General features: G+C 38.8%; 1 protein-coding gene across 2 annotated transcripts; it reads left to right on the top strand.

Annotated features, from left to right (window-relative positions):
• Positions 1-285: 285 nt before the first annotated feature.
• On the top strand, positions 286-101,668 carry MYPN (myopalladin). Of its 2 annotated transcripts, XM_032841909.1 has the most exons (20): positions 286-523; positions 11,087-11,989; positions 37,815-37,990; positions 40,598-40,649; positions 44,439-44,553; positions 45,644-45,715; positions 53,845-53,986; positions 56,210-56,233; positions 58,959-59,075; positions 59,446-59,818; positions 67,916-68,506; positions 68,855-68,993; positions 83,311-83,532; positions 84,717-84,866; positions 86,131-86,213; positions 87,424-87,550; positions 88,739-88,946; positions 90,635-90,800; positions 95,558-95,691; positions 98,657-101,668. In XM_032841909.1, the coding sequence occupies exons 2-20, from the start codon at positions 11,088-11,090 to the stop codon at positions 98,824-98,826; spliced, it is 3,963 nt and encodes a 1,320-aa protein (XP_032697800.1). In that variant the 5' UTR covers positions 286-523; position 11,087; the 3' UTR covers positions 98,827-101,668. The 2 variants fall into 2 exon arrangements, with proteins under 2 accessions (XP_032697800.1, XP_032697808.1); XM_032841917.1 differs by lacking the exon at positions 286-523 and having other exon boundaries at positions 11,082-11,989.
• The last annotated feature ends 6,342 nt before the right edge of the window (positions 101,669-108,010 follow it).

The raw sequence follows: 108,010 nt of genomic DNA, 5'->3' as shown, positions 1-108,010 counted from the left end.
AAGTTCCTAAAAATTAAGAATTTTGATGTATTTCAAAAATAATACCATTCTCTTTGACAGGTGGAACATGGTGTCATGAATTTAGTAGTAATTCCAAACATAAATCAATAAACAACTTGGGCCTCCAGCTAGGAGTGAAATTCTGTAGGTAGAAAAACTGATTGACCCCCACCGCCCATAGGTGCTGTTCCGCTATGGAATCCCTTTGCTCAGTTTTCTCCTGTCCAATCAGGTGGAATGTTTCACAGGCACATGGTTTATACAGCTCAAAATAACTTGGGACCTGTGAGCTGACAAATGCTCTGGCTCCGGTGGTGACAGGTTGTCCAGCTTCTTACAGCCATCTTCACTGAAACTAAGGTTAACTCCTCACTCTCTATGGACGGCTACTCTCGATTTCCAAGGGCGTGAAGAATTTTCTTTTTCTCCTGTGCTTTCATCTAAAAGTTCTCCTTGGATAATTATCATCACAGTGGATTGCCTGGGTTGGACATCCTCATCTGGGTCAACTAAAAAAAGAAAGGTAATATCCAGATTTAAGTTCTCAAGTGTGTTTTGATAACAGGGCGTTGACAATGGGAAAAGGGATATTTCAGAGACCTAGTTATTGTGATTAAGAGGGAAACCTAGGATAGCTCCTAACTGTGTTTGATGGGACACAAAATTTTACAAAAAATAAAGTTTTCTACATGTAAAGATTTTGGAAGGGATTGGTGAGAGTCACAGAGATCACAGCCTCCTTGAGTCCTAAGGAAAAAATACCTCAACAGAGGAAGTTGTGACATGATACATACATCATAGGTATTTCCACATGTTCACTTATTAAAATAACTGTGTATAGAGAATTTGTGTGCGATGCCTATTTCCTTTTTAAAGGAAGTCAAATCTAAAATAATATGACTCCGTAGCTAAAAGACTTTCATTTTAAATTTTTTTATCATGTAAAAGGATATGCTTGCTATATTTAGTGTTGGGAGATCTGCTCCCTGGATTAATGTACACAACAGCTGCAAAAAGTCTTGCTCAAAGGACATTGCTCTTTCTTTCTCCTTTCTCTCTCTCTCTCCCCCTCTCTCTCTTCAACTGCATCAAAAAGACACTTGACAGTCAGTGGCAAGTGTTTGGCCTGATACATTGCACTATTAGCAGTAATTAGAGGCACATCTTGAATTATATTTTAAAAACCATGTAAGCAAAGAAAAAGAGAACTTGGATTAATCTGTATTTCCATTCCCCAAAAGTAAACATTACAGCAATGGTGCTAAGAAATTTTCTATTTCGTCAACCGATTTTTATTCATACTTGTTAAAAATACTAGAATCAATCAGTTTGAAAAAAAACAAAACACCTATCTATTTTTGTTCTCAAAAAATTGTGGTTCAGTTACTTTCACATTGATAATGATAAAATGAATTCTACAAACTCCAATAAAGAATCTGTGACAACTTTTCAGTCTCTCCTTAATCGTAACTCTTAAGTACATGTAAAATCTACAATCCTTTTCTAGGAAATTGAGACTGTTTATACTTAAAGGTATAATAAACATATTTTTTAAACAAAGGTTAAGATATGCTGTCTGACACATGATTTGACAACAAACAAAATATTTTAAAATCAAGGCCATTCCAGGAAATCTGAAATATATGCACATTATATTTATTTTGTTGGTAGACAAAATTATAGCCATTACAGAATCTTGTAATAATGGACTATGAAACAAACGGTTGGACACTATCCAAATTCTGGAATTTTGTCTCTATTCCCACTTATAGAGTATAGGTAATGTTTTTGGAACTCATACTAATGTGTTAAACCCCTAGTTCTATAGATCTGTGATTTAGAATACAAGCTCTCTATTACATGTTTCTAGTACAGTGTGCTTAGTCCAATAAGTGGAATGGACTCAGAACCACAATTCATGGACATCAAAAATTGAATGAGTTTTTAATCCAGGCTGGGTTTTGTGATTCATAGAGATGGTTTATTCAAATTTACTTTTGACATAAGACAGCTGATAAATCACTTTTCATCATGAAAGGGCTTTAATGAACTAAGATGCCAGCTAAATTTTCAACAGTTAATGCCATATATGTAATAGGAGTAATGAACTGAGCTTGCTAACCTGAAAATACAAGACAAATGATACTGGTAATCCCGGAATAATTACAATAGTTTCTTTCATTGACATTGAGATTTGACAAAGGCATTGCTTGTCACCCAGTGTCATTACCTATAACAAGACCAAAAACTGAATTTTTTCCTCTCTTAGGAGATACAGAAGAATCAAGCACCATGGAGATCTTTTCTTAAATTTCTACGGTGCTGCATACTTGACAAAGAGTTTTTAAAACTGCTAGGGAATTGCACTTTTGCCTAAAGGGAATAATTCAAGTACAGACAGAATAGTCTGTTTAAAAATTTAGGAGCCTTGGGGCGCCTGGATGGCTCTGTGGGTTAGGCCACTGCTTTTGGCTTGGGTCATGGTCTCAGGGCCCTGGGATCGAGCCCCAATCAGCCAGGGAGCCTGCTTCTGCCTCTGTCTCTGCCTACTTGTGATTTCTGTCAAATAAATAAGTAAAATCTTTAGAAAAACAAAATTAAGAGCCTATATTCAGCAAACACATTTTTGGTGGGCACAAAGGTTTGTATGACTGTTTACTTGCACTCACCAGAATTTGTAGAGTTCACGTATAACCAGAGTCACCTTGACCAGTTCTGCACGGGCTGCCTGTTGCCTCCGCTTGGAGTCACAATGCATTACACCCTCTGGGAGGGGCCCAGCACAGCCTTCCCACCAAGCCCTTGAACTAAAACTAGATCTTCAGATCTGGAGCCTCTTGGGGGCACATCTTCCTCTCCCAATCTAGCCAGCATGTTATGTCAGTGTAATTTGGGAAGTTACCTTTTTCAAATCCTTCATCACCTAAAGAAATCTGACAGGCTGAAGAGGGATGAAACTGTTCTATTGTTTTCTTATTAAAATAATCTTTGAGTTAACGAGATTGACGTTTTCTCGTTTTTGATTTCCTGTTTGAGAGCTAAGTTCCCCACAAATGGTGAGATCTTGAGAGTGATATAAAACTTCATTTTTTTGTGACTACCACCAAGCTTTTCTTACATCCTAGAGGCCTGAGGTCTTTCTGTTTGCTTTTCATTAGCCTTTCCACGCATTGTGGAGTTTACTTTTACACAATTTCTTTGCTGTCAAGGTTAAATACTAACCTTGGGCTCTGGCTTCAGTATCCTTTACTTTCCTACATGTTTATCCTGTTCTATATTCAAAAACATAGGAAAGTATGCTTCATAGAAGCCAATCTCTTTCCTCCCACTCAAACTAAATCCTTTCTTTCCTACCTTCCCCACTTTAGCAATTCAATTAAAACAATAGTAAGAGAAGGGAACAGCTTACACGCCCTTGGCCCCTTATCTAAAAACCTTTTCCTTCCTTTAACCTCTGCCCTTTAAGGAATGTCCCTAATTTAACAGATTCCCACTGTTTCTCCTATATATTACCTCTGCTCTGTCTCTTTAGTTCAACATTCTCTTTTAATGTATACATTTGTCTCTATTTGTTTTTATCTGCTGTTTTTCCTGTTTCAAACTGAAAGAGGAATTGAGAGACTAGACCTTACACTATTTCCATAGTGTGGGTTATGACATAGGCTACTGACATATTTCTATATATTTCATGTCCTTATTCTGTTAATGCAACATATACTAACTTACTAAATGACTAATGTCATTCACACCAGAAATAGACTAGAGATAAAACTAAGATGGGAGTGATCCCTGTAATAGTAACAGGATGGGAAACTGTAACGGTGAAGAAGGATTTACCTCAAAATGCGTCCCATATGCAGCCAATGTCATTTCTTTTTTTAGTTAATGCCTCTTTGTTTTTGCTTTTAAGATATTTATTTATTTATTTATTTATCTGAGAGAGATTACAAGCAGGGAGAGTTATAGGCAGAGGGAGAAGCAGGCTCCCCGCTGAATAAGGTTCCTGATGTGGACTTCATCCCAGGGTACTGGGATCATGACCCAAGCCAGAGGCAGAAGCTTAATGAACTGAGCCACCCAGGGTTCCCTGCAGCCAAATATTTAAAAGATGATCTGTACCCAACTCCCCAGGACTAGTTCCTATGTCATGGGATTTGCTTCTTGGCCCAGCAAGTTTCTCCGAAAGTACTGAATTAGATACTTCTATTGTGTGGAACATCATAGAACAGAGAAGGCAAGACAAATGGATCAACACTAGTGAGAGGGAGGCAAATCCCAATTTTGTTGTTGATTCTTCTCCTAAAGAACATTCTGGGTATAATAATTACACATCAGCAGAAAATTATCACCTTCAATTTGTGTTTTTAAAGCACATTCTTAAAGTGCTTTCACAAACGAAACTATGAAGCAAGCAGAATAGTTCTGCTTATCCTCAGTTTAGAGGTGAGTTACTTAAAGATGTCTTATCTTGTCCTATTCCAGCTCTCTACATGAATAATTATTAAATATTAAGCTATTTTTTGTGTTTACCTAGAAATGAGATTTGTTTTCTCATTTAGATATCAAAATTTGTTTAGGTATCTATCTCATTTAGATATCTTCAGTGTTTATGTTTGAGTCCAAGTTATTTCATATTAGGTTTTGCTAATTCGCTGGTCAATGCCCCAGTTTAAATATTTGTATTATAACCCAAAGATGGGTGTATACCAAATGATATTTCCAATAAGGCGTTCTTAGAGCTTGCAAAAAAGGTAGTGCCTAGTTAACATGAGTTGAGAAATATACCCAAAGGTATCAACATCAAATTTTTTTATTATGAACCAGACCCTTAATTTTCAGCAAGTTCTCAGGGCAGATCCTCTCGACAGGAGAAATCCCAGGGGGAAAAATGGAGCTATTTAGCAAAGTAAAATAAAGAGCAGTCAATAAGCCATCTATGTCACCAAATTAGTTTATATGATTTACTAAAGTCTGTGTTGATTATTGATGTCTCCTTGTTTCATTTCCAACCTAGGAATCTCACCTTAACCATGATCTGTTTTTAAGGACAATTACTCATTCTTTTTGTTTTGTTTTGTTTTTAAACTTTTTTTAAAAAAGATTTTATTTGTTTATTTGAGACAGAGAAAGTGAGAGAGATCATGAGAAGGGAGAAGGTCAGAGGAAGAAGGAGGCTCCCCACAGAGCTGGGAGCCCGATACAGGACTTGATCCCAGGACCTCAGGATCATGACCTAAGCCAAAGGCAGTCATTTAACCAACTGAGCCACCCAGGCACCCCTCACTCATTCTTATTCTGAAAGTGGCATTAAATCTGTTTCAATTTTGTAAGAAGCAGAAAGAAGGAAACAAAGTCCAGGGTCACTCTGAACATCTCAGATGAAATGTCTCAGAGAATTCTTAATTTCCTTTCCTAAAACCTGCTCATCCAAGAAAATGATTCCACCATGCATCTAGTTGGTTAGGCCCTAAATATTGGAGTCACCCTTGACTCTGCTCTTTCTCTCTTATCTTTCAGTCTACTAGCAAACTATACTCCCTCTACTTTAAAAAAAAAAATACCTCAAATCTGATCATTTCTCACCATTTTCCCACTGGTACTATTCATTGATCCAAGCCACCATCATCTCTTGCATAGCATATGGCAAGTCTCCTAACTGATCTACTTGTTTCCACACTTGCTCCCTTCAACTTGATTTTTTGCATAACAGCCATGATTTTTTTTTTCAAATACTGTGTCATCCACTTCTCAAAACTTTAAAATGTGTCCCCATTTACATGTATAATAAGATTCAAAGTCCTTCCCATGGCCTGCAAGGCTTCACATGATCTAACTTTGTACTTTTCTGACTTCTTTTTCTTCTACTCTTCTTTTTCATTCACCTCCAGGCACAATGGGCTTGACTCACACACAGCAAACATTCACCTCCCTTCCCCCGAACACTTACTTCTTTCTCAGTTAGGAACATTCTCCACCCACCCCCACCTCAAGATGGTCACACGACTAACTTCTCCACTGCATTAGAAGCTATGCCTGATCTTCTTAGCTGGAATAGCATACCTTCTCCTTTCCCCCTTCATTCTCTATTCCTTTGTCTTATTTATTTTTCTTCTTAACACTTATGTCTTCTCCACCAGAATGTCGACTCCATAGGATAGGGACTTTGTCATTTGTTCACTGCTGAATCCATAGTGCCTAGAATGGTACCTGGCACAGAGTAGGTGCTCAATAGATATTTATTGGATGAATACATGAAAGCTACATTAGCCATAATAGTATTTGGGCTTTTTAAAAGTACAAATTTTACAACAGATAGTTTTTACATTAATGCTTGAAAGAGAAAATGATACATTTTTAAATTTCCTATTATAGGTAATATTTATCAGCTTAACAATTTATATATGCATTTTCATTTGACAACCTCTTAAAAGAGAATTGCTATTATCCCATTGGAAAGATGGGAATAATTGAGACTCAGATGCATTAACTGACTTGCTCAAGATAATACAGTTATTTAGTGTTGGAGCTGGGATTCAAACCCAGGTTTCTGATTATAACTAGATGTACTTTGATACTTCTGCTATGAAAGAAAAGCGTAATTCCAGTTATTTTATCCATCATAAATTTTCATTTGAAAGTCACCTTGAAGTGATTACTGCTTTTACCAGTTTATATTTTTCCTTTTTCTCTGTTTTTTTTTATAAATATGATTTCTATTTATCTGTCTTACTTTATCCTGTAATTAGAATAAAAGATAAACAACAATTGATTTAGCAGGAAATTCTAATGAACTAAAGAATTCAACAGATATTGATTGATCCAATTCCATGTGCTGTGTGTGCACAGAGATGGTGGTGTACAAAAACAAACTGAGGTAGACAGAAAAGTAAACAGGCAAATTTAATGTGTTGTGGTAACTGCTGTATTTGGAGAGAAGGACAGAGAGGTTTGGGATCACATTGCAGAGGTACCCAACCCAGAACAAAGAAGAAATCCCACAGCGATGTCTCAGCTAAGAATTGCAGACCACGTAGATCTTGGCCTAGTAAGGCAGTGAGGGAGGTGGCGACAGGCAGGTGCCTAAACAAAGAAAATGTATACAAGATCCACAGGCAACACAGTTCTTTCATGAGACTACATTTTTTTTTTAAGACTACATGTATTTCAACAGAGTATAGATGATGCTGAATTAACTACAAATCAGAGCTCAGCTGCTCTTCAAACTTTGTCCTAGGGTCAACCACATCACTAGCTCTACTTCCATTTCTTATCATGCTATGTCACTATAGTTGCTATTTAATGATAATAATAATAATAGCAGCAACTACCATTTACTGAACATTTACTAAATGCCAAGCACATTTAATCATGACTTCAATCTATGAGATGGCTGTTTTGCAGATGTCTAAGCTGAACCTTATAGAGGTTAAGTGACCTTGTTGAGTTTATACAGCCAGAAAGTGTCAGAACTGGGATCTGAACTACATCTATCTAACTCCAAAGTTTTAGGTAATAAACACTACATTAAAGAACATTAAATAAATTAATTAAGCATTAATTAAATTAAAAATTAAAGCAATTCTTTATTTTTAAAACTGAAAGTTTTTTATCATAATAATTTCTTATAACCATAAGCATCAGAATAGGCATGCATTTGCACCTCAATTGGCTTCTTGTCTTTAAAAAAGAAAAAAAAAAAAAAAGGTTATCCAGAGCAGTGATTACTTTTTACAAGTATTTTCTTTCCTATTTCCGCCATAAATATAAAGTTCTTAAAAGTTTTTCAATATTAACATCACCTTTACCTAAATATTGTGTTTTTTAAAAAGATTTTATTCCTTTATTTGAGAGAGAGAGAATGAGCAGGGGTTAGGGGCAGAGAGAGAAAGAGAGAGAGAAGCAGACTCCCCACTGAGCAGGGAGCCCAATGCAGGGCTCAATCCCAGGACTCCCAGATCATGACCTGAACTGAAGGCAGATGCTTAACCAACTGAACCACCCAGAAGCCCCTAAATATTGTTTTTTGCTAACATCATTTGAGTGTCTATTACAGGGCTTTGCATTCTGATGCATGTTTTAAAGGCTTTGCAGTCATGATGTTATCAACATCCTAGAAATTAGGTATTATCCATGTTTTACAAGATGAGGAATCCAAAGCTCAGAGAAGTAAGCAATTTCCTCAAAGTCACACAACTGCTAAGAGTTCATGAAACCAGAATTTGAAAACCGATCTGACTCTAAGACTAATAATTCCCATTCCATGTTGCCTCAAGATAAAAGCCATCTTAGAATACAGAGTTAGAGACAAAGTTACAATAAAACACGATATACAGTAATGTCCAACTAATAGAAGATCATTCTGATTTATATATTGCTTAGTTTTCCTCTTACATTTTTAAATACAGTTGGCCCTTGAACAACATGGGTTTGAACTGTGTGTGAGTCCACTTATACATGGATTATTTTACATTTAAAAAAATACAGTACAGTGCTATAAATGCATTTTTCTTCCTTATGATTTTCTTAAACCATTTTCTTTTTTCTAGCATAGTTTATTGTGAGAATACAGTATATGATACATATAAAAACATGTTTTAATTGACTGCTTATGCTATTGGTAAGGCTTCTAGTCAATTGTGTGTTATTAGTAGTTAAGTTTCCTAAGAATCAAAAGTTATATGTGGGTTTTTGACTGTGCAAGGGCTTGCGCTCTTAACTCCTGCATTGTTCAAGGGTCAATTGTATATGCAGAAATTCAAATGAGACTAATGAAATAGTTGATTTATAAATGAGAAGGATTTTTTCATCAGTATAGTAATTACATTTTAAAGTAGCATTTTGCACCATATTGCACATATTTTTAACTCTTCTTCTGTATGTTAATGCAGACATGAGACAAATTTTCAATTGATATATCAATTATACTTTCATATACTATTTGATATATCATTATGGTCCTACCAGATTTAAAATAGCTCAATAGCTCTATTTAATGAGTATGTTATAATTTAATTAATGAATTTCTTATTGAACATGGTTCCAATTTTTAATACTATCATCTATACTGTGATGAATATCTTTGTAGATAAATCTTTGCACTCATCCAGCACCTTTGCATTTTCAATTCTTTTTTAAGGTACAGTAGACTTCACCCAAACAAATGACTCCAGTAGTGACAATTTCAGGCTGTAACAAGCATGTGGAAAAATATTTGGCTGTAGGCAATTATTTCAGCCATCTCTAATTGCCCTCTCAAGGTGACCGCTTACTTTGCCAATTTAGAGGTTGGTTTTGGATAGCACTCTAAAAGCTCAAGAATTAGAGCGGTTCCCAGGAAGTATTCTTTGTGATGTAAGTAAGGCTGTCTTATATGGGAAAGGAAAGGAGTGAACTGAAACAAGTTCGTCATAGAATCATAAAGCCTGAAAAGATTTAGATAACTTTCCTCTCCATCTTCCCAGCACAGGGCCTAGCACATGGTAGCCAAGAATAGCAAGCAAATGGTCTTCACCTCTATGACCATCTTTGATTGATTGGTGGAGACTGAAGGAGTAGAGTGTTAAGAAAGTCAAGATCCATGGGAAGAGCACTGTACTCTGTTAGCTGATCTTTTAAGGAAAGAGAGAAGTAACAGCCTACAGGTCACCAGTTTGCCATCCCTCTAGTAAATGTGTGACTCAATAAATGATAAAATGTTAGTAATATAAAGTTGCTTTGTATTACCAAGCTCTAGTTCGGGGGGGGGGGGCTTTGAACTAAAGTTACTGTAATATTTTCTTAATATTTTAAAAATTATTTACTTTTTGAATCAGTAATAGCCTCATATAATTGACACTCAAAAGTCAGGAAAGGGTATACAGTGAAATACAATATAGGGGTGTCCTGTATTGAACCTCATTTCCCTGTCTCCTATATCCCCTCTTCACCAATGTTAATAAAAGAGATTTTTAAAAATCTAGGCTCTAACTCATATCTTTGTAGAAATTAAATTAATTATACCTTATTTGAAAAGGCTAGATCATTACACTTTTCAAGAGCAGATTGAACCTCTAAACAACATTGAATTTAAACAACTTGTCTCCAGTCAAAAACCAAAGCATTATTTATTTTCATGAACTGGATCAAGTTGATGTTTTCAGTAATTAAATGGATTATGTTACCTGTATCTTTTTTTTCCCATTTCAAAGAAGAATTTATTCATTAGTTTAACAATTATTTTTGGGGATCAAAGTCCTTGCATTGGTGGAAGTTGTATTTTAGTGGGAGGAAAATGACAAGCTGCTAAAAATGTGCATGCCAGGTATTTCTTATGAAGATAAGTGGTACTGGGAAAACCAAACTGTGTAAAAGGATAAGCTGGAAAGGTATTTCTGTCTTATGTTGGGCCATAAAGAAAGAACCACTGAGGAGAGAATAGGTAGATAATTGAGGGAAGTGAGAAGTGAGTCATATAGCATTGTCAGAAAGAACGCTCCAGGTACAGGCAACGGCAAGCAAGTCAAATGTTCTGAGGCATTCAGATGTAACTTTAGAATATTTCAGAAATAATAAGAAACCAGTGTGGGTGAAGCTGAGTGAAAAAGTCTTGAAACCATAGGAGATAATGTCAGTTTATGTAGAGCTTTTAATAAATGAAACAGAAAACTGTTGTCTGTATTTTTTAATGCCTATTATTTTATTGCATTCAAGGTAAAGGGGAGAGTATGGACAGCAAATCTCTGTGTAGGAAAGGTCTTTATAACTAAAAGTCCTTTATAGATATCATCAAAACTGTGCTCAGAAATTGTATTTACTATCACTATGGTTACATCATAGCTTTCACAATTGAACTTGTATTAAAGAACTTAATAGAGTGGTTATTACCCATGTTTTTATTTTATATTTCAGGGCAGTCTCATTCAGTTCATTTTCATTTTACAATTTGAGGTTCATCTTTAAGTCTTTAATGTAATTTTTGTAGAAGTATCAAAATTAGGCAAATTTTTATTTTAAACTTTAAGATCTTAAAACTCCATCATGCTTGTAGACCTATTATTCTTTAGAAATGATCGAACTTTTTGTTATTATTATTATTATTTTGTGACAGCATGCAAGACGACAGCATAGAAGCTTCTACTTCCATATCTCAGCTTCTAAGAGAGAGCTATTTAGCAGAAACTAGACACCGGGGAAACAATGAGAGAAGTCGAGCAGAACCGTCCTCCAACCCTTTCCATTTTGGCAATCCTTCTGGAGCTGCTGAAGGAGGAGGAGGCCAAGATGACCTTCCAGATCTTTCAGCCTTCCTGAGCCAAGAAGAATTAGATGAAAGTGTCAATCTGGCAAGACTGGCCATCAATCACGACCCTTTGGAGAAAGCAGATGAAGCTCAAGCCAGAAAACGTCTTTCATCTGATCAAATGAAACACTCACCTAAATCAAGTTTTGACCCCAACTTCTGTCAGGATAACTCTCAAGGTCCTACCAGCTCTAAAGAGAGTCCCCATGAGGCAAAAAGGCCACAGTATAGCTCTGAAACCCAGTCCAAAAAAGTATTCTTAAATAAAGCTGCCGATTTCATTGAAGAGTTGTCCTCCCTTTTCAAAGCCCATAGCTCCAAAAGGATTAGACCTCGTGCCTGCAAAAACCACAAGAGTAAACTGGAATCTCAAAACAAACTTACGCAGGAAAATAGCTCCAGTTTGTCAGATATCTCAGAAAGAAGAGAAAGATCTTCTGTTCCCATCCCTATCCCTGCAGATACTAGGGATAATGAAGTGAATCACGCCCTTGAAAGGCAGGAAGCTAAGAGGCGCGAAGCTGAGCAGGCTGCCAGTGAGGCCGCTGGTGGAGACACCACCCCAGGCTCTTCACCTTCATCTTTGTACTATGAAGAACCTCTGGGGCAACCTCCTCGGTTCACTCAAAAGTTACGGAGCAGAGAAGTTCCAGAAGGAACCAGAGTACAGTTGGATTGCATAGTGGTAGGAATTCCACCACCCCAAGTAAGGTAAAAAATATCCCATTAGTAATGCTTGGTAACTGCTTTCCATCTACTCTGATCCTCTCACATATTTGTCTTTTAAGTATGTGGTTTCAAAAACTATGTACTCTTTTTGAGAAAAAGTCAGAGTCTAATGTAGCACTCTCCAATAGAAATATAATATTAGCCAAATTATGCAATTGAAATTTTTCAAGTAGTCACATTTTCTTTTTTTTTTTTTTAAAGATTTTATTTTATTTATTTGACAGAGAGAGAGATCACAAGCAGGCAGAGAGGCAGGCAGAGAGAGAGGGAGAAGCAGGCTCCCCGCTAAGCAGAGAGCCCAAAATGGGGCTCGATTCCAGGACCCCGAGATCATGACCTGAGCCGAAGGCAGAGGCTTAACCCACTGAGCCACCCAGGCGCCCCTTCAAGTAGTCACATTTTCGAAAAGTAAAAAGAACTGGGTGAGATAAGCTTTTAAAATCTGTATTATTTTATCAATATATTAAAATATTATTATTTCAACAGGTAATCAATATAAACTATTAATAAGATACCCAGTGTGAATCCTACATTTAGAACAGCACTTCTCAACTTGACTGCTTAATTTTCCTAGGAAATACTTAATCTGCATTTAGATTTCATAACGTTTACAGTTGAAAAAGTAGCTTAATATACTCAAGTTGTTCCAAACATACCTCAAAATTCCATAACAGCAAAATTATCAGTTTTTAAATTTAAATTAATTAAAATTAAATGTAATTTGAAATTCAGGTCCTAGGTTGCACCAGCCACATTTCAAGTGCCCAATACCACATGTGATCAGTGTAAGGTACTGGACAGCATAAGTCTACAGCCTGAAGCTTAAAACAAGAAAGTATTTAAGACTTATACTCAATGAATACCTGAGGTATTTTTTCAATTTTAAAGAAAGCCAAATGATAGAATAAAGACTAATAGAATAAAGATAGAATAAGTTCATAGCTAAGTAAAATCAATTTAAAGATTCATTTTACATGTATTATATTTATTATAAATTTTTTCATAACAGCTTAATGAATACTATTCTCCCCAATGCCCAAGTCTTTCCCTAATATGACTAATGAGTAGAGAGGATATCAATCTTTTTTTTTTTTAAGATCTTATTTTTGTTTATTCGACAGAGAGAGACACAGCGAGAGAAAGAGAGAGAGAGAGAGAGGGAGAACACAAGCAGGGGGACTGGGAAAGGGAGAAGGAGGCTTCCCACTGAGCAGGGAGCATAACACGGGGCTCCACCCCAGGACCCCTGGGTTCACAACCTGAGCCAAAGGCAGCCGCTTCACTATTGAGCCACCCAGGCGCCCCTGATATCAATTTTTTATGTGTCTACCAGTTAGTTTTTCTTTGAAGCAAATGAAGCTTAAGCCTGGGGCTCCTCATTTGCATAAACTATGCCTAACTTTGTGGTCTTATTTTATTTCATTTTTTAAAGGGGCCCTTCCACATATCTGATCTTCAGGTCCCACAACCTGGATCTGACCGCAGCCCCAGGGTGACATTTGCAAACTCTAATATTAAAATGTAATAATATGTGAATAAAGAGCTTTAAGTGTGTTGCTTTTGTAGAGAATTACTGGTATTTAGAGACCTGTAACAATCACTTTGCCTTCCTAACAATTTATTTACTAGTAGAATGACTTCATTACTATTTAACATTTATTCTAGGTGTGTAAATAGGGTCTCGTCTTTTTCTCACACAGTATTCATATTATAGGACAGTAATAGTATTAATAATAATAGTTTTATTTATATTTACCTATTGATTCAAGAGATTTTATCCCAAAGACATACTCATATATTGAATTTTGGTTTTCAAAGGCAACAGAATGTAATGTTAAATATTATTTCTACAATGTCATATACACTACTATCCAGTTATGCAAATGAGCTCCTTGAGGGCAGGGGTTCTCCTTTGTATCCTGAACGCCTTCATATCTCCTTTGTTTATTTCTGGCCCATAGTAATCACTAAGAAATGTTAAGTAAACTAATGCATAAAGAATCAGGAAAACAATCAGTTTAAATCAGGATTCAGTCATATGACCTAAGATATGACAAAGGGGTGAAACTGTATGACACAGGTCAGTATTTAACCTTCTATTCTAAGCATGCCTGATGACACTCCCGGGGAGTATTGTTGGTAATGCTGGTGAGATGTCATCACAGAACCATGATGGAAATCACTCAGTGACATTTGGTCAGTCTAAGTAAGCTGGTGAATACTGTTATAATACACACACAACTTACTTAGATTAGTCTTGTCCAACCCACTAATTTCTAAACATAGAATGGACCCAAAAAACCCAGAAAAACTAGACCAGATCGTCAGGACTGATTCTCCCCATTTCTTGACTGTGACAATCTCAGACAAAAAAGAATTCAGTATTCCTGTGAGAAAAATGAGCCAGGAAGAATTATAAGATACCCACCCCCCCCCAAAACAAAGTAATCTAGTGGTCCCTCAAAAACTACTTAATCAACCAGATACAAATTTACAAATTTTAAAGTGAAAAAAATGTACACAGCTTCTATGTAGCAATACTAATTTTACCTGGAAGAATTTCTTTCCTGATAGAATTCATGCCTGTATTCCAACTATTGGTTTGGTGCCAGAAAATTTCTAAGTATTCATTAAATATTTTCTGAATGAACTAGTATTTAATTTATGGCAGCAATTATATTCCAAAAAGTTTAGAATTTTCTATTAGCTGTCATTATTGTCTTAAGCCCAGAGTTTACAAAACTAATTAATTGGACAGCAAATATATTTTTACTATGTGCTCTGCACTTTGATTATTGCAGTGACAGAGACAATATAAGACGGTGTTCCTGACCTCAAGGAGCTTGTGATTCAATTAAAGAAATCATCCAAGTTTGTATAGTACAAAACCATAAGAACTATCAAGCTTCAGAGAAGGGATGGAGGACTAGAAAGATCAAAGAAGACTTCCGACATGTAGGATGAGGAAGATTGAGAGGATTTAGGGTTTAGGATTTATTCATTCAATCATTCAACAAATACCTATTGAATTACTAAAGTGACTCACGGGGAGTACGAAACAACTGTGAGCTATTGGAGGTCAGGGACCTTGTTTTGAAACCAAGTCTAAAACTATTCTGAGAGGGTAGCTCACAATCGAAAAGGCAATCAGACAGGAATGTAGTAAAAAAGGTGCAACATTGTATAATAAAGGCTATAACAGAAGTATATATAGAACACAACAGCAGCTCAAAGGAAGATGTGATTAGTGCAGGAGAAAGGAAGCATTCACAAAGGAGGTGCCTTCAGTTTGAAGAGACCAAGGGTGGAGGAGGAAGCAAGTGCAAAAGTCTAAAGACAAGTGTGTTTTGTTTTGTTTTTTTCGAGGAACTGAGTTCCCTGGCTATGTGAAGAACATGGGGTAACAGGTGAGCCAAGACGAGAGAAAAGCTTTTGGGTCAGGTCAATTTAACATGTTCATATAAAGGCACAGACGCTGGAAGAGGAATATTTTTATATGACAGGGAGGAGACTGGCCTAACCTGAAAAGAGTAGAGCCAAATGATTTTGCAGAGCCTTGAAAGCAAAACAGAATAGTTCAGGCTTGGTTTCAAAACCACCTAGAAGCCATTACAAGGTTGTGTATCGAGAAGTACCAAGATGAAAGGGAGCATTTAAGTAGAATTAGCCTGAAAGGAGTTCGACTTGAAAAGAATGAAGAGTGTAGGCCACTTATGAAGCTGAGGGAGATATCCCAAGCGTCAGATGCTCTGGTCAGATTTGAATGGGGGTGGGAGCAAGATTTAGAAGAAAAGAAATCAAGCCAAACTTGGTGGCTGACTGGATAGGAAGGATGAGTAAAAAAATGTTACTCCGCACGTTTGAAGCCGGGTGCCTGAGAGAATATTGGGGTCACTGCCAAGAACTAAGAAAATGGAAGAGGTGACGGACGAATGGCGGAGTTGATGATTTGAGTCTGAGGAGACCAAGGGATGATTTCCAATAGGCAGTTGGAAATGCACGACTGAAGGTCAAATGAGAGGGTAGTGGAACTGGAGACATTCCAAGGAATGACCTGGACACTAGGAAATCTGGACACAATATCTCTGTAATTACAAAGGGACTATATATAAACAGATAACACCTGGAACTAACTTCTACTAGTGCCAAAAGAAGGTTTTCCAACCTTCTTTTAGCAGTAACTCACTCCCAGTTTTCTCCCGGCAATGAATCTGTTATATGTTATCCCAACACTCTCTCTCTCTCTCTCTCTCTCTCTCTTTCACACACACACACACACACACACACATTTTTTTAAGGATAAAATTAGAGCTTTTGAGATTGAAGAGCGTTGGAGTGGAAGAAGCCCGAAACTCCTAAGGCATCCCCATAGAACCCAGGAGCACAGATTTTGATGCAGAGAATACCTTAAAAATACATTAAAATAATGAGACATTTTGGCTTGCCATGTAGGAACGTGGCAGTCAATAAGAAATGTATCCTTTTCACTATTTTTGCAGGAAAATGCAATAAGCGTACCTGGCAACTGAGGTCTAACCTTGGATCTGAGCGCCCTTCTGTGTAATCAGTATGTTATCCATGCTCTTGAACTCTGGTTTAGCAAATTGAAAAATTGTTTTTGGTGTATTTGTTGATTTCCAAGTTAATTGGGCAGAAATTGCTTTGTTTTGTAGAGGTGAGATCCCACGTCACTGAAGGTATCCTTTTGAAAAAGCTTGTTAATCTTGGACATAGCTTCATGGGAGGAGGGGCCTTAGAAAATGAAACACACTCATGCATCACCCACAGATGAAAGCGTCTGTTGGAATTCACAGCAAATGGCTGTGATCCCGTTTTGTATCCTGACTTCAAATTCTTCTCCCAGGAATGTGCAGCTGGGTCACACTAAGTATGTTTGCTTGTGCACAACCTTCTGAAGCAGCACAAATTTACCCTTTATAGGCATCAATGCCTGCTTTGGCTGCTCGGTTTTGTTTTTGCTGCTTCTGGACAATAGCCTACAAGTGACATGATCAGGAAATAAATTAGTTACAAAAACAGAGGATATTTTAAATGACGCAGGGGAATTATAAAAATATTATAAACAATTGTATTTGATGTATACATATTACACATACCATGTATAATATGTTGTACAAATATTTGAAATATTACTTTATTTATGGGCTTTTTCTTCTACCTTTTGGGAAAATCTAGATGCCTTCATTCATTTATCCAACCAATACTAAGTGCCTACTATGTGCCATGTATTGTTATAGGCACTAAGATTAAAACAGCAAAAACAAGAAAAATTCCCTGCCTTCATGGAGCTTAGGGTCTAGTAAGGTACACAGATAATAAACAAAAATTCCCAAAATTACTACATAATTGTAATTGTGATAAATGTGATAAAGGAGGGTGCATGTAGTGAAGGCACCAAACCTTATAGGTAGGCTGAAGAAGGTTGTATTAAAAAGCAGTATTTAAACTGAGAAATAAAAGATTTCTAGGAGTTAGCCTGGCAAAGTGGGGCTTAGGAAAAAGTGTCTCAGAGTGAGGGAACAGAAGATTCGAAGCTCTTAAGGCTACAAGATCATCATTGACTTTAAGGAATTGAAAGAACTGATGTCACCAGAGCATTCAGTGAGAAGGAAATGTTTTGAGATTAAGTCCAAAGAGGCAGAGGAGGCTACGTTTTGAGAGCCTCCTAGAGCCCGCTACTCAAAGTGGTTCCTGAACCAGCTGGTCAGCAGTAGTTCCACTTTATACCTACTGAATCGGGGTCTCTAAAAATGAGGCCCAAACACCTGTGTTTTAACAAACTGCTGTCTGCTGCTGTGCTGAGAATTTTTGCAATTTCTTCGCAAACTACCTCAGAGGGAGGGACCTTCCCCACGCTCTGTTCCTTGACCCAGAGGCTGCAATCTCCAGGTTAACACTTTAGGACCTGTTTCTCAGTTCTTACTCCAACAGGACACTTCTCACACTCTCTCTGTTGGAGTCACCTCAGACTCGTAGGCGGTTCTTTGAAGCGAGTTCTGTTTTGAGGTGGAACGCCAGGCTAGTTTCTGTGGTGTCCACTGTGTCCATGGGAAAACCCACATCTTCCTCCCATAAAGTTTGGAAATCTAGGCTGCTTCCATTGAAGCTCTTCCTATTGTCCTTCTCTCTTGGGCAATACTAAATATCCTGTCACCTTAAAAGTTTCTGAGGCTGGGGGCACCTGGGTGGCTCAGTGGGTTAAGCCTCTGCCTTCAGCTCAGGTCATGATCTCAAGGTCCTGGGATCGAGCCCCACATCAGGCTTTCTGCTCAGCAGGGAGCCTGTTTCCCCTCTCTTTCTGCCTGCCTACTTGTGATCTCTGTCAAATAAATAAATAAAATCTTCAAAAAATAAATAAATAAAATAAAAGTTTCTGAGGTAAGAATTGGGTATAAACCTCTGTACCCCCACAGACTCCAGAGGCTATAAATCAAGCTCTCCAAGGGCCTCTACGTAAGTTCCTGCGATTGCCTACCAACTTTCTTTAATCAGACTCTTGACTTCACACACATTCCCAAAATGGACACGGATCATCGGACTGAATTGCCTGAATTGTTTTCTAAAGTATATTTTGACTAGATACTAAAGAATATGTGTGTGTGTGTGTGTGTGTGTGCGCGCGCGTGCACACGCATACTTATGTTCATGGGATAAGAATGATAGCACAAACATCTGTGTGCCCACATTACCATTATTTTTAAGACTGTTGTCTTCCTAATCCTCTCCCTTCCTCCCCTTTCAGAAGTAATCACTAGTTCAAATCTTGTGTTTTCTCTTTAAATTTTTCTTAACAATTTTTCTTCATAGTTTTACAACATATTTTTATGTCCCTAAACAATATTGGTATGGAAGCATTTACATATGAAATAATACAAAATCCTGGACTTACATTAAAATAATTCAAGGTGGGAAAAAGTGGAGAGTATAAAAGAAATACATATGCCACTTGTTGATAATTTATTGAAGCTAAGGGATATGTGCATGGTGGCCCATTATACAAGTCTCTACTTTGTATATGCTTGACAGTTTCCATAGTAAAAAGTTTTAAAAAATAATATTAGTAAAATTTACATATTTAAAATTTTTTTATATAAGTAGGATTGTGATGTTTATATTCTTCTGCTGCTTGAATTTTTTTCTCAAAAAACTATATCCATGATGTTGCATGTAACTCTAATTCACTCATTTTCATCGCTATATAGGATTTCACTGTAAGGCTAGAGGATTGTATTTGTTGATGTACATTTGGGTTGTTTCTAGGTTTTTTTCTTAAGATGAACAATGTTGTTATAAGCATTCTAATATATTCTTCTGGTACATGAGTATGTCTAGGCATGGAATTGCTGATCGAGTTAGTACAGCTTCAACTTTATAGTAATATCAAATTTTTCCAAAGAAATTATTTCAACTTGCATTCCCATGAACATTTATGAGAGCTCTGGTTGTCCTACATCATTGCCAATATTGATATTACCAGACTTCTAAATTTTTGTCAGTCAGATAGGTATGAGGTGTTAGCTTGTTGTAATTTTAATTTTTCATTTCTGTAATTACTGATGAAGCTGAGAATTTTAAAAACTGTGTTTATTGGCCATTCAGCATTCACTTATATGAAGGACCTCTTTACATCTTTCATTCATTTTTCTGTCATTTTGTTCTTTTCTTATTGAATTGTAAGACTTCTAAAAAATATGATTAAGGTACTAATCATATGACATATTGACATATAGATTATGAAAATATCCTTTCCTACTTTGACTTGCCTTCTTATTTTTTCTATGGTATCTCTAATAATTAGATATTTTTAACTTCGGTATAAATTTTTTTTTGTAGTTTTGGTTTCTATAGTGTGTGTCTAGCTTAAGAAATTTTTCCTTACCTCAACATAAAATATTCTTATATATTGTCTTCTAAAAGTTTTGTAATTTTGTCTTTCACATTTAATTTCTTAATCCATTTAAAGCTGATTTTTGTGTATGGTGTAAAGCAGAGGATCCATTTATATTATTTTTAGATTGGGTAATCAACTATTTCAGCTCCAGTTTATTGAAAGTGTATCCCCCCTCAATTGATCTATAATGCCAGCTCCATGATAAGTCAGAATTCCATAAATATGTGGATCTAGCTCTGAGCTTTCTATTCCTTTCCTGTGGTTTATTTATCTCATTGCAATAGAGTTTTCATAATCCTTATTTCCAGCTTTTTCATTTTAAGGAATTTTAGTTCTTCTTGGCCTTTTGCTCTACAATATAAATTTTAGAATCATCTTATCAAATTTCATAAGAATTTTTTAATTTATTAAGATTTTGGAGATTGCATTGAATCTGTAGACCAATTTAGGGGGAATTTGACATCTTTAAAATATTGAGGCTTCAGGGCACCTGGATGGCTCCGTCTGTTGTGAATCTGACTCTTGATTTTGGCTCAGGTCATGACCTCAGGGTTGTGAGATCAAACTCCGAGTTGGGTTCTGCACTCAGCAGGGTGTCACCCTGAGATTCTCATTTTCCTTCCCATCCCCCGCCCCATCCCCTACTCATTCTCTCACTCGTTCTCAAAAAATATATCTTTTTAAAAATAAAATATTGAGGTTTCATATTCAGGATCATAATGTTTCTCCATTTATTTAGATTACCTAAATGGTAAGCTTAAATAATTTTTTTATCTCAGTCATACAAATATTTGGCTAGATTTATCCAACAGTATCTCCTTTTCACTCTGTATAAATGATAGCTTTTTTAAAAAATTGCATCCTATGATTGTTACATAGAGAAATGCAATCAACTTTTGTATATTTTTTCTTTTTCTTTTTTTAATTTAAATTCAATTAGCCAACATAGAGTACATCATTAGTTTCAGATACAGTGTTCAATAATTTATCAGTTGCATATAACACCCTGTGATAATCACATCACATACCCTCCTTAATGCCCATCATCCAGTTATCCCATCCCCCCACCCACCTGTATATTGGTTTTTCTAACCAACAATGTTGCTACATTCTAGAGATTTTCTATAGATTTTTGGATGGGTGATCTTCCTTTCCAGTCCCGTATCTTATATTTCATTTTCTTGACTTATTAAACTAGTTAAACCCTCCAGTACAGTGTTAAAAAGAAATGGTGACAGTGGGTATTCTAGTCTTATTTATAATCTTAAAGGGAATGCTTTCCATTTTTCACCCTTACATAAGATTTTGTTGTCGGTTTCTTTTGTTTAGGAAGATTAAGATTTTTTAAATCATGAGTGGATGTTGAATTTTATAAAACATTTTTCTGTATCTGTTGAGATCATTGTATGAATTTCCCCTTAATTTTTTTGATATGGTAAAGAATATTGATTTTATAATGTTTAGTCAAACTTGAATTCTTGGGATAAACAAAATCAATACCATCAAAGTGGTTCCAAATTGAATGAATAGAAGAATTTATTCTGAAAGAAAATTAACATAGTATAACAGAAGAAAAAATTATACTTTAAAATATCAATATTGCAAAGATTCAAGTACATTGCATCAACAAAACTAAAAAATCTAATATGTTGATTTGTTCATTCATTCAATAAAAATTTATTCAGCACTCACTATGCATCAGGAACTATTCGAGGCACTTGAAAATCATTAGCAAATAAGGCTAAGTTTCCTGCCATACTCTATTCTAGTTGAGGTGAAGGAAATAGATGACAAACCATAAATTTAATAAATAAGTAAATTATGTAGTAATTTAGTAATAAGTACTATGCGAAAAAGAAAACGTAAGAGTTCTAGAAGGAGACAACAAAAAGTTTCTAGTCAGCCCTACCCAAAGTAATGTATTCCTTTAAAAAATTATTTAGGGGGCACCTGGGTGGCTCAGTGGGTTAAAGCCTCTGTCTTCAGCTCAGGTCACGATCCCAGGGTCCTGCGATCAAGCCCCGCATCAGGCTCTCTGCTCGGCAGGGAACCTGCTCCCTTCTCTCTCGCTGCCTGTCTCTCTGCCTACTTGTGATCTCTGTCTGTCAAATAAATAAATAAAATCTTTTAAAATAAATTAAAAAATAACTAAATAAAAATTATTTAGGAATTGTTTTCATTTTCACTTTATTAATCTTCACTCTTAGTATTGAAACTAGCTAGATCTTGATATCTTGATATTAACCAAGTGCTTATTTATGTTTCTCTTAAGTTACCAAGAAGTTTCCACCTCGAAGAACTCAGTAAATTTTTTAAAAATATTTTATTTATTCTTTTGACAGACAGAGATCACAAGAAGGCAGAGAGGCAGGCAGAGAGAGGAAGGGAAGTAGGCTCCCCGCCGAGCAGAGCCCGACATGAGGCTCGATCCCAGGACCCTGAGATCATGACCTGAGCTGAAGGCAGAGGCTTTAACCCACTGAGCCACCCAGGCGCCCCGAACTCAGTAAATTTTAACCCACTTTTTTTTTTAAGATTTTATTTATTTATTTATTTGACAGAGAAAGAGATCACAAGTAGGCAGAGAGGCAGGCAGGGGGTGGGGGGGGGAGCAGGCTCCCTGCTGAGCAGAGAGCCCGATGCAGGGCTCCATCCCAGGACCCTAAGATCATGACCTGAGCCGAAGGCAGAGGCTTTAACCCACTGAGCCACCCAGGCACCACAGAGCTCAGTAAATTTTAATAAAATTTCAAGCATAGACCTATGCCCTTCCTTGTACTCCCACAGCCCCATGATTGAAATACAGCCACTGGTCATGAACACTTGAGTTTGTTAACTCAGTAGCAAACAGGACATACAAAACACCAAATTCTGTTGTGAAAATCCAACATAACTTTGAGTTTTGTTAGAAAATGTCTACTATTATCTTATTGTCCCATAGAGTCCAGAGTCCAGTGCACTCTGCCTAGGGAAGAGTCCCTCTGCGGAAGAGAGAGAGCTGAGGACTCACGAAGTAAACTATGTTCATCTATTTTAGGCCCTCCACCCTCCACATAAGAGATCAGGCATTGTTAGACAAAGCTGGTTAAAGGCAATTCAAGGAAAGTTCTTTTTTAGCCACCAAACCTTCTTGAAGAATGAAAACAAAACAGGCTTGAGGCGCTAATAATCCTAATATGAATTCATTCATTTACCATCCATACAGCAAACATTTTTTTGGAGCAGTTCTGATGTGCCATATACTGTGCCAGGAACCAGATAAACAGGTGATAAACAAAACAAACATGATTATCTCCAGCCAGTAGTGTTTGCTGTTCTGTCAGAGAGAGAAATACTAAACAAATAAACTTCCAAACCACTGTATAATTATAAGTGACAGATAGGTTAGTAAAGGAAACAAACATGGAGTGGCAATAATAGGAGGTAGAATAGGGACATTGGAAGGGCTGGGACAGGGCTAAAGAAACGCTCTGAGTAATCATTCTTTTAATGAGCATTATTGCTGGTGAGTCAGAATAACACATTCAAATTACATTTAGAAGTCGTTAATGTGCTAAAGCAATGAGTCATAACATTTATCCGAGGCATAGTTTTGATAAAATAGTAACCTAACAGCAGTAACCAAAAATCCAGTTAAATCTGAAAAATGTGTCTCTTCAAGTGTCTTCATTCCCAGGCTTGGTAGCCAGCCAAATAAGCAGATCTGGCAAGCTGTCCTGAGTGCACAAAAGCCGGCTCCTTCTTTTTCATTTGGACCTGCCTTATTTTCCCAGATCACTGACTCATTTCTGCTGAGCCATGAATCATGTCTGGCACCACTGTCATTCTGTGTCATGAGGCTTTGGCGTCCTAAAACACACACCTTGGGCAGGGCGTTTCTGTGAAAGCATTCCCTAACATGGATAATGTTTGAAGAGAGTGTGTTTTCCTCCTTATCTTCAAAAGTCTTCAGGGAAGCTGGATAAAGTTTAATACGTTTTGAGAAGGCAGCCTGACCGGTGTGTTATTTCTGAGTGGGTCACAGTGTTAAAAGTCAGAGTGACGGTTGCTGATTTTTTCTTTGGGACTGGCTGAAGCTATCCTTGCCATCTGAGTAGCAGCACAAAAATGCTTCTGACAGAGAGTTTGGGCATTTGAATCATTTCACTTATCACCTTCTGGCTGTCCAATTGCTCTAGATGTTTCCACTCCCATTTTGGTAAGGAAGAAAAACATTAAAGAAATGAGGTAACCTCATAATGTTTATGTAAGGGAACGTACTTGTTTGTCTTGAAATAGTTATTTCTATTTGCTTTATTAAATTAATACAGGTACAGGGCTTAAAAAGTCAAGTAACGTTAAAGAACAGACCAATTTCAACTCTTTTTTGCAGTTTCCTATCTATTTACCTCTGTATTTCCAAATCATACTCTAGCAGTTCTCATAATTTTTGTTCTCAGGACACTTTTACAGTTTTAAAAGTTATTGAGGCCCAAAAGAGGTCTTGTCTATGTGAATTACATCTGTAATTATCATATTAGAGATGAAAACTGAGAAATGTTTTAAATAGGCATTTCTTATTCATTTTTAAATAACAATAATGAACATGCTAATATAAATAATTTCATGAAAAATAATTATATTTTCAAAAAAATTTAGTGAGAAGAGTAGTACTCCTTTACATTTCTTTTTTTTTAAATATTTTATTTATTTATTTAACAGAGAGAGAGACAGAGACAGAGAGATCACAAGTAGGCAGAGAGGCAGGCAGAGAGAGGGGGAAGCAGGCTCCCTGCTGAGCAGAGAGCCAGATGTGGGGCTTGATCACAGGACCCTGAGATCATGGCCTGAGCTGAAGGCAGAGGTTTTACCCACTGAGCCACCCAGGTGCCCCCTCTTTTACATTTCTTATAAATCTCTTTAATGTCTGGCTAAATAGAAGACTGCTAGATTCTCATGTCTCTGCATTCAGTTTATTGTAATATGTTGTTTGTGTTGAAGCAAATTTTAAAATTCTGGCCTTATAGATATGTAGTTGGAAAGAGGAATATTTCAGTAGCCTTTTCAGGTAATATGGCTATTCCTGTTTGGTACTACATCAAAATTCAGCTAGCAGTGCTTTCTTAAATGTTAGTTGCAATGTGAAATCTGAAACCCTATCAATAAATTTCCATACTCTGCTATACTAAAACCCTTTGTCCGTCTTGGACTTTATGAGACCAAGGACCTTCCATCTTGGACTTTATTTTTTATTTATTTATTTTTTTAAGATTTTATTTATTAATTTGACAGAGAGAGAGAGAGATCACAAGTAGGCAGAGAGGCAGGAAGAGAGAGGGCAGGGAGCAGGCTCCCCGCTGAGCAGAGAGCCCCACGTGAGGTTCAATCCCAGGACCCTGAGATCATGACCTGAGCCAGAGGCAGAGGCTTAACCCTCTGAGCCACCCAGGTGCCCCTGTCTTGGACTTTAAGTGGATGTTATCATGCATTGGTAATTTGAAAAATGAGTAATATGGATTTTCCGAAAGTTAACATATTTTATTACTTAATAGTAAAAAGAACACGTGTTAATATCATCATTTGATTTTAATCAAAAAATCTTTTAAGTATTGAAAGCCCTAAATTCACAGTGGGGGATACAAATTCTCCAAAATTTTAACTTTTCCTTGAAAGCTCCAATTTTTTATTGACAACAAAGGTATCAGCTATTTTTACTTGAAACAAAAGGCTTATTTCTTTCATTTGTAAAAAAACATCTTCCAGACTCCCAAGTCTGAATAACCATAATTTGTCAGTTCTTTCAAGTTCAAATATTGTTCTATGCATATAATGCTTAGTTCAACTCAAAAAAAAAAAAAAAACAAAAAACACAAATGCTCTTTCATATCCTATAGAAATGCTTTGTGCTACTTCCCATTTGACCACCCAGAATATGAAAAAGATATAGGCTCAAGGTTGAGGTTTAATAAAAGTAATGATTTGTACTGCTTCACTGAGGACATTTTTAAATGAAACTGAAAATTTTTTTAACTGTGAGCGTGGAGGTGAGGACCACAACGACCACAAGCCAATTTTTGACAATGCCTTAATTTGTCCGGGCTAAAGCAGCTGTAACAGTTTTACCTCCTGTGGCTTTTGCACCAGCAGGGTGAATGTCAACATGGTGAAAAGGCAAATATTTTAATATTATATAAAAATAGCTTTGCCTTCACAGAAAGTGAACTATACTTTGAGAACTACTGTAATATACTTGTACCACTATTGCTTGGCATATTGATGTTAATTATTTTCTTTTTTTTTAATATTTTATTTATTTTTTTGACAGAGAGAGACACAGCGAGAGAGGGAACAGAAGCAGGGGGAGTGGGAGAGGGAGAAGCAGGCTTCCTGCTGAGCAGGGAGCCCAATATGGGGCTTGATCCCAGGAACCTGGAATCATGACCTGAGCTGAAGGCAGACACCCAATGACTGAGCCACCCAGGCGCCCCTGTATTAACTCTTTTCTATTGACTTTCTGTTCCAGAAGATGGGTGTTCAGCACCTCTTTAATAAACCAGCACTTCTGTTCCTTCACTGCCTCACTATAATAATATCACGAAGTTGTTTAAAGAATATTCTATGTGGGGCATCTCGGAGGCTCAGTTGGTTAAGTGACTGACTCTTGAGGTCAGGTCATGATCTCATCAGGCCCACTCACGTTCTCGCTCTCTCTATCTCTCTATCAAAAAAAAAAATATTAATGTTTACTTTCTTCTTAGTATGTATGTATTATTCACTGACAATCCAGGTAGGGTAAAATGAATGTTTCCTTGCGTGTACAACTATTTGATTGTTTGTTTTGACCTGGAGTTGATTATTATCTTTTTTTTTAAACTTTTTTTTTATTATCATATAATGTATTATTTGTTTCAGGGGTACAAGTCTGTGAATCACCAGTCTTACACAATTCACAGCACTAACCATAGCACATAGCTTCCCCAAAGTCCATAACCCAGCCAACCTATCCCTCCCCTCCTACCATCCAGCAACCCTCAGTTTGTTTTGTGAGATTAAGAGTCTCTTATGGTTTGTCTCCTTCCCGATCCCATCTTGTTTCATTTTTTCCCTCCCTATCCCTTACAAACCCCTGCCCTGCCTCTCAAATTCCTCATAATCAGAGCGATGATTGTCTGATAATAGTCTGATAATTGTTTATAATGATAATTGTCTTTCTCTGACTTATTTCACTCAGCATAATACCCTCTAGTTCCATCCACGCCATTACAAATGGCAAGATTTCATTTCTTGATGGCTGCATAGTATTCCATTGTATGCATATACCACCTCTTCTTTATCCATTCATCTGTTGATGGACATCTAGGTTCTTTACATGGTTTGACTATTGTGTGCATTGCTGCTATAAACATTGGGGTACACGTGCCTCTTCGGATCACTGTATTTGTATCTTTAGGGCAGATACTCAGTAGTGCAATTGCTGGGTCTTAGGGTAGTTTTATTTTAAACTTTTTGAGGAACCTCTGTACCATTTTCCAGAGTGGCTGCACCAGCTTGCATTCCCACCAACAGGGTAGGAGAGTTCCCCTTTCTCCCCATCCACACTAACATCTGTCCTTTCCTGACTTGTTATTTTTAACCATTCTGACTGGTGTTAGGTCTCTCTGTGGTTTTTATGTGTATTCTCTGATGCCCAGTGATGGTGAGCACTTTTTCATGTGTCTGTTGGCCGTTTAGATGTCTTCTCTGCAGAAATGTCTGTTCATGTCTTCTGCCCATTTCTTGATTGGATTCTTTGTTCTTTGGGTATTGAGTTTGATAAGTTCTTTATAGATTTTGGATGCTAGCCCTTTATCTGATATGTCTTTGCAAATATCTTCTCCCATTCTGTCAGTTGTCTTTTGGTTTTGTTGACTGTTTCCTTTGCTGTGCAAAAGCTTTCGATCTTGATGAAGTCCCAGTAGTTCATTTTTGCCCTTGCTTCCCTTGCCTTTGGCGATGTGTCTAGGAAGAAGTTGCTGCATCTGAGGTCGAAGAGTTTGCTGCCTGTGTTCTCCTCAAGGATTTTGATGGATTCCTGTCTCACATTGAGGTCCTTCATCCATTTTGAGTCTATTTTTGTGTGTGGTGTAAGGAAATGGTCCAGTTTATACATGTGACTGTCCGATTTTCCCAAGACCATTTGTTGAAGAGATTCTTTTTTTCCATTGGACAGTCTTTCCTGCTTTGTCAAAGATTAGTTGACCATAGAGTTGAGGGTCCATTTCTGGACTCTCTATTCTGTTCCATGGATCTATGTATCTGTTTTTGTGCCAGAAGCATACTGTCTTGATGATTACAGCTTTGTAATAGAGCTTGAAGTCTGAAATTGTGATGTCGCCAGCTTTGGTTTTCTTTTTCAACATTCCTCTGTCTATTCAGGGTCTTTTCTGGTCCCATATAAATTTTAAGATTGTTTGTTCCATTTCTTTGGAAAAAATTGATGGTTTTTTATAGGGATTGCATTAAATGTGTAGATTGTTTTAGGTAGCATAGAAATTTTCACAATATTTGTTCCTCTAATCCATGAGCATGGAACGTCTTGCTTGTTCCATGGTTTCTTGGTGTCTTCCTCAATTTATTCCATGAGGACTTTACAGTTTTCTGAGTACAGATTCTTTGCCTCTTGATTAGGTTTATTCCTAGGTATCTTATAGTTTTGGGTGCAATTGTAAATGGGATAAACTCCTTAATTTCTCTTTCTTTTGTCCTGCTGTTGGTGTATAGAAATGCAACTGATTCCTGTGCATTGATTTTATGTCCTGACACTTTACTGAATTCTGGTATGAGTTCTAGCAGTTTTGGAATGGAGTCTTTTGGGTTTTCCACATAAATTATCATATCATCTGCAAAGAGTGAGAGTTTGACTTCCTCTTTGCTGAGTCAGATGCCTTTTATTTCCTTTTGTTGTCTGATTGCTGAGGCTAGGACATCTACTACTATGTGGAATGGCAGTGGTGATAGTGGACAGCCCTGCTGTGTTTCTGACCTTAGGGGAAAAGATCTCAGTTTTTCCCTATTGAGAATGATATTTGCATGGGTTTTTCATAGATGATTTGATGATATTGAGGTATGTACCCTCCATTCCTACACTGTGAAGAGTTTTGATCAAGAAAGGATGCTGGGGGGGCACCTGGATGGTTCAGTAGGATAAGCCTCTGCCTTCGGCTCAGATCATGATCTCAGTGTCCTGGGATCAAGGCCCGCATCGGGCTCTCTGCACAGCGGGGAGTCTGCTTCCCCCCCACTGCCCCCCGCACCCTTTGACTGCCTCTCTGCCTACCTGTGATCTCTGTCAAATAAATAAAGAAAAATCTTTAAAAAAAAAAAAGAAAGAAAGAAAGAAAGAAAGGATGCTGTACTCTGTCAAAAGCTTTTTCAGCATCTATTGAGAGTATCATATGGTTCTTGTTCTTTCATTTATTTTTTTTTAATATTTTATTTATTTATTTGACAGACAGAGATCACAAGTAGTCAGAGAGGCAGGCAGAGAGAGAGAGAAAGGAGGAAGGAGGCTCCCTGCCGAGCAGAGAGCCCAATGCGGGGCTCGATCCCAGGACCCTAGGATCGCGACCTGAGCCGAAAGCAGAGGCTTTAACCCACTGAGCCACCCAGGCGCCCCTGTTCTTTCATTTATTAATGTATTGTATCACATTGATTGATTTGCAGATGTTGAACCAACCTTGCAACCCAGGAATAAATCCCATTTGGTTGTGGTAATAATCCTTTTAATGTACTGTTGGATCCTATTGGCTAGCATTTTGATGAGAATTTTTGCATCCATGTTCATCAAGGATATTTGTCTATAATTCTCCTTTTTGATGTCTTTCTCTGGTTTTGGGATCAAGGTAATGCTGGCCTCATAAAATGTGTTTGGAAGTTTTCCTTCCATTTCTATTTTTTGAAACAGTTTCAGGAGAATAGGTATTAATTCTTCTTTAAATGTTTGGTAGAATTACCTTGGGAAGCTGTCTGGCCCTGGTCTCTTGTTTGTTGGGAGATTTTTGATGACTACTTCAATCTCCTTACTGGTTATGGGTCTCTTTAGGTTCCCTATTTCTTCCTGGTTCAGTTTTGGTAGTTTATAAGTCCCCAAGAATGCATCCATTTCTTCTAGATTGTCAAATTTGCTTGTGGGTAGTTTCTCTTACATTCTTATAATTGTTTGTATTTCTTTGGTATTGATTGTGATCTCTCCTCTTTCATTCATGATTTTATTTATTTGGGTCCTTTCTCTCTCTCTCTCTGTCTCTTTTGATAAGTCTGGCCAGGGCTTTATCAATCTTATTAATTTTTCAAAGAACCAGCTCCTAGTTTTGCTGATCTATTCTACTGTTCTTTTGGTTTCTATTTCATTGATTTCTGCTCTGATCTTTATTATTTCTCTTCTCCTGCTGGGTTTAGGCTTTCTTTGCTCTTCTTTCTCCAGCTCCTTTAGGTGTAGGGTTAGGTTGTGTTTGAGACCTTTCTTGTTTCTTGAGAAAGTCTTGTATTGCTATATACTTTCCTCTCAGAATCACCTTTGTTGTGTCCCAAAGATTTTGAACAGTTGTGTTTTCACTTTCATTTGTTTCCATGAATTTTTTTCAATTCTTCTTTAATTTCCTGGTTGACCCATTCATTCTTTAGTAAGATGCTCTTTAGCCTCCAGGTATTTCAGTTCTTTCCAACTTTTCTCTTGTGGTTGAGTTCTAGTTTCAAAGCATTGTGGTCTGAAAATATGCAGGGAATGATCCCAATCTTTTGGTTCTAGTTGAAACCTGATCTGTGACCCAGGATGTGATCTATTCTGGAGAATGTTCCATGTGCACTAGAGAAGAATGTGTATTCTGTTGCTGTGGGATGGAATGTTCTAAATATATCGGTGATGTCCATCTGGTCCAGTGTGTCATTTAAAGCCTTTGTTTCCTTACTGATCTTTTGTTTAGATGATTTGTCCATTTCAGTGAGGGGGGGTGTTAAAGTCCCCTACTATTATTGCATTATTGTTCTCATGTTTCTTTGATTTTGTTATTAATTGGTTTCTATAATTGGCTGCTCCCATGTTAGGGGCATAGATATTTAAAATTCTTAGATCTTCTTGTTGAACTGACCCTTTAAGTATGATATAGTGTCCTTCCTCATTTCTTATTATAGTCTTTGGCTTAAAATCTAATTTGTCTGGTATAAGGATTGCCACCCCAGCTTTCTTTTGATGTCCATTAGCATGGTAAATGGTTTTCCACCCCCTGACTTTAAATCTGGAGGTGTCTTTGGGTCTATTTTTTTTTAAGATTTTATTTATTTATTTGACAGAGAGAGAGATCACAAGCTGGCAGAGAGGCAGTCAGAGAGAGAGGGGGAAGCAGACTCCCTGCTGAGCAGAGAGCCTGATGTGGGACTCAATCCCAGGACCCTGAGACCGCGACCTGAGCCGAAGACAGAGGCTTTAACCCACCGAGCCACCCAGGTGCCCCGGAGGTGTCTTTGGGTCTAAAATTAGTTTCTTGCAGACAGCATGTCAATGGTTCTTGATTTTTAACCATTCTGATACACTGTGTCTTTTGATTGGGGCATTTAGCCCATTTACATTCAGGGTAACTACTGAAAGACAGGAATTTAGTGCCATTGTATTGTCTGTAAGGTGGTTGTCACTGTATACTGTCTCTGTTCCTTTCTGGTCTGTTACTTTTAGGCTCTTTCTTTGCTTAGAGGACCCCTTTCAATATTTCCCGTAGGGCTCGTTTGGTGTTTGCAAATTCTTTTAATTTTGTTTGTCCTGAAACTTTTTATCTCCCCTTCTATTTTCACTGACAGCTGGATATAGTATTCTAGGCTGCATTTTCCTCGTTTAGTCTCTGAATATATCATGTCAGTCCTTTCTGGCCTGCCAGGTCTCTGTGGATAAGTCTGCTGCCAATCTAATATTTCTACCGTTTTATGTTACAGACCTCTTGTCCCAAGCTGCTTTCAGGATTTTCTCTTTGTCACTAAGACTTGTCTGTTTTATTATTAGAGGAAAGGGTATGGACCTATTTTTATTGGTTTTGAGGGGGACTCTCTGTGTCTCCTGGATTTTGATGCTTATTCCCTTTACCAAATTAGGGAAATTCTCTGCTATAATTCATTCCAGTGCACCTTCTGTCCCTCTCTCTCTTTCTTTTTCTTCTGGGATCCCAATTATTCTAATATTTTTTCATCTTATGGTATCACTTATCTCTCAAATTCTCCCCTCATGGTCCAGTAGTTGTTTATCTTTCTTTTTCTCAGCTTCTTTATTCTCCATCATTTGGTCTTCTATATCACAAATTCTCTCTTCTTCCTCATTTATCCTGGCAGTTAGAGCTTCCACTTTTTATAGGATCTCATTAATAGATTTTTAAATTTCAACTTGGTTAGATTTTGGTTGTTTTATTACTCCATAAAGGATTCTCTAGTATCTTCCATGCTTTTTTCAAGCCCAGCTAGCACCTGGATAATTGTCATTCTGAACTCTAGTTCTGACATCTTACTAATGTCTGTATTGATTAGGTCCCTAGGCATCAGTACTGCCTCTTGCTCTTTTTTTTTTTGTGGTGAGTTTTTCCACCTTGTAATTTTATCCAGATAAGAATAGATGAATGAGAGAACAAAATACTAAAAGGGTAGCAACAACCCAAGAAAAATATACACTAACCAAATCGGAAGAGACCTGAAACCAGGGCAGAAGAAAGGAGGAAAAAAAGAAAAAAAAAATGTATAGATATAGATATCTGGTGAATAGAACAGAGCCACGCACTTGATTTTGGATGTATTTTGGTCTGTTAGAAGAAACTACCTCCCAAAATTTTAAAAAAAGAAATATAGATATAGATATAGATATAGAAATAAAGATAAATATGATGAAGGAATGGAATATGACTGTAAAGATGAAAATTTTAAAATATTCTAAAAAAGGAATTGATAAGATAGGAAGTTGGTTGAAGAAAGAAAAAAAAAAAAAAGAGGAAAGAATGTGATCAGGCTGGAGACTAGAACAAAGCCCTGCACTAGATTTAGGGTATATTTTGATCTATCAGAAGAAACTGTATCCCAAAATTTTAAAGAGAGAAAAACCTTTATGTATACAAAAAATAAGGTTAAATAAGGAATAGAATATGACTATAACAATGAAAATTTAAAAAGATGTTTAAAAAGATATTGATAAAATAAAATAGTTAAAAAACATTAAGGTAAGAAAGTGGAAAAATTTTTTTAAATAGAATAAGAAAAAATAAAATTTAAAAAACTTAACTTTGAAAGACTAAAGAATCATGGAGGGGGAAGCCATTAATTCTATGCGTTGCTTTCCCTCAGCTCTGGAGTTTTGCAGTTTTCATTGATCAGTGAACTTGATATTGGCTGGATGTTCTTGCTAATCTTCTGGGGAATGGGCATGTTGCTATGATTCTCAAATGTCTTTGCCCGAGGAGGATTTGCACTGCCCTTGCTGGGGGCCAGGCTAAGTAATCTGCTCAGTTTTGCTCTTGATAGCTTTTGTTCCCTGAATGCTTTCCATACAGCTTTGGAGAATGGGAATGAAAATGGCGGCCTCTTAATCTCCAGCCCTGTAGGAGCCAACAGCTCAGGGCCCCACTCCTCAGTGTGCCCTCAGGGAAAAGCCGTCAATCATTCCTGTCTCCCTTGTCTCCAGCTGTGCTCTGTGCTCACCAGGCCTGTGACTGAGCATTTCTATCTCCGGTGCACAGCCCCTTTTGGAGTCCCCAAACCCAAGAGATTCCTGCAGTGCAGTTCCGCACCAGTCTTCCCAGAGGAAGAAGGAGAGGATCTCCCTGGATCTGCCACTTGTGGGGTCCTTGCAAAGAGCAGGGGTCCGACTGTGTCTTGGATCATGGTTTAAGGTAAGCGCGAGCTGAGAGCCCATTTCTCAGCTTCATCTCTGAGGCCAGCTTCCCCTCTCTGACACCTGGCAGCTCTACTATCCTCAGACACCCCTGGACTTTTTGTAACCTCGTGGGTCCTGAGACCACACCACAAGGGCTCCACCATCTCCACCCCTCCACACCCCCACCTCCCACTTAGCCTCTGGGGTGACGTCCCTCAGTGGAGCAGACTTCTAAAAGTTCTGATTTTGTGCTCCACTGCCCTACTGCTTTCTGGGAGCCGGCCCTTCCCCCCACAGTCTTTCTTCCCATGTATCGCCTCAGATTCACTTCTCCACATATCCTACCTTCCAGAAAGTGGTCGATTTTCTGTTCCAAGAATTGCTGCTCTTCTTCTCTTCGATCTCCTGTTGAGTTTGTAGGTGTTCAGAATGGTTTGATAACTATCTAGCTGAACTCCTGGGACCTGATGATATTTAGGTCTCCTATTCCTCCACCATCTTGCGCACGTGCGCGTGCTCTCTCTCTCTCTCTCTCTCTCTCCCTCTCTCTCTCTCTTTATGTGCTTAGTTCTGTGGTCCTATCATAAATTTGTCTCAATTCTCCAATACATTTGTAAAGTGTTTCCTAAATATTCGGTTTCATGCAGGTGAGCCATCAGGCCCATTTGTTTCTCTCTAGAGAATCTCTCCAGAACACTCTTCCTCTTGTTCTAATATGGAGCAGCTGCTTGTACAGCCAGCAACTCAGTCTTCATCCCAGGGCATCCCCTAACTTTCAGAAGAGAGGATGCCCCCACTGTGGGGATCTCTATGTGCATTTCCCAAACTTGAAGCCAGGTACCCTATTTTAAGTTCTCTTCCCTGTTATTAGCGTGTTTCTACACCCAAACTTGTGTCTCCAAATTTTGAAACTTATAGGGTTGTACAGCACAAATTGGCTTCTTTCACTGACATCCACAAACAGACACTATATTTTCAGATTTCTTGACTCTCCTGGCTCCTCAATCTACTTTCCACCTTGTAAAAGTTTTCAAGATCTCAGTGCTGCTCTCATCTCCCTTCTCAATCTTTTGGTTCTTGTACTTTTATACCTTTTAAAAATATCTTTATTCTTGGGGGCACCTGGGTGGCTCAGTGGGTTAAGCCTCTGCCTTCGGCTCAGGTCATGATCTCAGGGTCCTGGGATCGAGCCCCACATTGGGTTCTCTGCTCGGCAGTGAGCCCGCTTCCCCCTCTCTCTGCCTGCCTCTCTGTCTACTTGTGCTCTCTCTCTCTCTCTCTGTCAAATAAATAAATTTAAAAAATCTAAAAAAATAAAAAATAAATAAAAATAAAAATATCTTTATTCTCATTTTAGGGGCATTTCAGGAGGGGAGTAAAGGTAAACATATGTGCTTAATACATCATGTTTGACTGGATGTTCACTGTATTTAGAACCACATATGCTCTGAGGGTTTGTTCATATAAGCTCCTCAGGGACTTTTTCTTTTTAATGTTTTATTTATTTATCTGAGAGAGGGAGAGAGAGCGTGAGCAGGGGAGGGGCAAAGGGAGAGAGACAAGCAGATGTCCCACTGAGCGGGGAGCCCAATGCACGGCTTGATCCCAAGTCCTTGAGATCATAGCCTGAGCTGAAGGCAGACACTTAGCCAACTGAGCCACCCAGGTGCCCTGTAAACTCCTTGGGGTCTTATTGAGATTTATGCCTTGGAGATTTATAAACCCAGTTCAGTAGGTACATATAGCACTGTCACAACAGATCAAAAACTGGCATAGAATATGGTGAATTTAATACCAAAATTCTTACAAAATATTAACTATCAATTCTTTCTATCATTTGGTCTTTCAACACATGCAACACATATTTCCTGAGTATCTACTCAGGAATGTGTATCTACTCAGTATGTGTCAGGGCACTGTGGTAGTTGTTGGGATTACACTGATAAAAAAAACTAATAATGTCCTGTCATGGACACTTTACAATTCAGTGGTGGGGACCCTCATAAGAGCAAAGTGAACTGATTTCAGATAACAGGTTCTGTGAAGATCCCTGCCTCTGCCAACACATGCCATTCCCTCTGTGTGTCTCTGTCTTCACATAGGGTTTTCCTCTTCTTAAAGAACCCCACTTATACTGGATTAGGACCCATCCTAGTAATTTCACTGTAACTTGATTGTGTCTGCTAAGACCCTTCTTCCAAGTAAGGTCATACTCCCAAGTACTTGCATTTAGGACTTCAACATATCCTTTGGGGAAAGAAAATTCAATCCCTAACAACCCACATATTTTAGAAAAACACTCCAAGTTCACTATCCTGTACCTTTCTCTTAAAATTTTAACTATATATCTTGGGGTTCTTTCCATATTGATGCATAGTGATCTTTCTCAATCTCTTTCCACAGTTGCAAAGTGTTCCACTATGTGGCTGTACCATAGTTTATTTCATAGGACCCCTGGTGTTGGACATTCAAGTGCTTTCTAATATTTCACTATTTAAATGAGTAGCATGTACATTTGTCATTTTGTATGCATGCAAGTGGATCTGTGTGAGAGATTCCCGCAAGTGGGATTGTTGGGTCCAAAGATAAACTTGCCTGTAATTTCAGCAGATATTGTCATATTCCTTTCATAGGGGTTGCACCATTTTGCATTCCTACTAACTGTAGATGACACTCATCAAACTTTTAGAGTTTTGTTAGCATGTAACATGAGAAATTGCATTTTTGTGCAGTTTTGATGTCTTTTTCTCTTATTATGCACCTCCACATTTTAAACATTTTTTTTAATTTTATTTATTTATTTTTAAACATATAATATATTTTTATCCCCAGGGGTACAGGTCTGTGAATCGCCAGGTTTACACATTTCACAGCACTCACCATAGCACATACCCTCCCCAATGTCCATAACCCCACCCCCCTCTCCCAACCCCCCTCCCCCCATCAACCTAAACATTATTTTTTAAAATATTTATTTGTTTATTAGAGAGAGATAGAGAGAGACAACACATGTGCATGAGCAACAGGGAGGTGCAGAAGGAGATGGAAGGGGAGAGAATCTCCAGCAGGCTCCTGGCTGATCACGGAGCCCATTGCAAGGTTCTATCTCACAACCCTGAGATCACGACCTAAGCTGAAATAAAGAGGTGGATGCTTGACTGGCTGAGCCACCCAGGCACCCCTAAACATTATTATATGTATTATTTTATGTAAATTTTTGGCCAAAAAACTATAATAAAAATTTCTAACTTCAAGTGTGTGGAATCAAAATAAAATACCATAACCTATGGAAACATACTTAGGTTATTTGCCAAAGTTGGGCCACTACTGAAGAATATGACCCATCTCCCTTACTCTGACGACTCAAGTAATCCAACAAAATAATTTTCATTTAGTAGGTCTGCAATTTCATAGTAGGGAATGATTGCACTCAACCTCATGAACTTTTAATATCCCTTAGATTGTCTCCAGATAACCAAAGGAGCACTTACTTAATGCATAAGATGGAAAGCTGTACATCTTTTTAGGAGAAGCCAAGTTCCACTGCAAAGATCTAGTTCCTTGTGGTTGTCTGGATTTACTTTCTCACCCATATGCTTTTAGTTGTATCATTCTTTTTTTTTTTTTTTAAGATTTTATTTATTTATTTATTTTAGAGAAGGAGAGTACAAGAGGAGGGGGAGGAACAGAGTAAGAGGGACAAACAGACTTCTTGTTGAGCATGAAACCTGACTCAGGGCTTGATCTCCTGAACTTGAGGTCATGACCTGAGCCAAACCAAGAGTCAGGCACTTAACAAACTGAGCCTCCCAGGCACCCCACTCAGTTGTATCATTCTTGATAGGAGCCATTTCTCAAATTTCTTGAATAAAGTGTCAATGTAGTTTGAATACTGCCAACTCTTCTTATTGTTACAATCAAATTATACCATTTAATGTTCTGATTCTAAGTTGTCACAGTTTTCCTCTTAGGGAACATCTGGAACATTTACGTTATTAATTTTCACACTTTGGTCATGTGCAATATTCCCTTCTTTGCAGGTGGTACTGTGAAGGAAAGGAGCTTGAAAATTCCCCAGACATTCATATTGTCCAGGCAGGAAATCTGCACTCATTGACCATTGCTGAAGCCTTTGAAGAAGACACAGGACGCTATTCCTGCTTTGCTTCTAACATCTATGGGACAGATTCAACCTCTGCTGAGATTTATATAGAAGGTAAAACAAAATACTCTTACATCATGGCCCTTATTGGTAAGACATATTTATAATAAATATTTATCAAAGGACTACTATACCACGCATTCTTCTAGACAGTGGGGACAATAGCAGTGAGCCAAACAGAGAAAAGATCATGGACAGATGGAATTTGCACTGTAATGAGAGAGAAAAAAATAAATGAAATAAATAAATTAAATAGATAATATGATAGGTATACGAAATGGTTCTGATCACCAATTAAATCCTGTGTGTGGTATGTGAGGTTGGGTGTCCTACAATTTAACTCAGTTCTAACATCACTTACCTGGATATAGTGTTAGATCCAACAGGCTAAAGGCTTAGTTCTACAAGATGGCTCCTACCTCACTTCAGATGCCAATCACAAGTATTAGGCCCCCAGATAACCCACAACTTCTGTCTCACTTGTTACAAATTGGAGGTTTCCACAACCCCATCCTTGGGTTCAATTAATTTGCTAGAGTGGCTCACAGAACTCAGGGAAAATGATATGATAAAGAATATAGATGAACAGCCAAATGAAGAGATACATAGAGTGAGGTCTTAGGTGGTCTGGGGTACACGAGCTTCTTTCTGTACCTGTAGAGTTGGGTTGTGTCACTCTCCCAATGTGAATGCAGTGGTGCATTTGCCAACCTGGAAGCTTTCCAGGCTATTGGGATTTTATGGAGGCTTCCTTGTGTAGGCATGATCAATTATTGTCTCCATTTCCTGCCCTTCTCCCCTCTTAGGAGGCTGGTGGTGGGGGGGCGCTGAAAATTCCAAGCTTCTAATCATGGCTCGGTCTTTCTGGTGACCAGACCCCATTTAAGAGCCAAGCAGAGTCACTTCATTAGAACAAAAGATGCTCCTGTGCTCTTATCACTTAGAAATGTGTAAGAGTTTTAGTTCTGTGGGGTTCAAAGACAAATGTTAGAACAAGATTTGCTCATGACTTAGGAAATTATAAGAGTTTTAGCAGCTCTGTGCTGGGAACTGGGGGCAGAGACCAATAGATATATTTTCTGTATCTCACAGTATATGTAACACTACAGAAGAAATAGAAAGCAATAAAAAGGGATAGGAAATACACATATGTGTGCATATTTGCTTGAGTGTGCACGTGCATGAGTGTGTGGGTGGGGGAATGGGGACTGTCATTCTACAGATAGTGTAGTCAGGGAGGACCTCACTATCCAGGTGACATGAGTGAAGACCTGGAGGAAGGGAGGGAGTGAGCCACTCCCTCCTGAGCCAATTTCCATGATATTCAAGGGAAAACTACTCTAAATGGAGAAATCAGTAGTACACTGACCCTGAGGTGGGAGTGACCCTGTGTTTAGGTATAAAGATGAACCAATGTGGCCTGGATGGAGGAAACAAGGAAAAAAGTAACAGATGAAGTCAGAAGTTCAAGATGGGGTAGAGGGGGGAAGAGGCAGGTAAACAGATCATGCTGGTCTTTGTAGGTCATTGTAAGGACTCTGGCTTTTACTCTAAGGGAGATGGGAAGCTGTAGAGGATTCTGAGCAGAAATGTGACATAATCTGACAGCTTTTAATGAGGTCGCCCTGGCTCCTGATTGAGAATATACCTCAGGGAGTCGAGGGTAGAAGCAGGGAGACCATTTGGGAGCATTGGACAGGCATTTACATCAGCACCAAACTTATATGACTAACTTTAGGGAAGAAATCATTTCATGTTCCTTATATATTTACCTAATTTTTTTTCCATTTTATCTCAGTTCTGAGTTTTTCCAGAGAATAGACAATAGAAAAGAATAAAGAACTATTCTTTAGCACTTTTATCATCTATAATACCTTATGTATGCCTTGGTTTTAGCACTTAAATATTGTATTATTTTGGTATAAATGCTCATTCACCAACTAGATTATAAAGCTGGAACTGTCTCATTCCTTTTTATATCTTTAATACCTTATGTAATACCAAATATATAGTAATATTTGAAAAACATTTATTGAATAGATGCATGAATAATGATAATAATGAGTAATGCATGATAGATATGTGTTGTATGTTTTTATCTGCAAATTTTTTTAAGTGTAATAAATACCTCCAGATTTAGTTATATCTTCCTGGAATTCACTAAATCCGAGAACAAAGCTTTGCTAGCCGTGCTGAGATTGGATTGCTGATTTTTTAAATTTGTGGCAACAGGGCTTCAAATACCCCCACTCCCAAGATGAAGTATGACTTGTTAATATTAGGGTTGGGCGGAAGAGCATCCACCTACACCTACAATATTCAGAATCCAATGTAATCCCTCCTTTTATTTAGTCTGTGTAGGCTAAAAGCAAGAGGATTTATGGATAGCATAAAAGGTCTGCAAAAATGGCTGTTAGAGGCATAAGCAGGTGTTTTATATATAAGTACATTTGACATTTAGGCCGGTTAATTTGAACTCTGTCACTAACTGACCATGTGACCTTGAACAAGTCCTTCAACTACATAGGATCTGTATTTCATCTGTCAAATTGGGTGTTAGTGTAGGAAATCACTGAGTTCATATCTAGGTCTGAAATGCCTAGGAACTGGTTTAAGAAATTATCGTCTTTAACATTTCATGTCTTGTTTTTACTTTTCCAGGGGTTTCTTCTTCTGACTCAGAAGGGGACCCTAACAAGGAAGAGATGAATCGGTAATTCTAATTTTCTATCTTATGGCTTTAGCATCCTTAGATCCTAAGAAAATTGCTATTTGGTTTAGTAGAACTTGAAAAGGGTGGCTCCAGGGTCTGGCCTCAAAAAGTAAATATTGAGTGGATTTAGAGAACTCTACTTCTTTTGCTTTAAGTCTTTCCTAGAAGAAGAATTTTAATATTGCCAATATTTTAAAAATGAGGCATCACCTGTCATCATACTTATATCATCATGCTATATCATACTTATATCTACAGAGTAAAAAGCAAATAGTCCAGTGCTTCAAAAAAAATTCACGTTTTGTGACTAGATATTAGCATTCATAAAGACACAAAACCTGGTTACCTTAAATTATATATGTGAGTGATGTAAGTAAGTCATAACCTTTTTGTTAAACAATTATACTTAGTACTGAACAAAGTTATATCTATCCATTCTTTACTTTCCCAACCATCAGTTAAGCACCTACTCTACACCAGGCACTTCATTAGACACAATGTGTAATAAGAAAAATCAGATGCTTCTTACTTTTGAGAGGTTCACAGTCTACTAGAGGGAAATACATAGCAAATATAGCAAGAGATGTATACCAAGCATATAGAAAGCAAGAGTAATAACGTGTAATGATATAACCATGGGCAGGGTGTACTGGACTTGGCACAAAGGTCTCTTTATTGGTTGGTAAGGGTCCGGAAAGGCTTCACAGAGTTGGTGACCTTGAGCTGAGTCTTAAAAGAGCAGTAGGTGGACACCCCCAAACAAGGAAGGAAATAGCATTTTCAGGCAGAGGAAACTGTGGACAGAAGGCATGGGACCTGAAACGGATGCAAATTTCATTCTCTGAGATTACCTGAAACAAACAACATTTGGAAGACTGGTTAGAGTTGTTGACTTGTGTTTGCAAATTCTGTCCTCCCCTACAGAGGGGAAGCTCCTTCAGGGCAGAGATCATGTCTTAGTTTTGTTTTGTTTTGTTTTTAAGATTTTATTTATTTATTTATTTGACAGACAGAGATCACAAGTAGGCAGAGAGGCAGGCAGAGAGAGAGGAAGGGAAGCAAAGCAGGCTCCCAGCCAAGCAAAGAGCCCGATGTGGGGCTCAATCCCAGGACCCTGGGATCATGACCTGAGCTGAAGGCAGAGGCTTTAACCCACTGAGCCACCCAGGTGCCCCACGTCTTAGTCTTTAAAATACCTTTGTGTATGCTTGCCTTGGAATAGGAATAATAATTTGCTTTTAGTTTTTTCACAGATATGAAAGTTCATAACCAGAGTAAATGACTTCTCCTTTTTAACTCTTCCTTATTGTTCTCGTGGCTTTTGGTCAATTCCTACTTCTTTCCTGCCTCTTTATGCCAGCCACCTCCTTTTGGTTGCTCCAGCCCTTTTCTCCCTCTCATGGCCTCCAAAATACAACCAGACATTTTCTAAAAGATAATTCTGATCCTCTCATTTCCCTAACTTTAAAAAAAAATGTATTATCAATGGGAAAATAAAAACCAAGCACAAGGGGTGCCTGGATGGCTCAGTCAATTAAATGTCTGCCTTCAGCTCAGACCATGGTCCCAGGGTCCTCGGATGAACCCATATTGCACTGGGGTCCTTGTTCAGCAGGGAGCCTGCTTCTCCTTCTCCCTTTGCCTGCTGCTCCCCCTGCTTGTATTCCCTCTCTCTCTGTCAAATAAGTAAATAAAATCTCAAACAAACAAACACAACATGAACAACATTAAAAAAAGTTAACATGACATACAAAGCCTGACTGAGTAGAGTATCAACCAGGCTTTCCTGCTTCCTCCTCCTTTCTGCCACCTCAGGTTCCCTACACTGCTCCTGTCTCATTCAAACAATGTATAGTTTAAGTTCATCCCTTTGTTCAAGTGGTTCACTTTGCTAGGAATGCCCTATCCCCTCTGCCTGGAAAACTATGTATCCTTCAAGACACAGTCAATTTCTCTAATAAACTCTTCCTCCACCGCACATTCCTAACTTCTTCCTCAAGTCTCTCATAACATGGTTTACAAGCCTCATGGGTAGGAATTTTGATATACAAACTTGAATAAGTAAGAAATATCTTGGTTGATTATTTTCTTTAAATCTACTTTTGGTAGTTAGGATTTAGCTTCAGTTCTGTGTAATACATAGCCCAAATGACAGTAATGTAAATAAGAGAGATATTTATTTCTCATTCACATAAACATATGGATTTGGCTGGTAGAATGGCTCTACATTTCACTGGGTTCCAGTGGCTTCCAGCTTCATTTCATTCTAAGGGATAGCCCCATCTTAGTCTTAGATTGCAAGTAATAAAGGGCATTCCCCACCCCCTTCTTAAGGTCATTTCCCTTAGATCAACATACATCACTATCCTTCATATCCCATGACTACAGAGTAGTCATGTGGCCATACCTAGATTAATGAAGGTCAAGAAATGCAGTCTTTATTTAGAATAGCCATATAAAGAAATCAGGAATTCTATTATCAGCAAAGAAGAAGATGGATGCTTTGGGGGCACAGATAGCCTCTGCATCACTACATAATTCTGTTTCTGAGACCCCACCCTTCTGGGCTGGAAAAAAAATTCGATCACTCATTATTGGCCATCCCTTTCCTCCTCCACAGCTATACAAAGACGATAGATATATATATAGACATAGACATTGTGTTTGATATTAAACACTGCTCTAATCATCTTACATGAATTACCTTTTTTAACCTTCACAAAAATCCTCTGAAGTAAAAATTATTATTTCCACATTTTAGAGATAAAGGAGCTGAGGAAGAGGGTGGTAACAACTGGACAAAAGGGAAGCCCATCCTGTCATCAGTCATCTATCCCTATGGGATATGGGAGGGAGTCTTATCTCCCAGACCTCAAGGTCCCTTCAAGTCCAGCGCTTTGTTGCCTCCTGACATGCTGGGGGACTGGTATCTTTAGTAAGACTGGGAGCCTTTTAATTAGAGGGGTTGCCATCCCCTCTGAACTCTGGTTCTCCCTCTTGTCAGGCTCTCTGACAAGATCCTCAGACCTCTCTCTTCTTCACAGCAAAACTAAAATAATCTCCCTTCCACAGTCTTCTTGTGACTACTTCCTGGGTCTCTTGCCCTTCAAATAATCTTTTTAATTTAATTCATGTAAACTTGAGCTTGTTGACTCAGGCTATTTCTGCTTTATGCCACGCCAAAATGCCAGAAGCAAATGTTTATGAAACCTGGACTTTTACTCGGAATGGAAGGGGGAGGGAAAATACAGAGGAAAATAGAACGACAACAAAAATCTCAAGTAATTATCTTCTGCAATTGTCTTGCTTGAATCTCCGTTAGTTATGAATATTCTTAAGTCCCCAGCTGAGGGCAATTAACTCAAGGACAGTAGTGGCATCTTATCATCTTCCTGTTGACATTGCCTATCAACATGTATGGTAAAAAGGGGCACCTGGGTGGCTCAGTTGGTTAAGCTTCTGCCTTTGGCTCAGGTCATGATCTTGGGCTCCTAGGATGGAGTCTTGCATCCAGCTCTCTGCTCAGCAGGAAGTCTGCTTCTCCCTCTCCCTCTCACTCTCTCTCTTACCCTCCCTGTGCACTTTCTCTCCTTCTTTTTCAGATAAATAAATAAAAATCTTTTTTAAAAGTGTATATTAAAAAAGTGTAAGCATTTGTTGAATATTGTTGAACAAAAATTTTTAGTACATCTAACTTGTAAGAAGTTATGACATTACTAACTTTTCTGAAAGAATTTTCAAAAACAATGACAGGTCTGTTTTAAAATCTATATTTTAATCATTTCTCAGAATCCAGAAGCCAAAAGAGGTATCATCTACTCCCACTACTTCTGCAGCCATTCCTTCAGCAGCACCCCAAGCCCAGCATGTGGTGGCCCAGCCCAGGGTGTCAGCCATCCAACAGGTATAGAGTCTAAGTGAAACACAGGTGCCATGGACTGTGATGAGCAGGCACTGTGACCATGGCCATCTTGTACGGCATGATTGTATTCTCTGTGGCAACTTCATGACTTTGGACAACACACTTCCACGATCATGATAACGGCGTTTCTTATTGTTGTGAGAACATATTCTCTAGCTTCATAGGCAGATTTCACGGGAAAAGAAACTCTTTACTAAGTAGTCTTGATATTCCAGTTTAATGAAGGGCATTGGTTAGGTATACAAAGAGCTGCCAGCTCTCACACTGGCCCAGGCAGGATACTATCTCATGAAACTCAGTTTCATGGAGCTGCAAATAATTCTACTTTCTAAGATACAAAAACCAGGAAATGATTTTTTTAGAAAGCATTTAATGCTCTCATCCTTCAAGTTAATGATGATGATTATGATAATGATGATGATTATAATGCATGCATATTGTAAAAACATTCAAAAGATATGAAGTATATTCAATAAAAACCTTGGTCAAGATATTACTCTCATGCCCCAACTCCTCAGAGGTACCTTTTGTTAATAGTTGCTAGCAGATAGTTCTAGGCATTTTCTGTGCATGTATATGAATATATATAATATTTTTAAAATATGAAGTCATACTAATCTATTTGTAATATGTTATTGATATATTTATTTATGTATGAGTAAACATATTAATCTGCAACTTTAAAAAAGTTCAAACGCAGTTTCTTATTTAATCCATTTAATAATGTAGAGGGGTCACATTTTAGTTCTAACCCATTAGTTTTCAAGCTGTGGTATGTGGAGACAGATTTTATGGAACTTCCTCAGGGGTTTAGGGTTTATTATAACCAGTAGAGCTCTCTCTGTATGTTGAGGCTGTGGGGATAGACAGCACTTATTTATAACCACCATGACCTAGAAAGAAATACCATCAATTCAGTATCAAATTTGAAGTCTGTGGTTCACAGACTTAGAAAGGTCAGTCTTTTGGTTTTAGAATAATTGCATATACAAAATGCTATAGTCTTGTTTTATCTATCATCTAGGTAGTAATCATGGTGACAATGAATCTATTGTTGGTTCCCTTCTAATAGTGTCAGAGCCCTACCAACTATCTGCAAGGATTGGATGGAAAACCTATCATTGCAGCTCCTGTGTTTACAAAGGTAATCAAAATATTCCTTCTTTCTGTCATGGCTTTAAACAAAGCACAGTACCCACACAAAATTGTAGGATCCAAGATTTACTGACTTAGCTCAGGATTTTGGTCTTTAATAAGTACTATGTAGGGTTTGGGGGGTTTTGGTAGTTGTTACCAGGTCATTTCAAGTCCCAGATTTTTAATACTGGTTTGCATAATGAGAGGAATGTCTTCCACCACTCACCACATTGATCTCTATATGGCCAACTTATTGCTGTTAAATGAAGTAGCCACACCTAAGGGTCAGGTGATAAGTTTCTAGCCACTCCGTACTCCAAATGTTTCTCTGAACTTTCAGAAGAATCAGGTTGCAGGCACATGTCTCTAGTGTTTAAGGCGATGGAGTTAAATAATCTTAGGAGGCTTAACATAAAGGAACACTCTAGGACAAAGAACTTTCTTCTTCTAGTCCACCGTATCAACTATTGTGGTGGCATCAAATTTTGAGTCTCACAATCTTTGTATTCAGAACTGGAAAATTTACTCAAGCACTTCATTTACAAATGAAAACACAAGCGAGGCCAGGGACTTGAGGCAGTTTATCCAAGGTCAAAAAGGGAGTTAGTGGCAGAATCAGGACTAGAAACAAGTTCTCCCAATTCCCAGTCTATTATTCCTACCTTTAGATAACATGCTCTGTTTATGTGTTGCCCGAGACAAGAAATTTAAAGGTGAAAATTGAGTCACATTTTTTTGTGTGTTATGAAGACCACATGGAGGAAATCCATACCTGGATTTACAGCTTATTGTTTATATGAATGCCAAAGGGAGGCCCAAAGAGATTTTGTCCTGTCACAAGTATGCTTTAGTTTAGAGCAGTGGTTCTCAATCAGAGTTAACTTTGCCCCACAGGAGACGTTTGCAATGTTTGTAGATATTGTTGGTGGTCACCACCAGGAGATCGTGCTGTTGGCATCCAGAGATGCTGCTAACCCTCCTGTGATGTACACAATGACAGCCTCTTTGGGGGTGTCCTGATTGGGTGGGGGCCAGTGGGTGTGTGTGGTAAAAAAAATTCAGCCAAGGCTGAACAAAGGAGATGGAAGTTAATTGACTATCCTGCAAGGGAGCTGCGGGCAGGACAGCGAAGAAGAGACTGTCTACGAGGCAGTGGTAAGGAGCTATAGTTTTAGGGTGGAGTGAGGGTGTATGGAGATATATGGAATTTTCCCTTTTTTGGTAATCTTGGGAAGTATGCCAGGTAGTAAGGAGCCCATTGGTCCGTTAGGGACTATGGTTTAATGAGTCTGTAGGCATTCAGCTAGGTAGGCCCTTCAACCATTGCTCAAGCCTGTGGCCTAAAAGCAGCTTCTACACCTCCCACAATAAAGAATCATCCAGCCCAAATTATCAATTTTCCTGAGGCTGAGAAATCATGGTTTAGAGCAAAATGGCAAAAATGGCATATTTTCCAAAGAGTATGAACCCCGAAGAAAGAACTAAATGCACAACTTCCACGGAAACATCAGTTTTAGGAAAGTTCTATTGTATCACCTCATCTCAGGTGGTTTTCCAAAGTCAAGCAGAGTCTAGAGTGATGTTTATCCATATCCATATCAGTTGGGCAGACATTCTTATGTGAAGCAAGATGCCTCGCCATGTATCGGGTTCATTTCTTGTAATCTGCTTTTGGAATTTCAGCCTTACTATTTTTAAAGACTTGAGGTAGGAAAGCAACATATCTAGGACTTAGAGAATACAAGATTTTGAAGAAGAGTTATAAGTAGACCTTTGTATAGATCTGTGTGTGTGTGTGTGTGTGTGCGCGCGCGCGCACATGCAGACATATGGGCATGCACATGTGTGTAATACAGCCAACAGAGCTACTTCTAATTATCTCTTATTTCAATTCTAAGTCACCTAGCCTTAAAACAGAGCTTATGTGCCACAGAATCTGGACTTTTAAAAAAGATTTTATTTATTTATTTGAGAGAAAGCAAGAGAGCACGAAGAGGGGAGAGGGGCAGGAGAAGAGGGAGATGCAGACTCTCCGCTGAGCAGGGAGCCCAACACGGGCCCAATCCCAGGACCCTGAGATCAAGACCTGAGCCAAAGGCAGACGGTTAACTGACTGAGCCACCCAGGCACCCCAAATCGGAACATTTTAACTTTTCATGCCCTTTTGTCACACCCTAGAGACATTGCTGACTCTTCAAAAGCAACTAAACCACAGAATAATTTATACCCAGTGCCAGCTGAAGTGTCCTCTCTCCTCTTCCTCACCACCACTTGCCTAGCCAGACACCAGACAGGTGTCCTTGTCTCCTGCTCACTTTCAAATCTTCTCAGGTGTTCTGTCTTCCCTGCATCTGAATCACCTGGTACATACCTTTGGAAAAATAATTAGCACACTAATGAAGCTGTTTGCACACACACAAGCACCTTGAAGTTTATCTCCAATATCTAGATGGAAGTCCATGAAGGAAACAGTAGGTCCAAAGCCATATTATTCCAATAAATCCAATAGGACTTTAGCACTTCTTTACATTTAATTTTCATGGGCTGGTTAAATGAACAGGCTTAGGGGCTTTTGTGTGGTGACTCTGATACCTCCTTGCAATTAGATACTCTCATGGGCAGATTCATATTTGCTTTGACAAATAAAAATGGGAAAATAAATCACTCATTAGTTACATCCCAGTAAACCTAGTAAAACTTGAGAATATCATAGGTCCAAATGCATTGAGTACACCTAGCTTTGCCTAGCCTACTTTAAACATGCTTGGAACACTTACATCAGCCTGCAATTGGGCAAAATCATCTAATAGAAAGCCTATTCTACAGTAAGATGTTGAATATCTTGTAGAATTTGTTGAATACTGTACTGAAAGTGAAAAACAGAAAGGTTGAATGCTTGCAGAATGGTTGTCAGGGTATCAGTTGTTTGCCTTCGTGATGGCATGGCTGACAGGAGGCTGCCACTCAGCCCTCCTATCTGTCATCACAAGAGAGGAGCACACGGCATATCGCTAGGCCAGGAAAAGATTAAAAAAATTTTCAAAATCTTTCGCAGTTTCTGCTGAATGTGTATCCCTTGGGCATCATCGTAAATTTGAAAAATTGTAAGTTGAATAATATAAAGTCGGGGACCATCCGTGTATGGCGTTTGTTAGATAAATCTCCAAAAACATTAGGTCCGTGGTGGGAGAACAGTCCTTGATACAAAGACCCGAACTCTGAATAGGCTTTCTCAGCCCTCAGGAGATGTGCTTTTGCCTCCATAAATGGGCTCAGGATTGCTCAGAGGTAGGGCACAGGGATAGGATAGGCTGTGGCTCAGATTCCAGACAGACTTATCAGCAACGGTGTGCTTGCGTTAGTTTCCACCAGTGAGGGCAGAATTGAGGTCATAGTCACTGCCAGTGTCAGAAAATTTCTGAGTCAGGGCCACCGATGATGGTAATCACATGGCATGAGCCATGAGAGCTGATCATACACATCCGTTTGTTTGGGTTATTCCTGCTGTATTTACTTCTTTAGGGACTTCTGGCATTCTAACGCCTATGATTGATTTTCTATACTGCCCAACAAGGCATTTCTTTGCCAGTAATGGCAAGAAGCTATTTTTCTAAAGCAAAAATTAGAGAGCGGAGTTTTATTTAACTCTTGTGCCTCCTTTGGTGATAGGGAAGTACTAGCATTATCTTCTTTTTAAAGAAGGTTGAAATGAAAAGGAGGGCTGCCCAGCAAAACAGGGGTAGCTTGAGAGACTACCATATCTGGTTCACTGCTCTACTTCTAGGTGATGCCTATATTTTTAAAATATTTTATGGAAATAGACTATCCTCCATCTTCTATACAGTATCAAAAGCACTCTCACTCTATTTATGGGGGAGAAAACAGAGCTCACACTTCTTGAGTGCAAAGGGAGGTAGATGATCAAATTAGATTAGAATCTCACTGCTCCCGCTGCTCCCAGTCCGGCAGCAGCTGCCCTGGCCAGCTTTCAAGGCTCCAGCCGCCCTGGCTCCAGCTGCTTCAGCAGTAATTTGAAGAGTGCAAGGGGGCAGGGGAAGTGAGAATTTGAAGAGCACCTCATTATATAATAGCAGAAGCAGGAAAACCCTGAAATAACTGGGCCAGTGGCCGGATCCAGATTTCTAAAGATTACATGCCCCCCCCCCAACCCTCCCAGCCCAACAATGCCAGAAACTTTCTGGCTTAACTGTTGCTCTGGGCACCTGCGCCCACCAAGGGTTAAAAAGGTCTCCCGGCAAACAGTTCTTTATCCATAAAAACTCCTTTGAACCAACTCCAGCCTAAAGCACTATACACGTTCACTTGCAGCCTCTCTCTCCCAAGGTACACAAATATCAACTGGATTAAAAAAGGAATAAACTGGAGTACCTGGGTGGCTCAGTCAGCTAGGCATCCAACTCTTGATTTTGGCTCAGGTCATGATCTCAGGGTTGTGAGATTAGACCCTGTGTGGGGCTCACACTGGGTGTGGAGCCTGCTTTAGATTTCCTCTCCCTCCCACCTGTATCCCCCCCACCAACTCTTTTAAAAAAAATCAGGGGAGCATCTGGGTGGCTCAGTCAGTTAAGCATCTGCCTTCGGCTCAGGTCATGATCCCAAGGTTCTGGGATCGAGCCCTTACACTGGGCTCATTTTTCAGTGGGAAGCCTGCTTCTCCCTCTCCCACTCCCCCTGCCTGTGTTCCCTCTCTTGTTGTCTCTCTCTGTCAAATAATAAATAAAATCTTTTAAAAAAAATAAAATAACAGTATGAACCTTACAGCTGTTATCTTTTAACCAATAAGGGAGATGTCCTTTCTCAAGGTTATCCCTATATTATATTTTTAGGTATAAATCTAAGCACAAACTATCTCCTTTCAGCTCACATTTAAAGCACCTGGCACAGTGCCTGGCACATAGTAATATTGATCCAGTGGTGAATAACTTCCATTTCAACTAAATAAAGAATGATTGCTTTCATTGTTTTGCGGCTTCAGAGTATCTTTAGGAGGAATAGAGAAAAAAAAAAGTCCCATATCAAATGGTTATGGAAGAAATGCTTCTCAAGGCTTTGTGCTGTCAAATCACCCTACAAAGAATGTCTTTCCAGGTGATCAGTGGTGATGACACACAAGACAGATTTGCCCTTTGGATACTGTTTACCTCAGGAGGTTATAAACCCTCAGTTTAAGAACTTTAGTCCAAATCCATAATTCCTAGTTTAGACTAATTAAATCTTTGTTAGTTGGGGAATGTTTCATTTATCTTATTCATTTTCAGTGGAGTCAAAATGATTCTGATCAGGTCTGGTGACATTATGCCATTAATAACACCCTGAGACCTACTCGCCTGTTGAATATCGCACCATCTGCACTATGTTCACATGGTGTGATTGGTTTGGACCCTGGTGTGAGTCAATTCCTTCTCATGAGACTTTTGTAGAAAAGCGGTCTTCAACAGTAACAACTATCATCATCCTTCAAACTGTGACTTTCAAAAACTTTTTTTGAGTGGCTTGTAAGATGACCCTTGGCACCTCTCCTACTGAGTATTGATGATGTATCAAATAGAATGAGTTTGCATCTCATACCAAAGATACTTAGCAGGTATATTAATGTAGTATCCGAGGATCTTGGCTGGACTCTCAAATAGAACACAGGTCTTGACCTTCAATGTCAAGTGAGCAATTACAACCAATTAATGTTGGTCTCAACTGTGAGCAACATACTCTCTCAAGTATATTCTTTTGGTGTAACCTCTGCAGCTTGAGAATTGCCTGATGTATCTGAACTGCAAGCCATGTCAGAACATATAGAGTGACCTCTTTCTTCTTACATCCACTTAAAAAGGATGCCATATTTAATTTATTCAATCCCTTCTTCCACCACCACTTTTTTCCTCTTGGTCTGTTTTTCTAATTTGTTTGCCTCAAGGAATGAAACTCTACCTCGTATGAATCCCAGGGAGATGTCTGACTGCCGTTAAAATTTTCACTCAGCCTCAAAGCTTCCATGTTACACAGAATTTGATCAGATGTCAAGGTGGAGGGCATATCCACCAGCTTGCCAGGAGTACCCAAGACTCCTTGATGTTCCCTGCTTACTAAGAACATTCCTTTCTTGTCACTAGAAGTTGTTGTTTGGGGTAGATAAAGAATAAGAAGGTGTTTGGGGGGAGGGGGTTGTTATTGTTTTTGTTTATCAATAGTTCCTTATTAATTCAGAGACCCCTCGGTACAAATCTCATCTTGAATTACTTCAGCAAACAAATTTGGGAGTGCAAAAGAACTGAACACTAATGTTGAACTACAGCGCCCCCTGGCTTTCCCAATATCAACTTACATACCTCTGAGGTAAAAGTCATCTACTATACACAGCTAAGGCTTTGTGGTTATCCCCCCCCCCATATTCCTTAGACAAATGTCATAAATATGATGGGGCCATGCCATGAACATACTATCATACAATGTTCATAAAATACCTATAAATAATCACAGAATATTTATAAAACGTGAATGACAAAAGCAAAAAAGTAGCTAAATACCAGCTTTCCCTTTCTCTGATGCAGAAGCCAGTATTTCCCTAACGCAGTTCTCCAAATAGTTATAATAGAAAGCCTTGCAGCATTTGTTACTAATAGAGCTTGTAGGGGAAGTTAATCATAATCTTTCCATGTTTATAATGTTTGCTCCAACATTAAAAACAATAATATGAAAAAAACAGTAATATGCCCACACACATGCCAAAGAAGAATTTCATAATCAAATGAAGTACAAGAGGCACCTGGGCTGCTCAGCAGGTTAAGCATTGGACTCTTGGCTTAGGCTCAGGTCGTGATCTCACGATCCTAGGTTCGAACCCTGCCTCAGGCTCCATGCTTAGCTTGGAGTAGGCTTGAGAAATTCTCTCTCTCCCTCTATTCCCCCTCTCCCCCTCCCCTACTGGTACACTTTATCTCTCTCTTTCCCTCCGTCTCTCTCTCTTTCTCAAGTCAAATGAAGTACCAACTACACAAAAGAATGTGTGACTTTTTTAAAAAAGATTTTTATTTATTAGAGAGAAAGAGAGAGAGGTGGAGGGCACAAGCAGTGGGGAGGAAGCAGGCTCCCTGCTGGGATCATGAAATGGGCCGAAGGCAGATGCTTAACCGACTGAGCCACTCAGGTGTCCCAGAATGTGTGCCTTTAAGCTCACAAATCATGAGTGAAAGACTGGCTGTGAATGGAAACTGGGAGTGCCATTCTCTGGTAGATTCTATTATAGAATATATTGATATGATACAGTTCAAAGTGGTTTTGTAGGGGCATCTGGGTCGCTCAGTGAGTTAAGTGTCCGACTCTTGATCTCATCACAGATCTTGATCTCAGGATCGAGAGTTCAAGCCCCACGTTGGGCTGTGCACTTTCAAGAAACAAACAAACAAAAGCGAAGTGGTTTTGTAAACCTTTTATCATGGATGTGCACAAAAACATTTAATGATGCTTTCACAAAATTACAATATATTATACCATGACATCAGACTCTATTTGTGTGATTTTATAGAGATTGTCATTGTTTATATCCCTCAAGAGATCATTGAAGCTATACTTTAAAAAGCACATAAAGAAAACAAGAAAACAAAACAAAAGTCAATTTCCAGGAATATTTGTTAATAAGACAAAGCCAGGAAAATGGAGTCAGTTACTTGAGACACAGGGATGTTCCACCTCACGAACAGTGATGGTCTTATGTGGAGAAATACATTACTCTATTGACGATGCCTCGTAGATCCTCTCACAGATTTCTTAAATTGTTATTGTTTCTGGAACCTAAACTCTACTTGGGCATTTAAGAACAGAAGTACTTTACCAAAAGCCAGCATTTTTCCAAAACTTCCAATGTGTCACCTAGTATTTAATAAAGTTGTCTGGCTCTGCAACAGAGAAGAAAAAGAAGACGATCGTTAGGGAAAAGCTTCATATGGGCTCAGATGATTCTATCTTCAAAAATAATCCACAGAATTGAAACCTCTGGAGATGTAGAAGATTTGGAGAGAATCCAAATATGAAGACAAGACTATCTTTTTCTAAAATTTGGCACTGGAACTAAATTCCGAAAATGTATACTTCTAGGTTCTAACAATATTCTTCTCATTACAGATGTTACAGAATTTATCAGCCTCCGAAGGTCAGCTGGTGGTCTTTGAATGCAGAGTAAAAGGAGCTCCATCTCCTAAAGTTGAGTGGTATAGAGAAGGGACCTTGATAGAAGATTCTCCAGATTTCAGAATTTTACAGAAAAGTAAGTTGATGCTTTAAAGTTATTTTTCTGATAGCTAATTTTTATAAATATATTGTATTCATTTATTTCTGTAACTTTTAACAACCAAGTTAAAATTAATAAAAAATTAAAAATTAATAAAAATATAATTAAAAGAATTAAAAAATTACTTATATTCATAATGCTCCAAACTAAAGCCTAATAATACTGTGTTGTCTAGTCTCCAAAAATTTCTCCATGCATGTTTTTCAAATATAAAAATAAATCTAACACTTTTTTGTAAATTGATTTTTTTTACTCAGCAGGTCTTGAACATCTTTTTGTGTTAATAAATATACTTTAAAAACAAATCAATACAATCAACTTTATGTTTATTTAATCTCCTATTATTGAATATTTCAATTGTTCACAGATTCTTACTTTTGTAAATTGCTTCAATGCATATAAAAGAAAAATAATTTGTGAATATCTACAGGATAAAGAGTATCAGAGGTGCCTGGGTGGCTCAGTCAGTAGAGTATATGACTCTTGATCTCAAGGTTGTGGATTGGAGCCCCACACTGAGTGTAGGGATTACTTAAAAATAAATTCTCAAAGAAAAAAAAGAATAAAGAGCACTAGGATTGCTACTATAAATTCACCCATTTTTATGCTTTCAATATATATTGCCAAAATGCCAGCCCAAAAGTTTCAACTAAATTGGGGATAATCACATAATTGATCATCTAATTTGGGATATTTTGAGACTTTGGGAGTGAAAGAGATTGCCATTAATAATTACACAGAGATCCCAGGAATAAAACAGGACTATCCCAAATGAGGGGGGACACATGTTGTTCTAATTATATTTTATTACAACCACCAATGCATGGGACTGCCCTTTACTCCTACCTTCACTAATAAAGGATATGAAAGATTTTTAAAATTTTCACTAATTTTATAGGTCCAAAATTGGAATGCTTGTTTTAATCTGTACTTCACTAAGCAAATGGGGGGGGTGGAATTTTTTTCATGTTTATTGGGTCTTTGTATTTCCTTATTTCTAAATTATCTGTTCACATCCTTTGCTCATTTTCATACTGAAGATTTTTTCTTTTTTACTGTAAGAATTATTTATATATTCAAGTGGTCAATTCTTCTTTTTCTTATCATGTACTGCTTTCACCTTGACCCATTTCGGTCATAAAATACATTGTAATTTTTTTGTTGTTGATGTTAATTTGTCTCTGCTTATCACTGATATATGAGTCAAACTGCTATCAGGTTTTAACAGTAGCAGCAACAATAACATAGTCTGAATACCATTTAAACTTGAGAAAAAAAAAAACTTGAGTAGTTCTAGCAGTGTGGAAGGTTGTAACTAAGTTCCACAACTCTTACTGAATGGCTGTCATTGAACACCTCTATTCTGTATTCAGTACCATGAAGGCACTTCCAGGAATGTCAGAGAATTTTAAGATAAAGAATCTGCTCCTGGGAACCTGGGTGGCTCAGTGGGTTGAAGCCTCTGCCTTTGGCTCAGGTCATGGTCCTGGGGTCCTGGGATCAAGTCCCACATCAGGCTCTCTGCTCGGCGGGGAGCCTGCTTCCCTCTCTCTCTGTGCCTACCTCTCTGCCTACTTGTGATCTCTGTCTGTCAAATAAATAAATAAAATCTTAAAAAAAAAAATCTGCTCCTTTGTTATCTACCCTGAGGCTCTCTGACTATGAAAACACTTCATAGCCAGAGAGTTCTTCCTCCATCTTGTATATGCAAATACCCTTTGGAGACAGAATATTTTATCAGGCAGGTACAGTGTAGTGTGAATCAACTAATCAGATCTAGAAACTTTAGAGCAAGAGGTAGAGTCTACGTTTTATTAGGATGTGAGAACCCTTGCCAAGAATGAGTCTCAGTCTGCACAAACTTTGTTTCAGGTACAGCTGAAAGGGTACTAGTAAAAGCAAGCTGTTCCCAAATTCTTAACTCAGTCAATTTTCCTCACCTAAGCCTTTGTGTGTCCAAGTGGAATCCAGGTGTATCCCGAGATATGGCAACATCTGGTTAGCAACTCTCTTGCTGCCCTTCTGTGACAACTGTCCTGTCCCCGTCGAGGTCATTGGTGCTTTACCTCCTTAGAGATTAACCTTATCAAATCACTCATGATTATACAAGAGACTGAAATTCTATAGGAAGCTTCTGATGAAAATATGGCCTCTCGGTAAAAGAAATGCTTAGAATATTTTAATTTTTTTTTCTTTTAGAACCTCGATCCATGGCAGAACCAGGTAAGGATCATTTTAACTTTAATTTGTTAGCATGGTAACATGTTAACATGTTAGTGATTTCACATATATATAAAAATATATATACATAAGTCAGTGATTTTATATATCTTACATAAATAGTAAAACATATTGATGTTACACTGGTGTCAAAGAAAAAAATGAAAAATAAGGTTTTAGAAGCAGGATTCCAACCCACTCTAGCTATTACTGTAGGAAAAGGAAAAGAGGGGAGCACATGCAAATTTGGAATTTATATCCAATACTGAACATGAATGCAGTTAGTTCCCGGTTTTTAAGGGATGTTTCTTAGGAATATTCTCCCTCCTTTTTTTTTTTTAACCCCAACACGTGACCTCCCAAAACTGAGCAGAGCAATATCCATGATGCTAGATCAGTTCCAATTCCACGGTTTATGTGTCTTAAAACTTATCCATCAGATTTTGAAATTTGCAGAATCAATAAAACCTCCATGGTGTTATTAGATTTGGTTGGGAAGATACCAAGGTGACATGGGAGTGATGGTAGGTGAAGCTCTAACCTCTAGAAAATGCAAATTACTCACAAACCACAGTGTAAACATCTGAAAAGTCTTCTCTGTGAGCACCCTGGAAAATTAGATTGTATTTGTGCCCCTGAGTAAGAATGATTATTTGGGATTTCATTATTATAATTCTCTCTTCTGAAAACTGAATGGAAAGGCATTCCAGAAGTAGACACGGACCATCCATACGGCACAGCCCTACCCTAGGGCCTTGGGGATACATAAGTAAAGAACAGAGCAGCCTTATTCTTGCATTGCTTATGGAGTGGTATTATTCCCCTTGAAAATATTTCAGATTTTGACACTTTTGTCCAGAGCAGGCTCTTCCACTAGGCAATTTCATATACAGAATCATTTCAGAGGCACCCAAAAGGGGTCCGTTCCCAAAACAAGTACTGCCTTTCCCAGCTCTGTGATCTAAAATTTCATAGCCAGAGAGGTCTTCCTCTATCTTGTATATGCAAATACCCTTTGGAGACAGAATACTTTATTTCATCAGACAGGTACGGTGTCATATGAATCAATTAATTGGATCATTTTCTGAAAGTGGTTGTTGAAGGCTGTGAGTAGAAATGTTTGGGAAGGGGAACAGAGAGAAGGAAGCACAGTCCAGGGGCTCAGAAAAAGTACAGAGAAAAAAGTACACCAGACCGAACTTTGCCTCTCTGTCATTTAGGGGTTCTTGGCAGCAATGAAGAAGACCTCACTAAAAGTGGCTTAAGTCTTAAGAAAAATGTATTTTCTCACGTAGCAAGATGTCCTGAGAAATGTCTTAAGATTGCGTGATTTTACATCTCCAAGATCATCGGGGGCCAAGCTTTTTCCCCATTTCCCATTCCACTGTCTTCAGGCTTAGTCTTGTTTTATTCATCTACCTACGACAGCTGCCACAGTTCTGAGTGTTGTACACAGACAACACTGCAGAGGCAAAATTCAGGAACAAAACTCTTTTTTTCTCTTCTAAGAGCAAAGAAATCTTTCTCATGGACTCCCCAAAAGACGTTCCTTCCTTCCTTCCAGAAAAGGAGAGAAGGCTTTCCCTCCTATTTCATTGACTGGAGTTGTATGGTGCATGCCATGAATTAGAAAGAACAGAATTTAGCGTGTCCAGTCAGGGTTTGCCACCTGAGACCGGGAGAGGGAGAGGCCAAGTTGCCTTGAAGCATGTGACCGCTCCAAGGAGGGTGGACCAAGCCAGAATTCTATTAGGAAGGAGGAAGGAGGGTGAAGAGTTCTGGAGCAGGTACTCAACACTGTCTGCTGTGGCCTCTGGTCCAGTTTGCCTAGAAGGTGGCCAGCTAATTCAATTCAGTTATCATGAAACAGTGAGATTCCCAAGTCCCTCCTAATACAACAATGCCTTTGTTAATTTTGTTTTTCATGTCAGGTCCACTGAGTGATAATGCTACTGTCCTATACCTCTCTTCATGTCAAGGAATATCTAGCTATAATAATTTTAGGCTATAATCACATGGTTTAATCTGGGAATCAATTCCATGATGATGGAATCATTACTTGAATAATGGCAAATAACCTTTGTCATTATTCAAAGGGGGTTCATGCTGTCTATTGAAATAATCCATAAGAATTACCATAGTGTTGCAAAAGAGAAGATGCTTTTCACTCTTTTTTCACCTGGAATTTCAAATTACTCTATCAGCTAATTACTATTAGCACAGCAAAATATATCTTGCCCAGTTTTAAATTGTGGTCTTCATTTAAAATTACCTCAGTGGAAAAGTTCCCCACAGACATAATGAAAGCCCTAGATTTAAAAATATCTTATTAACCCTTTTATTTCACACAAATCTCCTTTTGCTTTAACTCCTAATTTATTTTTGTGATATTTTTAAGTATACTGTTTCTCAGTTCTATTTTTATCATCTGGACTGATAATATAAAAACAGAAAATGATCCGGGAATTCACAATTTATTAAGATATTTTGTTATCGTAAGATCCTCTTGCCAATAGTCACTGTGGAGTTTTCTGTTGTACATCTTTGATTCATTGAGCCTGCTCATCAGCCAATCCAATCAGATAATTGTTTAGACTGATTACTTTCAAACAACTCATAGAATCAACTTCTTATATTGACTTTTATAGAATCCTCATCTGATATCAGTAAACTTTATATTCCATTTCCACAATGAAGTCTGTAACTGTTCTGTTTTACTGGCATTTAGAGGAGATTTGTACTTTGGTCATTGCTGAAGTGTTTGCAGAAGACTCTGGGTGCTTCACATGTACAGCAAGCAACAAATACGGCACGGTGTCAAGCATTGCACAGCTCGATGTAAGAGGTAAGGGTCCTGGAAGGCCAGGACAGTCTAGACTATGGAACAATATCCAGTTTTCATTTTCTTGTTGCATTTATGACCACCACCCATGACCCTGCTGCTATCTCTTGTATTCCTTAAGAAAACATCCCCTTGGTGTTTTATACACTTCTAATATTCTTTCCAAACCGGTACTTGGATTTTTAGTTAAGGTTTTTTTCCCCCTGTATCCTCACCATTCTTTAATGCCCCAGATTATGGTCACTGTTTTTGACAAGCATTCTCCCATTAGCATACTCATCTGGTTGGCTGCATGGCCCAGCTCACAGTTATAATCCTGTCTCAGTCTTACTGGGTGAGGCTAACAGCTCAGGTCCTGTTATCGTCCTTTCAGGAAATGAAGACCTCAGAAATAATGGGTCTCTTCACTCGGCCAATTCCACCACCAACCTGGCTGTTACTGAGCAACAGCCATCCCCACCCAATCCAGAGCCCCCTTCTGTGGAACAAGTGCCTAAACCCAAACTTGAAGGAGTTCTGGTGAACCACAATGAGCCCCGGTCCAGCTCAAGGATTGGGCTCCGTGTGCACTTCAACCTGCCTGAAGATGACAAAGGAAGTGAAGCATCTTCTGAGGAGGGTGTGGTGACCACCAAGCAGACCAGGCCCGATTCTTTCCCGGAAAGATTCAATGGACAGGCAGCAAAAATCCCTGAGCCTTCTTCACCCATCAAAGAACCCCCTCCAGTTCTGGCCAAACCCAAACTGTAAGTAAAAATTAAAATAGGACCAGGGTGCCTCTGAGCCTCTCTGAATCTGCCCTTAAGAATAATGGGGCTGATTTGCGATGACGTGGATGGAACTAGAGGGTATTATGCTTAGCGAAATAAGTCAATCGGAGAAAGACAATTATCATATGATCTCCCTGATATGAGGAAGTTGAGAGGCAATATGGGAGGTTTGGGGAATAGGAAAAGAATAAATGAAACAAGATGGGATCAGGAGGGAGACAAACCATAAGAGACTCTTAATCTCGCAAAACAAACTGAGGGTTGTTGGGGGGGTGGTTAGGGAAAGGGTGGTTGGGTTATGGACATTGGGAAAGGTATGTGCAATGGTGAGTGCTGTGAAGTGTGTAAACCTGGCGATTCACAGACCTGTACCCCTGGGGCTAATAATACATTATATGTTTATAAAAAAATAAAAGAATTATTAAAAAAAAAAAAAAGAATGGGGCTGAATGGGATACCTGAGTGGCTCAGTTGGTTAAGAGTCCGGGTCTTGATCTCAGAGTTGTGAGTTCAAGTCCTGCAATGAGCTCCATGCTGGGTGTGGAGCCTACTTTAAAAAAAAAGGGGGGGGGTCTGAAAACAGAATGAGAAGAAACAATTTAAATGCTTTGCAAACCATAAATCCTTGCACCAACATTAGTGTACTCTCACTACTATCCTTACTGTTAAATATTCTACCTCTGAAAAATGTTATACCTAATGTTATCCCTAAACTAGCAGATAAAGATGTTTGTCTAACATTAGAGGCTCCAAATGAAACCCTTCTGCACTCTTCTTATAGAGCCCTTTCTTGAATCTAGTAATCCTTATAATCTATAATTTCATCCTTATGTTTCCCATTTCTGTTTCAGCTAAAGCTCTTGTAGTCATTATGGAAAAGATACCTAGTACTTTTTTGACCGTTCTTTGCTGTGGCTAGATATGCTATAATAACCACAGTAGGTTTCGTATAATATAATGGGGATGAAAGAATGAGGAGTTATAATTTTCAGACTCACCTTGGGGCCTGATGTGATGTCACCCTAACCCCTTAGGGAGCCTCCATCGGAGCCATGTTGCAATGTTTAAAGTTCATCCATAATAAAGCAAACACAGAATATGAAATTACTACTACTGTGTTCTGTTGGATCAAAGTTATAAAAATTATATTTATAATTACATAAACCTTTAAAGGTCAAAATTAAAATCTATAGTAACAGTGATCCCATCATGCATTTCTCAGTGCAGAACACAAGATGTTCAATGGAAGCAGGGGATGCCATTTAGTTTTTTTTTTTATTATTTTTATTAACATATAATGTATTATTTGCCCCAGGGGTACAGGTCTGTGAATCATCAGTCTTACACATTTCACAACACTTACCATAGCCTATACCCTCCCCAGTATCCATAACCCAACCACCCTATCCCTACTCCTCCACCCCGCAGCAATCCTCAGGTCATTTAGTTTTATGTTTGTCTCACTATCACATCAGGCAAAATCCTGGGCATAAAATTAAATGTTATGAGGCATGCCTCTTGGAAAACCACATCCAAAAATGTCTCTGTCCCCTGAAAGTTCTGCTGGTCACAGGAAATAGGAATCCACTAAAGTAAAAAAGTGGTTACTGTAGGGAAATACACAGGAATGGGACCCTGAAGGCAGCCAGGTCCTGCCTGGAGAAAGATACCCCAAGCCTCTGTCCCCCACTCACTCTCTGTCTGGAGCACCTCCTTGTTTCTTCTTTGCATATCCTCTCCACTCTTCCCTCTTTGAAGACTCATCACCTCACACCTGGCCCATCATGGCATGTCCCATTCTACAATTTGTGTCAAGTTCCACTGCTAATTAAATCACTCATAGCAGCTCAATTCCAAATACCAGCTGGTCAGATGCAGAGGATTTATGTTTGGAGGAAAGAAGAGTCAAATGGATCAAATCAGAACTATGAAGGACAGTGAGGTGGGGGTTAGGGGGTAGGGTGATTTCACAGAAAAGGGAGTTTTGGGAACAGGTAATCCAAAACAATTTCCTTGGGAACTGCCTTCTTTATAGAGCCTCCTCTTACCCAAGGACTGTTCAGGGATGATTAGGTATATCAGTTAGGATTCAGTTTAGCTTTGTGTTGCAGAAAACCCAAAAAAAACGGTGGGTTAAACACATGAGGGTTTTTCCTCTTAAATAAAGGAACTAGATGGGCAGTCTGAAGCCATTAGCGTGGCTCCACAGTCAGTTGACAAGAGACAACCCAGTCTCTTGTCTTTCCACTCTGCCTCCTTCAGCTCTGGCTTCCTCTCCAGGTCCCCTCTTGGTCCAGGATGGCTGATGGTGGTCTAGTCATCATGTCTGATTTCAAGCTGCTGGACAGGCAAATAGGTGGAAGGCCTGATGTCCGACTCCTTTTAAGGAGCCTTCTTGGGTCTTACCCAAAAATCTTGTGTTTATACCTCATCAGCCAGAACTTAGTCACACGGTATAGTAACTGCAAAGGAGACTAGGAAGTGTAGTCTTTGGCTGCAGATATTGCCTCCATGAATAAAATTAAGTTCTTTCACAAAGGGAAGAATTAAGCAGTCAGCCCAGCAGCATCCGCCACATCAGACTTTCAATGAATATAATTTTTTGTTATTAAACTACCCAGTGACACGCTCTACAAATCCAGCCCTCAGTGCTATATAATTCTTTAATCTCTTTTGCCTTCCTTAAGTTTTCTCTTAATTGTGTCTATAGGTTGTATTAGTAGAGGGATAAACATATATGTATGTGTGCACATGCACACACACACAACACACACAGCAGTCCTTTGTGAACCCATATGTCTAACAGCCTTTTCCTTTTTTTTTTTTTTTTTAAGATTTTATTTATTTATTTGACAGACAGAGAGCACAAGTAGGCAGAGAGAGAGGAAGGGAAGCAGGCTCTCTGCCAAGCAGAGAGCCCGACGCGGGGCTTGATCCCAGGACTCTGGGATCATGACCCAAGCTGAAGGCAGAGGCTTTAACCCACTGAGCCACCCAGGCGTCCCTCTAACAGCCTTTTCTTACTGGTTTTGACCTCATTGTTTTTAATCTTCTAGGTTTTGCATTACAATATATTGACTCTCTGAATAATCTTCTTGAGGGCACAATTTTCTGCTTATTCTCTCAACTTGCCACTCACATGGAAAATAGACATAATCCTTACAGATCTTAAAACTGCAACAGAAACAAAAACTGTCATTTTTAAACATTGTATCATCAAAGCCTGGATAATTCAGACTTTTTGAGATTTTCAATTTGAATTCAAGCTGTCTAGAGCAGAGATTCTTCATCTGGCTACACTCTCTAATGAAAGGTAGAGCCTTTAAAAAATATTTATGTCTTCTATCCCAACTGAATCGGATTCCCTCCACAGATATTTTAATATTCATCCAGTTTGGAAACTACTGGTCTAAAGTTGGAAAGTCTGGGTTACTACGATTTATCATTCTGCCCCACCCCATACACACACCCCTCCACACCCAGGGGAACACAATAATTAACATTTAAAGTGGGGAAAATGTCAGACAAAAATCGGCATATACTGGGAAAGCCTAGGTTTTGGGGACAAGTGTTTCTTTAGAGCAGTGGTTCTCAGTCCCAGATGCATGCAAAAGCCACCTTGAGCCTTGCTATTCACGGTACTGGCATCACCCGGGAGCTTGATAGAAAATGCAGATTCTCAGGTTCCACTCCAGACTTGAAGCAGAAGCTGGGGGTCGGGGGCGGGGAGGGCAAAATCTGGGTTTCAATAAGCCCTCCAGAGGCTTCTGAGGCTCACTAAAGTTTAAGAACCACTGACCTACTTTTAAAAAGAATAATAACTAGGCCTGGATCTTTTCCCGGGCTGCTGGACTCTGGGCAATGGTGCCTAAATCATTGAGGTTTGTCTGTCTTTTATGCTCTGTGAGTGATTCTAATGTGTAGCCAGCATGGTAGCCACTGCTAAAACCACGGCTAGAAGCCAATTGCAGAGACATATTTACTCAGAATTTGTTATTCTAATTAGTGATGTGCTAGCAGGTGTTTTAAAAACGGATAAAGACAGGGAAGCCCTGATTTGTAGCATTTGCCAATTTTCTTCCACCGTGTTCTATTTCAAGCTACTAAAGAAAGGTCATTGAACTGGTAATTGGAATGAGATGTGCACAATCTGCTCTCCAGAGCAATCGAGAACTGGCTCCAGCACACACTGCCCAAAATTTGTGTTGCCAAAACAGCTTTCAAAAGGACTTGATACACTACCCCAAGTTTGTTTTGTTGTTTTTGTCACTAAGCTTTTTCATCTAAAATCCCTAAGAGATTGCTTTGTTCCCCAGAAACAAAAAGAAGCATCTTTATTATTCTGATACTCTCAATTTTCATTCTTATAAATCTTGAAACGGACATTTGTGGTTCACAAACTAAAAAATAAAAAGCCACCAGTTATTGAGCACTTATATGTTTTCGGTGATTTGATCAATTCTCACAACAATGTTGAGAGTGTACTTATTCTTATTTTATTTGTGAGGCTATCAGGGTCAGAAAAGGTCTAGAAACTATCCAAAGCCGCACAGACAATGAATGAGTGGCAGAGCCAGGATGAGGACCTAAGTCTGTTTGTCTGCAGAAACCATATTCTTGAGCATCATGGTTAAATTATGTGTTGTGGCAAAAGAGAAGATATACTCAGGTAACTCAAGAGAGCTGATAAATCTGCCTGGGTAAAAGAAAGCTTGGTGTCAGCTTGAAAGCTGATAAAAGAAAGCTTGGAGGGGCACCTGGGTGGCTCAGTGGGTTAAAGCCTCTGCCTTCAGCTCAGGTCATGGTCCCAGGGTCCCGGGATCGAGCCCCGCATCGGGCTCTCTGCTCCGCAGGGGGCCTGCTTCCTCCCCTCTCTCTCTGCCTGCCTCTCTGCCTACTTGCGATCTCTCTCTCTGTCAAATGAATAAATAAAAAAATCTTAAAAAAAAAAAAAAAGAAAGAAAGCTTGGATACAGAGCTGACTTCAGAAATCCTCATGGCAACAAGAAAAGAGCAGCTGAGCTTGTAGCAATTTAAGACGGGCTGTTACTTTGTTTTAGAGATGTTACCCGGGATTTTAGAACTAGAATGCCTTTGTAATTTTCCCTTCCTTTATTCTTTCATTGTTCTTTGTACCTTCATTATTAAAGCAGCAAGTAAGTTCCACGTGTTCTCCTAAATAACCAGTGGTTATTTATGTTGTATGTATGTATAGTAAGATTTTGGAGCCCTGAATAGCTTGTGCTATCTCAGACATGTATATCTCTCCTACAGTGCCTAGCAAAGTTAACACAGAAGATTTAATAAAAGTTCGTCAAATAATGGCATTGGCAACTGATGTAATGAATAAGCCAATCCAAACTGCTGTTTTAAATCCCTTGTGAGAAAAGATTAATGAAATGAGAAACAAGCAAACAAACAAAAACCAATCTTGTTCAAACAAAAAGAGACATTATTCTCAAATGAATTCTTTCAGAATCTTAGATAAGCAAAACAATTTGACACTCTATCTCACATATCATTATGTTTAAGGTTTGTGACCCTCTCTAATCTGATACACTGCATTAAATGATAAGGACTGACATGCCGTTGGAAATCTTACTTAAAATAAAAAGATAGTTTTTATTCAATGGGAACTAAAGGAAAATAAGACTCAATCAGTACCAAATGACTTCCTGCCCCTTTCGATCATTCTTATCTTTCTGAGATTACTTACTTGTCATATACTACTTTTTCTCTTTCTGTAGCCACGAGAAAAGGATTCTGGAAAATCATAAGACTAAAATTTGTGTAGACTACTCTGTACAGAGATGTCCTGAAAACCATACAGCATTGTCTTCAGGCTATGGGAACCACAGAATGTGACCTGACAAATATGAAATCCATTAAAAAATCTAAAGATTTTTGTATTTTCATACCATTGGGAAAGTTAACACTAACAGAAACAATATTAATTGTATATATTTTATATTTTACTAAGGATAACCTAACAAAGATATTTCTGCTTCTCTTGATTCCTGAATCTTTCATCCATGATGAAACTAAAAGGTTTAATTAATCTGTAACTATATTACTTTATTCTCTAAGCTTAAATACTTCTAAAAAGTAGAAAGAGAAGAAAGTTACTGTACCAAGTGGTTAATGCTTCTGAATTCTTAGTTTAAGTCAAAACAAGAATTTTTATCGACAAACAAGGAAGGATTGCATATTATATAGCTATATGTCAACATACGGGGCTCTATTTTGTGAAGTTACTTTTCCATATATTGTAATCAGAAATGTTAATGAGGGGCACCTGGGTGGCTCAGTGGGGTAAAGCCTCTGCCTTTGGCTCAGGTCATGATCTCAGGGTCCTGGGATCGAGCCCCACGTGGGGCTCTCTGCTCCGCAAGGAGCCTGCTTTCCTCTCTCTCTCTCTCTCTGAGTGCCTCTCTGCCTACTTGTGATCTCTGTCTGTAAAATGAATAAATTAAAAATAAATTCTTAAAAAATAAGAAATGTTAATGAAAGGAAGGAGAAAGGTCTTAAACTCCCAGAATTAAGAAAAATCAAGGTTTGGAGAACCTCCTGGTTCAACTTTATTACCATTGGTGTTGACTTTCCTAATGCTATGAAAATACTGAACATTTCATTTTTAATAGCTCTCATGTTCAGCAGATCACCTTCTATGTTCCAGAAGCAACCTATGTTTCCAAAGAACATAAAACCATGGCAGATTTGAAACACCACAGTCTTCCTTGTGGATCTTCCTGTAGTTACTCATTTGAGAGTAGATTCTTCTAAATAGCAATGTTCAGCAGCCCTTACAACTTTATGCGCATAAGATTTTTACAGATTTTCATTTTCCATTTTCTTTCTTAAAAAATAGGGGCATTGGGTGGCTCAGTCCTTAAGTATCTGCCTTCGGCTCAGGTCATGATCCCAGGGTCCTGGGATCAGGCCCCACCTTGGGCTCCCTGCTCAGCAGGAAGTCTGCTTCTCCCTCTCCTACTCCCCCAGCTTGTGTTCCCTCTCTTGCTATCTCTCTCTCTCTCTCTCTCTGTGTGTCAAATAAATAAATAAAACCTTTTTAAAAAAATAACTGGGGGCACCTGGGTGGCTCAGTCAGTTGAGCATCCAACTCTTGATTTTGGCTGAGGTCAAGATCTTGGGGTCACGGGATTGACCCCCTCATTGGGCTCGCTCTGTGCTTAGTAGAATCTGTTTCTCTCCCTCTTACCTTCTCCCTCTGCCTCTCCCCCCATGCTCGCTTGCTCTCTCTCTCTCTCTCTCTCTCTCAAATAAATAAATCTTTAAAAAAAAATAACTAGCCATTTTGTTAAGATAAATAGACTGTGGGCAAATCATATAATGCTTCTGTGATTCAGTTTCCTACAAAAGAAGAAAGTATTTTCTGTTTGATCTTCTTCTCCTCTTAGGAACAAGAAAAGTCTAAGGCAATGTTTCTAATTTGGATGGCCATATAATCTACCATTCAAATCATGACATTTTTGAGAGTAAAAAAAGCACCAGGAAAGCAGTCATAAACCAAGACTGCCCAAAATGTATTGAGACATGTGGTCACCTTATCTATAACGTTTGTTGTCAAGAGGGGATGAGAAACACAAAGACACATCCAGTGGCTTTCTTAAGGTTTTAAACTGAGGCAAAATGAAGCATACAATGCATTCAGTTCCTTACAGCAATACGTAGCTCACCGCTTTCTATCCCAAAGCTGAGATACGGTCTGCTCCAGTCAGAACTTTGGGCATTCCCAACAGAGGACCGTTGTTTCTATTTCTTCTTTCTAATTTATAAACATTCTAAAATTGTGCTGCTGTGTTTCAAGGTCACCACACAAAGAATACAATGTGAGCGATGCCTTGCATTGTGGTGGCTTTTCCCCTTCTTGCCGACGATAAAACAGATTTAGGAAAGAGAAACCGTTCACGAGGAATTGATTAGCTCATTTCTGACAACTCTGGTTGTGTGTTCTGAATAAGCATAGAACTGTAAATAGACTGTCGCGATGTTTTCTGATGGGTGAGGCTGATAGTGACAGATTTCCCTTCTCTCTCCCCGTCTTTGGTACAGTGATTCCAGTCAGCTACAACAGCTTCACAACCAAGTCCTACTGGAACAACAGCAGCTGCAAAACCCATCTCCTTCCTCTCCTAAGGAGTTTCCTTTCAACATGAGTGTTTTGAACTCCACTGCTTCCCCGGCGGTGACGATGCCCAGCAAGCAGGTGAAGGCTCCTTCATCACAGACATTCAGCTTGGCTCGGCCAAAGCATTTCTTCCCCTCTCCAAACACCACCACAGCAACTGTGTCCCCTTCCAGCTCGCCAGTGTTCACCCTGAGCAGCGCTCCTCAAACCATTCAGAGGACAGTAAGCAAAGAGAGCCTCTTGGTTTCTCAGCCCTCCGTGCCAAACAAATCTCTAGGAGGAGTTTCCGTCCCAAATGAGCCACCCCCTCTAGCTCCAGTAGAGCCAGCACCAGCGCCACTCACGTTTGCCATCTCCAGTGGGAACCAGTTTCAGCCCCGCTGTGTTTCCCCAGCTCCTGTCTCTCCCACCAGCCGGATTCAGAACCCAGTGGCTTTCCTCAGCTCTGTTCTGCCTTCTCTCCCTGCCATCCCTCCCACCAATGCCATGGGGCTGCCCAGAAGTGCACCATCTGTGTAAGTGTCATTTACATTTCTTGAGTAAAAGATGTCACTTAAGAAAGGACATACATGGAGTAGCTTGGTCTGGGACAGGACTCTCATTTAGTGGGTTCCCAGATAATCCTATCTCTGAGGCACTAAATGGATATTGAACACCTTACAGGTTTAATAATTTAAATATTGAAAACACCTCTACAGACACAGAGTCTCTGTGCAGTGCTCAACTTTGGTACCCGAGCTGACCTCCCTAAGTGCCTGGTGACTCCTACTGTCTAACCGCCATTTCAGCCACTCCGATTTCTAGGCTTTCAGACACTGGCAAGGGTTTCTCATGGGTGTATCAGGTGTGAATTTATTTTACAGGCCATCCCAGGGACTAATGAAGAAAAACACAAAGTCTCCCCAACCGGTGAATGATGATTACGTTCGTGAAACTAAGAATGCGGTCATTCAAGACTTGGGGAAAAAAATGAATTTCAGTGATGCCAGATCAAACCAGCAGGTAAGATTGTTGCACACAATGGTTTTTTGGAATTTCATGATAAGAAATATCATTTCACTTAACTTAGTCCTTGGATGGTCAGGTCAGCAGACCTCAGTGAGCCTGACCCTGCACTCGTAGAAATTAGAACACAGATTAACCGAGGGTCATATGGGAAACTCATCCACATGGATCTACAGTTCTTGATTACCTTGGTAGTTAATCAGTTTAACTATTTATATGCGTTTACACAGAATAGAATATGTTAAAGAAAGAGAAGGACTAGCTAGTTTGCTGGACATCCCAGCAATCCTCAACTCAGTATAGGCAAATACCATCGCATCTTTGAAATATTGCAATATATGAGAAGATCTAGACTTTAAGGAACGCTGGGATGCCACGTTGTCCTTTATCTGTCTCCTACAGTCTATTGTGCTAGAGGTCTGTTCACCAGTTCCTCTCACTCTTTACAATAGCTTGAATCATGTGAAATAGCCATCAATAGGCAATATCCTGTGGTTCAACCCATACAACTCCTTGCTTTCTAGTAAGTTCTCACACTGAAGGAGAAAAAGGAAAGCCATAGGTGAAGCATCAAATAAAAGAAAAATAGACTGAGTATTTTGTTATTTGGGCCATTTATTTTTGCATTTCATAATGTGGTTATTTTTTAAATGTAGGTTTACATTTTAATAACCTAACTCTTGGTTAATTTCCCAAGGTGGGAACTGATAAAAATCTATTTTGAAACATAACATAAGATTTCAGGCAAAACTGTATGCCAAATATTGTGGAATTTGTGGCGTAAGTGATCCCTGGAAACAAGGCTCCAGATTTCCCTGACCATATGCTATTTTCCTTTGTTTCTATCTTTAACCTCCAGTGGAGCCATGGATATACAGTATTTTACAATTGTGCGATATGTTGGGCAATTTTTACTAAGTAGGTTCTTTTGAAAATGTGCTGCTTGAACTGAAGAAGAACACTTAGGCTTGTTATAATTGAGTACACTTTTCATGTATTATTTCACCAAACTAGGTATGTTTCTGGGAGATAAATGCCAAGGCAACTATTTTTCTCCCTTCCTTCTTCTAGATCGAGAAACAGGGGGCACAGTTGTCAAACTGTCAGTGGTAGAACTAGAACTAGAGCCCTAGTCCCCAGGACACTTCACATGTTCCTTAAAACGGTGCAGCCTTTTTCAGTTTTATGACAATTACCTTTAAGCTGCCATAAATGTTGCTCTGTCTGATGCAGATTTGCTTTCCTATAATATTGTCATCACAATTGTGGTTGTTAATCCTTCTAAATATCACTGAAGTCAGAGCTGTAATCAGCCGATGTCTTTTGCAACTCAGAGAGGAAGCAATTGGGAACCCTGTAAAAATAATACCAGGTTAGCACACAAGCCGTGTGATGTTACTTTCATAGTTACTCTGTAGGTAGATCCATGCTAATCCCCTGCCCAGTTCATGGCAAAGTAGGGTTTGTCTCCTGAAATACTGAAATGTGAGTATATGTGAACATGAACTTCTATGAATTGAGTGTCCTAAACCTGATAGAGCTCATTATTAACTCCAGGGCCAATAGCAGGGACTAGGAGTAGTTTCAAAAAGCATCCCAATCCTCTCCATTTGAATATCTGTGACGTGCATCAGTGTTCCCCTGAGAATCATTATTCTGGGAATCGCTATGGTAGTTTACTTACAGAATTGATTCTAGACTAAGTTCTATGCCATGGGTGAGAAAACCAAGCTGCATAAATAAATTGCATAAATGCAATTCAGGAAACTAAGGATCTAAGATGGAAAATTTGCATTAGGTTGGTAGATGCTGATACTGTTTAAGTTTTAAGGAATAAAATGATGACCACATTATAATACTGCCTCATCATTGTTGACTTAGGAGATGATAGTGAAGATGTTGTAAAGAACTGTCTAAAATGTATTGTGGCCTAAAGAAGAAAATTTGCTTGGGAAAGTAGAAAAGCAATCATAAAGAAACACTTGCCTGTTGATAGTCATCTATATCTGCAGACTGGGGACACACGAATCAAAATGATCAGTTTTCTTATTCCTATATTAGGATGCCCATAGGAAGGGGAAGCAAATTATTTCTTCTGACAATATACATTTGTTTTTGTTTTTATTTTGTTTTGAAAACTTGTAAGTCCAAAAGCTGGACTCTTTGGCCCTATCTTATTCCTAGCCAATGAAGAATAGCAACCTCTTAGAACATGTGTGTGGTCTAGCCCTATCCAATTATGTTGAGCATGAAAATAAATCAGAAGTCCTTGAACAATGAATATTGACTATAGATAGTTTCCTCCCCAGAACGCAAACTCCTAAGTTAATGTTTTAGAAAATGGGTTTTCTTTGACATATCTACCACTTTGCATTTCCCTATTGTAGTATTTCAGCATTTACCTTCTAACTCATTTTATAAAACATTTCTAAGTAGCAATTAACATTTGCTTATTGATTCTTAGAACATTGTGTGACACAAAGGTATCATCTTTTCAGATGTTCATATTTATTAAAATGGTTAGCTTTCTAAACTGACAGTGAAGTTTCTTTGAGTTAGGGACAAGCTAAGAGAGGTGCCCAGCCTCTAGATTTTAGGCTGTATCATTTCTTATTTTGAAGGGTATCATTCACCACCAGTGGAATTTCGGTGGATCAAAAAACGTAAATGTTTAAGGACAGTAATGTGAATCTGAAAGGTCAAAGGAACCCAGGATCACAAAATGTAATAATGAACTTTTCATGATGAATGATTGTTTTTAAGTAATTTTTTTATTAACATATAATGTATTATTAGCCCCAGGGGTACAGGTCTGTGAATCGCCAGGTTTACACACTTCACAGCACTCACCATAGCACATATCCTCCCCAATGTCCATAACCCCACCACCCTCTCCCTCCCTCCGGCAACCCTCAGCTTGTTTTGTGAGATTAAGAGTCTCTTATAGTTTGTTTCCCTCCCGATCCCATCTTGTTTCACTTATTCATTTCCTACCTCCCAAACCCCCCACGTTGCATCTCCACTTCCTCATATCAGGGAGATCATATGATAGTTGCATGACCAATGATTTTAATTCACACATGAGTTAACATGATTTTCTGCACCCACTAAATATTTGGTACTGTTAATTTCTACACGTGCGCGTGCACACCCACACACACACACCGTCTTATTTCAGCTTTCCTCCTTGACCTCATTTCTCTGGAAACCTTCCCATCTCTTTATTCCTGCTCCTTCCCCCAACATACTTTTTCAAATTAATTCTTCTTTAAAACTGTCTGTGGTTCCCAGATACTGTCATGCATGACAAAAGAAAAAAATATGCACCTAATTATTGCTATACTTTTTGTTCCTCTAATCTTCTCGAAGCTGTTGAGTTTTTTTCTTCTATCTAAAGCTTACCTCTTTCATCTCTTACTATGAACTTTTATGAAAATCCTATTTTGTGAGTCTTGCCATCCATTCCTTTTCTAATAAGAACTCCACCCAGCCAATGACCTTATTTTGCTTCTCTTGAGCATAGTAGAACCTTGGGATAGTGAAGTGTCCCTATGTCATCTGCCGTAGACCCAACCAGGATGCACCAATCACAATCTCCCTGAGACCTCGGATTGGTGGATGTCTTAATCATCGCTGCACCCCTGTTGTGTCTGGCACAGCATAAGTACTCAGTAAATATTTGCTGAATTAGCACACGGCTATGGGATTTATATTAGTTTCAGATAAGATAGTGAAACTTTTGCCCAAATAGAAAATTTTGGATTTGTGGCCTATCTATGGAAAATACCTCACTTGACTATATAGATTCTGATTATGCCTAATTGTGGATACTACCATATGACAATAATCCATTTCGATCAATAGATTTAAAAGAAGAAAACACTGAAATTAAGCAAAACTCTGGTGCTAACCGAATGTCAGCTTCACACAGAAAAACATTCTCTCCTTTGAGCACAAACATTACTTATAAGCAGCTAATGCAGAAACTGCTGCTTTTACTCACAACAGGTTGAGGCAAGGGGAAATGGAGAATGCAACATAAATCCAGTGCTGGAAATTCAAAGCCTGTGTCTACCAACAGTGGATCAGTAGTTCAAACTTTGTGCAGAACAGTACAGAAAGCACCTAAATTTAGGTTAAACACACTGCTTTTTTTTTTTTTGCAATTTTCTTTACAAAGTCTGAGTTCCATCAGTCATAACTTGGAATGATAATCTTGATTTATGTGTATTCGGGCCATGGGATAACCAACTCTTAGTTGCAAAGACATCAATTCCTGCTTTGGGGATGGTATGCATCTTTGGTAACAGCTCAGAAGTAAAGATTCAGTGCTTTAGCAACAAACCACATACCCCTGGCACACAACTTTATGGTTTCCTCATTCCTGTTTCCAATTTCCCAGATATTTTATGAAATCTTTCATGGAAATTCCTTGATCTACAGTTGCTTATTTGAAGTTTATACATTGTATACCTAGTACCTTAAACAAATATGTCTTAAAAGAAAATTTTTTCTGCCGATATCCCTTTGAATTTATTCCACGGGACTATTTCTTTTCCTGCTCCTGGCAATCTCAAATATAAGGCAATCTCAAAATAGTTTTGGTCACATTTAGTTCATTTAAGGTTTTATGGTAACTTTGTTGCAAAATATAGTTTTGATCCAGTAGTACAAAATTTCCAGTCCTTGTAGTAACCAACACTCCAACCCTTATTCAAAAATAAGATCCCAGGGGTGCCTGGGTGGCTCAGTGAGTTAAAGCCTCTGCCTTCAGCTCAGGTCATGATCTCAGGGTCCTGGGATCGAGCCCTGCATCGGGCTCTTTGCTGGGCGGGGAGCCTGCTTCCCCACTCTCTTTGCCTGCTGCTCTGTGATCTCTCTCACTCTGTCAAACACATAAATAAAACCTTTAAAAAAAAAAAAAAGATCCCACACACAAACACCCCTATCTATACCCTATACCACAGGGACTGTTACAAGTGGTGAACCTAAAGCCAGGGAGGGAAGTATGGCCAGCTGCTCTCTTTTTTGCTCCCTCTTCCCCCACTTTACTAACTGCTGTTTCTCACTCCCTTTCCCAGCCATGGAGAGACGAAAGCTGACACCACAATGGCTTTGTCTTGTATGGGGCCTAAGTGTGCATGACGGGACCCATCACAGGTCCTCCACCCTGACACAATGCAGAAGTGAATGCTAGTCAAAGTAGTCTTTAGCTTTCCCACTGACAAGAAGCTGCCTCACTCCTCACTCTAGCTTTTTTAGGCAGGAATCAGAACCTAACCCACTGTAGAAAACGAAACAAGCTCTCCTATTGGGTCCATTTATTTTTTTATTTTTATTTTTATTTTATTAACATATAATGTATTATTTGCTTCAGGGGTACAGGTGAATCATCAGTCTTACACAATTCACAGCACTCACCATAGAATGTACTCTCCCCAGTGTCCATAACCCAGCCACCCTATCCCTCTCCTGCCACACCCAGTAACCCTCAGTTTGTTTCTGGAGATTAAGAATTTCTTATGGTCTGTCTCCCTCCTGATCCCACCTTGTTTCGTTTTTTTCCTCCCTATCCCCCATGACCACCAGCCCTGCCTCTCAAATCCCTCATATCAGAGAGATCATATGATAATTGTCTTTCTCTGATTGACTTATTTAGCTCAGCATAATAGTCTCTAGTTCCATCCACATCATTGCAAATGGTAAGATTTCATTTTTGATGGCTGCATAATATTCCATTTTACAGATATCTTCTTTATCCATTCATCTGTTGATGGACATCTAGGTTCTTTCCATAGTTTGACTATTGTGGACATTGCTGCTATAAACATTTGGGTGCACATGGCCCTTTGGATCCCTACATTTGTATCTTTAGGGTAAATACACAGTAGTGCAATTGCTGGGTCTTAGGGTAACTCTATTTTCAACTTTTTGAGGAACCTCCATACTGTTTTCCAAAGTGGCTGAACCATCTTGCATTCCTGCCAACAGTGTCGGAGGGTCCCCTTTCCTCTCAGGGCCACCTATGCTGCATCCCAAAGATTTTAAAAAGTTGTGTTTTCATTTTCATTTGTTTCCATGAATTTTTTCAATTCTTCTTTAATTTTCTGGTTGACCCATTCATTCCTTAGTAGGATGTTCTTTAGCCTCCATGTATTTCAGTTCTTTCCAACCTTCCTCTTGTGGTTGAGTTCTAGTTTCAAAGCATTGTGGTTTGAAAATATGCAGGGAATGATCCCAATCTTTTGGTACTGGTTGAGACCTGATCTGTGACCCAGGATGTATCTGTTCTGGAGAATGTTCCATGTACACTAGAGAAGAATGTGTTCTTTGGGATGGAATGTTGCTTTGGGATGGAATGTTCTGAATGAGTGATATATTCAGTCACTGGTCCAGTGTGTAATTTAAAGCCTTTATTTCCTTATTGATCTTTTGCTTAGATGATCTGTCCGTTTCAGTGAGGGGGGGGTGTTAAAGTCCCCTACAATTATTGTATTATTATTGATGTATTTCTTTGATTTTGTTATTAGTTGGTTTATATAATTGGCTGCTCTCATGTTAGAGGCATAGATATTTAAAATTCTTAGATCTTCTTGTTGGACTGACCCTTTCAGTATGATATAGTGTCCTTTTTCATTTCTTATTATAATCTTTGGCTTTAAATCTAATTTGTCTGGTGTAAGGATTGCCACCTCAGCTTTCTTTTGATGTCCATTAGCATGGTAAATGGTTTTCCTCTCCCTTACTTTAAATCTGGAGGTGTCTTTGGGTCTAAAATGAGTTTCTTGCAGACAGCAAGCATATCACTGGGTCTTGTTTTTTTTATCCATTCTGATACACTGTGTCTTTTGATTGGGGCATTTAGCCCATTTTCATTCAGGGTAACTATTGAAAGATTGGAATTTAGTGCCATTGTATTGTCTGTAAGGTGGTTGTCACGGTATATTGTCTCTGTTCCTTTCTGGTCTGTTACTTTTAGGCTCTCTCTTTGCTTAGAGGACCCCTTTCAATATTTCCCGTAGGGCTCATTTGGTGTTTTCAAATTCTTTTAGTTTTTGTTTGTCCCAGAAGCTTTTTATCTCTCCTTCTATTTTCAGTGATAGCCTAGCTGGATATAGTATTCTTGGCTGCATATTTTCCTCGTTTAGTCTCTGAATATATCACACCAGTTCTTTCTGGCCTGCCAGGTCTCTGTGGATAAGTCTGCTGCCAATCTAATATTTCTTCTGCTTTATGTTACAGACCTCTTGTCCCAAGCTGCTTTCAGGATTTTCTCTTTGTCACTGAGACTTGTCAGTTTTACTCTTAGAGGAAGGGGTATGGACCTTTTTTATGGTTTTGAAGAGAGTTCTCTGTGTCTCCTGGATTTTGATGCTTATTCCCTTTACCAAATTAGGGAAATTCTCTGCTATAAGTCACTCCAATATACCTTCTGCCCCCCTCTTTTTTTCTTTTTCTTCTGGGATTCTAATTATTCTAATATTGTTTTGTCTTATGGTATCACTTATCTCTCAAATTCTTCCTTCGTGGTCCAGTAGTTGTTTATCTCTCTTTTTCTCAGCTTCTTTATTCTCCATCATTTGGTCTTCTATAAAACTAATTCTCTCTTCTTTCTCATTTATCCTGGTAGTAAGAGCTTCTATTTTTTATGGCATCTCATTAATAGCTTTTTTGATTTCTACTTAGTTAGATTTTAGTTCTTTTATTTCTCCAGAAAGGGATTCTCTTGTATCTTCCATGCTTTTTTCAAGCCCAGCTAGCACCTTGATAATTGTCATTCTGAACTCTAGTTCTGACATCTTACTGATGTCCATATTGATTAGGTCCCTAGCCATTGGTACTGCCTCTTGTTCTGTGTGTGTGTGTGTGTGTGTGTGTGTGTGTGTGGTGAGTTTTTCCATCTTGTCATTTTATCCAGATAAGAAGAGATGAATGAAAGAACAACATACTAAAAGGGTATCAATAACCCCAGAAAAATATATACTAACTAAATTGGAAGAGACCTGAAACTGGGGGGGGGAGAAAGAGGGGGAGAAATATATATATAAATCAAGTGTGTGGCTATGTTCTAGTCACCAGTCTAACATATATATATATCTATGTTACGTTATGATATATATATATATATATATATATATATATATTAGACTGGTGACTAGAACATAGCCACACACTTGATTTAGGGTATATTTTGATCTGTTAGAAGAAACTGCCTTTCAAAAATTTAAAGAAAGAAAAACTTATATATATACAAAAATAAGGGTAAACATGATGAAGGAATGGAATATGACTGTAAAAATGAAAATTAAAAAATATTCTAAAAAAGGAATTGATAAGAAGTTGGTTGAAAAAGAAAAGAGGAAAGAATGTGATCAGGCTGGAAACTAGAACAAAGCCATGTGTTAGATTTAGGGTAAATTTTGATCTGTTAGAAGAAAGTGTATCCCAAAATTTTAAAGAAAGAAAAACCTTTATGTATACAAAAAATAAGGTTAAATACAATAAAGGGATGGAATATGACTATAACAATGAAAATTTTAAAAGATTTTTTAAAAAGGTATTGACAAGATAAGATAGTTAAAAAGGGTAAAATAGGAAAGAGGAAAAATTAAAAGAAAATAGAATAAAAAAATAAAATTTTAAAAATTTAACTTTGAAAAACTAAAGAATCATAGGAAATGAGCCATGAATTCTATGTGTTGCATTCCCCTAGCTCTGGAGTTTTACAGTTCTCATTGATCAGTGAACTTGGTCTTGGCTGGATGTTTTTGCTAATCTTCTGGAGGAGGGGTCTGTTGCAGTGATTCTCAAATGTCTTTGCCTGAGGTGGAATTGCACTGCCCTTGCCAGGGGTCAGGCTAAGTAATCTGCTCAGTTTTGCTCTTGGTAGCTTTTTTTCCCTGAACACTTTCTGTAGAGCTTTGGAGGATAAGAATGAAAATCGTGGCCTCCCAATCTCCAGCCCCATAGGAGCTGAGAGCTCAGGGCCCCACTCCTCAGTGCATTCTCAGAGAAAAGCAGTCAATCACTCCCATCTCCCTGGTCTCTGGCCCCACTCCATGCTCACCCAGCCTGTGACCAAGCATTTCTATCTCTGGCACACGGCCCCATTTTGAGTCTCCAAACCCAGCAGATTCCTGCAGCGTGCTCCTGTGCCGCTCCTCCCAGAGGGAGAAGAAGGGGGTCTCCTGGGATCTGTCACTTGTGGGGTCCCTGTTTGGAGAGCAGTGGCCCAACTGTGCCTGAGATCATGGTTTAAGGTAACCCCAAGCTAAAAGCCCACTCCTCAGCTCCACCTCCACAGCCAGCTTCCACACTCTGATGCCTGGCAGCTCTGCCACACTCAAACACCCCTGGTTTTTTTGTGACACCGCAGATCCTGAGACCACACTGTCCCTGCAAGTGCTCCACCCTTAGCCTCTGGAGCAATGTCCCTCAGTGGAAGAGACTTCTAAATTTCCAATTTTGTGCTCTGCTGCTCTATCACTTGCCACAAGCCAACCGCCCACCCCACAGTCTATATACAGGAAGTATATCGCCTCAGATTCACTTCTCCACACATCCTACCTTCCAGAAAGTGGTCACATTTCTGTTCCTACAATTGCTGCTCTTCTTCTCTTTGATGTCTGTTGAGTTTATAGGTGTTCAGAGTGGTTTGATAACTATCTAGCTGAACTCCTGGGACCCGAGGGTATTTAGGTCTCCTACTCCTCCACCATCTTGCTTGTAGCTCCTAATGGGCCCATTTAATCTCCCTCACTGAGCTTGAAGTGAAGGCAGGTATTCTTGGGGTAGAGGGGGAGGTAGGAGATGCAGAGATACAATAGCTCTCTCCAAAGTCCTCTCACTGGATCGTTTCCCCTCCGACTCCTTTGTTTCTCTGGCAGAGGTGGGGGGTTTAAATGGTCTACCCTGTCCATAAGCAACTGCTTTGAAATTGCTGAAGAATAGTTTTTCTGTCAGCTCACTTGTTTTCTGATACCTAGCCCATCTTGGGCTTCAATAAAAACTTCCAATTAAGAGGCACCTGGGTGGCTCAGTTGGTTGGGCATCTGCCTTTGTCTCAGGTCATGATCCCAGGGTCCTGGGATCGAGCCCCAAATAGGGCTCCTTGCTTGGTGGGAAGCCTGCTTCTCCCTCTCCCTCTCCCTCTGCCTGCCACTCTGCCTACTTCGTTCTCTGTGTGTGTGTGTGTGTGTGTGTGTGTGTGTGTCAAATAAATAAATAAAATCTTTAAATTTTAAAAAAAGGGACGCCTGGGTGGCTCAGTTGGTTGGACGACTGCCTTCGGCTCAGGTCATGGTCCCGGAGTCCGGGATCAAGTCCCACATCAGGCTCCCAGCTCCATGGGGAGTCTGCTTCTCCCTCTGACCTTCTCCTCGCTCATGTTCTCTCTCACTGTCTCTCTCTCAAATAAATAAATAAAATCTTTAAAAAAAAATAAAAAATAAAAAATAAATTTAAAAAAAAGCTTCCAATTAAGATCTGGTTGCAACTGTATCCTCAGTACATAGTTATCAGTAGTATTTTTAAAATAACTCATTGAATGTTCTGTTTCTATCATCTCCCAATTCGTCATACTGATAAAATAATAAATATATAACCAATATGCATACATTTATAGTGAAACAAAGTGTGCATATTTTCATCATATTGCTTCTGTAGTTCCTTGGATCAAATCAATTCAAACATTTATAAATTCTGTAAAATCAGACCCCAAGTTGGTAAAATCAAGTTTGGAATACACGGAGACAAAGTGATATTAATATTCTCAGGCAGGCACTTATAGCCTTGTATATATCACCCACTGTGCTCCTGGAGGTTAGGAGTAATCATAACTTAGAACTATGTACAAAACACTTCTTTGGGAAAATTACTTGATACTTTCAAAATAGAATTTCGGGAATTTATCTCTCCCTATAATAACTCTGACAATGTATTTAACCAGGAAGTTACCAGCCCTTACAGGTCAGGCAATAGGAGAAATGTGAGGAAAGACTCTTTAATTTAGAGCAAGGACTCTGTTAGAACAATGGCTAGAGTTGGTATGGAATGACTAGGAGTTTGGGGCCTTAAATGAAATAAGATGAGAAGCTGTGAAAGGCTAAGACCTCCTGCCACCCTCACAAAAACTGCTGTTTCCTGAACCCTAGGATGTGTGTATGAGGTTTGAAAACTATGTGAATTATTCTGTTTAGATGTAATTTTTAAAATAATAAAACTTCTATTTAATACCTACCTCATATGGTAGGGGAATAAAATGACTCATTGGTTTTACTCCTAAATATCCCAGAAAATAAAGAAATGTATTAAAAAGAAAAATAATATATATTCAGAATCATAAACGCAATTCAAGAAAGAAGAAATATATATTCTTCATGTGACTTTTAAACTGAAAGACTAAGAAATATTTCAAACTTGGCAGAACATTTATTGTATTTATGGGAAATATAGTCATTGTGAAGTGTTAGATTGAATCTATGAAATTCTACACTTTTGACCTACAAAAATGTCAGTTTCATATTATTCAACCTAATAGATAGAAAGTTGGAAGCTTTAATGATTAACTTTTTAAAAACTCTTATAATGTAGAAAATAGTCTTAATACTTTTAAACTAGGTTTCTTAATACTTTTAAACTAGGTTTCAAATTAACAGACGTGAACAATTTTTTGCTTTAACTGGTTTGAATTATCTGATTAAAAATTAATAAGCTAACTGGAGATTAATCATTTTTTCTACCATGAAAGAGCTGTGGATTTATTTTGCTTACCCAGTGTGAGATGTGGCCAAGAGAGGAGGATTTAAAATTGGTTTCAAGAAATTGAAACCAAGGAACCTCTGATTTCTGTATTTCTGTGTTTCATAAGCTCCAATTCCACACAAATTTAGGTGATAATATGTATAAGACAATAACTAAAGGACAAGAGTAATGTGACTTGATAACTTGAGAATACAGCTTATGAGCCTTAAATTCAATCACTCTGCCTAAGACTGGGGGCAGATGTATATCAGTCATGTGCTTCCAAATTTTATTTCAGGAACATCCTAATGCCATCTCCATGGAGCTCACCTAAATTATGAAGTTGTGGTTAACTAGAGTCACAAGTTTACAGAAGGTCTTACCCTCAGCCCAAAGCCAGGGCTCTGGAGTCCTCAGAGATGCAGTTGGAACAAGGGATTGCCCCCATGTCATCCCTGCCTTTGCTCATTATTCAGATACTCATTGAGCACCTGCCATGAAACAGACACTATTCCAGATGCTGTTGATACAGTGAGAAGCAAGATAAATAAAATCTCTGCTCTTGTAGAGCTAACATTCTAATCCTTAGAGAGATATTCAATCACTCAATCAATAAACAAACAAGAAATATATTGGATAGCAACCAGTACTATGCAGAGTATTAGAATGGGGAGTTCATTTACATGAAGTGGACTGGGAAGGCTGCTTTGGGAGGTGACATATAATCTTGATAGAATTCAGCAGGGAGAGGGAGTGACTGGAATTCAGTATAAGTCCTAGATTCAGGGTTTAACTTGGTAACTCCAAGTGTGGTCTGAGGACGTGTGGCAATCTGCAGGCTATCACGTCTCTACCTTGGCATAAGCACAGAAACTGAGAGTAACCATTAAGAAATTTTTATAGCAATTTGACAGAAAAAAATTATGCCTTTGAATATAATAATTTTGCATGCCTCCTAAATTTCATTTGCTACGCATCCATTTTTATTTCACTTTATAAAATCACGCATTGGACATTTCTTAAAACCTGGTTTTCAAAAGGAATATTACGCAGCCATCAAAACCCCAAAATCTTGCCATTTGCAACAACGTGGATGGAATTAGAGGGTATTATGCTAAGCAAAGTAAGTCAATCAGAGAAAGACAATTATAATATGATTCCACTGATACAAGGAATTTGAGAAACAAGACAGAAGATCATAGGAAAAGAGAGGAAAAAATGAAATAAGACAAAACCAGGGAGGGAGACAAACCATAAGAGACTCTTAATCTCAGGAAACAAGCTGAGGGTTGCTGGAGTGGAGAGGGTGGGAAGGATGGGTGGCTGAGTGATGGACATTGGGAAGGGTTTGTGCTATGGTGAGTGCTAGGAATTGTGTAAGACTGATGAATCACAGACCTGTACCCCTGAAACAAATAATACATTATATGTTAATTTTTTAAAATCTGGTTTTCACCGAAGATAGTGCAAGAAACACTGGCTTAACTATTTAACAGTAGATGAGTCATGGCACCATTTTCTGAGATGGGCAAGAGTAGGGTAGGAGCATCTCTGGGAGACAGAAATCAAGTATGTGTTGTTTGGATCATGCTAAGTTTGAGATGCCCCTTGGGCGCCCAAGCCATGATATAGAATCAATCACTGGGTATATGACTCTTACGATGTACAATAGATCATCGGGTATATGAATTTTGTGGAAAGACCAGGCCAGAAGATATGGATTTGGACTCATCAGCATACAGAAGTGAGATAGGATGAGACCACCTACCTAGGTCTAGGAGCTAGCAAAGGAGACTGATAAGGAGCAACTAAAGAAAAAGAAGGAAAACCATTAATGTGTCATGAAAGCAAACAGAAGAAAATATTTCAAAAAGAAGAAAGTAGTCATCCTTGTCTAATGTTCCTGAGAGATCAGGTAAGGTAAGAACAGATAAGTGACAACTGGATTTGGTGAATTTGGAGACCCTGACAATAATAATCTCAGTGGAACAGTGAGAACACAAGCTTAATTGGAGTGCATTAGTGAAAGACTGGGTGACAAGCAAATGATCCTGTAACAATACAAAATTATTTCAACTAGTTTTGTTGTGGTGAGAGTAGAGAGATGGATATGGAGTCAAGGGAGATTTATTCAAGACAGGTTTCATCAAGTATGCAGATGGGAGTGTCCAGTAGAGACAGGAAGCTGGTAATGCAGGCATGCATCAGAATGCAATTCAAAATAGTTTTGCCATATTACCAGATAGGAAGTTCTACATATTGAAATAGACATTAATAGTAGTAATGGAAATTACATTCCATCTTCATTTCTCTACAGGATGCTTCTGGGGCTCCATACTCAAGGTGAGGAATCAGGATTCACTAAGGCAGTTTGGGATTATAGTAGAGACACTGGCATCTCCTTTAGTGCTCTGTGGTGAGGAACTGGAAATGGAACATGCCTGGTTTATTGGGTTTCCATGATATATATTTACCATCTGAATCTAAAAAGTTCCATCCTCAAATGATATTGATAGACACCTTCTTTCTCACCCATAGAATTGAAACTGAAACATGTTTTCCATCTCGACAGGAGTACAAAATTTCAAGCTTTGAGCAGAGGCTGATGAATGAAATAGAGTTTCGCTTGGAACGTACCCCTGTTGATGAATCAGATGATGAAATCCAACATGACGAGATCCCCACGGGCAAGTGTATTGCTCCCATCTTTGACAAAAGACTCAAGCATTTCCGGGTTACAGAAGGCTCTCCAGTGACATTTACCTGCAAAATTGTTGGAATACCTGTTCCAAAGGTAGGAGAAGATGACCAGCTTGTGGGCCAACCAACACAGAACCGCAGACAGTGCCTTCCAGAAAGTCTTACCAGATTCTAGGGAAGTATCTACAGAGGGAATAAAAACCACTACCAGAAAAACTAACAGAGCCCAGATAATTTCACTAAAAAGAGACAGTCAAGGATAAGATCGTTAAATAATTAGGCCCAAAATAAATCAGACTTATGGGTAAGTTAGAATTTAAATAAAAGTTTAAAATAAGCTTCTTAGTCATAATCCTCCACTTTGGGCTATTGATTCTTTCAACCACCAAACTCACTAAATTGATACTTTTCTTTTTATTTAATGCTTACTGAATACCCACAAAGGACCTGTTGTTGCACAAAGTAGCTGTATTTGTATCATTACTATCAGGTTGGTAAATGCTGAAAATGTCGTATCATTATCACTGACTACAGAAAAATCTTATGAGTCACCAGATTTTTTTGGCAGTCAGCTGAAAGAAGGATTTACACCCGGTATCGCTGTGGTAGGGCATCTCTCCGCTCTACTTGCACAAACATTAGCATGGTGTTATCATGTATGGTTAGGTAACTAGGAAATGTGGAGGAGAACAGCTGCAGCCAGTACTCTAACCCCCCTGTCTTTGAGAGATCTCCTTGATACATGCAGAAGTCAACATGAAAAATTATTTATTTAAATGTTTGCCAGACGAGAAATTTAGCCAGTGAGTCCTGGCCTCCTTCCACATAGTATAAAAAACCATACTATCCTTTCAGGTAGAGTGAGCTATTGTAGACCTGGAGATCTGTGACTGCAGAAGACTTGAGCTTTTAGATAGGATAAAAGCTATCCTATCTAAATGGGGGGGGGGTAGAATTCATGCTCCTGGTTTTCATCATTTTGTTTATGAAGACATGTCTATTCCTTGGGGTGACTTTTTAAGTAATTATGAAGTACAATAAAAAGAGTCAAAAGCTTTATCTCAATCCTAAATCATACAGAATTTTTAACTTAAGTATTGTATATGTATAAGTGCAGGAGCCTATTACACAGGCATTTTTAAAAATATTTTTTTCAAAGTGCTTTATAAGGGATGGGGCTCTTGCAGAGATGCCGTTGCCTCACCCTACTCCCTACTTCATTATCCTCAAAAGATGTGCAGAACAGTGTATGTTCTCCTCGATTATCTTTCATTGCAGGTTTACTGGTTCAAAGATGGGAAGCAGATTTCAAAGAGAAATGAGCACTGCAAAATGAGGCGAGAAGGAGATGGGACGTGCTCTCTACACATCGACTCCACCACCGGTGATGATGACGGCAACTACACTATCATGGCTGCCAACCCCCAGGTGGAGAAGCAGGGTTCTGCGCTGTGCTGCACTGAGGAAGGAGCGCTTGATGTCATTGTGAATGAGACCTTGAGAAGTACCAGTTACTAAGGATTACTGAGGAAAATGAATGAGGAGCATTGTGATTGTGTGTAACTAGAGCACAGCTTAAAAGACCAGTTAACCATGGATGGGTCACTCAAGCCCTGAGCCTTTGTCAAAGGACATTAGAAATATCCATTCACTATGTCCCAGATTTATTGTGCTAAATCTTTTGTTTATCAACTCATTGACTCTCTTAAAGAGTCTATAAATCATTCTATCAAAGAATGATTTTTTTTTTTTTGGTAAAAGTTAGAAAGCCATAATCTCTCACTCTTCTTTTCTGAATGTGATTTAGGATCAAGACTTAAAATTCCTCTAAAAGATATGACAGAATAAATATCTTCAGCTACTACTAGAATACAAAGTATAGAGCTATAATTTCTACTCACCCACTCTCCTTATTAAAATGTTAGTTTTGGGGCACCTGGGTAGCTCAGTGGTTTAAGCCTCTGCCTTTGGCTCAGGTCATGATCTCAGGGTCCTGGAATCGAGCCCCGCATCAGGCTCTCTGCTCAGCGGGGAGCCTGCTTCCCCCTCTCTCTCTGCCTGTCTCTTGCTTATTTGTGATCTCTCTCTCTGTGTCAAATAAATAAATAAAATCTTAAAAAAATAAAATAAAATGTTGGTCTTGAGGATAAATCTCTATTAAGAAAAGTATAAAATACTTGGCCATAGTCTCTGCATGTGGCCGCAGATAATGTTCAGTGCACAAGAATTTGAATTTTTTTACATTTGTGTTCTGTGAATTTCTCAGCTCAAAATAAAAGTCATCACAATGTTCTTTAAATTTCTTCCCTGGACTATTTTTTAAAAATATTTTATTTATTTATTTGACAGAAAGAGAGATCACAAGTAGGCAGAACAGTAGGCAGAGAGAGAGGGAGAAACAGGCTCCCTGCTGAGCGGAGAGACCAATGCAGGGCTCGATCCCAGGACCCTGGGACCATGACCTGAGCTGAAGGCAGAGACTTAACCCTCTGAGCCACCCAGATGCCCCTCTCCCCTGGACTATTAACAGTGATTTAAGGAGTCATATTTTATTGTTTTCATCCCCCACCCCCAAGTTTTCTTGTTCATAATAGTTGGCCAAAAGGTTCAAAATGGTTCCAGTCCAGAAAAATTTATATAAATTGAAAAAAAAATGGGGAATTCTCTTATTTTAAATTCATTTTTGTTTCAGGGACGAATCAGCTGTTCTGGCCACTTGATGGTACAAAGTTTGCCCATTCGCAGTCGACTAACATCTGCTGGTCAGTCTCATAGGTAAAGACAGTAAGAATCTCCCTTCTCGAGCCCCTCCCAAGCACCCACCTACCACAATGAGCATCAAAGTATTGGGTCTACAAATTGTTACTGAAAATGTAGTCCTGTACCTGCAGCATCAGCATCCCTTGGGAGACTGTTGCAAATGTGGAATCCCAGGCACCGCCCCCCCAGACCTACTGAATCAGAAACTACATTTTAATAAGATCCCTAGGTGACTTATAAGCACATTAACTTTGAGACCCACAGGTCTGTCACACACTCTTGATGGCTTAAAATTTGTGACCATCAGTAGCACCTGTGCAGATAATATATAAACCATAGTCTTGAATTAAATTACCATATTTTCTTTAAAAAAAAGAAACCGCTAATGGTTATGTCTATAGATTGAATACTTTTGTTGTTGTTGTCCCCAGTATAACAATTGACTCTAACACAGCAATTGGCTTTCTCCCTCTTTGATTTTACTAACCACTAAGAATTAAGAGCCTGGCTTCCCCTTGAGTCTTATGGTGCCACAAAGTCTTAGCAAAACATTCCATAGTTGCTGACATGGATGAATTATACTTGACTTACCAAAGGAGCAAAAATAGTGACCCATGTTTCAGATACAGTATTTCATCACCGCTGCAACTATACCTTCTTCGTTTTTGTTTTTTTTCTCTCCCTTCAAGAACAGCTGTTACTGTTGGTCAGTCTTAACCAGTTTAAGTTCCTGATCATCTTTAATGGTCTGCCATAATTTATAGCCAGGTTAAATTTTATTACTCAGAGACGCAGGGATTGCAGCTGCCTTGTTCTGGGTAATAAACAGGACTTGTCTGTTGGCTCTCATTTGAGATTCGGCTTGAATACTGATTTATTTGTTTATTTTGAAACTTTTGAACAACTGGTCAAAGCCCAGGCAAGGGGAGCTGAGCCATTTAACCCAGAATGACTTCAGAGAGAAAGAAGCTAAAGCCTGTTTATTTAATTACAGATCTCATAAGATAATCCTACAGGGTATGAGATGCTTACCACCTTGCTTTTTACATAAGCTTCACACCATTATTTACTATTTTATCATTTGTTTACAGTCCAGCAGCCTCCTTCCCTACCCCACCCCCAAAATATCTGTTCTCCACAGTCTATTGCCATGCGTAAATGCTTGCTGTTGTAGGTTTATAGATTGGTTTCTATGTTTAATGCCTGACCTTGCTTGTTTTTGTAGAGGAAGGTCCCGAGCACAAGAGAGAGACAAAGAGCCCCTACAGGAACGCTTTTTCCGACCACATTTCCTGCAGGCTCCTGGGGATATGGTAGCTCATGAGGGGCGCCTCTGTCGGCTGGACTGTAAGGTAGACTCTAATCCTCATCCTCGGTTCCAGATCTGTTCACATTTTGCATTTGTTTGACTCATTTTTGTTTGTATTTGTTTTATGTTTTGTTTAGAGAAAGAGGGACTGGGGAAGCGAAAGAGATCACTTCTTTTCTCACAAAGCTTTTTCAGAACATTTAATCCCAGACAAAAAAAAATTTTTGATGAAATTTTTAAGCCTTTATACCTTAATAAAATTACATTAGTGTTGTATCAAGTTGACCCTGCATTTGTAAAAGACAACCAAGGAACTGATGTAATTCAGACATTTTCCATGTAGTGCTGGGAAAATCTTCATTACTATAATGCCAAAAGTGTGATTTTTGCATCCTTGAAGTGAGTGTCTGTGACATATAGGCTTTGAAAAAATTATAGTCATGAAAAGATGGCTCTGAGGTGGTTTATGAAAACAGAAGTTGGTTTTTCATACTAACCAACATCCAGCAGCTTTAGCTATTCTGCATTCTAATTCTTCAGCCAGACACTGTTCAGCTGAGCAGCGTGGATATCCCTCAGTATGAAGAGAAACTTAGGTCACCTCTTGCCCTCCAGACAAAGATTCAGAATGCTATGGAATTTTTAGATGCTAAGTGGTAAAGGCTTGAGGTTAATCATTCGTAGAGGTGGTTCTTACTCTGCCAACGGCTGCCTAAATAATATTCGGGATTGATTGTTACTTCTTCCACCCTAACCCCTGAAAGATTCCCATCCCGGTCCCATTTCTAGAGATTCTGACTTAAGACAGTAAGTGGACATTGGGATTTTCAAATGCTCCCCACGTGATTGTAACACAGAGAAAGGTCTGAGAACTCTACTGTCTGCCCTTTCCTTGGTTGCCTCTCGTTGATTCTCAGGTATGTGAGCAACATATCGTCTGTGAAACTGACTCTACAGGCCTATTTTATCTATCCATTTAGTTTTTATTTCTTACTTATTCTAATCTAAAATATAATCATCCCCTGAATTTGGGGTCAAACTACTATACAATTTAAATTAATATGGCCACTCACCCAGCCCCTCTTGTCCTGATGCCCCTACAGAGAGGTTTCTCTCCACCCCATGTTTTTTCTCACTACTTGGTGCCAGACAAGAATGAAGAAGTCAGCCACCAAATAAATCTGCTTGTCATCAGTCTGTCATTTGCCTCAGCTGTCCTGTTATTTATTAGGTGAGTGGCTTACCGCCCCCAGAGCTGACGTGGCTGCTCAATGGCCAACCAGTACTACCAGACGCCTCCCACAAGATGTTGGTCAGAGAGACTGGAGTCCACTCTCTGCTCATTGACCCGCTCACTCAACGTGATGCAGGGACCTATACATGCATTGCTACCAACAAAACCGGACAGAATTCCTTTAGTCTGGAGCTCACCGTAGTAGGTAAGGTTGGCTTCTGGAACCCCCAAGCATAACTCCCTTTTAAAGTTATTGCCCAAATAAGCACAACCTCTGACAGAATTCCTTAGTCCTTTGCCCTACCAAGTTTCATCTCCATTTCTCCTTCACTGTAGTAAGGTCCATACTTCCATTGCTTACAAAGACCTATCAGTAAAAACATAATATGGCATCTTATACATATATGCATGCAGTATATGGGAGCCATTGTAATAGTTAATCAGTTAATTAGTATATTGACTACACTAAATTCAAGTCACTTGCCCTACCGTTCATCACTACTGGAACACACCAGATTCTTGTCCCTACTCCAAGTTTCCATGCCTTTGCTTCACTGATCCTTCTACCTGGAATATACTCTTCTTTGCCTAGGAACCTCTCATCATTCTCTAAGGCTTAATTCAAATGTCACCACCAAGGCACATCCTCCTCCATTTCCTTAGCACTTAGAAAAGGAGAGACTCCTCAGAGAACTTTCAGCCTTCCATGTAACTATGATCTCCTAACTCAGACATTCTGACTTTTTCTGTGTCTCTCTAATGTCTGACTCAGTGCCGGGAACATGCACAGTGCTCAGCAAATGTTGAGTTGATAACTAAACAAATGAACCTTTACCGTGTAAGGCGACATGAACAAAACACTGTAATGCCTACAAAAAAGGACAACAAGTCATCATCACTTGCTTGATACCTGCTCTTGGGGCAGGAGTCCAACCAGAACTAGATTTCAGATATACGAATTCTAGTGCTGAGCTTTTGCCCATGTGTGGCCCTTACAGGAAATCAGGGGACTTTGGCATACTATCTTCTCTATAGGCTTAACTGCTTGCCCCATATATCTTTTTCTTTTTCTCACTCTTAATTTTCTCTTACCCAACAGAGTATGAAAAGCTCTTCCTGCAAATATATATTGATTGCAAGCTTTTACTTTTCCCCCTAATATTTTGCAAATATTGACTCTGGAATCCTGAAATATGAGGTATCTTTGCCTTATCTGGTTCTGGCCCTCCCCCCCCCCACCAAAAAAAAAGGCTTCCTTAGGAAGCATACTTGGTGGAGATTTTTTGTTTTGTTTTTAAGTAGTGTACTTCTGAGGCCTGGCTGGCTCAGAGGAGAGTGCAACTCTTGATCTCAGATCTCAGAACTCAATCTCTTGAGTTCGAGCCCCATGTTGGGTATAGAGATTACTTGAATAAATAAAACTTAAAAAAAAAAGTAGTGTGCTTTTTTCCTGTAGCTATAAACTTCTTCAAAATAAAACTTGAGGGAAAATGAATATACTTTTTACAAAATCATCTCCTCTAGAAAAGAAAAAGGATAGATTCAGTACATAAAATCTGTTGTTTCTCAAAATTTACTGTTGGGAATAAAAGAGACTCCTTAAATTCCACACCCACCATTCGCACCTCCCCCCCACACCTGCCCAGTGGGCCACCCAGATCCTGGAGTGTTGTCTCTCACACAATATGCAAAGAGAGTCCCTCATTCCTTTTTTCATCCCTTCCAGAGCTTTTATAAAAGCAATGATATTCACTTCAGGGTGTGAGAAGTTTGCTGAAGAGGAGGTGAGGTGGGTGGGGGCCCACTCTGCTAAGTTCCAGACATGTAATGAGTTTGAAGCATGAACCTCAAGGCACTTACTATTCAAACAAGAATGGCCCTTCTCTCATTCAGCCAAAGAAGTGAAGAAAGCACCTGTGATCCTGGAGAAACTGCAGAACAGTGGAGTTCCCGAAGGCCACCCAGTGAGGCTGGAGTGCCGGGTGATAGGCATGCCACCACCTGTGTTCTTCTGGAAGAAGGACAATGAGACCATCCCTTTCACCCGAGAAAGGATCAGGTACAGCCCGTTCCCGCATTCAAAGGGACTTCTGAGCTCGGTGGGACATCCTGGGCACCCAAATAAGTCTGTCGTCTTTTGAATCTTGCTTCTTTCACTTAACATGATGCCTTTGAGTTTTGTTCATGTTTTTGTGCATATCAAGAATTTATTCTTTCTTGTTCCTGAAAGGCAGACCATGGTATAGAGGTCCCACAGTTTTAAACCTTAATTTTTTTCAGGATTAATTAGCAGGGCTTTTTTTTTTTTTAAACTCAGTTTTGCTAACATACAATGTTACATTAGTTTCAGGTGTACAATATAGTGATTGAACAATTCTGTATGTTACTAAGTGCTCAGCACAATAAGTATACTCTTAATTCCCCTCACCTATTTCACCCATTCCCCCATCCACCTTCCCTCTGGTGACCATCTGTTTGTTCTCTGTAGTTAAGAGTCTGGTTTTTGGATTGTCTCTTTTTTTCCCTTGTTCCTTTGTTTTTTCTTAAATTCCACATGTGGGTGAAATCATATGATATTTGTCTTTCTCTGACTGACTGACTTCTTTCAGCATTATACTCTCTAAATCCATCTGTGTTGTTGCAAATGTTAAGGTTTCATTCTTCTTTATGGCTGAGTAATATTCCCCTGTGTACACACCCACACACACGCACACATGCACACACACACACACACACACGCATATACATACATTCTTTATCCATTCATCTATCGATGTATACTTGGGTTGCTTCCATATCTTGGTTATTGTAAATATATTGTAAATATAAATATTGTAAATAATGCTGCACTACACATGAGGGAGCATGTATCTTTTTGGATTAGTATTTTTGTTTTCTTTGCATAAAAACCCAGTAGTGGAATTACTGGATCATGTAGTGATTCTATTTTTAATTTTTTGAGGAGCCTCCATACTGTTTTACACAGTGGCCACACCAGTTTGCATTCCCACCAAAAGTGCATGAGGATTCCTTTTTCTCCACAGCCTTGCAAACACTTGTTGTTTCTTGTGTTGATTTTAGCCATTCTGACAGGTGTGAGGTTGGTATCTCACTATGGTTTTGCTTTGCATCTCCCTGATGATGAGTGATGTCGAGCATCTTTTCATATACCTGTTGGCCATCTGTACGTCTTCTCTGGAGGAATGTCGGCTCATTTTAAAATTGGATTATTTCATTTTTGTGTGTTGAGTTATATTAAGTTCTTTATATATTTTGGATACTAACCTCTTATCAGCTATTTCATATGCAAATATCTTCTCCCAGTCAGTAGGTTGTCTTTTAGTTTTGTTGATTGTTTCCTTTGCTGTGCAAAAACCTTTTTATTTTGATGTCATCCTAATAGTTTATTTTGGCTTTTATTTCTCTTGCCTCAGGAAATATATCTAGAAAAATGTTGCTACAGCTGGTGTCAGAGAAGATACTGTCTGTGCTCTTTTCTAGACTTTTTATGGTTTCAGGTCTCACATTGAGGTCTTTAATCCATTTTGAGTTTATTTTTGTGTATGGTGTAAGAAGGTGGTCCAGTTTCATTCTTTTGCATGTAGCTGTCTAGTTTTCCTAACACCATTTGTTGAAAAGACTGTCTTTCTCCCATCGCATATTCTTGCCTCCTATGTCAAAGATTAATTACCATATAATTGCGGATTTATTTCTGGACTGTCTATTCTGTTCTGTTTATCTATTGGTCTGTTTTTGTGCCAGGATCATACTGTTTTGATTACTACAGCTTTGTAGTATAACTTTTAATCTGGGATTGTGATACCTCCAGTTTTGTTTTTCTTTTCAAGATTGCTTCAGCTATTTGGGGTCTTTTGTGGTTCCATACAAATTTTAGGATCATTTGTTCTAGTTTGGTGAAAAGTGCCATTGTTATTTTTTGATAGGGATTGCACTTAAATCTGTAGATTGCTTTGGGTAGTATGGACATTTAAAAATATTGGTTCTTCCAACCCATGAGCATGGAATATTTTTCCACTTGTTTGTGTCATCTTCAACTTCTTTCATCATTGTTTTATCAGTTTCTTTCATCAGTGTTTTATAGTTTTCAGAATACAGATCTTTCATCTCCTTGATCAAGTTTATTCCTAGGTATTTTATTATTTTTGGTGCAACTGTAAATCAAACTGTTTTCTTAATTTCTCTTTCTGATGTTTCATTATTAATATATAGAAATACAATTATTAATGTCTAATAATGCAATTAATATATAGAAATGTCTGGCTGGCTTAGTCAGTGGAGCATGTGACTTTTGATGTTGGGGTTGTGAGTTCAAGGCATACATTGGTCATAGAGCTTATTTTAAAAAGTGTTAAAAAAAGAAAAAGAAATGCAACAGATTTCTGTATATTGATTTTGAATACTGCAACCTTACTGACTTCATTTATCAGTTGTAGCAGAATTGAGGGTGTTCTATATATAGTATCATGTCATCTGCAAATAGTGAAAATTTTAGTTCTTCCTTACCAATCTGGATTTCTTTTATTCCTTTTTCTTGTCTGATTGCTATGGCTAGGACTTCCGGTACCATGCTGAATAAAGGTGGTGAGAGTGGACATCTTTGTCCTATTCCAAACCTTAGTGGAAAAGCTTTCAATTTTACACCATTGAGTATGCTGTCTGCTGTGGGTTTTTCACAAAAGGCCTTTATTATGTTGAGGTATATTCACTCTAAACCTACTTTGTTGAGAACTTTTATCAGGAATTAATGTTTATTTTGTAAAATGCTTTTCCTGCACCTATTGAAATGATAATATGGTTATTGTCATTTCTCTTGTTTATGTGATACATCATGTTGATTGATTTACAAATATTAAATCACCCTTGCAACCCAGGAATGAACCCCACTTGATCATGGTGAATTTTTTTAATGTATTGTTGGATTCAGCTTGTTAATATTTTGTTGAGGATTTTTGTATATGTGTTCATAGGAGATATTGGCCTGCAGTTTGTTAGTTTCTTTCTTTCTTTCATGTCTTTATCTGGTTTTGGTATCAGGGTAATGGTGGCCTCATAGAATGAATTTGGAAGTCTTCCTTCCTCTTCTGTTTTTTGGAATATTTTGAAAAGAATAGGTATTACCTCTTCTTTAAAATTTTCTTAGAATTCACTTGCAAAGCCATTTGGTCCTGGACTTTTGTTTGTTGGCATATTTTTTTTTAATTTTTTTTTTTTTAAGATTTTATTTATTTATTTGACAGACAGAGATCACAAGTTGGCAGAGAGGCAGGCAGAGAGAAAGGAGGAAGCAGGCTCCCCGCTGAGCAGAGAGCCCGATGTGGGGCTCGATCCCAGGACCCTGAGATCATGACCTGAGCCGAAGGCAGAGGATTTAACCCACTGAGCCACCCAGGCGCCCCTGTTGGCATATTTTTTATTACTGATTCTATTTCATTGCTGGTAATCAGTCTGTTCAAATTTTCCATTTCTTCCTGATTCAGTATTGGGAGGTTATATGTTTCTAGGAATTTATCCATTTCTTTTAAGTTGTCCAATGTTGGCATTTAATATTCTATAATATTCCTTTATAATTCTTTGTATTTCTGTGGTATTGGTTGTTATTTCTCTTCTCTCATTTCTGATTTTGTTAAAACTTTAATTTTTAAGTTTAAAATGTATAAGGAATTTGTGAGGATCCTGCATATTTTTTGTTACATATCTTCAGTCATATTAGTATCCAGGAAATCCCTTTGACGGTAAAAAGCTAAAATAAAATAAAGCAAAACAAAACATTAAGGCAGTAACTCCTTTTCTATCCATCACAACATGGTTATTTTCAAAATAACTCAGGATCCGGTTTCCAAAAATGGGTCCCTTGCTAGATTTCCTCTAATCAACCTTATCTTTGCCATTTTGGTTTTATGCCACGAGGGGGCAAGCAAACAAAAGCAGCTTATGTACAAAAGTTTCTACTGAGATTTATTTCTTCACAGTAAAATGAATTTGTTCCAGAGGATGTTTAGCTGTCAAACTTTACAGGATTTTGGCATCTAAGAAGTCTACGTATATATAGGTCGAGAATTTTTTCTGGTAAAACTCACACAAGCACAGAAAATATTCTTGAATTAATGCTTCCTTCTAAATTAATGTAACGTGTTGGGGTGCTTGCCTGGCTAAGTCAGTACAACATGCCACTCTTGATCTTGAGGTCATGATTTCAAACTCTATGTTGGGCGTTAATAATAATAATAATAATTAACATAGCATGTTAAACCCAGCCTGAAGTTCTAGTGTAATTATCCAAGACTGCAATATGCAGCCAAGGGTAAGAACTACTGATGTGGATGAAACGGAAGGAATTTGCTCCTGAACTGTATTAAACTAAATCCTACACGTGCCCAATTGGTTATATTAAGAGATAACCCCTCCATGCTAACAATACATCTATGCCTGAGTGTCCAATCTCGTTTGGAAGAGAGATTTTTCTGGACTTTGGTTGTGACAAATGGGGGCCCTTCTGGTGAGGAGTACAATTCCAAGAGTAGTAGAGCAGTGGGGAGGGCAAGAATGGGTCTCTGGCTGTCAACCCTCCTCTGGACCTCACTGGGTTAACTTCTGCTCTTTTGTAACTCCATTCCACTGTTCAGTTTGCCTTTGGTAATTGCTTTAAGCTGACTTGCCCATCCCTCCCCTTAGGGTCAGGGAGGAGAGGAGATGCTGTACTGCTGGATTTGCCCCAAGAGTTTCTCTGAACCCTGAACCACTCAAGGCCTTCTCTGCCCCCAGGTACAATGCAGATATGTTCTCTTTTTTCTCCAGTATGCACCAGGACACAACAGGGTATGTCTGCCTCCTCATTCAGCCAGCCAAGAAATCCGACGCTGGATGGTACACGTTGTCAGCCAAGAATGAAGCTGGCATTGTGTCGTGCACTGCGAGGCTGGATATATATGGTAGGTGTAATGTCCTCAGTTAAACATCTGTGTGTGATAGACAGATTAAAGCAATTTTTTTAAGGATAAGTATGGTATTTTTCCATAACTGAACTCGTTAGACTATATTTTAGTGCTTAAGCGGTAGATTTTTAAAATCATTTCATCCTAGTCACCTCAGGGCTTTTGTACACTTTTGCATCTTACTTTGAGCTTAAGCTTCTTCAAAAAAAATGTCCTATAATGTTAGGAATTACAATTATTTCAGAGTTTAACTGTGCTTATGCTTTTGATCATCCAACATCTCCTGTTGTCTCCTTAATACCGTGGGCCACCCGCTGGAACTCCATCCCCACTGCCTGTCATTCCTCCCAAGCATACCTCCACCCACCAGAATTTTCCTGTCCCCATTCATCTGTTAATTCATTCCACAAATACTTATGGTGCCAATCCCACAACCAGACTAATAATAGAGAGCTGTCCCAATAATAATATCAAATGATGTTTGTATAATGACTTGTAATTTACAAAATGGTATCCTTAAACCCTCCCAATTATTGCAGCTGTTGTCACCCTCCTCTAAATGCTGAAGAAACTGAGACTCAGGGAGGTTATGTGTCTATAGCCAGGAGGCAAATGCCGGCTTTTGTATCATTCCTTTGAGCTATGTTTCTAATTTTCAAAAGAATTTAACAAGCTAATCTTTATTAATGTAATGTAATGTGCTCTGCTTTTCTTCTCTATACTTTTGACATTAACTGGTATTTTTTTGGAGGCACATTCCTTAATCCAAAAGGGTGATTCTTTTTCTTCCCTCCTTTAAAAAATTTTTTAAAGTAATTTAATAATTAATAAATTTCTTAATCATTACTGGTTCAACATGAGTAACCAGAATAACAAATAAGTCACTGTTTCTAGAACCTGAGGTCCCAACTATTCATAGGTACATACTAGGAATTCCCTTTTCTTAGTACCATACAGGAAGAGCCTTGGCCTGTTATTTTTTCCCTAGGTCTAATATTTGGAGGCAATATATAGTCCTTTGATTATTTTCCCTTATCTTTGGACTTGAAAAGAAATTCAACTGTGAGGGACGCTGACTCTAACGTACTTTCCCCTGGTGAGGGGGTGGGGAGAGAGAGGCCATCGATATATTTAACCTAGGCTAAGTCCCCTATCCATTTCATCCACTTCCCCATGTCAGAGGGAGATAGCTCTCCAACTAAGAAACTCAGTACCAATAAGTCCTGAAACTGATAAATCTTGTCCCAATCCTGCTCTCCACTTCCCAGTTCAGTTTTCCAGGCTCACCTCTCCCAGGCTCCTGTCTTGATTGAGCAGCACCAACAACAGGGGGTGCTGTTTCCTTGATTAGGACTTGGGAATGGAGGAGGGGATAGAGGACTTGGGCTGAAATCAATCCCCTACCCTCTCACCACCACCACCACTTCCCGCCTAAGGAACGGGGACAGCCGGTGGGCTCCCCTCTCTCACCCAAAGTAGAGCTTCTGATAGAAGCAACTGTAATAGTCTGGTTAAGAGGTTTGGAGCAGAGACTTGATTTATTCACCGTGGCCTCATTGAGGGCTTGCTCTTCAGTGGAATCACTGTAAGTTTTGTCCTCACTTTGGTTGCTTTCAAAATTTGAATTTATCCACCCATTCAGAGGTATTTCTAAAAAACTGATAATCTGATTATTATCTAAAAACTGATTATTATCTAAAAAACTGATTCAAAATAATGAAATCAACAAAGGTCCAGTTTGTAAAAGAATGCTCAATAGGTCCATAGCTTTCTAGGATCCAGAATACCCAGTTTCCCCAGCTGGTGCTCCCCCTTCTCCACACCAAGGTCCCTGGAAACCTAATCAGAAGACTGCTTCGAAATTTCTGAATCAGACACAACAGGAGGGACAAAGCAATTTGGATGGATATTTCATTCAGGCATGTTCAAGCCTAAGGATCATCTCCTTTAGACAATGTTTGCTGAACATGGAAATTCTAATACGTTCTCTTTTGTCCCTGAATCATGGTTGATTGCACATAAGTTACTTTTCAGTCTTCTTGCTATAAACTCATTAGAACCTGAATAAGGGGGTGGATGGGTAGTGGCTGATTAGTGATTAGGGTGTGGGACAGGTAATTTTGGAGGTCTGGACCTGTCTTTGGCTTCCATTACCTCAGGTTTCTTGTCTCTGCCTTCTGAGGTACCTGTCCTTGAGGGCCTACAGCTCTTTCTACACTGCCCCTGGGAGACTCCATGCTAGATCAGTGAGAGGGGACATAAGAGGAGATATTTTGATAAATCACCCTATACATCTACTCTTTCTATTTTTTAAGATTATTTATTTATTTATTTGAGAGAAAGAGTGAGGCAGAGAGAGAACACAGGCAGGGGGGAGCAGCAGAGGGAGAAGCAGGTTCCCCACTGAGCTGGAAGCCTGAGACGGGGCTCAATCCTAGGACCCTGAGATCATGACCTGAGCCAAAGGCAGATGTTTAATTGACTGAGCCATCCACGTGCCCCTCTTTTTTTTTAAAGATTTTATTTATTTATTTGTCAGAAAGAGAGAGAAAGGGCACAAGCAGGGGGAGGGGCAGGCAGAGGAAGAAGCAGGCTTCCTGCTGAGCAGGGAGCCTGACACGGGAGTTGATCCCAGGACCAGATCCCAGGACCCTGGCATCATGACCCAAGCTGAAGGCAGATGCTTAACCAACTGAGCCACCTAGACGTTCCCCGTACAGGTACTCTTATAGTCCCAGATTGTGGGTTTTGGAATTAGGAGCATAAGAGGTTCACCAGCCCAGCTTGCCTATTCCTGACAGGGAAGGAGATATTTTGTTGTTGTTGTTCTTTGCAAATGATGCATTTCAGACCCAGATATATTTCACAGAAAGTGTTTGAATGAGGACAGAATACACCCCTGCCCTGTACCCACTCGACTTCACTCCCTTGATTGTAACATGTTATTTGGTCCATTTTCCAGCTCAGTGGCACCAGCAGATCCCACCGCCCATGTCGGTCCGGCCCACTGGCAGTCGCTACGGATCTCTCACCAGTAAAGGACTTGACATTTTCTCTGCCTTCTCCTCCATGGAAAGCACAATGGTGTATTCATGTTCTTCTCGGAGTGTAGTGGAGAGTGACGAACTTTAGGAATATCTGGGTGCCGGCTGTGTAAGGGGGCAGACTGTGGAGGGGGGAGGAGGACAAGCCAGACACAGCGGTTTCCAAGCAACTGGATTTGAGTGAGTTCCCATGCTGCTGGACCCGTGGCAAGAAGTGCTTCGAATAAGTCAGCTGGGGACTCTTGCTGTCTCAGCTAGGGGAAAGATGTAGGGCTGTGCCTTTTAAAGATTCCAACAAAAATGTGAGAAGACGATAACAGATGAACCAAAGATGTCATGAAGTCATCCACTGCTTTGGGAAAAAGCTAGCATGCTCCCCTGTCCCCTCCTATGTTAGGGATATTTAGGCCCTATTAGGAGTAATGAGAGGCCATGTGTTTGGGCTGAAAGGAGTTAGACAGTAGTGACCTTAGGAATCACTAACTCACCAAACAATGTAAAGGAAAAAGGTGGGAAGGTCTCCATTACCTTTCATCAGTTAAATCCATAGCAGTAGTTTTGATGGATTCATTTAATCAGCTTCTACTTAGCCTTAAGAGATTGTGCCATACAACTCACAGATGTGGAGAAGCACTTTTGATTTACTTATCCTGAGTGTACTGAGCCACGTATTAAGGTGCCAAAATGTGCTTGACTTACCAAAAAATTCACTGAAACCCTCAATATTGCACAACGCACTTGTTCGATAGCCAAAACAAGGCCCCATTAGCCTGTCTGCATCATTTTCTTTTGGATATAATGGCGAGTGGTTTTGCTTTCTGACTTTATACATCCCCAAATTCTAGAACTAAAAGGTTGCTAGTAAACCAACCAAAAAGAAAGCTTCTATGGGGTCACTTTTAAAGCTACTAGCTTCAATTGCCGCTTGCAAAATATGCGAGAGTCGTCATCATCTGCCCCTCTTGTCTCCCCAAAAGGCTGGAAGTGTATGAGGCAGTGAGGGAGGAAGGGATGCCAACAAGGAAAGGAAGTGATGGGAGAGTGTTGTTTTTCACTTGCCCTAGAAGAGCAGTTGGTGTGGAAGGAGACATCTTTAATAGGTATGAACTGTGTTTCAAATAATTTGCATTTTCTATATGGAAAACATCATGCTAAAAAAAAAAATCATGCTAACCAGGAAAGTGGGAGGAAAGGGGAATATGCATCTTTGTTCTAACCCACCCATTCAAAACCTGCCTCTTAAGCAATTTTTAGAACTAAATTCACTACGATTATCCCGTGCCTAGAAGAGTGCTTAGCACCGCATAGACATTTAATAGATATTTGTTGGATAAATGAATCTTATATTAGACAGAGAAATCTGCAATTCACACAGCAATCCAAAACTGCCCTGGGAATGGTCATCACAGCACAGCTTGCTCCAGACTCCCCTGTGAAATGAATTGGAGGTGTCTGTTACCAATTCCTGGTGCACAGGTGTCTGGTGTTCTCTGAGCCAGGCACCCTCAGCTGGTATCTAACTGCAATGAACAAATAGTAGTTGTTTAGAAAGGTTTGAAATTTTCTTCACTTCAAGGCAAGGACTACCAGTATAAAAATAAATTCATTCACTCAAAAAAAAAGCATTTGTGTGTCTACTCTGTATAAGATGCTATGCTAGAGACTTTTATGAATAAGACACAGTCCCTGACCTCAGGGAGCTTACAATCTAGTAGGGGAGGTAAGATGTAAGGCATAAAGAGTGCTGCTTGGGGGGGGGGGGATCTATTCTTTATCAAATAGAAGTTTCTAGTACTCTTCACCCTATATTTTTTGTGACTCTAAAATCATCTTAATATTTTCAATCTTTATTTCTTAATGAAACAAATGCCACAGGTTACATCATTAAGAAATAAAAGTTTCAGTCAATTATTCAGTGAAATTATTAGATTTTTGTTTTCTTTTTTCATGTATTCAGGAGCAATACTAAAAATACAGGCAACTGTAATGACAGCATACGTTTCATGCAGAATGCATCCCATAAAATATTCTGTTTCCGGGTTGGCTTCTATTATGAAATCTCTTCTACCCAAAGAGAACTTTCTAACTCCAGGATTGTTCCTTCTCGGTCATTCACCTGACCTTCCTATCACATCTACTTCTGTAAACCCTAAGGAGTTCTCCTATGAAAGGATATTTTTCACCTCTCTATGTCTTAGCTTTCTAAATACTTTTTATCTGTTGCCTTTTAGTGTTCACCAGAGAATTAGGATGAGTATTATACTTGACCACTGGATGGCGCTGTCTAACCTAAAATATAAGAAACCTAAAAATTCCTGAAATTGGAGACACTGGATTATGTCAATGCAGGGTTTCTGAACCTCAGAATTATTGACCTTGTGGGGTGGATTGTTCTTCATTGCAGGGGCTGTCCTGCAAAGTGCAGGATGTTTGGTAACATCACTGGCCTCTAACTGGATGTCAGTAGAATTAGCAGCTGATCCCCACATTGTGGCTACCCACAATGTCTCCAGACAATGCCATATGCTTCCTATGAGGCAGAGTCCTTCACTGTGTTGAACAAATCAGTTCCCTGCTTTGAGAATTCCATTAGAAGTCAATTATAATGAGGGATACGTATATAAGAAATTTTGGTTCGGCTGGATATGTTTGGACTCAACATGTCCCAAATCAGATTCATCATCTTCCCTTTCATAAATCATTCTTCAGCCTCGCTTAATGATTTCTGCTAATGGCACCATCACATTCCTAGCGATCCAGATAAAAAGCATCCAAGTCATTTTTTGCTTCCTCTCGCCAATCGATCAACAGATCCCATTAATTCTATTATTTCTTCTACATTCAGCCCTTCCTTTCCATCCCCCTGCAGTTCTCCAGTTCAGACTTGCATTACTTTATTAATTTCCTTCAATATTTCTGATTTCAACCATAACAAAGGCTAAGTGGCCTTTCTGCCTCTGTTCCTGCCATTTCTTCCATTCAAATCCAGCCCAGATCTCAGTGTCAGCTCTTTCTTCCTGAAGTACTGCTCTACTCATACTCTTCCCCAATTTCAAACCCCCAGTGGCTCCCTGGAGCCAATCAGGTGCCCCCTCTTCTGCCCTGTTGTATTCAAGGCTTGTTCCAATATGATGCCAAAACTTTTCAACCCATTCCTCAGAAAACATACCCAATATGGCAGCAAACCTAACACATGCCCCTGCTTTCCAGCACAACGCCTCTCTGTCACTTCTGCCTTGGAAGACTCTCTCCCCAGCCTCTACCCATGGCAATCTTATCTGCTCCTTAAAGCCCATCTAAAAATGCCACTGCCTCTGGGAACTATTTTCTGATCCCCCAGGCCCCACCCAAATACACTGTACTTTCTTTGAAAACTTATAGCAAGTTTCTTGAATCTGGAAGAAGAAAAGATGGCCTTGTGTAGTATTTTATATAAAATATAGCCTTTCTATAACTGCCTGTCCCCTCTGCTTGCACTAGCCAGTCTTGCCCACACTAGGTTTTAGCTACTGTTGGTATGGACTGTGTCAAAGTTTGTCATGTACCTTATACAGAGTAGGCACTCGATAAATATTCATTGACCTAAACTGAACTTCAAATTTCTAGGTACGTCAGTATGTTCCCATATAAAGCGAACTGAGACTAGAGCAGTGGTTCTTAACCTGGGCCGCATATTGGAATCTCCTGAAGAGCTTTTAAAAATCTTGATACCCAGGCCACAACCCTAAATCAGTTAAGTCATAAGCTCCGGAATTGTGGCATAAGCATCAGGATTTATAAAAGCTTCCCAGGTGATTCCAAAGAGCAGCCGCATCTATGGAGAGTAATTTCAGAACTTACCCAGAAAGGTCCAAGGGGATGCAGAGAGCATAAAGCTGTAGTTTGGGCACCTGGTGAGGAATATACTCCCCTTTGTGGTACATGCAGTGCATGCCTAGAAAGTAGAAATAAACACACACTTTGGCCTTATTGGACCCTCCTATTTTGTGCAACACTCATTAGACATGTAGCATTCATAAAGCTCCCAGAGGAAGCTCGAAAACCTGCAAAAACGGACCAGGGAAGGAGAGAAAGTTGATGCAATTTGTCTGGTCCTTTGTTTCTAAAAGTCACACAGGTCCCATAAGCACTCTCCTCTCCAAACAATTTGAAGGGCTTTTATTAATTTGATTAGTTGTGGAAATGGGGATCAATGCATCCTTCTCTTTTTATTCCTCACTTAATTTTTGTAAGCATTCAATGAGAAATTGAATAGTTGAGAGACCAGCAGTAGATAGAGCTAGAGCTCTGGATGAAACGAACCACGGAGAATAATGCCTATAGGAGTCAAAAGCTGACTTTTATAGGGACAGGTTAGTTTGAATAATCCTCAAATGACAAATGGGTTGCTTTCCAGATGTTCACTTGTAAACTGGTTGTTTAAAACTCAGAATATATTTCCTTACACCCAAAACACAATGCTAGATTCCCAAGTGAACTCAGTAAACCCAATTTAATTCATTACTGAGTTATAATATCTATTACACCTGTTTGGGTGATGGTCCCAAGAACAGGATCCAGGCAAAGCAGCTCATAACATAAGAGGAGAAGAGAGACTACTTCCTCCTTTTTTGTGTCTATCATGTGGTCTAAGGTCCTTTGCATCTATCCCCCATTCTGTGTTTTTCTCCCCAGATGCCCTGTGCTCCATGTCCTATAACCCTCCTCTGTGGTAACCCATCCCATCTCAGCCCGTCAGCATGCTGCATGCTCCAAAATGACCTAACTCCAGTTCCAGGCATCTCAGACCGATGGTCAGAAAAAAGCAGTCCAACTGAACGAATTCTGATTACCTGAGAGTCTTTTAACTTCATAGAGGGGCTGCATTCTTTTTAAGCAGTTGCCTTCTTACTCCCATCAACTTCTAATTGACAGAATTGCTGACAACGTAAAAAACAAACAAACAAACAAAAAACACCTCAGGTTGGGAGGGGAGTTCTAGAATACTAACTGGGTCAGACATCCAAATTCTTGTTGATCAAAACCTCCTCCTGTCTTCTTCCTCCCCACACACTCCCAAAGTACCTTCCAAGCTGAGATCCTGGCCTGAGTCTGTATTTGGGCTATTTATGAATTGGTTGTAAACTCAAAGGCAAAGTTCCTAATAATGACCTTTATTCAAGGTCCCTTCCAGGGTCCTTGGGTAACCTGGCCTCAAAGTATTTCTGCTGATGGTTGAGTAGAAAATCAATGTGCCTTACCAGTAAGACTAACAGTTACCTCAATTACAAGAAGCTTTTTGAAGTCCTTTTCACCACTAATCGCCTTTTCTTGTTTTATGTGGATCAAGATTTTAGAAAGTTAATTACTGAAACACTGCTTGAAGAATGCCGAACAGCTTCTAAACTTTGACAATGCAGTGGTCATCACTATGCTAAAAAAAAAGTTGCTAATACCATGTTTTTAAAAATCTGTACAGTGCAAAAAAAATGCATATTTGTTGAAATTATGTTTGCCTCCTATTTCTAATTATGTTAGCTAGCACACTTGGTATTATAGAATGATAAACAGGCTGCCTTTTGTTAATATGTAAACAATGGCCACCTCAAACTCCAAAAAGCAGTAGCCTTGAAATTGCAAGAAATAGAGAAAGAACACACTTTCAGTCCTTTGAGAATTGGGCCAAAAATGCTGAGAGTAAGCATAAAGAGAATGGCTGTAGTGTAGAGGCATAAAAATACTAATTTACTAGAAGATTTTAACATATGAATAAATAGAAAATGTTTCCCTAACAATAAAAACTAAAAGAGTTCAACACTATTTGACAACAAATATTCTAAGGTTGAAGTAAATGTATATTTTTCTTTAAAATGAAGAAAACAGTTCTAGTTTCCAGGTTTAAACTTTTTGATGGTGATTCAACCAATTTTTTAATGTTTAAGTATATTTGACACTTGGAAGTGATTTTGTAAAAATATTCTTATTCAAATTGTATGTTACAACATGAATTACAAGCTGATTAAATATCAACAGAGCAACAGAAAGATAACTAGGTTTTAATCTTCTTAAAATATCCAGCAAATCCAGTAGACTTCTTATAGAATGTTAAATCTCTTAGATAAAAATTCATTCTGCCTCCTAACTGAAAACAGACACATTAAAAAATGAGACTTAAAGATGGGAAAGATGGGGGTGGAGAAGCTTGACCAGTATAGACTGAAAATTAATGGAGATACAATAAAAAGGGGTTTGGGGGTACATGGCTGGCTCAGTTGGTGGCACATGAAACTCTTGATCTTGGAGTTGTGACTGTGAGCCCAACATTGGTTGTGGAGATTACTTAAAAGTAAAGTCTTTAAAAAAAAAAAAAAAGAAGTGTTTTTATACCCATAAGAAACATGAGTTATTTTCATATAGTATGGTAAGAGTGAATTGTTCGACGTTCCGAAATTCCAAAGAACGTGATGCTTTTCACAGATTCAGTGAGTTATCTGCAAACTAGCAGATTCTTGTAATTTTCCCACAATTAATAGTGCAAGAATTCAGTGAATTACATGCTAATATTGACTACAGCAGTTACTACCAAAAGATTACTAAATGTGTATGTGTACAGAGTATAAACAGTTTTACTGCGTTAAGGGAGAGTTAAACCTCTCAAATAATACAAATGGAATCATTTGCATGCAACTGCATTTTTTTAATGCACATGGGTAAATTAAATTTTACTTTTTCAGTATTGTTATTTCAGAGACACTTTATCTTCTTTTCTGATTCTCACTTACTTTTCCAATCTTCAGCATTAAATTTCTTAACCTACTCTTCTCCGTTTGTTACCTTTCTGTTGAGATTGAAAAATCTGTAAAATACTTAGCAGTATTAGGGAAGTTCTTTATTTCTAGGCATTCTTAGGTGAATTCCTAGGAATTCAAGAGGGATTTTAATAATTCAGATGAATATCAGACACATTCTCTGATTTTTCTGTAACTCTGAGGTCTCTTGTTTCTTTATCTGTAAAGTAAACAAAATACTTGATTTCACCTTTTTCAGGATGGAGGTTAGGATAAACAAACAATTATGAAGAATTTACTTGGAGACCCTAAAAAAAAGTAATAGCAGTTTTTTTATTCCAAAGGAAACATTTAAAATATTTTTCTCCAAAGTAAGTAGTTAAATTTGCTTTAAAGGTTCGCATTTCTTTCCTGCCCCATGACTTTGTTTCTCTTTAGAAGGGTAGTACATAATGGTGGAATCTTCTTCTAGATGGTATGCAGTTAAAAGAAGAATCTAGAGAAAAACCAGATGAATTAAAAAAATATTCTATCGGCTTTCTGCAGGCAGATTCCAGGAAAATTCATTTTGGCACAGGTAGAATAGCCAACAGGAACTCTTGACTCCTGTGTCCCCGAATGAAGTTAGTGGAAATGACTCTGCAGACCACAAAGAAAGAGCAAAAGAGTTTCTGTATTCCTTTCTGGCTTAAGCAGTTCAGGACAACTTCATTGTACTATTCCAGACCCCAGTGAAAAAACGTTCCATGCTAGCATGTCAATGACCTTATGTTGAAATGAATCAACTTAGGGTAACAGATAGATAAAGACCCACAAAAATGAGCGTAGCCTTTGGCCACTGTTTTTGCATTCTCAGCTACATCAAGTCTGAATTTAACCCCAGTGATTCATTTCAGCCATGAGGATTGACAAGGGATGTACATATATCCACAGGCATGTACACACATGCACATGAACACACACACACAGACTTCAGTTGAGGCATGGAGCACCCACAGCTAACATAATTCAATCAGAATCAAGAGTTGCCTCTAACAAACATGGTACGCTTCCATCTTAGGAAGCTCGAGTCAACTTATTTTCTAAAGTACTTTTTTGCTTATTGAAATCCTAATGGAAAAACCATTATAGCAGCCATTTTGAAATGTGCGAATTACATAAACTGTATGTTTTGCTTTCATTACTAAAAAGCAATTAATGGATCTTGGCTTTTATTCCTGTTCTTCTGGATCATGCATGTTAGATAACCTGTGGAACTGAAAACAAGTGATCACTTAAGCCCAAATGTCTGTGAGCATAAACTGTCTTTCTTCAAAAGGTATGTGGTACTGTATTCCAGTAGACCAGTCATCTCCATGATATTGTTACTGTTTCTTAGTCGTGCTTTCTTAAAGATTTGTTAGGGGTTGTGCTTTGTTTGGAAACTTTGCAATTAGAAGAAAAAATAAAAATTAAGAACCAGTATTTAATTCAACCTGGATATTTTAAAAAAGAAATTTAGAGGATGTGATGGACTGTTTATGCATTAAATAAAATTTTATTTATTCTCAATTAATTGTTGGGTTTGTTTTGCTTTGTAGCTTGATTCCAGACTATGTATGTGAGATAGGTAAATTCTTGCTTTCAGTGGTTTTCTTTCAGCTCAGGTATTTTTTGGATACACTGCCAGTTTAAAATAGCAACCTTAAAGACCAGTGTTACTTCTATACAACAATTATTAAAGCTTGTACCCACTTGTATTCATGACCTTAGAAGGGAATTGGTGTATACCCATGTTAAAGGACAAGTCATATATTTATGGTTTTATATGCACTTTGAAGTTGTTTTCACTGTAGTTAGCAGAAAGAGGTATCTCTAAGCAGAGCAGAGGGTAGTCAAATTCAGTCCAAAACAGCGCTTTGCTTTTACTGGAAGATGGCAAAATTTAAGTTTAACTGAGCCTTAATTGCTGAATCCTACAGTTCTACCAACCACAACCCAAATACATTCTATCTGGCTCATCTCTAACAAAAAATTTAGATCTTCATTAATATAAAGGCCACCTCATTGACTAAGAAACTGGCTGTATTGGATGTTTAAAAAGACAGTCAGATTCTCTTAACATCTGCAAATACCCAAAGTTGGAAGTCAATATAATCAGTTTTGGGTAACGAGCTTAATGGTGTCATAGTACATATTGTTAAGTGGTTCTTAATACTGACAGCCCATTAGAATCACCTGGGGAGAATTTCAAACTATGCCCAAGCCTCACCTTGGAGAAGTTAAATCAATTCTTGAGCTGGGAACCCCAGACTTTGGTATTTTTTCAAGACTCCTAGGTGTGATTCTAATGAGCAGTGAGGGTTGAAAACCACTGGCTTGGATGGTATTTCCCCTCATGATAGGCCTGCTCGTTTGTATATGGTTCTTTAAGACTTCTGACCCTGGTGTTTGGGGATACGGCCTCCAGTTAGCACCTAGGAAGAGCCCAGATATAATAACTAATCAAACTGAAAACCTGCCCAG

The sequence above is a fragment of the Lontra canadensis genome, unplaced genomic scaffold (assembly GCF_010015895.1).
Source record: "Lontra canadensis isolate GAN:19392208 unplaced genomic scaffold, GSC_riverotter_1.0 scaffold3, whole genome shotgun sequence".
Lineage (NCBI taxonomy): Eukaryota > Metazoa > Chordata > Mammalia > Carnivora > Mustelidae > Lontra > Lontra canadensis.
Note: the sequence above shows the minus strand (reverse complement) of the source record. Positions and strands in the feature narration are given on the sequence as shown.

What these genes read in the sequence shown, in the direction of transcription:
- MYPN (XM_032841909.1), top strand. Translation starts at nt 11,088, where the DNA reads ATGCAAGACGACAGCATAGAAGCTTCTACTTCCATATCTCAGCTTCTA. An exon ending in AACAAGGAAGAGATGAATCG is followed by an intron (nt 40,650 to 44,438) that starts GTAATTCTAATT and finishes ATCATTTCTCAG; the next exon opens with AATCCAGAAGCCAAAAGAGG. An exon ending in TGCGAGGCTGGATATATATG is followed by an intron (nt 95,692 to 98,656) that starts GTAGGTGTAATG and finishes TCCATTTTCCAG; the next exon opens with CTCAGTGGCACCAGCAGATC.